We start from the raw sequence: 144179 nt of genomic DNA on the forward strand, positions 1-144179 counted from the left end.
TACCAGGGTAGTAGTCACACTTTAGACAAATAGACCAATAGATCCAACCAATAAAAAGAAGCATATTGAGGTTACCGGGCTTTAGGATGAATAGAATAGCAGAGAGGAACAGACTTGAGTTGGAGAAGCTGCTTTAGCTTAACTATTAAAAACAGAGAACATAATTTACCAAGTACTGTACACAGTATTGTGCAAAAGTATTGAGCCACTCATTATTTATTTATATTTTTCTTGTATTTAGTATTCCTTGTATTTAGCATACATGAAAATATAGCATATAGGCAAAGAAAAAGGCAAAAAACTTCCAATACTACCTTTTTTCTTCAACATAGCCTGAACTCTCTTAGACAAGCTTCTTGTAATTTCTTTAAGTAGACTCCAAGAAAAGTTCTTCGGGCCTCTGGAAGGACGTTCATAGTTTTGTTCCATTTGCTGTCCAGATGATCCCACACTGATTCAATAATGTTGAAGTCCAGGCTCTGGGGGGAGCAAATCCATGACTGATAGTGTTCAGTTGTTTGCTTTTTCTGCATTGACAGTGTGTTTGGGATCATTGTCAAGCTGAAAAATGAAGCTATTGCCAATCAGATGCTTTCCAGATGGTGTGGCATGATGGATCAAAATCTGATGGTACTTTTCTGTGTTCATAATTCAGTCAGTTTTGACAAGATCCCAACACCACTGCACTGAAAAAAAGGGATTGGCCAGCTCTTGGATTTACGTAAGCATCTTGCGTGTATTTAACACAATTGCCTCATGCTTTAAAGTTAAGTGTAACTACATGGTGTAGAAACTACATGATATGCAGAGAGGCTAGATTAAATTGTTCATATCATGTTCAAGTGAAGTAAATCAATAATATATCAATGTTAAATCCTGCGACACTGCACGGGTTTCAGACTCGCGCTCTTTAGATCGTGGTTTCAGGAAGGCATCCATCTCAGTCAAGTCGAGCAGCCACCTCTACTTTTTTTAGTATACCAAAAAAAGTAAATTGGGTGGTTGTTACATTAAAAAAGTCTAACTTGTAATTTGAACACAATAATTTCATGTTTCTATGAACGTAATTAAATCATGAAGAATCTGTACGAAATTCAACAACTTAATTTTGTTCTTGTTGAGACGATATGATACAATCTAGTAAGAGTGGTTAGTTGCTGAACTCATGAAATTCACAAGATCACACAAGATTTCAAACTGCAGGAAAATCGCTGGAGTTATAAGAGGCAGACAACTACACACGCACCACGTGCATGCTATTGCTATTTATTGTGTATTATTACAAAAACAAAAAAAATTCTGCATCAAATACAGGAAATCATAACTTTCCTAGATTGTTGGTATGGTGGTTAGTGCTGTTGCTTCACAGTAAGAAGGTCCTGTGTTCAAATCCACATTCTGGCTAGTTTGCAGGTTTCTCTCTGGGTATTCTGGTTTCCTCCCGCAGTTAAAAGTCATGCAGTTATTAGAGTTAGGGTTAACTGGTGATTCTAAATTACCTGTGAATGTAAGTGTAAATGGTTGTTTGTTTCTATGTGATAGACTGGTCAGCTGTCCAGGGTGTACCCTGCCTTGTAACCTATCACTTCAGGATTATTTCCCAGCCCTCCTGCAACCAGGATAAAGATAGAAGGATGGTAGTTGTTGAAGACCCATTCAATTTTTATGGTAACCAGGATCTAGACTTTGTTGAACATTATGTAATATGAAGACAGTGTGTAGTATTTAAGTGACCAAGTAGTATTGGGGTAAAAGTTATTGAATAGTGTTGAAATAAAATGACAAAATTGTGAAGGATAAAAATATTTCAAGAGCTCAACTTACTTCATCTGAACATGTTCCAATCGCGTTTTATGAACACAAAATGCACAGGTTTACTGAATATGAAAAAGTTGTGTTGATTTAACTCAGTTGTTTAAGTTTCTGCTAAAGCAAAACATTTGTGTGCAACCAATATCCACTATTGAATCAAGTGAATCCAACATGGCCTTTTTTTCAGTGTGGCTGAAATGTGTCCTGAAACCATGTAAGAGCCTTCCCAAGGTGTCTGTTAAGTATAAACACAATAGTGGTTCATCCCGTGACGTAGGTGCCTTTGTGTGCTTGAATGACTCATTGGTTATTGTTAAGTGGCTGAAAATGTCAGGTACAAAGACTGGACTGAATGAGTAAAAAATGAAAAAACTTCAGAAAGTCTGTCAAAGTCAAAAATTAAAAAGGGTGGCTCAAGACTTGCACAGTACTGTAAAACTTGTGAGTGTTGTCTTTAGGAATCTAGTCTCTAAATTTCCCAGGAAACACAGCACTCAGTGCTGGACGGGAAAAAGACAAAATCCATTTATGTTTGCTGTAATTCTTTATATTTAATCAAACGTATGATTTGTGACTTGAAGCTGAGAAAATTAATTTGACAGTTGGACTTGGAGTGTTCGGACCACCTGGATACAGTCAGAGAAACTCACGAAGCCTCTGGATATGGTGAATACAAGCAATCAAAGAGCTCTGCCTGCTTTTGTGAGTGTGTATGGAAGTGTATTTGTGAATGTGCATTCCTTTGTGTGATATGGGACTCTGAACGCACCTGTGTATACACACTTCTTTTTCTGTTTGTTTGATTGATTATCCAGGAGCCAGTCAACACTTTCCTATCTATCACTCTCTTTTTTCTCTCCACACACACACCCACACACACATATGTACACAAGCCATATAAGAGGTGAAGGCTCATGGCATATTAGCCACCTGTGGGTAAGCCAAGTACTGTGTAAATACCAAGAGGACTAAAGAGATGAGCCATGGCGCCCTGTCAGCCCTAATCTAGGAGGACACCTAATCTCCACAATCCCCAGAAAGCCTCTTCCATCACTGCTAGTTGGAAAGGAATACTACCTGAAGGAACTCCATGAGAATATTGCTGGAGAGAGAATTCCAAAAAACTGTTTTGCTTATTTCCAACTGCCTTTATTGAAGACTCCACCAGAGTAACTTTTTATAAATCACAGTTCAACATAATCCTCATTAATGTTATATTGAGTGCAGCCTGGTGCAACACCTCAGCTGATGCACAGTCAGCTGAGGTGAGCTGAGAAGCACAGTCAGCTGAGAAGCAAGCAGTTTTATCTCCCATCCCAACCTTTTAAGACAGCTTTCTTCTAATTGGCTGTCCCTTGCAAACAAACGATTTGGCAGATGGCTGGGGCTTTTATACTCACAGCTAGAATTGTGTGTCTGAGATTACCATTTCATTGTCATCCTCTCTCACTGGCATTCAATATATTCAAGAGTAGAAAAAATGTGTGTATAAACTACTCTGCACAAGTCTTGTTTCATATCTAACCCAAGGGATGAAAAAAGGGGTAAGATGAAACATAACACAACTTAGCAAACAAACAATTTTAAATTGCATCTTTAGACACTTTGTTAATAGCAGACATTTAGAAGAACACATATTCAAAAATGTTTTGGGGATCTTGTCAGAATTGATGGAAATATGAATTATGAAGTATCAACAGATTTTCATCCACCATGCAATACCATCTGGAAAGTGTTTGACTTGCAACAGCATCACAAAAACATGTAATAACCTTTTCGCTGTTTAACAAAATCAACAAATTGATGATTTTCACCACTTCATATATAACAAGACACTTAGTGGTTATAATAGCAAATAGCAAATATTCCATTAGCTGTAGAACGTGCCCATGCCGCAGTTTTGTTTGGTCTGTCCGTGCTGTTGGCAAACTGATAATATAATCACACTGAGAAATACAGATGTTGCTTATATAAATAAACAGAAGACAAATATGGGACCCATTGCGCGTTTATACGCAGAGAATGCTTTTACATCTATGTATGATTGGTAAACCACGCATTGTCTAAATAATAAGTACAGCACACTATCCACCCCCATAAAGGGTATAGTTAAAAATCATTATACAAGATTGTCTTCTAACTAAATGAGCACCCATATAGCCAAATATGATGTCATGACTTTCACGATGATTGCATATTTCCATGTGTTATGGTTTACCTATACATGTCAATAATATGTACCTGATAAAATTATTATGTTTTTTTTTAAAATAAATTTACATCACTTGAAATCCCTTGAAGTTGAGACCTTAGTGAAGATAATACGGGACAGTTTCTCGTCGGTGACATTCCTAAATATCCTTGATGCATATGCTTATACTTTAGCTTATACTCGGAAGAGTGTAGAAGAAAGTGTAATAGAAATAGACAGATGTAGTGGAAGACAAATGTCCAATAATTTGATTGGATTCTTCTGAGGAACATCTGAATACATTCATCTGAACTGAGTATCTGTTGAAATAAATTCCCAGAATCACGGAACGAAGAGCTCCTTTTTTTCCCCTTTCCTGTATTTATTTATTTTTTTCACCGGAATAAGCGCTTTTCTGTGGAAGTGGATTTGAGCTGAACCTTCACCCTAAACCAGTTACTCACACCCAAATGTTACTAATAGCCTATCTGCACTTCAAACAGCACTTGAAAGGTTATTGGGGGAGGGGAGAAAAAACAACAACCAATTTGCATTTTTCAAGCTCTGCTCTGGCAGGTGGAGTGCTAATGAACAATTGTATGATCCATTAATCGGGATCTCGTTTGCACATGGGCGTCATCATAAAGTGCCACTTGAGTTTGCGTGGCTCCATCAGGAAGTCTAATCGAGACAATGGTGCTAATCAGTCCAAAGCAAACAGATCCCCTCCAGTTTAAAATGATCATGTAGTTAATGGCCTACTGGGGGGGAGGGGGCTGGTTTCATGGAGCCTAAGTGTCAAAAGAATGGGCTCATGTGCGGCGCTTAAAATGCAGGAGGGGAATAACAGTATACATGATCTATGATAATGGACAAATACCAGTGACTTTAAATACATTTTTTATGTATGCCCTCAATATGATATGATAATGTAATATTAAAATGATTGTGATTATGTCTTGATGCATGCTCAATCATCCAGGTAAGCAAATCCCGAAAGGTTTGGGATCTTGTGATTATGGCCATGATCGACTACACCTATGTGTCCTAACCACAGCTGCTGTATGGTTTGCTTTGTTACAATGAATTTAACTAGTTACTAATAATAATCTATATAGACAAAACTCTATTGCATTCTTATTTGTATACATATTCCATTCTTTTGTATATTTTAATACCCTTTAGATTTAGATTGTGCAGTCCAGCGCGTGTATGCTCAGAGTGACAATAAAGTGGTTATTCTAGTCTATTCTAGTTAGCTTCTGTTATCATGGTGTGGGTGGTATTTGATAGATTTATAATTTAAGAACATACGAACAGTAACAAATTAAAGCAAAACAACACCCAACCATAATTTATCCCGCTCTCAGTGAATAAAAAGCATCAACACTTTCTTCTGACAGGCTTTGCTGACCATGTAAAACAAATCAACAAACCCCAAAACTAAAGATTTTTCTCTTTTTTTGTGTATTTTTTGTTCCTTTTGTTTTGGAATTACAGAAATACAATTTCTGCCTTTTTTTCCCTCAAAGGGTAGTTATTGTTTTTTATTTCATGCTTTTACTCATTTGGCTTTTCTTTAGTGTAGTTTTAGTAGCTATAACATCCTCCTGCAGTCTTACATAATCTGCCAGTTCCTGTGCTTCTGTTACAGTCACACCAAAAAAAATCGATTATCGGCCTGCTATTTAGGCCAACATTTTCTGCAATTGAGAATGAAGATGTCAGGGACGATTACAAGGTGAGCTGACAATGGCACTTACAAAGCAAGACACACATACACACCTAGTTATCTTGTTGCTAAGCATAAAGGGAGAGTTCCAGCCCAACCAGCCTTGAACCTATTAAGTAATCTTCAGCTATAAGTAATTTTCTTATTAAGTAAATCCGATTTATTGAATTGAATGAAAATTATTTAACATGGCATCTTGAACAGCTAACACGACTTGAAAGAAATCTTGATATCATCAAGGAAAAAGGCTCCATTGGTGCAGACTGCGTGCATAAAAAACCATGAGGATATTTGAATAACTGTAAAAGATGAGATTTCAATGATCACCTTAATCAGGTACAGTAGGTTCAAATAGATCAAGCTTTTACTTTCGCTTCCATGACATGATGACATGTTGCATAACAAGCATTTTAATGAACCCAATTCAGATTATCATTGCAATTGTGCCACTGTTATTTCACACCGCATGCATTCGCACTCCATACAGTGAGCCATACGTTTATATTGGTGTAAACACTCAACGGGAGCTGGGGAGGGGGTTGCATGCCCTAATGAGTCTGCACAGAGCTGTTTCCTGTGCAGTGATGAATGATTTACAGTCACTGTGACAAGTTAACTTATTATTATATTATCAGTTTTTCATCTTATTCTCTCAAAGTGTTTCAATTTCCCACTGGTGTGATGTTGCAGTAAACCCATACACAATTAATCTAAAAAGACAGTGATAAAAAAAAAACAATGAATCAAGCAGGAAACAGGGCTCAGTAATCAATAATTAAATGACAGTGACAGAGAACGCACAGTGCGAGCTGCAAGGAATGTTCAGCCCCACTTTTGGGAAAGCGAGTGCTCATCAGATTTGCTTATATAGCTATAAAAGCAACGTAAACACCATATATGAAGACACTAGATGTTGTGCTTCTCTATCTCTCCTCTCTGTTCTGTGGAAAAGATACTTGAAAAAGGTTCGGGTGATAGCCATGTGTGTCCTTCAACTGAACTGCAGTGATATGCAAATAGGCACCGATCTACTCAGGAGACAAAAAAAAAGGAGACAAAGCAAATGTCAAACTCTGCTCCCCTGAACTGGGGACCAGGGGTGCAGGAATGGGTGGGTAGGGACTGGTTGGTGGGGTGCACTGGGCTTATGTATTCAAGCAAATGTGCAAAAACACACATTAGTGCACTTATTCATGTGTGGATGTGTGCATGCGTGTTTATATATGCAATTATGAGCTTCTTCAGACATCACCATGTCACAGCTAGCTCATTCTGTCACCCAGCCATCCCGACAAATGCACACACAAGGCTCACAAGCCTTGATGCTTAATGCATGGAGGGGAAGAGGGTGTCTGGTGTTACTGTGAGGCCCTAAGCCTGTTAATGACGCCGGGCACCAGAAGCCCCACAGATGGCTAATCTAACCATTGTCTTCGGCACCCAGCCCCATTCGAGCAAACTCCTACTGCCCCCCCATGCAGCATGCTACTGTTTACCTCTCTTCCAACTAAATCTAATCCTGTTTAGCAACATTCTCAGAACTCTGAATGGCCTCCCCCCCCGTACCCTCTCCTACCTCCAGTCCCTCTACCCTCTTCTTTTGTCTTTTCAAATGATAAAATGGGACGGCTGGGTGAGAAAGGGTCACGGCTATCCTCCCTTCTGTAAAAGGAGAGATAGGACCACTGGGGAAGTGCTGGGGGGGGGAGCATAAAAGCAAAAGAGAGGGTGGGAAGACCTTGGAATGTTCTGGGTTTCTTTCAAGGCTAGTTCATGCCCCAGCTAATTAACAATTATTCTCCATAGTTCTTGCATTCACTAATATGTTGGGATGATGGATATGGTGCTGACATTTGCAGCCTCCTCATGCTACTCCCAGAGCCCCCACCCTCTCCCTTTCCTCACATCATCTGTCACTCCAAGTTGACTGTGTCAATCTGGGGCCCAGTCTGCCTGATAGACACTCCAGAATTCCTTTCCCTATATGTGGTGGGAGGTGTCCGAGTGTGAAGAGCTGAACGTAAAAGTCTGCCAGACACACACTGGCTGCCTGTAACCTCTGCCGGTGCAGGAATGTCACAAAGCAGCCCAGCTAGGATCAGTGCATTGGGCCTGTGTGCTCACTCTGCCCTCTCTGCTAGTCTTTTTCACTTTTGTTTCCACACATATCAAAGCATTTTTCAGTTCTTTTTCTCAGCTTGCTAATATGACACACTGCCGTTTATACTGATTTGAATAAGTGGATAAGGGGCCCAAAGTCCCACAGAGAATAGGGAATGACTTGAAGCTCTTTCATCGCCCGCTGAAAAGGACATTGTTACTGTCCGAGCTCACCGCCGAGTTCCAGAGGCATTTCAACAGCGAGCAGAGATTACAGGCGATGAAGGAATCCACTTAACATGTTTTGTTTTGTATTTCTATCTTTTCTTCCCCTCCTATTTGCTCAGCGGTGGGGATATGAAAAGGAGGAATTATATACAAATGGGATTGCTTTCTATCTGTTGCACCTAGGCATTGGCACACTATGACTTCAAAGGCGACTGGAGTGCTTTGAAGTGTAGCTTGAAGAGAGACACATGCTTCTTTCTTGTCGTAATAATTGCTCAGTACATGATACTTAACACCACACCGAATGACAAGCTTGGATTCTAAGAACATGACAACTGAGCTGGGTCACTGTCTCCTTTGACGCCCAGTGTTCTGACAGAATCAGGGTCGCAGGGCGTAGCATGAAGATTTTAAAGGTGCTTTTGCAGTTACTCGGCTCCGTTTGAGCTCAGAGTTCGCTACATTTGTCAAAGCGAAAGATACAGTATTCGTATGCATTTGGAAGAGGCTTATTGTAATTTTTTCCCAATCAGGCGTACTTGGGTATTCTACACATGGTGTGTACAGTATATGCTAAGCTGACCCGAGATGCGGAAATGTTCCAGTGATTAGTACAGGACATCGGCATCAAAAGTTGTTCTCTGTAGCCGTAGTCTACACACAAAGAATTTGACCTTTGCGTCCCTTTCTGTTGACTACAACTGAGTTTGCAAGCACGCAAAATTGTGCCAAATGTTGTCCTTGCCTGTACCCCTAAAGCAGAGCAACACCAGAGAATTACTGATGCATGTAGGCAGCATATTAGTTGTATTTGGCAGCTACATTTTTACTGTGTTACTAGCGCTGGATAGATTAAAATGTAGTTGAGGTCTGATGGCAATCCCAGTGGTTACGTTCTGTTATCAGGTACTACATTCCCTAAAAACCTTTAAAGGAGTTCAGGTAATTTGGGGAAAAAAAACCTATCCAGAGCTAAGTTTATTGTTAAAGGGAATCTTTAGACCTTGGGCAAGACAGCCCCTTTTTGTCGTCTCTCTCCTCTCAATTGAAAGTGTCACATTCCTTCTACCGTCACATCGCTTCATCTTATCATACGCTGAATGCTTCATGCAGCAAATAGTTCACTATGTTTCAAACTTTTTAAACAAATTATTTATTTTTTTAAACTACAAAACCTAGATTTGTGACAACATTTTCCCATAAAATAGATAATCTATGAAATCGACCTTGGCCGCTGTAACTCTGTAAAGTTTCTTTTTTTTTCATGGCAAATGGGCAAAGCCAGCTTATTCTTGCTTTCACAGCCTGCAGATGAAAAGCAGAATTGCATACAATTGGTGTTTTGGTCACTCGATGTATTAATTTGAGAAGCATTCATTCCTGGTAGAATAAAAAATGTTTTTTGTGTCTATTTAGTCATCTTTTGCTTGTGTTGCTGCCATGTTAGGATTATCCCAAACATTTTCTCTTAAGGAGGATAACAACAATTAGTGTGTTAAATGAAAATAAAGAATAAGTGACAATGGATTAAATTCTCCTGAATATTTTGCTGTTCATTGTTCCTGCTAGAAGCAGAAACTTGGAATTATGTTGCTGCGCACAAGGCTGAAGGTTAAGAAGTCCATGTTCTTGCATTCAAGTAGTCACATCAATCACCCATCCTCACCTCTGTGATACATTTTCTTTAGCATTTATTCAGCTCAGACGGGGTACACCCTGAACCGATCGCCAGCACTGTGGCATGATACTTCAGTCTAAATATATTCCTAGTTCCCCACAATACAGTATGTATACATTTTATATTTTAAACAGTTTTTGTTGTTTATCATGAGACCAATCTGTCAAATCTCAGGTATCCCATGCTGAGACTGAAAAAGAAAAAAAAGAAAGAAAGAAAGACTGGCAGACCAGCAGCATCAGCAGTGTGATTCAACAATGTGGTTTCCACGCTGAGCAATGGGGAGCCTCCAGCACAAAGAGAAGTTCTGTTCCCCCTCTGATGAGCCAGCACAAACTGCCAGCCTCCTCACTGAATCACTCCCCTAGTAAATGTCCTTCACCATCAGCTTTTATGCAGCGCAGCTCTCTCACCCAGACTTCAGGCACTGTAAACGGCAAGCAGGGTCAGAGTAATTGAAATCATTAATCGTGTTTTATTCCACTTTGGGGCAAAGTAAGCTTGAATTGGAAAGAGGTTGGTAATGGCTTTGGATAATGTGCCAGTCTTTGAGGGGAAGCGAATGAAACAATATTGAGTTGCACATGGAATTGAGGTTTAAAGGTAGAATATTTGTAGATTATGTATTACGCTGTCGTTATGAAAATCATTGATTTATTCTTTTGAATTACTTTTGCACTGTATTGATTTATCACCTTAAATTGCAACCACAAAAGCATAAAAAGGAACAAACCCTCTCAGATTATCAAATAAACCTGCTCACATGTGAGAAACTAACTGAGATGAGGCCTTTGTGGCTTTGATATTTAACCTCGGGTCATTTCTTGGAGTAATGCAGTAAAGTACTATTATCTGGACCAGATAGGGCTACAGTTCCACATAGCAGAACACCCAAGGGTGAAAGGGCATAACCTGTCCCCCATTCAGTGCTGACTTCTAGCAGTATGTGATTTGGCTATGACGTTGGGATTTCACCACCACTACCCCCAGCCCTCACTGGTTCTGTCAAGACAACAATCTGAGATAGGATAATTATTATCCTATCTCATAATTTCTCACCTGCCACAACCTTGCAGGCACACTGGGTGAGGATTTCTAAATATGGTAGCCTGCTCCATCTAATATTGGGATTCAGCAGTTTAAAATGTTATCCATCACATCTGTAATCATCCATCCATCCATTTTCTACTGCTTATTGAGGGCAGCAGTCTAAGGAGAGAATTCTAGACTTCCTTCTCCTCTGCCTCCTTCTCCAGCTCTTTTGAAGGCCTTCCCAGGATAGTCGAAATATGTAACTCTCCAACATATCCTGGGTCTTCCCTGGGGGCCTTCTCAGGGAAATACCTCAGCCAGGACGCATCCTAGTCAGATGCTCCAGCCAACTTAGCTGGCTCCTTCCATTGTGGAGGAGTGTTGACTCTACTTAGTCCCTCTTAAATGGCCCAGCATCTCACCTTATCACTAAGGCAAAGCCCAGCAATTCTTTGAAAGAAGCTAATTTCAAACACTTGTATTCTTGATCTAATTCTTTCAGGTAAATGTCCCGCTTTGTTCATCTTTCACTCATGAACAACAAGACCATCTCTTCCTCTACATGTGTTCTGTTGACTTGGAGACAAACTTTGACTGCATCCCTCTGGGGATCCGGTGAAGGGTGCTTTGGGAACACCCCACCCTGTTTGTCTGTATTCCTGGTAATAAGTCTCACTCGGTCCTGGTGGGTTATGCTGTGTTATGCTATGGTGGGTTATGCTGTGTGTCCCAAAGTGGGAGGCTATTTGAATAGCTGTTAATGACTGTTATTTCTACATCTAAAGTGAAGCAGGTCAGCCTCCTTTTTTAAAAATTTTTATGTACAATACTAAATAATATTTACATCTTTTACATTAATTTATAATCTGTAATCACACAATGACTATGTATTTTAATATTTAATGCAATAAGGCTTTAAACAACTTGTGCTAAGTTTTACGCCACTACAGTCAATGACAGGAATTCAGGAGTACATAGAAAGCTTTTTTTTTAACCTTTTCTTTTCTAATCACAAGTAGAAAGCACTACATTAACATTGCTGTACATCGTTATATCATATCCACATAATGCCTGTAAACGCATACAATAAATTTTCAAACTTTAAGAAAAGCTTTAAATTTCAACGAAATGATAAAGTGTTAAGTAATACAGAAATCCTTTTGTCTAAGGGCAGGAAAAAGCATATCACAGTGCTGACTCTGTGTAGTATAGTTGGACATGCATTAAGTGCTGGCTGCAGAAGGAGTGGGATTGCTTCCCTTGCAGTCCACCAGCAAGCATACCTGTCCTTGTCAGGATAACCGGCTTTGGACTGGTTTAACAGTGCTTCTTCCATAGCATGAAATGGACATTTACAGCAATAGCAAGAGCGTGACAGTGAATTCTGCCGTTTAGTTCCTCTTATCAAATCATGTGTTTGCTTTGATTTTTTTCCGTTTGTTTATTCTTGTATATTTTGGACTTTCTGGCTGTTTGACCGAATTAAATCAGCATCATACACATGAGTGACAATGTGGTGCAAGACCAAGAAAACACAAACACATTCTTGTCTATCTGGTTCACGTTGATCTAGAGCTGGGCGATATGAGATTTTTTCATATCACGATATGTTTTTTTCATTTCAGGCGATAACGATATCTATCACGATATAAGCCAAATAACTATATTTGTAAGATTTAAATGTGCCGTTGCTCACAAGTAAAATGTGAAATAATCATTTCCTCCATTACCCGCTGGCTGCTTCCCAAACAAACACACGTGCGGCTTGGCACTTGTGCTGTACGTAACAAGTCACGCGACGTGACGCTGCGGCTGTGATTGGTTCGGCTCTGCGCTACTTAATTTGGATTGGCTGACCTTTTAAAAAAAAAAAGAGGACAAGAGCGGCGAGGTCTATCGCGATAGCTTAATTTCTCTATCGAGTAAAAGTTATATCGCGATACATATCGTTATCGTTCTATCGCCCAGCTCTACGTTGATCCAAACATAACTATGACCACATAGCTTTGTTTATATGCAAAAGACACTCAGAGACATCAGGAAACCTGACAGCTATTATAAGGGTTGGGAATCGAGACTCAGACTCCCAACTGGAGTTGTTAGCCTGCTTGTCAATTGATCCCAATTATTAGTTCCACTTGCACTTGCATTACAATCTGCTAATTTCAGTTTGTTTGCAGGAGGAAGTTGTGCAGTCTACAGCATGGATATGGACATAAATTTCATTTTTATAGGACAAAAAGATGAGAGATAGCAAAGCGGAAACTGCATCCAGGACAGAAACAGCTGCATTATTCTGCTAACACAACTCCAGCTCTTAGCAAGCATCTGCATGCTAATGCTAAGCTAGCCAAGAACCTAGAGTGACTAAAGCTGAGTGAATGCTGACCCAGATGCCGACCCAGACCATGAACTTCATCAGGTAACAAACTGATAAGCAGTCAGGCTGCAGCCTCTGCTTCTACCTGTTCATATTTCTAAAGTACAATCACCGTGGCGATCACTTTGAAATCTCTTTGTGCTGGTTTTCATCTTTGCTTTGTGCTGTTGGCGAGTGACATACTGCAATACTTTTAAGGAAAGCATTTTGTGTAATATGTGCTATAATTACTTTTTGAGTAACGACCCCAACACTGATCACAACAAAGAGTGGAAATACCTTCAACCATTTGACCCACAGCTTGCAATTAATTTGCATCAATTTAATGTCTTTGATATGTTGCTTAGCAATGCCAGTCACTTTCGGAGTCAATGAAAACCCAATAAGAACCGATAAGAGAATCAAACCAATAAGTGATGTCTGCGTGGCTTGTTACCAGAAATCACAATCGCTAAATTCTTATCCCTATCTTATTCTCACAGTTCCCATCCCTAGCTGTTACAGATGTGTAACCTGCTACACACGTTTTTAACTCGAGCAAAATGAAAATGATGAAAAGCTATAAGTTGTGTCACAGAGATACTTTGCAGATCTGTTGCTGTTACCTTCCTTTTTGTGGTACTTGGACATTATAGAGTGCAGTCACCCATAACAGTAAAAGATACAAATGACTGGTATGTGATTTAAAGCTAGCAAAACCATCAATGCATAATGTACCAGTAAACCACTAACGTTGATATCTTTCTAAACTGCTGCTTATTTAATCCACTGTTGTCTGGCTAGAAAATAACAATCAAGAGTAAATGCAGTGTGATGTAATAAAATAAATGCTGATGTAACTTCAGTCGACCACTTTTAAATTCTACAAATTGATGGCATTTCATGGTGCTCATTCACCTCAACAACTTTCAAACACAAATGAAATTTAACTTTCATCTCAGGTGAATACAAATTACCTCAAAGACATATTTCAAGTGCCATTCCATCTCATCAGTTTGTAATGAATTTTACAATCCAAATACCCTTTCTTCTGAACAAGCCCTATCTGACTAAACTCTTTTCAACAGGTGTGCGAACCCATTTTTTTGTCTGATTGAAAGCCATTCATCACAGCTGGCAGTCTCTTCACTGCCAGTGTGATGTGATATATATATATATATATATATATATATATATATATATATATATATATATAGATATAGATATAGATATATATATATACATATGTGTGTGTGTGTGTGTGTGTGTGTGTGTGTGTGTGTGTGTGTGTGTGTGTCTCATCTCAGCCCTTCAAAAAAATATCCATGTAATACAGATACAGTAGTTGTATGCCTGTACTCACTACCTTAAGGCTAATGTAAGGTCTTTTAGCTGGTATTTTCTTTGGTCGTTGGTCATTTATTGTTCACTGCAACTCAGATGGCAGACCTCATTGAACATATTTGATTAGGTATGTTAGATGGACTATGTTGAAATAACCTTCTGTTTTGTGCTTCAGCAAACCATCTAAACGCAAAGAGGGACATACAGGATATTACTTGGTAAATGTAGGAATCATGCTGTCATACTGCATTGAAGCGGTGGGTGGAACGAGAAGCACAGACAGCAGCGGGAGTAACGTGGCCAATGTGCTTCCCACGGGCTGAACTGTTCGCTCACATTGTATTAAACCTACAGTAGGTTCATACTTTCTCACTAGAACTGAACCTGATTTCATGAACATGACCTCTCTTTGACACTCGGAGCAGGCGGGCAGATGGTGACGAGGATTAAAAAGGAGCGCATCAGATGGATGATGGGAGCGAAGGCGTAGGAGATCAAAGACGACGCAACAAAAGGGAACAGTAGAGAGAAATTAACACCCCTCTTACAGTCCAGCTGTATTGTTTTTTCTTTCTTTCTTCTTTTCAGTATGCCATAACAAAGACATATAACCATAATCGCAGTTACTCCACCATCATCAAATTCGATTCATTTCTCCTCCAGTGTTCTCCAGGTGCTCTGGGAGAAACCTCAGTATCTTTGTGTTTAAGGTGAGCGATGTGTAGAGGAATGCTTGACACTGCATGCATGTAACATTTGTGTGTGTGTGTGTGTGTGTGTGTGTGTGTGTGAGAGAGAGAGAGAGAGAGAGAGAGAGAGAGAGAGAGAGAGAGAGAGAGAGAGAGAGAGAGAGAGAGAGAGAGAGAGGAAGGAGAATATGGACAGTGCTTGTGTGTGTATAGAGAGAAATGTTCTCTGGCAGAGGAAATTAAGTCTGGCAATAATCACTAGTCCAGTGAGAGCGTGTATGTCCGGAGGAAAAAATTGTCTCAGTCAGTAACTACAGCCACATTATCTCAACCACACATGGCAGCAAGTTAACAGCGGGAGCTTTTGACCAGAGCTGGCAGTTCAAACCAATTTAGAAACTGTAACAAGAAGGTGTGCAACATGTCGTTTTGCCTCTAAAAGTCTGAATCGAGTTAGCATTTCATTGCATTATCGTTACAATAGCACAAAAATAGGGTTATCTTTCATCAGTTAATGGATTACAGATAAAATGACATCAGTGACCCAGGACCTCAGTCAGACTGGTCAATAACCTCCTGGCAGCTGTGTTTTAGCTAGCAATGTTGTACTATCACTGTCCATACATTTTCTTTGGTCCCTAGCAGGTTGCCATAATTGCCAGTAGTGTGCTTGCAAGACGTTGACTGGTCTGTAAAAACCCGCCATCTACTCGCCAAGCAGTCGTGAAAGTGTGAGAAAAGCGACGCAAGCCAGAAACAAAGTAAAAGTTGCTTCGTTTGAAATTTGTCGGCTGCAGCCAGCAGGCCACAAATTGTACCTTCCAGTTTGCATCACGCATTTTCAAGTTTCACTACTTTGAAGGCGGATATTTACCAAGAGTCTACATATAAGTCATCATCTTCCATGCAAACTACAGGTGACTGTGACAATCTGCTGCTGACCAAAGCAGCCACAGGAGGTCTTTGCTACAGAACCTTCTTTGTGACAGATTTCACTCACAGACAGACAGCAATCTGCAGCAAACACACCAAACTGTAGGGGACTACACATGGAGGATGGCAGGGGTCATTGACCATTCTCAAGGCCTGTGTTTTGGAGTAAAAAAAGGTACTGTTGACACTTACGTTGATAATGTAGTGACAGGATTGTGTCTATGAGGTGGGAGTTCATTTTTCAAGTCGTAAAATACAGTAAAGAGAATATTTAGATCAAATTTTATTTTCTACCCATGTCTACGTGGGTTCTCTTTGGGTACTCCAGCTCCAAAGATGTGCGGTTAGTGGGTTTAGATTAATTTGTGATTCTAAATTGCCCATAGGTGTGAATGTGAGTATGAATGGTTATGTTAGCACTGGGACAGACTGTTAACCTGTCCAGGGTCGACTTTGCCTGTCGCCCTATGGTAGCTAAGATAAGCATAAGAAAAGATGGCGTGCAAACATTAACATTAACATTTGCAACATGCAAAACAAGTCTTATTTTTTGCAATTGAAATTAACTAATTGCACCTGTTTTTAGAAAACAGCACAGCTTTTTAAAAAACTAACGACACCTTGGAGCGCTCACACACTATTCTGGCCCGTTTAGAAAATCTACCCTTTAACATCAAGAGAATTTTGTTATCAACTGATTTTCAATGCCCAAGAACAGAAAAACTGAGCCACTGATTCACTATCTAAAGTGGCACACTAAGAATATACAACAGTTTAAAAAAAGGAAACGGGTGCTACATGTAAGTAATGTTAGTGTGTAGAGTGGATGTTTATTTTTACGCACGGTACTACAAAGACAACTCTGTAAATATGATACAGTCAAATGTTACATGTGAGTGTAAGGCAGAAAATCAAATCAAAGTAAGTCATTTAATGTTACACTTTCTTAGCCGCCTTCCTTGGAAATAAAACAGATCGAATAATGTGTCACGTTAAATTTGTGTTTGTCGCGTTGAAGCCATTTTGTAAGGTGCAGGTGTGGCCTCGTCTCAACTCAGTGGTGCATAGTGCGCCGAGACAAGTGATATCTATTGGATTGTGCTGTGTCTGTGCATGTCTCCCAACTGTCTGCCATGCCTCTCAGCCTATGTGATGGTTTTTATCACATCACACGGGACTAGTGGAGCATGTGTGGTAGGAGGTATGCTTGTATTGTTGTTGTCAAGCATGTCTAGATTTTTTTTTTTTAAACCTGCTGCTAATCCTTTTTTCTGCTCCCGTCAGGCAGGGATGGCGTTCATATGTCAACAACATAGCAAAGCCGCACATAGTCTTTCAGCTCAGTATGAAAACATGAAAGCAGTAATGAACAGCAGGCAACGGCGCTCAGTTTCAGTCACAGATTGATATGTACAGTAGTCACGAGTCAAGCACAGGTAGAACCATGTGAAAACACTCACATTACAGCTGATAGACTTCAGCTAAAATGCTCACAGAAGGAACCAATCATTTTCAAAATGCCAAATTTAACATTTACAGTAACATTTTACCAACTGAACCCGTTTATGCTATCACACGACGCCGCTGCGAAAGCTGTAAATCACTAGCTTTGTACTTAAAGCATGCTCTGTAATTGTACACCGATATATTGAGAGAATCGAGCATAGGATTAAGGGGAGAAGGATTAAGGGTAGAACAGATGTGCAGAACAAACAGGATGTCACTGCTGTTAAAAGTGCATCTGAAAAATTCTTCCCCTTCTCAAACACTTGCAACACAGTGCTCTAAAATGCAGCTTCACAAATCAGTTCATTTTAATCTTATTATGGAAGCTGAGTTTATGGGATGTCTTTGATGTGTGGAGTATAGCTTTTATTTCACATTTTCCATGTGTTTAATATGACGGCTCTAATGATCTAGAATGTAATGAGAGGTAATTGCCAACGCTAACTACGCCGCTATCGAAAGCCTTTATTGTTCTTTATTGGACACCATTTGCACCCTGATAGTGCACTCTGCTAAATTAGGCTTGATGCAAATCTTGGTTAATGAGCGATATGTGAGTACTGTGTGTTTAGGCTTGTCTCAATACGGCTATTAAACACAGCGCTCGCTGGTGTGGCACGACGGCAACAACTATCCTCAGAGCATTAATGTCTGATTAGTTTATTTAAATCTGTGTCTAGTTTAACAGAATGACGGCCTCTCTGTTTGCCAGCTGTCCTACATTTTTACTTCCACAACTGCTCCTCCTCCTTCGTGGAAAAAGAGGGCACGCTTTTACCCAACATGCATCACGATCTGGCCTTTCCGTGACCCCCCGTCCACCGCGGTGACAGCGTCTGGCTGCGGGCGGAATCGCGTAACGTTCGTTTTTGACCAATCGGAATTCTCTGCTGCGACTGACTGGTGTGTGGAGCGGTGTCACCAAGCAACACCAATAAATATAGCAGGAAAAAAGCGGCAAGTCTCTTAATCTGTGAAATCTGTCAGTGTTTCACTTTTCGCAAGTCATATTATTTTACCGAACAGAGAAAACTTCGTCCCGCTGCGCTTGCCTTACATTTTCTAAACCCTCGCCTTTGTTCCGTGACAACTCATTGTAACTCGTACTGTTTACAGGTCACTGGCGAGCCAGAAAGATGAATCCAAGTTCCTAATGAGTTGACACTTTGTTCCTCATAGAAACAACTCGCAGCTGCGAGAATTATCCAACACCCCCCATTGGCTCACCTTTGTGTCCCTGCCACCTGACATTAGACTGGTCCACGCCGGCCTTGTTAGAGGTCATTAGTGAGGTCAAGGAGTAGGACCGGACACCTGATGGCAGGCACAGTTTGTGTGTGAACGAGAAATTAATTTTATTCTGCTTGTTTGCAGTTTATTCTACCAGGGACTTTTTTGACTGCTAAAATGCTTTATTTGAAAAAAGCATTTCTGTCTTTTACCTTGCGCTGTCCCTTTATGTTGAAGCCACATGTTGCATGGAAGGACTATTCTTCCCTCCACCTGTGATGCATTTGTTTGCCTCTGTCTCGGGTGAAATCTTTCCCCTATGAACGCCAATTTGGTGACCTCCCCAGTACCCTTAATGTACATACACATGTATAAAATATGGTTTTACCATCATTAGATTAATTTCTGGGATTTCCCAAGGGTAGCTGCATGTGCAACCAGTCATTTTGTTCTATAAGCAGGCCTGAAACAAGACAGAAAGCACTCAGGTGTTCAAGGGGTTAAAAAACACATTGTGTGACCCGACAAAGTTATATATCTTGAATGAATAAAAAAGAATTACGTGAATTATAAAAGGCAGTGTCAACCCGAGGTTTTCAATTCACTCTGTTCTCTTATTTAATCATTTTCTGATTTATTAGTATTGCTGTTTTCAGGTAAGAACATTTTCCCAGCTCCACATTGGAAATCAAGATTAAATATTGGTTGTTTCTGCGCTCAAGTTTCATTTGAAAATGCGAGTGGATTCTATAGATAACGCAAGCCATGAAAAACAAAAAGGAAATATCGCATACAAAATAAATGATCTGATGGGCAAAATGGTTGTTAAAGTTATTCTGAAAATACCTGTAAAAGATGGGCATGGTTATGTATTCAGCACACTGTGAGATGTGAAATCTTGGCTGTTCTATAAATCGTGGTTATTTATGTTGCAGACACGCAAACAACAGGTTTTTTTCCCCCCGTGAAATTTTAAGAAAGAAAAACAAATAGTCTGTCATGGCTGCCAAGCCTGGATTCTGATATATTCCATCTTGCGCGGTGTATTTGCAAATAGAAGCGATAAGGCAGGAGGTGGGAAATATGCTCTTTTTTTTCAACTGCATCTTCTCTTGACGTAGTCCTTTCAGACTTCCTCGACCATGCCGGGCTGTTTTTTCCCTCCATAAATCAAGGACAGTCGGGAGGACGAGGTGTGATTGCTTTCACACCCAGGAAGTAATCACACCGGACCTGCCACAGCTCTGATTAAGACTGATAAATATCCACGAGCAGTTAATGAGATGTCAGGCAGGAACAAGGCCCTTTCCTTCATGCCTATGGAGACACCAATGGAGAGGAAAAATGACCTCGACTTTGCAATGTCACGACCGTCTTTCATAAAAGCAGCGCAACATATTAGTTGGTGCCAGATCATCAATAAAGCGGCTGCACTGTTTTGATTGTAAGAAGCGGCCGGCAGTTGTCGCATTTCTTGACTTTGTCAGCTAAAAAGATAACAATTAATATAATTTGTTTTTTTCAAAGGAGTGATTTTTTTTAGATAATAAGTAGAGAGAGACAACAAAAGGCTCATTCAGGCAGGTTGCAATTAGCTGATGAAAAGCACGTCTTAAATGTTTGTCGCCGGCGCCCCGTCATAAAAGTTGACTCCAGTAACCGAGCATACAGTTCTTTACTTTAAAATTCAAATCAATAAAAACTGTTTTGAGGGTTTTGTAAACACTGCACATTGGAATCACTGGAATTAAGCTCCTCCAAAGGCACACGAGTGCAATGCTGCCTGATAAAACTGTGATGATGACACAATGTTAGCTGGATTCTAGTGTCCAGTCATCTCTCAGTCTAAGCTTGCACTGCGTGGGGCTAGTATCATGATCTGTTTACAGTAAATTCAGGCTTTGCAGCCATGAGGACATCTTATCTCCATGCAACGGCCCTTTTCATGCGATAGCTCAGTGGCGCTGGTGTACCTGAAGGCTGCCGTACCTCTCACATGTGACACATTCCCACAACTGTCCAGTCCTGTGACTGTGAACTTCAGGTCACCCCCTGGTCCCTGGGCGCAGTCCTGTTGAATATTGTTTCCCTGGCAGACATACTCATCCCATCAGACAGAAAGCCCATGCAGCTGCACCCAAACACCCAACAATAGGATGCTTGTTCTAGGGGAGAAGAGGATGGGTCCCCCCTTTTTTTTTCTTTTGGGGAAGGGGGCGATGTGAACGGGTGGTCAGATATTTCAGGGGTTTTGCAATGGGATAATCCTTTGTGATGTCTCTTTGAAAGGAAGCAATGGTCTGAAGGTTTTGGGAGCATTAAATAAAGTGAGAAGCTTACGGTTTTCTTTGTACAGTCGAGACGATGCATTCCTACTTTTTATGCAAAACAGCATGACACAATTTTTCAGAAAATGATCTGTTTCATCTTCCCCTTTTGTTTATGCACGGTAATATATCGATTCACTGTCAGGACACATGAAAGGAACAAAAATCTTACAATTCTGGATTTATTAAAATATCAGACTGGGTTAGCAGAAAACATGGAAGTGAGTGCTTTTGTTGGAATGTTAAAATGGACTGACCTAATCTAACCAAACAGCAACGCATGTAATTAGCACCGTCATAACAGACAACAAGATAATACAGCAGCAACAAGGCATGTAATGTATGACAAAATATAAGTGACACTTTAAGGATAATCGCTGCATGACTCTTCAGTGACGCATCATGCATACTGCTTTTTAGTTTTTTTTGTGCAGTTGAGTTCTTTCTCATTTTATTCTGTTTCAAAGGCCCTTAATTCAAGAGAGGAAATGCCGGCTGCAGACAAACGCGTGCACAGAGGCATACACATATTCTTTTGTTGGGAGTATTTGCCAATTAGCAAGTTGTGGGACTGGAGTGGTAATTGGGCTTTCCAGTCGGCTGGTGTCTGTGTACAGCTTAGTTGAGACAGGTCTGAAGCTAAACGCCTTGCTATTTGTCCAGCAATTATGTCAGGTCCCCATGTCATAGTACAGACGTGACCAATTAGCTGTGCCAAGCTGAAGTGAAAGAGAAGGATTATGGGAGAGGATGAAAAAAGTAGACAGAGAATGGGCTGTGCGGGTGTTAGTGAGGAGCCCATGGGGGGGGGGGGGGGGGGGGGGGTGATGGGAGGTAGTCTGCAGGGACTAGGCGAGAATAAAGGGACAGACAGACTCTGAGGGGAAGAGGGAGCGGATTTCTCCTTTTTTCCCTGCCGCTGTATGATCCATGTTTTCCATTGATTCTCTTCCTGACCGACATGTGCCTAAGACATGTTAATGCATAGCAATATTTATGCTAATGCTGCCTTACTGACCGAGCTGGGATAAGAAATTAATCTTTATTGACGTCTTAATAATTCTCCCCTGCAAAATGTGTCCCCCGTGACACATTTTGATGAAACTAGACTGCCGACAATCGATATTCTCCAGCTTGGAGTAACGTGACACAATGTCAATAGGCGTAGGAAAGTATACAGTGCTCTAGTTCATCTTGGCATTTGTCCATATTTACTTCAGACTGACAGATTATACTACAGATCGAGTACTGATAGAGCACTAGCTTCGAGGGCTAGCTCAAAATCTATGCTAGCAGCTAGTCAGGTTTTTAGAGTTCTCTGCTAAGGTGGTTAAGTGTGTTAAGAAAACAAATAAAAAGGAGCAATAGAATGATACAGTGGGGCAAAAAAGTATTTAGTCAGCCACCGATTGTGCAAGTTCCCCCACTTAAAATGCTGACAGAGGTCAGTAATTTGCACCAGAGGTACACTTCAACTGTGAGAGACATGAATCCACATGGTAGGATTTGTAAAGAATTTATTCGTAAATCAGGGTGGAAAATAAGTATTTGGTCAATAACAAAAATACAACTCAATACTTTGTAACATAACCTTTGTTGGCAATAACAGAGGTCAAACGTTTACTATAGGTCTTTACCAGGTTTGCACACACAGTAGCTGGTATTTTGGCCCATTCCTCCATGCAGATCTTCTCGAGAGCAGTGATGTTTTGGGGCTGTCGCCGAGCAACACGGACTTTCAACTCCCGCCACAGATTTTCTATGGGGTTGAGGTCTGGAGACTGGCTAGGCCACTCCAGGACTTTCAAATGCTTCTTACGGAGCCACTCCTTTGTTGCCCGGGCGGTGTGTTTTGGATCATTGTCATGTTGGAAGACCCAGCCTCGTTTCATCTTCAAAGTTCTCACTGATGGAAGGAGGTTTTGGCTCAAAATCTCACGATACATGGCCCCATTCATTCTGTCCTTAACACGGATCAGTCGTCCTGTCCCCTTGGCAGAAAAACAGCCCCATAGCATGATGTTTCCACCCCCATGCTTCACAGTAGGTATGGTGTTCTTGGGATGCAACTCAGTATTCTTCTTCCTCCAAACACGACGAGTTGAGTTTATACCAAAAAGTTCTACTTTGGTTTCATCTGACCACATGACATTCTCCCAATCCTCTGCTGTATCATCCATGTGCTCTCTGGCAAACTTCAGAAGGGCCTGGACATGCACTGGCTTCAGCAGCGGAACACGTCTGGCACTGCGGGATTTGATTCCCTGCCGTTGTAGTGTGTTACTGATGGTGACCTTTGTTACTTTGGTCCCAGCTCTCTGCAGGTCATTCACCAGGTCCCCCCGTGTGGTTCTGGGATCTTTGCTCACCGTTCTCATGATCATTTTGACCCCACGGGATGAGATCTTGCGTGGAGCCCCAGATCGAGGGAGATTATCAGTGGTCTTGTATGTCTTCCATTTTCTGATGATTGCTCCCACAGTTGATTTTTTCACACCAAGCTGCTTGCCTATTGTAGATTCACACTTCCCAGTCTGGTGCAGGTCTACAATACTTTTCCTGGTGTCCTTCGAAAGCTCTTTGGTCTTGGCCATGGCGGAGTTTGGAGTCTGACTGTTTGAGGCTGTGGACAGGTGTCTTTTATACAGATGATGAGTTCAAACAGGTGCCATTCATACAGGTAACGAGTGGGGGACAGAAAAGCTTCTTACAGAAGACGTTACAGGTCTGTGAGAGCCAGAGATTTTCCTTGTTTGAGGTGACCAAATACTTATTTTCCACCCTAATTTACGAATAAATTCTTTACAAATCCTACCATGTGGATTCATGGATTTTTTTTCACATTCTGTCTCTCACAGTTGAAGTGTACCTCTGGTGCAAATTACTGACCTCTGTCATCATTTTAAGTGGGGGAACTTGCACAATCGGTGGCTGACTAAATACTTTTTTGCCCCACTGTATGTGTCTGATTAAAAATATCAAGAATTGTCCTGTGAATCTTTTACTTTATTTACAATTAGAGATGGCACGATACCACTTTTTTATGTCCGATACCGATACCGATATCATAAATTTGGATATCTGCCGATACCGATATGAATCCGATAGTGTTTTTTTAATCAACAAAAGTGTTTTTTAAAATATCTTGCTGCATTTTGCAAGTCTGCAAGTTCATACTCAAGTTTAAAACAACAACTACACTAAAGCTATTCTGTTATACCTGTATGCAAAAAAAAATATTTCATAGTTCAGCAATACTGATCAATCTAATAAACTTAAACCTACACCATCCTCCCTATTCTGGTATTTTAAAGAGTACTTAGCATAAATATTAAGCAACCTAACTAATAGGGTTCCAACTCCCAGCAACAACAAAAATAAATAAATAAAAAATAGGGAACCACCCCTCACGCTCCACCTCATGATGCTTAATCGACGTAATCAACCTTAATTTGATGCAGTGTGAAAAAAAATGCACAGAAATCAATTATTTTTCAAGAAATATTAAATAGATTCAACATCTTTCTTCAACAAAATTGCAGACTGCACAGATGGTACCTTCCCAAAGGAAAAAGTACTATAGCTTACTAGGGTATATATATTAGACTTAATAGTCACTATATACAGTAATTGACTTTATTCATTTTACATCAAATTAAAACTTTGGGTGTCAAATAATTATTTATTAAAAGCTAGACATTTTAAATGAGAATAAGAAAGAAAAGTATGTCTTTGTGCCCCCTTTTCCCTGTTAATGCCCCATCGGCCCCCCTGGCTAAACTTTGCTAGATCCGCCCCTGCACAGTTACCAGCCGTCAGCTATGTAGAAAAAGATCCTGGTGTAGAAAGTAATATTAAATAAATTCTAACAACAGCTGATCAAGCTTAAACATGCTGCTGTTGTTCAGCTGCTGGTTTCCTCTTTCTGGTGCAAAGTGGGCCAAAAGCAAACTAGAGACACGGACTCGCGACAGAAAAGCCGATCAGCTGATCGTTAAGCAGTTTCACGATTGAAGTAGCAGCAAGAAGAGGCAGTCGCTCCATATATCGCTCGTTAAGCTTAACGCAGGAATGCTTTACAAACATTCAGAGATGGACTTACACACTTGCTTTACTTCTATGGGCTCAAAATGTGGTCATAAATATTTTGTACTTGTAAAAAAGATTTGTATGTGTAAAAAGAATTTGTGTGTGCGTAAAAAAGATTTGTATGTGTAAAAAAGATTTGTATGTGTAAAAAGAATTTGTGTGTGCGTAAAAAAGATTTGTATGTGTAAAAAAGATTTGTATGTGTAAAAAGAATTTGTGTGTGCGTAAAAAAGATTTGTATGTGTAAAAAAGATTTGTGTGTGCGTAAAAAAGATTTGTATGTGTAAAAAAGATTTGTGTGTGGACTTAGAAAAAAAACCCCTGCAAGTTACAAGTACGGATTTTTGACCCGATTTTTCTACCCTTCATCTGATTGGTCAATGTCATGTCAATCACACATGTAACAATCCAATCAGAGAACAGATGGGTTAGGCTGTCAGAGGGGCGCTTTTTTGAACTGCAGGTCCTTGAAGGGTGATACCGTTTGAAGCTGGAGGATCGCTATATAAATATCCGATAGCAGCTAGGTCCCCTAACTTTCAGTAGCTGTTGAAAGGAAAAAGTTGTGGTATATCAGTGGTTAGAAATAACATTATTACTTTAGGATTAGTTTAACACAAAGTCAGGGCTGACCCAGGACCATTACTGTGAGTCACAGTGCGCAGCATAAAAGTCCTTTCACATCGGATGCAGGATACGCTGCTAATGCTAACTGCTAACTAAAAGCAAAGGATCCAGAATTTGTTACGCTGGCTGCTGGGCTCTGTGGGTTTTTGCAGCTGCTCTACCTGTACTAGATGCACCTGCTCCTTGTCTTTTCTATCTCTGACTTTATGTCCTCTACAAGAGTTTGTTTTTTTTGCTAGTTCTTCAAATGTTCAATTAAAAACATGTATGCTAATTTATAACGAAGAAAGCTTTGTAATGAAGATTGTCATTTCCAAAACACTGCCCGCCCCCACCCCGCGGTCCGCAGCGCTGTTGAAAAGGCTGTGGAAGTCCCTGTATTAAACACGTAGACCTGTGACATAAAAATCACCAAACTCGGACAACCACAGACTGTTTTCCTTCGTGGTGATGAAGGAAAACGCTGGGTTGGCATGTAAAAGGGCATTTATTCCCTTCAAAGACCTGCAGTTCAAAAAAAGCGCCCCTCGACAGCCAAACCCATCTGTTCTCTGATTGGATTGTTACATTTGTGATTGACATGACATTGACCAATCAGATGAAGGGAAGAAAAATAGGGTCAAAAATCCATACTTGTAACTTGCAGGGGTTTTTTTTCTAAGTCCACACACAAATCTTTTTTACGCACACACAAATCTTTTTTACGCACACACAAATCTTTTTTACACACACGCAAATTCTTTTTACACACACAAATCTTTTTTACACATACAAATCTTTTTTACACATACAAATCTTTTTTACGCACACACAAATCTTTTTTACACATACAAATCTTTTTTACGCACACGCAAATTCTTTTTACACATACAAATCTTTTTTACGCACACACAAATCTTTTTTACACATACAAATCTTTTTTACAAGTACAAAATATTTATGACCACATTTTGAGCCCATATACTTCTCTCGGGGATAACTTTGTCGGAGATGAAATGCCGGGTTGCTAGCGAAGCTCCACATGCTATCCAGACCACCGACAGGTCCCGCATGCCACAGCCGCTCTATCACGTGATGCCTACTGCTCCGACGTGCTAACGTTCTGAGGTGAGTTACGGCGTGTTGCAAGTTTTGTGAGGTGCTTTCGTGATATTTAATGGATCGGATTACATTTTTTATTTTTCTCCGATATCCGATCCAGTAATTTAGGTCAGTATCGGACCGATACCGATACGTAATATCGGATCGGTCCATCTCTATTTACAATAACTGAAATCAATCTGTAAGAAGGCTAAAAACATAATTTCGCTTCAACGCATTTCAAATATTTCTATGTTCAAACTTCTCTGAGCACATCTACTACAGGTGGAGCATTTGGAAAATATCTGATTTACCCAGACACCGAGGAGGACTGATCCAAGGCTCTGCGTTTAATTGGAAGAAGAAACGAAGGAGAGGGGAGCCAAGGGACGAGGTGAGGGGCAAATGAGGTAGAATCTATGATCTGAGCGTCTTCGCCTTTCTGCTGGAAAACAAAATTGTTGCTCAGTGCCTGCAGAGAGGAGTTGAGCTCATATTAATTAGTGAGCTTGAAAGAAAATATGGGGAGCTTTAAAGTTGTCGGTTATTGACATAACTTTTTGATTTGATTGTGACCAAGCTTATTATGGTTCGTTACAACCGATCTAAAAGCTGAAACTGAAAAAAAAGAAATACCAACCCATCCTCTAAAAAGAAAACTTACATAACCAAAATAGTTTAATGTCATTATTTTGTATATTTGGATAATCTATGCATTTGTAGAATTTTAAAAGAAAAGAAAAAATATCTTTAGAGGATATTTTACGGCTTACATCCAGTTATATGTTAGGTAAATAAAATCTAGATAAAAACATAACATCCTGTACACCCATGTTTTATAGAAAGGATGTTAAAATTGATCTAATAAGGATTCTAGCTGCTCAACAGTCCCAGGTCTCTGCTATATTTTTCTGTTCGTGCACGGTCAGATGTTTTCAGCTGGTGAAAGGTCTGGACTCCAGGCAGACCAGTTTAACCGCCCTTCTACTGTGAAGCCATGCTACTGTAATAGATGCAGGATGTGGTTTAGCATTGTCTTGTTTAAATATGCAAGGCCCTCCCTGAGAAACACCGTCTAGATGGGAGCATATGTTGCTCCAAAACCTGCGTTTACCTTTCAGTGTCTTTCCAGATGTGCGAGCTGCCAGTTCAACAGGTGCTGATGCACTCTCACACCATCAGCCCTCAGCTGAAACGTAGACTTTGAACTGAGGGCTGATAACAAGCCGGATGGTCTCTCTTCTCTTTAATCTGGTGGAAATGGCGTCCATGTTTTTGACAAAGAATTTCAAATTTCAACTCCGCTGACCACAGAACAGTTTTCCAATTTGTCTCAGTCCATTTTAAATGAGTTTTGGCCCTGAAAAGACAGCAGCATTTCTCGATCATGTTCACATATGGCTGCTTTGCATGATTGAGCTTTCAGCAAGCGTTGTGGATAGCACAGTGAACTGTGTTCCCAGACAGTGATTTCTATGACAGAATCATTTGATTCACTTTGATGCAGCTGTGTCTGAGGGAGTCGAGATTAAGGGCATTCAGTATTGATTTCCTGTGCACAGAGGTTTCTCCAGATTCTGTATTTTTAGAAACAATATTATGAACTGTAGATGAGGAGATATTCCTTTTATTCATTGGGTAGGTGCAGTTTTTTGCAAGACTGGTGAACCTCTGCCCATCTTTATTTCTGGAATCTCTGCCTCTCTAAGATGTTCCTTTTTTATACTCAGGCACATTACGGACCAACTGGCTTTGTAAATGCCATCATGGAACTACAGGTGCAGCAGAAACAGATGAACTCCAGGTAACGTCTTCCATAGATCAGTTTCTATTTATTAGTGTCTTAAAGATTTTGTTATCTTCAGGTTTGGTTTGTTTTTTTTTTCTGTGGGAAGAGCAGTAATGCAGCTTAAGCCTGTCTGAAACATCCTTAAGCCTTATTGCTTCAGTTGGAGTTAAGAAGGCAGCACGCGGTATGATGAGTTACCTTGTTGCCCCACAGCGTGAAGGTCTTGAGTTCAATTCCACCACTTGGCCAAGGACTTTCTGTGCACGGTTTGCATACTCTCCTCATGTTTGCATGGGTTCTCTCTGAGCACTCTGGCTTGTCCCGCAGTCCCAAGACATGGAATTAGTGGGGTTAAGTTAACTGGTTATTCTAAATTGCCCACAGAGTGGGATCTTAGCTCAGGGGCAGCTCCAGGCCTCGAGTGCCAGTGTCCTGAATCAAATGATTAGTTCATTCCCAGGCCTCTGGAGAACCTCATGACATGTTGAGGAGGGAATTTAGCCATCTGAATCAGCTGCAAGGATCAAGGGCACATCTAAAACCTGCAGGACACCAGCACTCGAGGCCTGGAGTTGCCTACCCCTGGTTAAGCTAAACCTGATTTGTCTTTTATTTTTGTAATTTTTATTTATTAATATGTTTTTCTTTCTGTCCTGATGAAGGCTTTGATGTTGCTTTACCCAAGAAGACATGCTATTGTCATTACTTTAAAGCCCTGGGTTTGTCACAGTAACATTAAATGTTTGTAACGGGCAATAATTTGACTGCAAAACAAGTGAGTGATTACGAACTGGCATGGCATAAAATAAGAACATGATACACGTCCAAGTCCACAGGCATAAATTATCAATTCAAAACACAACACAAAGGCTTCATTTCTTAAATAATTTAATGCAAAAGGGTCTTTTAAAAATATTTCTACAAGAATGCATCATCACCTTTTAGTAATTTCTTGTTTATGTCTGCATCATTAAATACATCTCAATCCTTTTCAAAGAGGAATCAACAATTGAGTCTATCAGTTCTTCATTCACCCCCACCTACCCCCATTTCACTAAACATGTACAGTACTCTCTGAAACATGTCGCTTACTTTTACGAGGGTGTTTAAAAGTGGCGAGAAGACATATGCGTAGTGAGAAGAGAAGACAGAAGAAAAGACAGTACTGTATATATTTATTTAAAACACAACTGAAGAAAAAAAAGCTAAAGATATATAAGTGAGGGGCGGGGGTAGGGGCGGGGTTGGGAGAGGGCGGGTGAATGTGCTGTGGTGGATGATGTAAAATGTAAAGAAAGGCAGGAATGTCTGGATAGTTTAAATCCATGTGGCACACAAGGAGATAGCGGACAAAGCCCGATCTCTGATGATGAAAACGGCAATACTTTTCTAACATATGGTCTCACACACAAACACACACACACATGCTCACACAGACTAAAAGTACCAGTTTATCTCAATTTCAGCATCATAAAGTCTGATAAATGAACAAAGAACACAGGAGAGAAAGCTATTTCCTCTCAGCGATGTTAAATACGAAACACTCTCCCAAATGTGTGAAAAATACACTTAAAGATTAATTGTTTGCGTTGATGTGGTTACGGTTTAATCTTTTAAATATGTGCAACGCTGCCATTTGAGCTCATCACTCATGGCCGGTTAACTTTGGTGAACCCAGCTCCAGGGTCCGGAACACCATGTGCACCTCATCAAGAGTTCATGCGAGCTCCAAAACTGTCATTTTTCATGATTAGGCATGTCTGCCTTCTGATTTCGTTGAGCCCCTTTATTCCCTGTTTTCCAGCTTTTTTTGCCCGTCAGCTGTGTCTCGTTTGGCACCGCATCCAAATTGACAACAGTGGGGTTAAGCTGAGTGACTGAGCCCAGTGAAGGAAGTGTATGGTAAGAAACTTTGACAAATGAAAAAAGTGAGACTACGAGTCTGTTATTTCTGCTTCTGTCATATCTCAATGTCTATCGCTCTTTTCCAACAAAACAGTGTTTTGCATCATAAGAGGAAACAATATACTTGTGGAAAAAAATTAAAGCCTGCCAACAGATTCTACTCATGTTAGCAAATGTTGTCGCCGGGACTGACACGCCTGGTTGTGAGCCATCATGTCAAATATGCCTTGGCGACCTCAATGAAGTCTGACTTAACTGCAGAATTCCTATTTGAGTTTCTCCTACAACTGTTACATGTTAGTAAGCCCTTAATAGAGTGTACTAGCAGTAGTGACAACACATGTATGTGGAATGAGAACACGCAAAGGTGGGAACGCATTGTGTGCTTTGCATAACGTCCTCTTCATTTGAAAGAACTTATGAGGGGTTGGCACGCTCCACAGTCACTAACATCATGCTGTCCTTACATATCTACGGAATAATATTGTCATAATGTGCTGATCACCTCTGGAAGGTGATACCGGTGATGTACCTTGCGGATCCCTATTCAGCTAACTTGAAATACCTCTCCGTGAGGAGTGCAGATGGTGCAGTCTCAGAATTGTGGCTTTCAGCTACGATGAAAGGAGCTGCAGATTTTGACTGCGTGTCTGGGCTGTTGATCCTGCACTGTACTAATCGTGCACTAGCGGCATGAGCTGAAACAGGATGATTACAGGCCACAGAGGGAATGAAGAGCTCTAATGATGGGTCATCTTGCCCTGGATGTCTGTGTCAGCCGCATGCTTATATCCTTGTGAGACCCGATGGGCCACCTGCATTATTTTAACCAACAGTGACCAGCAGGGTTCTCCTCTGATGTCTCTCACGTGAGTATCGTTTTGTAGGAAAGTGCAGGTCACATGATGGAGTTCCACCTCTTGGGGTGGAAATGACTAGTCTGACACAACAATGCCTCTGGACCTGCTCCCTAATAATAACAGTCCTTGGTAAGATGTGTTGGTCTGCATTTAAGTGACTTTCAGGAGTGAAAATAATGTGCCTGGAAGACGATTAAGTACAGCTTCACAAACGCTCTTCATGTTGCGAATGAGAATGGATTCAGGGAAGCTTAATATCGAGTTTAAATGGCACACAAAAACTTTAACACACCTACAGTGAGTTGACCATTCAGAGGAAACCCAGACAAATGGTGTTCAACTCTTCTACCCTACTTCCTGACTTTCCCCACTTCTTCCTTTGTCCTTTTCTTCGCTCAAAATCAAACATTTCACAACAGCACGTCCGTTTTGTCAAAACACCATTTTTTTCTCTTGTTATTTATCTTATTTTTTGTTACAAAACATGTACAGGCTGTTTAGAACAACAACAAAAATACAATATCCAATTATTATGCAATTTCTCTTGTTTTAATAATCATCAATTCAATAGGTGAATCCTCTTGGGAGTTTCTCTTCCTTCTGATTGTTCCAAGTCCCCAAACGGCCTAAAGTCCTTCTGGGTGTTGGGGAGGGGTGTGTGGGTTGGTGGGTGAGGTACAAATAAATACATAGGGCAGGACGCCAAGAAATTAAAACAAGGATTCTGATTATTTCTAAAACCCACACAATAGAAAGTAGAAATTAAAGTGTCCATCATGGTTTGTCTTCAGTTTCTGCATGATGCATATATATATATATATATATATATATAATTTCATATATATATATGTTTACGTCCAAAGTCCATTTTTTTGGATTCAATAAAAAAAAGAATGTTTTTAACAGTTGTCCACAGAATATAGCATAAGTGTTTCAGATATATTTGCTCCTTATCACAGTTCAGTTCATGCGTAAATTCTCCATGGTGGCAAATAGCGGAAGCCGTATTGTACAGTATATTTGTGTGCAACTCGCCACACCCGCACATCCAGTCGCACTTGATCACACATACAAACCCACATGCACGCACGCTCACATACAAAAATGCACACAAAAGGCCAAAAGGGTCTTTCTATTTTGTTGCCACAGTCCTCGTCTCCCCCCCAGTCGTCACCGCGTATCCAGCGGGGGTACTTCAGTCTGACCAGTCGTTTTGAAACCACAAATCTCCCAAAATATGATCAAGAAAGAAAAACATTAAAATAAAAAAATCTGACAAACAGAAAATATGGTGCAGACAAAGGAAAGTAGAAAAGCAAAATACCAGGTGTAAAATGCAGTTGATGAGCAGGTGTTCCCACACTGGGAAACTATCCTGAGTCACTTCAGGTCAGAGTGAAGAGGTCGTCTCTGAGCTACCGAGGATCCAGCAACCAAAACAGGTGTCCAGAAATATGGCCGCCTCCCTTTGACCTTTATTGACCTCCGTCACTCCTTCGACCTTTAGACCGCAGCCCATCGTATTGCCCTCCTCCACCACCCCACCCTTTTCCAGCAAGTGCCCTTTTAGATAACACACCTTCAATATGAAGATGGAGAACAACACACATGCACAATAAAACAACTTCTAGCAAGGAAAAAACAAAACAAGGAAACTGTCCTCTCGCTCTCTCGTGGTCTGAAACACTTTTTTTTTTTGCGTTGATTTTCGTTATATGTAAAAACGTTTTCACTTTTTTTTATACAAGGGTCTTCCTTCTTTCCTACATAGATCATCCAGCAGAGCTGGGAACAGGAATCAAGGGGAGGGGCTCTTGTGTGAGGATAAGAGTGTGACATTTAAGTGACAGGACTAAGGCCAACTCCACTACAATGCACATGCATGCAAACATCAACTCACTCCAGAGCTGGTGAGGCACGCGTAAGGATATACGGGGGTTTACTATTTCTCCTCTTTCAAAAACACACAAGCTCCGATTGGATGGGGGGAGAAAAAACAGAAAACTAACAAAAAATGCAGAAACAGGAAATGTAAGTGGTAATGAAATAAAGAAAGAAAAAATATTCAGAGGCACTGCAAGCCAGTTTCGTAGTGTCTAATTGGCAGAGATGGGTCAGGCAGCTAGGGTTTTCCAGTGGCAATCTCTGGCACAGTTTCTCCCCCTTTTTCCGTCTGGCTGTCCTTCAACTGCATCGGTTTGCGTGTCTTCTCACTCACACCTGGACAGGAAGTGTTTGGTTCATCTGTAGTCTCATGTCCTGAATGCTACCAAGAATTTTCTTCTGATGGCCAGCCAATGTAACCCCTATCCGCAGCAGGTCCCTGTGAGCGAAGAACAAAAAGGAAACAAAAAAAAAAAGGAAAAATGAGAACAGGTGGCTCAGTCGTGAAAACAAAAGAAAAGAAAAGAAAAGAAATAAAAGAAGGAAAACATCACATGAAGCTGAAGTGCAAATTTCACTGTTCACCACAAGTGAACACATACTCGACCAGGTGGGAACGCAACATAGGCCTCACCTTGGCGATGGACCATAAAATGGATTCTGAGAGTGAGGTAACAAAATGGGAGCACTCATCTGAGTGTTAGTCTTAATGCATGATACCTTTGTTACCCAGCAGGTGGGCATGAGGATGTGAGGCGAGCAGCAGTAATGACAGTTAATGATTAAAGTGCAAACTTCGCTACTGTCTGGCAGGTGGCAGACTTCACAGAGTCTATACCCGTCTGTCACTTGGCGAGAAAAAAAACACGGGAACACGGAAGCAAAAGGTTTTCTTCATCAACAACAGCCTTTCTCTGTATAACTACATGCTACTTTCAGCAGGTAGGTCCATCTTTCAACCACCCAATCACGTGGCAGCAACTCAATGCATTTAGACGTGTGCATATGGTCGAGTCAACCTGCTGCAGTTCAAACAGAGCGTCTCCATTGCAAAGCTCGGTTGTCAAGTGACTTTGAACGTGGCAAAGTCAGACGGGCTGGAAACTGCTGATCTGCTGAGATTTTCCCCGTACAGCCATCTTTAGGGTTTACAGAGGATGGTTTAAAAAAGAGAATTTTTCCAGCGAGTGGCTGTTCTCTGAGTTAAAAATGCCTCCTGCGAGTGCATCGAGCTGATGGGAAGGCATCAGTTACTCAAATACCTACTTGTTACAACAAAAGTATGCAGAAGAGCATCTCCAAATGCACAACAAGTTGAACCTTGAAACAGAAGACCACACTGGGTGTCACCCCTAAGAACAGGAAACAGGGGCTACAGTACGCAGAGGTTAAGTAAAACTGGACCATAGCAGGTGCCTGGGTAATGAGTGTCAGTTTCTGCTGCGACATTTCGAAGGGTCAGAACTTAAAACAACATGAAAACATGGATCCATCCGGCCTTATGTCGATGATTCAGACTGGTTGTGGTGTAATGGTGTGAAGGATATTTTCAATGTCAGTAATTTCATACTAGTATAAATATGTCTATACATACACTTAGTTGACTTCTCCAGATAATAGCTGAGGAGAGAGCAGACCATCAGCTGACCAGCTGACCACGAGTGCTCTGCCTCTGTACACGTCCTGTCCCTTCTGATCTAATATAACCTACAGACAACATGCTTTCTCACTTTATGAGTTTCTCTGCTTCAAAAACAAAGGTATACAGTGAAGTCTATCACTTAACCAGATATGTACATAATCGCAGGTACACAATTTCGCAGCGCACATCTGTCCTCTCGTCACATTCGAGTCGCCACAACTTCACACAAACAAATTCTCCCCCACCCCCCATATTTTGCCAACCCCATCAGCACAGTGACGGAGGATGAAATGATAATAAATGGGCACCATTAGAGGAATTACTGGCCATTAAGGGCAACAGAGAGCCACAGTACACCACACCTGTCAGCCTAGCCAAATTGAAACAAATTACTCCCACCTCCACTGTCTATTATGCACCTAATGAGAATGATTTATTTATCATTATAATCCTAATTCATTTATTTAATCATCACTGGCCTGCAATTTCCATGGTTTCCATTGCATCATTTCCTGTTTGTAAACATGATCAAAGCTGAACCAAATTGCAGTAAAGGAAACAGCCGCAGGAGTTAGCTTAAAAATTGTAGGCTGCGGTGCTGTGCAATCGTGTAACGGTGATTTGTTTGCTTCTAAAACGGGCGACAAAGTATCAGTTTCTGAGCAAGCAACTTCTGATCAACCAAATATAATCACTTTGTTATCTCTGACATCTTCAATTATTAAACTAGTGTTCAGCATATATCAAAGTATGTGAGCATACCTACTGGAAAACAAATATAAATGTATTCTTTTTCTTATTCTGTGATATCTGAGTTGGTTCAGAGACCTGTTTTCCGCATCTCATCATCATATTTAAGTGTTTTTAATTTGACTCTGAATCTCAGTCCCGCTCAGGCGTTGTAGACCTGAGTAGCTCCACTCACTCTGCTGTCATCTGGGCCACCAGGTCAAAGGAAGCAAATCCTGCGTTGACAAAGTTGTCACGGTAGCGGCTCATCTTGATGGCATCCAGCCAGTCCCCCACAGTGGTGAAAGTGGTATAGTCTGGCACACAGCGGTCAAGCAAGGGCTGAGAAACCCTACATTAGGGGACAGGGGGGAAGGGAGGGAGGAGAGAAAGAGAAACAGAGAGAGAGAGAGGGTTAAGGTCGTCACTCTGTGTGCCTCTACCGGCCAACCTCACCCCCAAACGCCCCCCGCTGAGCGCCACCTCTCCATTTCTCTCCTCCTCTGTTCTCCCCCCCCTCCTCCTCTCCTCTCCTCTGTACTGAGTTGTGTGCAGGGGCGAGTGGAGGGGCGGGGCGAGGACCCAGGGAATGTACAGGGTGGGTGAGGAGCAAGTTGTGACTGTGGAGAGACTGGCTGGAGGCTTGGGTGGTGGATATTGGCGCAACAGCTGGTGAGGGGAGGTCACGTGTATTCACACACAGAGCTTCAAATCTAGCTTAAACCAGCAACAAGTGTTAAAGAAACCAAGTGGGGATCGTTTTAGTCAGGAATGCATCTGCCTGGCAGCATCGGTGATGGTGATAATGTTAATAACAATGCAGAAAAGTGCCTTCTTTATGAAAACCTCAAGAAATGAAAACCTGGAAATATCTGAAAAGCTCTGTCTTTGTGTTTTGCGTCTCGTTCTTTTTGTTGCAAAGAGATGTCGGTGTATTGTTTGGGGACTGATGAAAGGAGGAAAAAAACAAAAGATCAACAACAACTTGAAATTCAATCTGTGTGGTTGTACTGATTGCACTATTAAACCATCTACAAACGTGCTTTAAATCTGATCTGGAAAGATTGAACTCTTTGCGGTTTTGCAGGTCAGTTCAAATCAAATTTCGTCCGGCTGTGAGAACACGAGCTTAAACGACGGGCTGGGAGCCATATGCCTTTCAGTGCATAATTACCAATGCATAAAATGATACACTGTGTGCAACACGAGTCCGCAAAGGTGGAAATATTTTTTAAAAATTGCTTTCAGGAAAAGAGGGAAAAACACTGAAATGTAAACACAGATGTCACTCACATGTGTGCGCGGTTTCGCATTAGCGCCGACTTGCAATGTTGGGGACTCTGGAAGAAATGACTCACAAACTCATAGTTCATGTGTGTTTGACAGCGCATGAATGTGATTAGTTGCGCAACGCTTCCCTCAAACGTCTTGGAAAACGTGTCGGAGGGCGCTCTGCGTGTTGCTGCGCACCTGTTGACAGCCCCAAAAGGGCTTCTTTAGGGGAAAAAAAGAACCTAACCTCCTGCGCTGATCAACGCTGCAGATAGAGAGGCCACCTTGGGAGTTTTAATAAAACGGCGCAACAACTCAGAGCGAAGCGCAGCAGATGAACGACAGAGGAGGTGGAGGTGGAGAGAATGTCCTGGGATGTGAAGGGAAAAAACAAGAAAGAGCACCACTGTCTCCACTCCTTTCTGCTCCGTTGATCCCTGTCATCCTTTTTGATGGCATTAGATTCATTAACAATTAAAAGGAATGGAGAGAGAACGAGAGGGGAAGGAGAAAGCACACGGAGGAGGAGGAGGGGAGTTAATAACAGTGATACAGAGGCTCCATTGAGTGGTGTAGATGGAGTGATTTTTAATAAGGCCTGTGCTTGGGCATCCAAGCCCTCGGGCTGTCGTTAACGCACGACTCTGGCTTCTCTTAATGGAGTATTGTTGGTCCTCCCATAAAATTGGCTTCAAAAGGGGTCCAGACTTATGCTGGCCACATGTTAGCCACAAGCACAACGCAGCAGGAAGGCTGGATAGTGCTGTGAGCTAGCTAGTGAGTCCACTACGAGCCGAACTTCATGTCATAAAAAAATGGCTGCTGCATTAGTCAGTGGTTTGGCCTTTTATGCAGTCATTGTTTTAAAAAGTTTGATGTTTCTTTCTTTGCTTGTTCTGACCGATTGAGCTGCAGCAAAGGATAGAAATCACCGAAGCTCACGCGGGCAAATATTCAGTCAGGTCAGGCATGTGCAACTCCCGCAGTCAAAGTCTTTAATGTCAGACAGCGTTAGCTAACCTCCAGCCACCCTTCAGTGCCGACCAGGACGACTGTAACATCTTTTACTCCTCCCTTGTTAGGTCTATCGGCAGGAGGCCACCTCTCTGCTGGCCCATTTAAAATCTCGTTAGTGGCTAATTAAAAGGCACTCTCATCTCTTTTTTGCATCGCCTTAATCGGGCTAATTAACCGCAAGCTTAATCTTCTAAGAGCGTCGCTCCTGTGGCCAACCGAGACCCTGGTTTCCCCCTTGAGCACAACCCAGGATTGTCTCTGTCCCTCCCTCAAGACAGAAAGACCCCGATGCAGAGACAGATAGGTAGGTCAGCCCCATCAGCTTTGTGCCAACTCGTTCCTCCAAATTCTTTCCAAGAAACCAATTGGACGGAAAGATAGTTCAGCTAAATGTAGATGTGACACGTCGAGCTCCCAGCTGGCGATAAAGCTGCTTTAAGGCTCGAATTGAGCAATGGTAATTTGGATTTGTATAACAGCTTACCCTGAGCTTGTGCAAACTAAAGAGTTGAATGAGATGATATTGGAACAATAAAAAAGAAGCCTGTTGCAGATGATTCAGGAACATTCATATCCACTATTTAAACTTAGCAATACTTGCAGAGTTCTCTTCCCTTGGTGCTAATGAAATTGCCTGACCAGCACTCTCTTTACTGACTGAGTTTCTTAAATCAATAAACTTAACTGACTGAAGGTTCTTGTTATTATATTACACCGCAAAAGCCAAGCAAGCCTAATCCGCCATATGACTCAGGAAAGGTAGTCATTACTAATATCCATTTATGCTATGACCATAATTATGCATTATTAATACACAGAGCATTACACTTAACAAGAGCCCTCAGGGGCATTTAGAAAAACACCCTCACATTTAAAGTCCCCTTCTATGATAACACGTTCCTCAGCATAAACAAGCATTTACTGCAAATCTCCACTTGACATGGCCTTCATACTAATTTTGACTTTAACGTGACCAATGTGCTTTTTATATTAAGGCTTACCCCGAGGACTGTGTGCTGTTGGTGACTACTTTGAGACTGGCAGCATTGCGAATAAGCTTATCCAACGTGGCCACGATCTGGGTGAATTTAGGTCGTAGGTTCCTTTCTTTCACCCAGCAGTCCAACATGAGCTGGTGCAGAGCCGTCGGGCAGTCCATGGGTGGGGGCAGTCGATAGTCCTGCTCCACGGCATTTATCACCTGGGGAAGGACAACAGAGAAATCCCAATCACTTCTAATCACAGAGTGTAGCGCAGAGGGAGGGCGGACAATGCGAGAGAGGCGGTCGATGGAAAACAGCACGGCAGAAGAGAGTGAATGGTGGGAATTATAAAAACCGGGGATAAAGAAGGAAAAAATGGCTTTGGTTATTCACAGAAACAAGGGCAAGCAAAAGTTGGAGCTGTGGGTGGATGTGTGGTGAGAAAAAGAATGGCTCTTCCACATAAATGGAAGAAGAAGGTGGTTTGTTATATATAAGCATAAATTCTCTTGTGATCTTACATCTTGATTGCTCATGTCCCAGTACGGCCGCTCGCCATACGACATAACTTCCCACATGACGATGCCGTAGCTCCAGACGTCGCTGGCAGAGGTGAACTTCCTGTAGGCGATTGCCTCTGGAGCGGTCCAGCGAATGGGGATCTTCCCTCCCTGTGGATATGCGAATGAGTAGGTGAGCATGAAATACTGGAGAGATGGAGCGCAAACACAGAGTCACACACATACAAGAGGGAAAGAGAGGGTGAGAAAAAAAACTATCCAAGGGAAACGTTGATGCACAACAGATGGGTGCATGCCATAGAACCCAAACACCGCATTCACACAAGGTTAGTCAGACGTTTACAGACAAATGACACGTGCAGAGAGGTGAAACTTTAAGGATATGAAATGTGCAGCACAGTGCATTTTTCAGTGTCATTGTTAATCCTTTTCATTCAGCTATGTACCCGATAGACAGTTGCTGACTCATACTAGGAGTGTCTCTTGGAGTAAAGAGCACAAAAATGAACACAACTGCTTCCTGCCATAAGGAGAATTGACCTTCTGCACGCCTCCTGACATTGTTCTGTGCTTTATCTCCTTCTTTGCTTTACTATACATGGATGTAAAAAATGGTCAGCGTCTTTCATATCGGGCCGAATCAGAGCTGAGAAGAAAAAAACAAAGCTGTCTTTATACCATCGTTCATATTCATAAGTCTATTATCCTCAGTATACCCTTTCAGACATAAATCCCAAACTGCTTTGCCAGTTGAAGAATATTAGAGACTCCAGCAATTTGTCAACAACCGATTTTGTAACGTTTCTGGGACTCTAAAACAAATCATGTGTAACACCTGCGTGCGATTGGAGGTACTCTTGTGATCTTTAAATTTCACGTATTCATTAATGTCATTAACTGGATCATTCCACACCCTTTAATATAGTCTTCTATACCCTTAACTGTTCTTAATTTGTCCACGTGTCTGTGCCACAGTGACAAGAAAAACCTCTGATCTTGTGGGAACAGACCGGGCATTTATTGGACACGATGATTAAAAGAAAACAACAATAATGGGTTGATGTTGGAACAACATATGTAGCCTTTTTAAACACAGGAATACAGACAAACACAAAAAGCAGTCAAATGTAATATATCCACTAACTCACCAGTGAGCTGGTGTAGGTTGGATCTGTGGGGTCATCCTCAAGGAAACGAGACAGGCCGAAGTCAGATACCTTACACACCAGATTACTGTTAACCAAGATGTTACGGGCAGCCAAGTCTCTGTGCACGTAGTTCATGTCTGACAGGTACTTCATGCCTGCTGCGATCCCACGGAGCATGCCTACCAGCTGGATCACTGTGAACTGCCCATCATTGAGCTAGCAAAGGAGGAGAGAGTGACACGTATGAACTGCATTGCAGATCAAGGATCCATTTTCAAAGGAGAAAACAGCCTGTGTGCCTCTTCTTTCATGGTTTAGCTCATGGTTATTTCATGGTTTAGCTCTCTATATTCAGTGTCTTCTACACTTTTTTATGTCCTCTTACCTATATCTTTAATCTCTCATCATCTCACGCCGTAATCTCCTTCTCTTTTCTACATGCCCATTCTATATTCTTCCATTCTCCATTATCTCTGTATCAGCCCCCCCTCTTTTCTCTGGCAGACAGTGTATGATGTGACTTTGAGGCAGAGATTCATTGGAGACTGAGCTCTGTAAATGTCACCAACTGCCAGAATACAGGATTTGTAAGATATCCATAGTGAGCTCTGCAGCTGCACTTAAGAAGACCTTTTAAGGTTGCAAAGACAGTGAGATAACTGCAAACAAAAATCCAGCGGCTTTGGATGGGCTTATTTACCCAGTAGTGTTGCATCACTCATAAAATCACATTTTATACAGAGTAACTAATTTTAAGGCTATTCTGGTGTGTGCTTGTTTTTTTAATTAGTTTTTTCTCACCCTCAGAAAAGAGTCCAGTGCTCCATTCTCCATAAACTCGGTCACAATCATCACCGGACGACTTTTGGTGACCACACCTTCCAGGCGGATAATGTTGGGGTGGTCGAATTGGCCCATGATGGAAGCTTCAGATAGGAAGTCTCGCCTCTGCCTGTCGGTGTAGCCCACCTTGAGAGTCTTGATGGCTACGATGATCTCCCGGCGCCCGGGCAGCTTTAGGCGACCGCGACACACCTCCCCAAACTCTCCTGCGAGAGCCCAGGTGAGACAGCCAGAAAAACAGCAAAAGAGGAGAGATGGAAAGACAGACAGAGAGAGAGAGAGGGAGGGAAGAGAGGCATGACGGAAGAGTGGAGGAGAGTGGGGGGAAAGAGGGAAGAGGGGACAGTTAACTGGTTAGAACCAAGGAGCCAGGGAAGGGTAGCTGGGGGCAGAGTGGGACAAGGGGGTGTGGGACTGCAAGAGAAGCCAAGACTCTAGGCCAGTCTTAAGGGATTGTGATATAAGGGGAGGCATACAGTGACTTTATACTGTTAACTTACATACTAAAAGAAAAACAAATGGTGAGTGAAAGGCATAATGGCACAATGTGAAATGACACAGGACTGGGAAAAAAAAGCATAACATTTTTAGGGTAAAGTTGGGTGACATTATAGGCCAGACTTAGGGTGATTACGGGGAAAGGGGGGTCAAGGGTTTGTGGGGGGGGGGGGGGGGGGGGGGTGCTAAGCTTCAGAGGGGCCGGAGAAGTGAGCACAGGAGGAAGAGATGGGTGGAGACAGAAGCTTGGGGGTTGTGGACGCTTTATGTTTACACTCTACACCAAGCGTGTGCAAGAAGCCAAGAAAAATCAGGTGATGAAAGTGATGCGTGTCAACACAGGTGCAAAGGTAACAAAGAGGGGGAGGTCAGGGAAGGCGGGGGCAAAGGGTTGAGGGGCATGGAGGGATGGATTGAGGAAGGGGGAGAGGAGAGGAAGGGGACAGGGAAGACAGGGGTTGAGGGTTTGTCACTTTAAAGGCGAATGCTGGGGAGCGAGGGTTTCAAGAAGTTGCCTCAGCAGTAGAAGAGCTGTCGTAGTAGTAGTAGTAGTAGTAGTAGTAGTAGTAGTAATGGTAGTAGCAGAAGCAAGCGATTCCCATCTCTGCCATCACAACGTCTTCCTTTTTTGGCTCAGAAACATATGCTAAAATATCTGAACCTCACATGGCACAGTCCTGTAGCTTTTAGGCAGAGATATAACTGTCAAATATATCAAAGACATAAAATATTTCACTGTCTACAACATCATGTGAGGGAGGGTTTCTAAAACAAGGGGGTTACAACCACATAGTGGATAGGGTGTGAGTACCAGGGAAAAAAAGGTCAAACATAACGATCCAGTAAAAATCCTCTTTTTAATTAAGAGGTTCTCCGGATATAAAAAAGTGGGCAGGGTTACAGGCAGCCAATCCTGGACTTGGAGCAATTTAATATATTTTACACCCCAACCAGACAGATTTAAACCTCTAGAAGAGTACAACAGATAAATATTAGCCATGGCTCTTAGAGACAGGAATTCCCCAAGCTTACACACACAAAACCAGACACAGAGCCAAAGAGCTGGACTTTAAGTCCTCTAAAGTACATATCCATTACAATCACGCCCTCGCAGGTTCACACAGTGCTCATTAAGGCAATCGCTGGCCAGTAAATCTCTCGATATTTCACAACATACACAAGTTTGTGAGCTACAGCAACTACAGTACATTTTCACATTACCTTCAGTCTTCCTTCTTTTAAAATTTCAATTTCCTTTGCATCAGTTTTGAAGTGCAGAGTAGTGCAATGAGGTATGAAAGAAGTAGAAAACAAGCCCACTTTAAGAGGTAGATAAGGTATCCTACAGCATTCCTGCCAGTAGCCAGATATAATTACCACTAGAATTACAACATCCTGCATTATTTCAATGATGGCAGCTGCTGAAACTCAAAACCTTAACGCTCAGTGTTTATCTGTGCACACGAAAGTTCAATAAGTGTGCAAAAAAACAGGTTTGTAGCTTATACTGGAAAATACATGCAATCAGATGGGATTAAACTCTCCCCTAGAGAAATCAATCCTGTCTGTATGGGGTTGTGCTTTTACAAAAATTTAATCAGTTATCAATAACTCTTGTGCCATATTTATTGCATTGCTCCCATTGCAGGATTGGGGTAATTTTTGCCTTTTAGGACATGGGTGAAAAAATAATCTACCATACAATGGGTATTAAAACTAGTTTAAACGCACACGGCGTGGTAAACGTGGGGGGTGCTAGAACTGTGAGTCACACTAACACAGTGCTGGACATCTGGAAGGCTAAAAAAACAAAAAACACAAAAACGTTCCTAAGAGGTGACGGTATGCGGTAGGGAGGCGAGCAAGAAGAGGGCTAGCGATGAATTGAGTGAAAGTACCGCTTGGTGTGAAGTCCTCTAATGGTATGGCCTGGAGGTGACTAGCAGTCTTCCCCCTGTAGCTCAGGAGCTTTGGTGGGTTACCTGCGCCAATGACCTCCTCGATCTTCACGCAGGACACATCGATCTCCTTGGCAAACTCGCGCACTGCCTCATTGGGGTCCTCGTAGGTGAAGGGGTCAATGTAGACTTTCATTCCCGGCGTTACTATTGGGGATTCAGTGGCAAGAACAGGAAAGTGAATCTCCGTTGCCAAGCAATAAATATTCAATGTGATATCTGTCTGATCACTTCTGACGACAGCGAGAAGCACAGACATGCTGCCGTTGGAACAGGCAAGCGAGCTTAGCGGAGAGACTTACTGTACTGCTGCAGTTTCTCTGTGTACTCTGACTCTGAACCGTTTCTCTGCTTTCTGTTGAGAAAGATGAAAACACAAACTGAGTCACGTGGTCCCTGCACAGTGGGACACAAACACTGCTGAGGAACAAAGGCACGGGGAGAAAACAGATCCCTAATAACGCCTAGTTGTAGCGTGAGATGCAGTCGCACTGTGATGTGGCATGGTAAATATGTGTAGTCTTTTTGTGCGCTGGAAGCAAGGGATACGCTGATAAAGATTGTATCAATGCCTAGTGGTAAAAATGATTCATACTCGGGGACTGTAGCGCAAGTGTAAACAAAAGGATATCATACTATTGTCTGAAGCGGCAAGTGAAAGCCATTCACTCTCAGTACCCGCCCCCCCCCAAAAAAAAAATGAGCAGCCGTGACAAAAGCGGACTCAAACAGCAAGCTCAGCTGTCTCGCTTTCCTCGCCCCGCAGACATCACACTGCACATTTCAATTCAATCTTGCTCTCTGGTTGTCAGTCTCCCTTTTCTGTTTTTATGAACTTATTTACTCTTGTCCTCTTATAGCCACTCAGTTCCTCCAGCTTCACCTCCATGCATCTGTCCCTTTCGCACCCAGCGGGGATGGGGTGTAGGCTCGGATACGGAGCTGGGTTGTTGAAATCACATGTTAATGTGCTTCCTTTGTTGTCTAACCAGTAACCGGGGCAAAAAATACCCGATGGTAATTTGCATTTTATTTTAAATTCTAATTTTCTTCTGGTATATGCCGAAGCTGTGTATTTTGTATCATTTCTATTTTTCTCCCTTCTTCTGTAGCAGTCAGAGCAGTGGCTAAGCCAAGACCCTGAGAGAGAGAGAGACACAATGTAGCGGTGTGAAAATTAGGGAGAGCGAAGAGGCAGGAGGGAGAAAGAAAAGGAGGGGGATCCAGGGAGATTATTATTCAGTCTAGCATGACCGATGCCCACGCTTGTCAGCAGCTGCCTGAACTGGCTTGCAGAGAGAACCCAAGTGGGCACCAGTCAGCAGTGGGTGCCAGCCTCTCGCACATATAGACACCCTCGCACGGCATTTTCTGCTTGACAAATGAATGGTATAAAGGATAAATGAGTGCGGTTAGACCCAGCTGATGTAGTGTCAGACTTTCTGAAAGGTAAGGGCAGCCACTTGCAGCTTCCCAGTCAATTGGGCTCAGCAGACAGGGGCGCATCTGGGTTCTTTGTGGTCGGGCAAACGCACAGTTGATTCTGAGTGCTGGGCCGTGAGGGCAGGCCTATCAGGCCCAACAGCTGCTCCACCATGCTGTTTCCACTGAGCAAAGTAGCATTTTGGCCAAAGCTGTTTACTATTCACAGATTCAGAAGGCTAATCTGGCATTCAGTGGGCTCACAGGTGGCAAAGCAATCCGCTGAGACTGTTCCGGGGCAGTTTGGAGGACAAGCAAACAAAGCTGACATTTGAAGCTATCTCGGTGTTTTGTTTTGTTTTTTTCAAATTGACGGGAAAAACAACAGTTTGGCACCAATGCTTCTGTAAGCCTTGCTGTTTTAGTAGCGGGATTCTCACCTCAGGCAGACAATAGCGATGACCACAACTGCAATGATGAAGACTAAGGTGGCGGTGGCTGATCCAACGATGAGCGGCAGCTGTTCCTGCAGCGACTTTGGGGGGTCAGCTTTACAAGATTAAAGAGAGAAGGTGATCAGTTAGTTAGTCAGTTGCCGCAAGCATCGACCAAACTAGCTGCAATCCAGCTCAGTACAAAAGTACGAGGTTTATTAATCTGTATACAGAAGAATCTGCACATCCTTTATAAAGTAGAGGAAGGGTATGGCTGATACACAGACTGGCTGACCATAGGTACATTTTCATCAAATCATAAGTCCGTTACAAGAATTTCAGTTTTTTTCGTTTCTCGCATATTGGCTTCTTACACTATAAACGCTTGAAAAAATCCAACACATCTATAAGCTTTGCATTGCACTATTTGTACAGACATATCCCAGTATATCCCCGGGTAGTAACGCAGGCGGGGTGTAACGTACTTTGGAGGTTGGTGCTGAAGTCGGCTGGGCTGCTGTAGCGACCGTAACCAGCGACTGTTCGAGCGCGGACCTGCACCACGTAAGGCGTACCAGCCTTAAGACCTTCAATGCGGGCGTTGCTCCGTTGGGCAGTCATGGTATGGGCAATGGCCTCACCCTGATCCTGCACATACAAATACAGGGATTAAACAACGCACCCCTGCTCCTCATTGTTCCTTCTCTAAAAGTTTTGATGTAGGTTGACAAAAAATATATAAAAAAGACAAGACCAAGAGAGAGAGAGAGAGAAAAGGAGTGCCATATCATAGCTGGTATGTTAATCTGACAGCAGAAGACAGCATATAGTGAGGACTGTGCTCTTTCCCCAAGGAAAACTCTAAACTTTCTGGGGTTTTAGAAACTTTTTAAGGCATGGATTGACAGAGGATGGGAGGGAAAAGAAGAAAAGGGAAGAGTACAACAGGGAAGGGATTGGAAGGATAGAAAGAGATGGAAAGAGTGGAATAAGAAGAAAAGGAAGCCTCACGGCCAACATGTGTTTATCAGCAGAGCCATTGTTTTCCACATTTACAGAAACACAGATGATACAGAAACCATGCGAGTCACTGAAATTGGATTGAATTACAGGCGTTCTCTAACATCGGCGCTTACCTTCTCATGGTACTTAATCTCATAATCCAGAATGATTCCGTTGGGCTTCTCTGGAGGCAGCCAGGACAGGCTCATGGTGCTCGCTGTGGCCGCCATCAGGTGAACTGTGGGCACTGCAGAGGGAGCTTCACAGGGGGAAAATAAATAAAGGGAAATCCGCTTTATTTATTGTTTTTCGTGTTATGTCTTTTGAAGTTCTGTGCCCTTTGTCTGTCCACAGAAGCCCAAATACAAAGTCTTAGCTGTGAGCTTTGTGAAAAGCTTTGGCCACTAGTTAGTATGCAGAGCCATTCCCGACTAATGCTCAAATTCTCCCTCCCAGAGTCCTAGGGGAACGAGAGGTTATGTCTAATTCTCCTGTAGCAAGAGAATCAAACTTTAGAAACTGATGGATAAGGTCCATGCAGTTCCCTCTGTCATATATTAACGGCGGGCGAGCTAAGGAACAGCCGCACATACAGAGTTTTGCACGTATGTGTCTGTGCACTTGCTTCACTGCTGCTGAGCTGTTACTCCACAATCTCGTTGAAATGTTTGAGAGGAGCTGTGCTTTCCTTTTTTTTCTCGGCTGTAGAAAAAGATCTTGTTCTTTAAGTGCTGCGCATAAATATAATATACAAATACAAAAATGTGCACACACCATACAATCTAATTATTTTATGAAACATGTAATCACTGGAGTTTCCCATGCTTAGTTTACACGTGCCGCATTAACAGTAAGCCCATGCCGCTCTTTCCTTTACTCCCTCCTCCACTCGGTCTACCCTTTTAACTTTACTTCACACCTTCCACTGTCTATCTCCACTATTACCTTTACTTGAATATAAATAATACACTTCCTGCTTTTTCAGTGGACTTTTCAACTCTTTTGCTTATCTTTCACTGCTACGGCCCTCCATCCACCCCCCCTTCCTCCAGAGTTTTATGACTTCTTCACAAGATGTCCTGTCTAACCAAGACAGATGTGCTGATAATCACTTCTGGTCAATAAGGAAAGTGAAGTGAAGGAAGTCAAGTGTTGCACAATAATATTATTCGATACTGTACCGCACTCATTTTAGGAAAATCCCTGGATCAGTGTTTCTCATTCCCCCATACCACACACCAGTTTTCGCTGGCTTTGTTAAAAACTTTTACATCCCATTTTTACATTCTTTCATCGTCCCCATTCCATTTCCTTTCTAACCTCGCTGCTTGTCTTGGAGACCAGACAACCTTCTGTTGCTCTGTCTTTCTTTCTGGTGTCTGCACCTCCCCTTTCCTGAGTTTTCCCCTTCCTTGTAAGTCCCATCTATTCCATTTCTCCTTGTCTCTCTTATTCCCCCAGAAGACAATGCTTCCTAGGCAGATCCCCTGGTTACTCTAGCCAAGGGATTAGGGGCCCTCCTCCAGGAGGAGACGTTGGGAGTAACCATGGAGGTGGCCCCAGGGGCTTATCACCAACCCAGTATTTATTTTGATTCTTAAAAGGTGACTGCACATGCAGGGATGGTCTTGGGACTACACAAATGGATAATCTGATCACAGATGATGCACTCTTGCCCTGTTCTTTCTCTTCACTGCTCCCTCCGCACCCACCTGACCCCAAGCACCCAAGGGTGGACACTTGTCCCTGTCAGCCCAGCGCCAAACCTCCCCATGAAACAATGAGGCCCTCATGTGGGGCTGGTGGGGCCTTTGGGTTCCAGACTCACAAAAAGAAGGCATTCCTAAAGAATCTTTTAGGAGTAGGCACACAAGGTCAAAGGTGAGGAGGACAAGGCCATGGAGAGAAGGAAAAAGGGTGGGGGAGGAGGAGCCAAGGAATAATCCTTGGTGTTTACTAGGCTAGCCGAAAGAGCAAACTTAACACAGCAGCAAAGAGTTCAATTTACAAGTAAAAAGAAAAACTGGAGTGAGTAAAAGTACATCAGTGAGAATAGTGAGATTTCCTAGGTAACTGAAAAAATGATCATAATAGTCCCCCAGCTATAGTGTCAAACATAAGGCTCAGTGGCCAAAGACTCCAATCCAAGGAGGGCGTACATTCTGGACTTTAAATGTATTTGGAGTTTTTCCTTCTGATAAAGACCGTTCATATTGCACCAAAGTAGTTAAGTAATAAACAAACCATTTAAAAAAAGAAGAGTTCTTGTTTTTTACAGTATGTCCACAAAAAATGTGAATTAATGGAAACTTTCTAAACCTTTCGGATTTTTTTCTGTGATTTAAAACATTTATTCCTTATAATTTTAGCCCAAAGAATAATGCTGAAAGCTTTCTTTCATTTACTACAGCAGCTTTTCTTTATCATGTGGAAAAACTGAGACATACTGTTGAAACTGCACTTCTTTTTCTTATATTAAGGTATCTTAGGATACTTATCCTTTTTCACTGACAGGTGGAGTGTTACTGGTCCAATGCACGATATACAATTATTCTGACGTCCCTGGTCTACAGTCTCCCTCCATTTATTGATTTATTTTCATCACTTGGCTTATCAATAGCGGGTTCTATTACTCTGTATATCTATATATACCAGATGGGTTTAAAAAAAATCATCTCAGCTCTGATTGCTACATTGGCCTAGTTACTGTTTTTGCTGAGAGCTGAAGGATCGGTGGGTTGGAACCAGTGGGCAGCCAGAATACTAAAGGTTCCACACTTTGAATATACACTGCCTCGCTATTGCTATTTGCAGTGGTGTTAGCACAGAGCATGCTGTGGGCGTGTGAAAAAAAGGTCGCTTTCTAAGCTCATTCAGAAGAATGTCTTCCTTCTCAATCCCTGTTCAAAGGAAAAATATGTAGCACACTCCTACATACATACAAGAAATTGATCTCTGCTTTTTAGGCGCAGAGCGTATTCTCTGACATCCTTTTGTGTCTTTTCCCAGCCTTTGAAAGTTGGCATCGCCCGAAACATCAATGCTGATCTTTGCCAGGTAGCCACAGTGCTGAAGCTGCACCTACCGGCCTGATTTGTGGTGATGTTCACGGCGGAGAACTGGGGCGTATAGGGGCTCTTGTTGGAAACGCCGTTGACCGCCTGGATCTCGAAGCTGTACTGTGTGTGGGCTTGCAGGTTCCGGACCGCCACACGCCGCTGGGTCAATCCCAGGTGGCGCGGTGAGATGTCCACGTTGTCGTCGCAGCGCGAACACATTCCCCGGTCGGGGAGGCACTTCTTACAGATGACGTTGTAGAGGACATCATCGCGGCCGCCCAGGTCACGAGGCTCGCTCCACTCCAGCACGAGCGAGGTTTCGTTGACGCTGGAGATGACGCTGCGTGGGGCAGACGGAACGGCTGCAAAAGGAAGGATGGGATGAAGAAAATAGGTCGCAATGAGAATGCATTCAATCTCCGTGCACAATGGGTGTAAAGAAATTTGTCCTGGTGACAGCACAGAGACATCAGGACAATAGACAAAAGATTCATACTGGAAAGCACAGTTTATATATCATTACACACACATGCATTCATTATTCCATAACTGCGCTGCGGTATTAGTACATTTCTTATGCATTAACTAGACCATTTTCTTTTCTTTCACTGTAACAAGAGACTGTTCCAGCAGTTCTTCATTAAAAAAAAGAAAAAAAGAGGACAGGAGTTCAAATTTGAATTGCATGCTTATTTCCACTGTGTGTCTGTGTGTACAGAGTGCTTGGGGGCAACGAGCAAGACAAACTATTGGCAGAGTCTTGGCAATTCTTATCCAATTACCGGAGCCTTATCTCTCACTGCACTGTGGGAGAATCAGCCCCACACCCCAGCAACAGAAAAAAGGATCTTCTTTCTTCACTTCTGAATAAATTCACCCCTCAGTGTCTGTTTGCTTTTAATAGAGCCAACAGTAAAAAAAAAAAAAAAAAGATAAAGCTCACAAAAAAACAAGTGGGTTTCACTTTCCGGCCGTAGTGGGGCAGAGACGTTGTGAGTGCAGGTTGGTGGGAAGGGGAGGGGTTGGATGATAAAGTTGTGGATAACGCTGGGAAAGCAAGCAGACTTGTTTGCTGTCTGTGTGGCGTGGCAGGAGCATTGTGCTAGGAGCTTTTATCAGCAGTTGATGGAAATATCCAAAGACGTTTAATACACAATAACTTTAACTTTATGATTACAACACATTTGGCCCAGTTCTGATGGGAAAAATAGACTAGATGTAAGGTTGTCAGCATTAAAACGTACTGAGTTATACAGATGGCTGAAGGAAGCATTACTTACTAGTGCAGGGGGAGTCGGGAGAATCTGTGTCTGCGCGGTAATAACCGTTTCGACAGGAGCAAACACTGGCTGCTCCCGAGCTGGCACGGCTGTTGGCTGGGCAGGGCAAGCACAAACTGTCCCCCTGTTTGGACTTGAAGGTGCCAGGGCTGCAAGCTGATGGCAAAAGAGGGAATGATGAAGAAAGCATGACCAACAGCTTAAAAAAAACACAAACAAACTGATTTTACCACTATCATTTTAGAAAGTGTCTTACTCTGGAATGAAAAGACAAATTTTACTTTTGCCAATCCATGCCAATAGCCTGTAATTCTACTCATTTTTAGTGGAAAAAGTACTATAGTATTTGTAGTAGTCTCGGATCAATACTAGCACAATAGGATTGATACTTTGTTTCTAATTTCAGTATGTAGCCCACTGAATTGTGTTACATAAATTATGTTTTTGGAAGTGAAGAAAAAACTATACATCAAACTTGTCGGTTTGTGTTGACTGCCATGTTCATTTTATTTATAGCCTACAGCACACTTAAACAACAGAAGCAACAGAAGTGCTTTAGAGGTAACATTGGCATCCCAGGTCTCCTAAAAACGCAGTGTCAAAAACATGAAAATCTGACTGGTGTGCTTATGTTATATTGATTAATTATTTTTGAATGTACAAATAACATTTACTTAGTGGACGATGTATTCAGAATTTGCAAAGTGAGGAAATCAGGAAATGCAAACGTGCAAACATAAATCTTTGTATACAGACAGAGACCATGTCAAAGTTTCTTTTTTTTTTAAATTGTTTTTTCTCTGTATTTCTACTGAGACTACTTCTATACAGGAAACTACTTACAGCATAACTTTACCTAAACTGGTTCTTGAAGGCAAGTCAGTAACATGAAAACACTGCTAGGATTTGAAAATGCCATATCTCCATTTATAGCTGCTGTTTGGACGTTTATAACTCGTGTGATAAGTTACAGACGTGCAGGGAAACTGTAACGGCAACATTGTGATTCAGGACGCTTGGGTAGGCTCCATATCTTTCATAAACTGTCTTGTTAAAAGATGAATGAGTTTGCCGCCATGCCTAATAAAAAAAGAGAGGCAGGAGCAGGTAAGAGAGGCAAAGTTTACAAGGGCCAGTTGATTAGCTGACCCACTAGCGCATTAGCTCATCAACGTCAAGGACAAACTGCAATGTTTGTCCTCCCCCCCGAATGATAATTATCGTCACAGATTCCATGTTGGATTTATGCTCCCCTTTGAAAACGACTGAGGTCAGAGGTCAAATTTACAGCAGACCACTTACTGCTCCTGCTGTTTTCCTGCTTCTGAAAGTTCAATATTAGCTCAAAACCACCAGCTGGCTGCACCGTGTACATTAGCACTGAGTATATTTGTTCTCCCACCAATTTGTCAGAGTTATCCACACTGCTGGCTAACAGGAAGTTTGGTTTGATAAACAGATAAAGAACTGACCTTGAATTTAGGTGTCAGAACAGTTTCTTTAAACAAATTTGTTCATATTTTTTCACCTAACACAGAACAAATTGCAAGCTAATTCTGAGCTCACAGGGCAAGAAAAAAAATATTTTTAACTGTTAGCAAAGATGTTGAAGAAGCATTCCCGTTAAAGGAAGCCTCTTTTTTTACACCAAAAGGTTGAAAGCGCTGATCAATCACTTCCAGCGAGTAAAGGGGTCATCCTGTTCCTTTTATCTATTTTCCCTTAGAGGAACCATTAAAGAATGAGGAAGAAAGACAGACAAGGGGGTAGAGCGAAAAGGGAGGGAGAGGTGGAAGAGGTGGAGGCATAGAAAATGCTAATCCTGTAGGACCCCCACCTCCCCTCTTCCTCGCTCCCCTGTGTCTTATCCTCTCATGCAGAACATAGAGCTTAAGGAACTGATTAAAATGTATGCTGAAATTGGAAAGTCTGAGGCATGAAAAAGTAAAGAATATTGGGGGTAAAAAATGTGCAGCTAATGAGTGGGAAGGCAAAAAAGGCTCATCGATTAATATTAATACTGACATCCCTACTGTAACTCTAGTGGCTTATTAATGAGCACAACGGCCTTCAGATTAGGAAGGAATTGGAGAAGTAAAGACTGGCGCAGAGAGAAATGAAGAGCTGCAAGAGATACTGTATGCTAGGAGGACAGAAAAAGCACGGAAAAAGGGTGATGAGAAATGAGCATGGAATAATATAGAAGGAGAGGAAGGAAAAGGAGAGAGGACCTAACGAGAACAAGAAAGCGAGATTTATCCCTTGTGGTTTCTAGTGATTAGAGAGCATTTTATCAGCGGCCAGTCACCAGAGCTTCAACCTTGAGGTGCCAGAAACAAACAAATGAGTTTTTAACCACGTTCACTTTATATATACTACACTCTCCCCTTTGTCTCGTGCAAACACTCTCCTTCTAAAGGTGAGCGCATATTCAGTATCCACCCACTCCTGGAGTGGAGTGGATACAAAATATAAGGCCTGTGCAGCGTCATCGCTTTCTTCTATTATAGGAAGAAGGACCCAGACAGGCAGGGATCACCGCCGAAGTCGAAGCCCAGCGAACACGCACGGGGCACCTTGCATTCACGTGATCAATAACCTCACCAGATCGCTCTTTCACTCTTCACACACTTTCTGCACGCCCAGGCCTAATTTTACACCCACGTACACACAAGCACAAGTTTTTCCATTTATCCTTCATTATTCTCATGCTGTCACCTGCACTCCATTTCAGTCGGGACCTTGCTGTTTAAATTTACCTTTCTCTTTCACCTCTGTGAACCTGTCATGTTTTCCATCAGACCTGAAGCCATTAGCCACTCGCTTTCATAAAGAGACAACACACTGCGCATTCATTTTGCAACCAACCTCAAGGCAAAACTGAGGTCACGGGAGTGCGTAGCCCTGCTAGTCTGTATTATTATAGCTTGTAATCACTGGATTAACATGTCAAAAGAAAACAAGATAAAATAAATTATTCATTACGATGTGTTGAGTGAACAATCCAGCATAAAACAGTGTATCCTGTAGCCAAAATAATGTCCAATTAATCTCTCAGGCAATCAGTGTGTTTTTTTCCACAGCAGTTAAGTCTTTGTGAAGACTAGGACCACTAGTCTAATACCATTCCATGTTCCCAAAATGTAAACGTAAATGTCTTCTCATATGATCTTCGTAAGAAGGCTCCATCCTGAAATCTGAGGACTGTAACATAAGATGAAGTAGCACACTATTCTGTTGTGGGTTTGAACCTTGAGCAACCTGTTGAAGAATGTCTAATCCACTTAATCCGCCACAACACGTCATAAACTGACCTAAATTATATATTGTGAAAACACTCACCTTGACACTGGGTGTCCTTCATGGCCGGTTCAAAACCAGCCATGCAGGTACAGGCTCCTACAGGAACCATCCACTCCCCATCTCCGTTGCAATAAAGCTTCAGCGGCACAGACACCTCCAAGGCATTGGGGACACAAGTTCCTGGGGCTATCACCAGCGATGTCGCTTCAGCCCCCGTTGCCGTTTCGGGAAATACGGCGAAGTTGGCGATTGTGGTGGAGCACTTCTTATAAAACACTCTGACTGAGATGAGCGACATGCAAGCACCGAGATCCTGGAAGGCCAAGTAGAAGCCAGCTTTGGACAGCGGGCCAAAACTTCTGACTTTCGTGTTTACCCGTCCAGACTCGAGCATGGAAAAACTCTCATCTGGGGCGATGGTGTCAACCTTCGCATAAGGGTTCTCCATCCAGAAAGGGCTGGTAGCCGTAGCTGAATCCGAGTCAGACTCATAGTAGAAGAGGTTAAATGTTTCTTTGCAGGAACCAGGGATGTTGGGAATGCTGTTGCAGTCACGCACTGTGAATTTCATCTCCACATATACGCGCAGTACATCTTTTCGCGGGATGAAGTCGCTACGTAGCCAGTTATTTTGGTTGAGCTCACGTACATTGCAGACTTGATACGTCCGGATGGGGTTCATGGCATCGTCGTAGCCACTGACCTCTTCCCACTGAAAAGAAATCAGATGAAGAACATGAAAAATTAGCAGCTGTAAATGTCTGATAGATATTGAGTTGCTGCGGGGCATCTTCCATCGAACCTAGATGAGCTACATTAAATCAAGTGGCATAAAAAGCAAGTGATTAAAGTACCAGGACACAAGTCATGAGGGAGCGAGAATTGGACTTTTTCAGTTTAGCTGTATTTCTTTTACTTCCATTCCCTTGCTTTTGCCATGATGCACCTTTCATTCCTGATTAGTGTGGCGAAAAGCCAGGCACAAGGACTGCAAATTCATCACAATTACAGGAACCTGTCACCTCCTCGCCACAGAGCCACCAAAGCATGTTTACCTCATATCTGTTTGGAAGAACCAGCCACACTGCTTCACAACCAATTACGCTTCAATTACCGAGCAATGACTGCAACGTCCTCTAATAAAAGCGGGGAAAAGGCGGCAGTTAACCTTCATGCTTTTCTGTTTTTACACTCTACATCTTTCAATGCTACTACAGTACCCAGGGGGTGAATTACTCGGGATAAAATGGGATTAAAATTTCTAAACTTTGATTACCAGCTTCATTAAATGAGTGCAAGCAAACCAGACTGTAAAAGCTTTGCTGTGAGACGCGTTAATGTTATGTCTTTTTTTCTTCTTCTTCTTTTTTTCAATCTCGAATGAGGACACCGCGATTAAATCATTTCACTTCAAACAGCAATTCCTGTGTGTATAATATATCTAAGTGTGTGGGTGTGTGTTTGCGTGCGTGTGTGCGCACGCTGAGGGATCTGCTCCCCTTTCTTTTATCAGACAAACATTTGAGTCAAAGTATTTTTAGACACGTTTAAATACAACAGTAGTTAACAGTGCTATGCAAAAGACGTGCCAGTGCTTTAGAGCATTAAATGTAGAGGGAACAGGGGAGGAAAATAATACTAGAGAAGGGAATAATGGGTGGCTGTAGCTTATGAGGTAGAGCGGGTCACCTACTAATCAGAAGGTTGGTGGTTTGATTGCCAGCTGCACCAGTCTGCATACCAAAGTATCCTTGGGCAAGATCCTGAATCCTAAGTTGCTCTGATGCATTCACTGGAGTGTGAATGTGTGAGAATGTGAGACATTGAAAAAAGTGATGTATGGATGGGGCAAGTTCTATAAAGTGCTTTGAGTGACTATATATAAACCATTTACCAATAAGTCACAGGGCAGTCAAAAGCTAACACACCACTTTGCATTTAGGTATTGATCATTATTAATCTCTGCTTCTACCAGACGTTTTTTCCTGCCAAAAGCTAGTTTTTCCTTCCTACTGTTGCCAAGTGCTTGCTCAGAATTTGTTTGATTTTGGGGGTTTTCTCTGTATTACTGTAGGGTCGTTACCTTGCAATATCCTCAAGCGCCTTGAGATGACTGCTAAAACTATACACCAAATGCATAGTGCATATTTAGCGTAACTGGTGGTGAACTCGCTACCTGAACCTGAGACATTGCTATATGAGATATCTATAGTAAAATTAAATCTCTACAGTTATGTTCTTGGGGCTGGATTGTACCTCAAAGCATTTGCCTTCCTCAACACTCGGGTAAATAGATACCGCTTTTCCTCTTCAGAGCCAGTCGTTTCCTTCTGAGCTTGAAGCATCTTAATTAAGGCTGTGATATGGATGTGGTGGAGACAAGGCTATTCATCCAAGACCGTGGAGGCCATAAGGGACACAGGGGGAAGAATGGGTGTAGTTTGGCTGTGGCATTAAAATGATGGCCTCACAAGAGCGGGAGAGAAGGAGGAAGCGACCAGAGGGAATCGATAATCACCAGCCAGGTCAATGGAATGGCTAAAAGCATGAAGTGTCAATGGGTATTTAGTTTAGTGTAATAAATCACCCTGCGCAAAAGAGCAATGCGGCCAAGTGTTTTGTGGCTGTGCGTTTGTATAAATTTGCTCATGCGAGCTTGTCTGGCCAAGTTTGTGCTCACTCTGTGTGTTTGTTTGAGAGTATATATATATGTATAGGTGTGGGTCTGTTTGTGTATGCGTGCAGTTAGAAAGGGGTCAACCAACCCCCCGTCAGACATGCACCAGTGGGCAAACAATCTGAGAGCCTGATTACCAAGCCTGAATGAATTAAGCATGTTGTGCAAAAAAGGGTCAAGTTTCTTGGCGTCGATTTTCAACAAGATGAATTGTTATGCAAGATTGGCGAGCCTCTCTGTTTTCTCTTTGTCCTTTCCAATCAAAGCTTTAACTTTCACCTCCAGACGGCAACGCACGGGCCTTACACATTGCACATTTTGGTGCAACAATAATTCTCAAAATCATCATTTAAAGCTGTTTTTTTTGCCAGTTTTATCATGTTTTTTCATCCTTCGACCTTGGATGAATTAAAAGAGAACATTTACTCTAAGAAACCTTCATGGCAGCATGGATAAACTATTATTATTAGCTTTAGGCATTGCCTGAAATGCTGAAAGTTCCAACAAGCTCAATGCAACCAATTAGTGTGTTTTTATTTTGTTGTTTGTTTAGCCGGTTCAATAATCCCACTAAGGCTAATTTAATACTGTTCCAGCTTGTTTATGACACGTTTTGTGCAGGGAAGGTGGTCTTGTGAAGGAGACAGTCATATACCGACAATACTTATTATCTCTGTAGGCTCGCTAACTTCATATATTGTTGTCAACGTATGCTTAGGGAAAGCCCTGTGGGTATCATTCCGGGTCTGAGGAGAGCTACTCAGCGGAATTCCCCCTTCTTCGCCCATCTGGTTTGGAACATAAACGGCATGATTTATAGACAAATATTCACACGTCACACATGGAGGCATAATGAATGCTGGAAATCCAAACGCATCAACCAAACTGGTGCTGAGCTGCATGCATCCATGCCTCATACAGAGATGCTACAGTCTATAAAGACAGATGCAGACAGACTGAGAAATGCACATACCATAGCAAACAGAGACGTGAAAGAATATACTAAAAGAATGTGTGTAAAACACAACAACCTAGTGTTGGAGCATGTAAAGACACTTCCTTACGATTATCAGCGCTTACAAACACAGCTTCTGTGTAGCTTTATGTTTGTAGCTTCATTTGCATGTGTTTTGCAATGTTATTTAAAAAGATGGAGACGATATGATTCGTGTTTGGCATGAATGAGAGAATGTGTAGTGTTAGATTTGCTTTTTGAGGAACTGATTTTCTTGTCTCATACACTCTTTCCTTCTTGACGCACGGACATTGCTCTGGATTTTCCTGAAACCCTGTCTCTCTCTCTCTCTCTCTCTCTTTCTCTCTCGTCCCTTTCCCCGCAGGCTGCTTTGTTTGTCCTCTTATCCACGGCATCGGTTTCTCTTAAACACTCGTCACACACAACAAAAACAGGTTGGGTCGTTCCCACCGCAAGACTGCGAGAGCAAACAAACACGTATACAATAAAAGTCTGCGTGAAGAAAGGAACAAGGCAACACGGACGATTGATTTTGCGAGAGCGAGGGACTGAGAGTGAAAGTGAGGGAGGGAGGGAAAAAATAAAAGGAGGGAAAACGCGCACACAAACACACAAAGGGTGGAAAAATAACTCAGGGACAACAAATGCTGTCTGTGGCACATTCTGCTGCAAACACACACCCACCCAAAAAAAAAAGGGCCAAGGGGACAAATTCATCTCCACCCTTTTGGCAGGTAATGTGGGAAATCTGGATTGCAAAAGGGCAGCTACTGTATGTACATCTACTGAGAAGGAGCATCTGTTGTAGGATTGTTGGAACAGAAACAGAGAGGCATGTTTTTTAGGTTCCTAAACCATGTCTGCCTGGACCTCGTGGGAGCATCACCGCTGCATTGTAGTGTAACAGGATGAAGAGGTGTGTGTGTGTTTGGAGGGAAGGGGGAACAGAAATGGGACATGCCAGGCTGTGAGAGGGTTTGTCCTCCTGATTGTTTACAGCTGAGGTGGCTAGTGTGTGTCTGGCACAGTGAATGTTTAATGGCTAGGCGAAAAGGAGCATAAGGAGGGTGGGTGACTTTGAACAGCTGGGGAAGAATCCTCTGACAAGTGTGTTGTGGTAAGAGCAAAAATATACTAAAAAAAAGGGGGCCCATCGTTCAAAACACAAGGGCCAAGTCAGAGGACCACACAAAGGCAAGGGAGGAGTGCTGGCAGTCTTTGAAGTAAATCCGAGGAGGGGTCGAGGCTCTTTTTGCCTCATTGTGGAGACCACATGGGAAAGCCATGTGAGGCTGTCATGGACACTTTGTGTAAGGTAGATTTGGGTGCTGAGACATTTATCAGCGTTTAAAAGGGAACTTCATGACAACACCAATGCTTTTTTTTTTTTGCATTTTTCAAGAGGAGGCAAGAGGGAGTCAATCAGGTCAGTCAGGTGAATTAGATGTCAGTGCATCATTTGTTTTGCTGCCTAAAATATTTTAATTGCATCAAATGGTAAAACATAGCCTGGAGTATTGCTCATTATTAACACAACACAATGCACACTATGCCCAGTAAACTCACCCCAGTCTCAGGATGTGCAGTCCAAGCCAGTTCTGTCGTGGCCCACTTTGTGTCCATCAACGTCTCTGAAAAATGGAAGCAGAAAGAAAACAACACAATCAAACAAGGAAGAAAAAAAGAGATCAGTAGAACTTTCAGTTGTTTTACAACAATCTCATAAAACTTGCAAAATGATCCAAGGAACAGATACGAGGCTCTGACCAAAGCTGCTTTCAGAAAACTGTGTGAATAAAGGACACACAAGCTCACAACTAACTGAATTGATTTAGACAAAGGAGTACTTTATGTGCAAGTGAGTATGTGTGGGTGTGTGTGAGTGAATGTATTATAGATGAAACACGAGACAGACAAAGGTCCCGATAGGTGATCAGTGAGGTATTGTGTGATAGTTTACTGTTGCTCCTCATTAAGCTAATTAGTCCCAATTAGGTGTTTCCCTTAAACAAAGCTCTCACTGCGAAACAGTTCCGCTTCCCACAGAACACGTGACACATAGACACACACTTGATAAGATATAGACACAGTTGTAAAACTCAAGATATACAACCCAACAGAATACTTGAATGGAGAGCAGGGGCAATAAATTTCGGTGTCACAAAAGAGGAGCTCTCGAGTGGAACAGAGGTCGGTAAACTTCAATAGGATTCGTTTTGCGTCAATACTTGAAGGCACTTCAGTTTAGAACATTCTTACACGTATCTATATGCCACACACGGGGGATTTCACACACAAAAACATCAACAAATGGCTCGCGCAAGTTGAAGTGGACAGAGATCTCCCCTGCAAAACCGTTTTTGCTCTCCACTTTCCACTTTCTTGTTTCTACTGGCAGAGATGGGAGCTTTGCGAGAGCGGGGAAGGAAGACTATAAATGTTGAGTCTTTTACTACCTGGCGCTCAAGGCATGATGTGCAGCCACCGTTATTATCTCAACCGCTGTGCTGTTCTACAAGATAGTGAAAGATGATGAAACGGTGCAGCCAGTGAGTGCTTGGTCATCAAATGAAGTTTGAGATTTTCCAAGTCTTTGCAGACTTCTTTTTTTTGGCTTGCTAACTAATTGTAAATAGGTCCTAGGTATAAGTACAATACTATAACTCAAGGATTTTTACCACACATCAAGCAACTGCTACATTCAGGCAAACAAAAAGAACTTCAAGCCCCTTGTGAATTATATCTAACTTTGTCCAAGTGTTATGCTCTTACAACGGGGAAGTCCCACTCATTTTCACCCCTGCAGACTTTGACTGAAAAAGGTCTAAAACTGTCACCATGAGCCAAATCAAAGCCTTTATCATAAGTGATTCCTTTTGCTTAGCGGGTTTGCAATATTCTCAATGTGTTTCCAGTGTTAAAGCAGGGAACTCATGAACGTGGTGTTTGCTAAGAGCTCCCTTTGTAACCAGATGTAGCCACATGTGAGCAACTGAGGGCCTGCTTGTGTTTTCTCAGAGAATGGGCCAGCACTCACTAGCTGCAGGACTTCCTGTGACTCATACTGTGACAGTGTGTGATTTGGGACCTGTTACTGACAGCCGTGCAGGTAGGTAAGCCGGTGAGGTGAAAATTATATATGTTTGCTGCCTGGTACTTATTATTACAAGTCGGCCTTGTGTTTGATGCGCTCGCTTGTCATTAGAGCTGGCCTCGCTGAAAATGACAGCACGGCAAAACGCAAAGATGAACGGGGAGGGAAGGAATGGGATGCGGGGATGAAGCAGAAGGGACGTGACGTGAAAGAGAGATAGATATGCAAAGTGCAAACAGACACACCTGTCCAGCCTGACTCAGTGGTTGGGACAGCAGATGATTCGAGACCGCACACTCATCGCTGAAACCCTCCTTTCTCGCTGCATCTGCATTGTTTGATCTGGCCGGGGTTGTGTTTTGTGTGCGTGCATAACTGTGTGCTTGCAAGTCTGTGTCAGAGGACAATTGTATGTGTGTGTATTTGGTGCAAAGTCCTGCATTGTGCCCAAAGTGGAGCACCAATCCTGAGTCAATGGGCCAGAGCAAAAGTGGTGAATGACCCTGACCTAACCCGGCCGCTCCCTCTCTGTCAGTGTATGTGTGTCAGGATGTGTGTGTGTGTGTGTGTGTGTGTGTATGGGTGCCTGCCATGCTCTGTCCACTATATTGCTGTGATTTTAAATAACACACCTGGCATTACAAGCACATTGTAAGAATAAAGCCTGGACTGAAAGTCCAAGCATCTTAAAATTATCTAATACACGGACAAAAAAAATCTAATAAAGTGTGCAAAGCAGACTCGTACAGATAATAAAGGACAAGAAGGAGGCAGAAGGAACTAGATTATAGAGCGAAAGGTATTCTGTAAAGGAAACAAGCCCTGAAAGCTTAGAAGACTATAATGGCAGCACGACTTAAGGGCCCGAGTGAGACAAAAGAAAAATAAATGGAAAGAAAACCAGAAGGACAAGTCGGTTAAGAAAAAAAACAAATCTCAATTAGACTCTGAGATGATTTCTAAACACACTGAGTGCACTGGTTTGCCTTCTATGCATTTCATTTTACTCTTTCAAATCTTGTAAATTGAGATAGGGGAAAATTGAAGGGAGCAAACAAAGGAAATCAGGCAAACGAACATGCAAATTGGCTGCTGTAAATCACACACATGGTGAGAGGGAGGCATCGATGGGTCACAAACAGAGAGGCACAAGGCTTCACTTTTCTCACACTTTCTCCTTTTTTCAATCTCTTTCTCAACCAACTCTCCCAGTTTGTTATGTTTCTTCTACTTGTCCCACTTTTCTCTCCTACTTCAACTAAAAAAAATTGTTTTTTTAAAATCTCCTTCTCTTTTCTCTGCCTTCGACGCCAATATCTGCAGCCGTGCTCCTGTGTTCTTGCTGCACAGTGATGTGACATGCGCTGTTCAGGGGGGTGTTTTTCAACCCCCTGTTGCTCACAAAGACTTTTCAATTAGCGAGTCACTGTTTGAGTAACCTAAGGATTGCTTTAGTAAAGTGTTATTTATGGTAGAGGTCAAATGCACCGGGGATTATCATAAAAACCATGGGGGGAAAAAAACGGCTGTGACATTTGTTTTCTCTGTGTCCTCTGACTGTGTGAGAAAAATTGTAGGAATACAAACAGGCTTGGAGAGATCGCACTCTGGCAAATAAATGCACACACACACACACACACACACACACACACACACACACACACAAACACACACACACACGCACACACACATGCATACAGACACGCATGCAAAGCCAAACCCCTACACTCTAATCCTGTAATGACAGGGCAGGCCTAATAACAGGGGAGGGCACTGAAGCGTTCGTCCTTATGGCCGCATCCAACGTACGAGCACGCACACGCGCACACGCATACACAGAGTTACAAGCCTCTTAAAATATTTCTTTGTTCAAACAAGCAGACTTCTTAAAAGAAAGAAAAAAGAGAAGGAGAAGAGCAGGAAAAGAGAAGAAAGGCTATTATTGAGAGGGAGGAATGCGCAGTCGTTTTCAGGGTGAAGGCTGCAGGTCACAGGGAGCACACAGGTGAGTGATTTAGCTCAGGTCTTGCTTTGAGCTTCTGAGTGTGGATGTCTTTGGTATGTGTGATTCTTCAAAATTCAGACAGCAGTCACCAAACTAATATTTTTAATGAAATGTTCTTTTCCCACCTTGACAATCAAGCCGACTAAGTTCTCTGCTATTAGTGCAAAACAAAACGGCTTCACCTTAGAAATTACCACTAACTTGTGTGTTAATGAAACGTGACAAAAGCAAGATTTTGCGTCCAGGAAAACCCATAATAACATAAAAATAAACTCAACTCCAAACCCTAATGACTCCCTTCCCATAATCCTTTGCTCGGGGCTTCTTCAGTAGTTAATTATCTTCTCCCCACCTCTCCTCTGAGTTGCTTTTGTTGTTGTTTTTTTGTATCTTTTTTTTTTGCAGTCGAAGAGACCAAGCACATGGCAACCTGGCATGTGGTAGCCACTCCATTAAAATACTATGCCGTCTGGTTGCCAAACACTTGAGCCTCTGTTTAGCCACTGAAACAGTGGAAAGTGTCAACACTGAGAGCGAGGACCCCACACTCAACTTATTAGCGCTATTAGCCTGATTGCTTTGTACGCTATCTTTGTTGGCTCCACTTTTGTCATCCAGTGCGAGGCTGAGGCAGAGAAAGAGGAAGCGGGGCAGGAAAAAAAGGAAAGCGGGAGGAGAGATGCTATTCAAATTCAAATCGTCCGAGCAGTCTTTTTTGCCTTTGTGCGAGGCCAGAGGGCGATGATTAGGAGAAGTCCCCTCCATTTTATAGCTAGACCTCCCCTTCAGCATCCCCACACCCCCACTCCCCCTGTGTGCACGCACACACACACACACACACACACACACACACACACACACACAGTCACGGTAATTGGTTGCTGCAACATGGACAAGCCAAGGAGTTGATTCCTCTGTGGAATTCCTGAAGGGACTCGCCTCCCATGACAACAACCCCCCCACCTCCCATTAGCACAAATACACACACAGACACACACACATACTTCATCCTACTACTGCAGTCAGTCATCACACAATGGCTGTCACAAAAGAGGTGTGTCCTGCCTGTATGCTAACAGGGAATGCTGCTGGAGCTTCATGAGTAAGTTGTCTTTACCTCTCTGTCGTTTTCTCTTATTTATTTATTAAATATAGTTTTTTCATCACTGGAAACGTCAAATTAAATTAAATCTTTGCTCTATGAATACGTGGCTGCGACCTTGCCCTCGGTTACCTTCCCTTCATCAAGGGACATCTCAAGGCTGAATACCTTTTTTGTGCATTGGGAGGGGGGGGGGGTTGAACGTCTGTCTGCTTATCCCACCTTGTCTCCGGAGGCAATGTCTGTCAAGCATCTCTTACCTGTCGACACTTTTGTGATAAATAAACAAAAAACAAACAGCTTTTTTTTTCTTTTTGCTGTGAGATGCTTTTAGAGAGCAGAGCTGAGCAAAGTGGTTGAAATGGAAAAAGAAAGGGCTTTGATCGCAGCAAGGAGGATGCAAGCTAGCGAAGCTGAGCCAATACATAGGCCTATATGTGTGTGTGTGTGTGTGTGTGTGTGTGTGTGTGTGTGTGCCTGCTTCAAACTGAGGAGGGGTATAGCCTCATTCAGAAGTCTCATCTAGTTCCTGTCCTGTCAGTGGAACCGGCTTCTTTGTCTTAACCCACCCCCACCCCTCCTTCGCTGTCTTTCTCTCTCTCACTCACTCATTCCTTCTGTCCTTCTCTCATCTGTCTCCTTCCCTCTCTTCACCCCTCCCTCCCCCCTTTTACTTCTAATTACTAACCGCAGAGGATCTGACGAACAGGTAGCCCTCAGGGCAGCTGTCTACAAAACCAGGTGTGCCTTTACGGGTGGGAACACATGTTTGTCAGTACGTGTGCGTGTTTGAGTGAATAAGTGCATGTGTGTACGTCGGGCCTTAGTTTGACTCACAGAATTTCTGTTTAGCTTACTGCATAGTTGTGTGGCATTCTGACTGAGTTAATTACTACACAACCCAGTTAACTGTTAATATAACTGGTTTTCTGGGAATGCTTGAAATCCCCCTCTCCTCACCTTAACCAACCCGAGCCTGAGACCCAGCACTCGCAGGAGCCGACACTGTGCCGTGGTTTTATTGGACGGCTCTGTGTTTTGCCTGCTTTTGAATAAGTCGCAGCACCTTCATCAGCAGTACTGACAACATAATACGTACCCACTCAAACACGCACATTCACAGTTGGGGGTGAGTCATTAGCGCTTGTTTTATTGGCTGACACAAGCACTTCGGATTGCCTTCAAAATCCAATGCTGCTAAGATTTAATGGAGGTCCTTCATAGTGAGTGTATCAGCATTTCATTAGGAGAGCGACCTCGGCTTTGTTACGGCGCCTCGACCTGATCAATTATTCTTTTTATTGTTCTGAAAATATGAGTAGTCACAATAAGATCACATATCACATTACTTGGCTTTGTAGCTTATGCTTACAACTTCCATTTCCCATACTGCTTTTGTTTCATAACATCCGCTTATTGCTTTCTTCCTCTCGCTCTGCCTTACCACTGAATATAAACACTGCCTAGTCATATTCATATACTACTGTATGGAGCAGTATATGAGCAGATACAAGCTTCCACAACACTGCAGAGGCAATAGCGCAGTTTTCAGGGTGTTTTTTATAGTGTTTTCACAGTGATGCATCCTGTGTGACACAAAACTTACTCGAATTCATCCCCTACTGAAATATTCCCGCGGAGGAGTCATTCCAGCCACTGTGGATTTACCACACGGAGATGTCTGGCCTTGTCTTTTGAAATCTGAATATAGCTCTCTGTGATTTTTCTTACTCATTATTGAAAAAAAAGCATTACATCATGTACCATGCTCAGATCAGCTGAAACAGAACAGCACTTTTTACATTTACAGTTAAACTATCACGTACTTTGGCAAAAATGTCAAGAGGCAAATAGATAATTAAGGCTTCAGTAATGTTTTGTTGTAATCATCATTTTTAAGGTTTGGTGTAATATTTATCATTTACAACCTGCTCTGGAAAGGGCGTGTGCTTCGTTTGCAAATGATTACTTTAAGGGCATCAGGTCTGGCTTTGTTTAAAAACCAGCAGGAAATGGGCGCAAAACCAGATTTCTGTAGAAATGATTGGTGTTTACATCACCCAACATGGAAACTATTGCCTCAAACTTTGCCATAGATGAAGTATTTTTTTTGCTTACAGCCCTTCCTGGAAATTAATCGCCCCACTCTCCTTCTAGATTTTACAACATTTTAAATTTAACTCTAAGACTTTAAAAAAAATGCTGACAATTAACAGTGTTTAAGCAGAGCCCTCTAGTCCTGAATTAGATGGCTGAATTAATGCGAGCACTGGGTGAACTGCGCAGCGTGTGCCTCTGCGTGAGACGCTTAGATGCCATCATCAGATTTCCTGGCAAATGACTCAGCCGGCTGCAACTTAAAAATACAAGTTAGCGAGTAGCAGGTTTGCTTTTACCTCAAAGGCGTGCATATGGAAATGTGGCTCTCCTTATCAAACTCTGGGCATTTGGATGTGCGCTTTTCGTTGTTTTTATGTGAGTGAGGCCGCTGGAGCGGAGTAATTTGTCTTTTTGCATCTGCGTGGTTGTGTATGATGGAGTGTGTGTGCGTCGCTACAGCTGTTGATTTCATTTAGTGTTTACCCCACACTCCCTCTGAGGGGGCAGCAATACCTGGTATACGATTCATATTCAAAACGCTATATAGCACAACTGCAACCCGAATTAGATTGATTTACTAGACTGTAAAACAAATACACTGCATACTCATGTGCATGAACACGAGCAGCAACGCATGTCAAACTTCTATAAAAAGACTTCTTTTGATACAGATCTTCTAGCATGTGCACCTCAATTATTTTTCACTTATTTTTAAACTTCTACTGTGTAATACACAGATTTTTTTCACCAAGGCTTCCTTTTTGCAAAAGGGTTCAAAGCCTTGCTCAAGGGCACCTCGGCAGCTGTTGTGCAGTTCTGCAAACAGTACAGACTAAAATCATTATTTTACAAATAATTTACCACAATATTTTGAATTGTATAAAGTAAACAGCGGATTATATATATATATATATATATATATATATATATATATAGCGTTAATCTCGTTAAAATGACATTAACGCCATAACGCGGCAAATCTCCCTTAACGAGTTACCGCGGATCGCCCCGTGCGTGCGGCTGGATGGCATCAACACGTTAACAAGCTAACTGCGCTAACGCACCAGGTCCCACGAATTGAGCATTGTGTGGCACATCCGACATACTGTTTTACTTTTGTCCATGACGCGCTTACCTTCAGGGTCATACTTCACATGAAAACCAAGATAGTTCCAAACGCCAGATATGAATGAGGGTGGGGGAGGTTCAATTTCGGGTAGCGTTGAGGCTTAGCTTCTGTCTTGCTAGCTTGCGCTGCAATCGACAGTGCAGCCTAGGCGGAGTAGTCGAACGCAGATCCACTAAGCGCTCAACACAGACAGTATCGTCAGAAGAAAAGTTGATAAAATAAATAAAAACAATTTGTATTGTTCGATACATATGCATACCGAACCGAAAGCACTGTATCGAACAGTTCAATATCAATACGAGTATCGTTGCACCCCTAATATATATATATATATATATATATATATATATATATATATATACACACATAAATAAAACTTCTTTTTTTTGGTTTAGGTATAAAAATCAGACATTCATCTTTTTGCACTACCTGCCTATGAGTGTCTATCTGTGAGCTGAAGCTCTGGTGGATTTTGGGCATTAGTGGTCTAGGCTAATTGTGACAGGCGAGAGTCAGGGCTCTCTGCTACTTCCACTTAGCATAGCATATCTGGGGCTTTCTCAGCCATCAGTTCAGTCTTATATTTGATCTAATCAATCCCTCAGCACCACAACATTTGTTCAAAAACTGTAATTCACCCCAGATCAAAGCAAAAAGTAGTAGTTTTTGCAGCAATACTGAAATGTTGGAACATATATGCCAGATACAAAAGGGAGCAAAGGAGGGATGATCAGTGGAAAATTAAAGAGAAAAAAAGATGTGTATTGAATTCTTAGCACCTCCCAGTCCTCCACACAAAGTACAAAGAAAAGAACTACTGAACACTGTTTTATGTGAGATATGCAAAGGAGAATTAGGTGGAGTGAGGAAGCAGAATCGGAGGGAACACGGTTTGCTGCTTTGGGTGTGGCCATTTTTGATTACAAAAAAATAACTCAATGCACATTCATTCATACTGGCATTGCTTAAAAGTCTTAATAGAATTCAGCAAAAATCAGACAGAGAGAATGAGGAAAGGAGGGAGGCAGGAGTCAGGGAAAACTGGGGGAGGGAAGGAGGGGGAGAGAGGGATGGGAATGCAGAGAAAGGAAGAGATATTCAACGTACAGACAAAGCGAGGGGGTGCAAAGAGGAAAAAGATGGGAATGAAAGGCAAAGAGGGGCCAGTAAGGTAACAAAGGGGGTGGGGGGCGGACGGAGAGGAGAGGATGGAGAGCTGCTGCACGCTCTCTTGTATTCCCCACAGCCCCGGCACGTCTTTCTTTGCCACTGTGTCGCTGGCATGCTAACACGCTTTCGCCTTCAGAGACAGTATGTGACTGTGTGCATGTACACAACTGCAGTGTCTTCTGTATGTTTGTGTGCCTGCCTTGAGTGTCTGTGTTTAACATGCAGCCTGATGGGCTCATTGCCCTACTGCTGCCCAGGGAGCCATTGTCTAGTACTTTGCTGCTGTACTTCTCTGTTCTGCTCTCTCCTCCCTGGCCTTCCTCTGCTCCGCTGCCCTTTGCTAACCAAGGCATTCATTCATAACAGCTTGATAGCTGCCCTGGTATCAGTCTGTACAGATGATAGCAGCCCGGTTTCCGAAGCCAAATACCAAACAGCGATAGCAGCAACGTGCCCTTGGGGAATCTATGTGTGGATTTGAGGGGAAGCATTTCATTGGTGCAGAGCAGAGTGTTTGAAATACACCTGTATGAATGAATGTGCATTTGCTTGTATAGGTGGAAGCTGTTGATTATCTGACTGTCACGGGGGTGCTGGAAGCATAAACATACACAAGAGCGTGCACACATGCACACACCTTTTGTTCAATAGGAGATGGGCTATTGTGCTGCCTGTGCAGTCGGATTGTGTGCGAGCAGTTCCCTCACAGCTCTTAATAGCAGTTTTCAGGCAATTTTGTGTGTCAGCAGTGGCTGACTCAACAAACTCAAACACAGGGGAACACAAACCATACACTTACATAATACTAATGCATACACATTATCGGCAACACATACAAACAGAAAATGAGACATGTTATTAAGACTTATACACATGCACACAAATGCACACATACACACACACAAATCCTGTTTGTTCACTGGGGGTGTAGCCTAGAAAGAGCTGGAACCGGGCTTTGAATAAAAGCCGTGGCTTTTTGAATGGCTGAGCACCACAAGAAAAGGGCTTAGCAGCCAGCTTTGCCATTCTGTATCAACAGCCACTGAGTCTCTCTCACAAATACATGGCCTCTCTCTCTCTCACTAACTCTCTGACAGACACACAAGCACACACACACTGTGTCCCTCTATCGTTGTTTCTGTTAATACAGTCATTGCTAATGCAGTCATCTGCCAACGTATCAGGTCACCTTACACTGCACTTTCCTGCGCAGCATGTAGTGATTGTGTTGAATCTAATTAAAGATGGCTACTTCCTGTTACACCCGGAACAGCTGCCTGTGTGTCTGCAGTAAGGGGCAAAGCCCCAAAGCGGTTCGCATTTTCCACATGCCAGTGGCTTCCAATTACTTTAAAACAGTTTAAAAAACACTGCGGCGGTCGAAACCAACCGGCTTTTGAGGTTTGCTTGTTTCTTTTCTGCTTCTCCTCAGAAACTTTCGCAGACAGGATAAACAAAATAACAAAACCAAAATAGAGCCGGGGACTACCCTATTAGCAGGGATTTCCAGCTAGTCTACCCAAAGGCTGTCTTTCGGCTCATCGAGCACCCGCTGATGATTTATGAAGATGTTGCTAGATAATTATCAAGTCAGTTATCACCGCCAGTCATGTTAATTTGCCAGGTATGCCCTCATTTACCTGTGAATAAAAATGAAAATGGAAAAGATGAATAATGGCGAATGGGGAATTTTAAGAGATGAGTAATTATACCCTTTCATCCCTCACCACAACTTTTTTTTTTGAAGGATGACAGAACCAGGTGACATGAAGACACTGGCTTGTGGGAGACTCTGTCATCAGTATGCGTACGTTTTGTTAAAGTTTACCAGGTAGCCCAGTCATTAGCCATTCAGGTCGAAGATACCAGAAACAAAAGAGAGGTTAGGGCAGTTAATGCCAGGAATGCAACCTGCCGGGTAAGGTCTCTGGAGACCAGTGACTGGCACAATCTCACACACACACCCTTTCTGTAACAACCACACAAATTCATAAACACAAAGATCGCACAAAAGTATGCGCTTTCTCTTCTCTCTTTTTCTTTGTACCCTCAAACACTAGCTCGGGAGTGGTTCCTTACGACAAAAAAAACCAAAAAATCAGGAAGCTCTAATGTATCACGCAGCACTGGAAATAAAAACAGAAACAATGACCCACATGCACTCACGCAAAGGATATACAACACTGGGCAAGGTAAACTGGGTAGGTCAGCTGCATTGTTTTGTCCCTTTTCTCCCCCTCACAAATCCTTTCTCTTCTTCCAGCTTTGTCTTTTTTTCCCATCACCATTCCCTCGTCTTTACACGTATCGCTGCCACTCTCTTTCTTTCTCATTCTTCCCTCCTGCTCCACCTGGTCTTGCAAAAATACACACAAGTGGCCAAAAACACCTCGAAATCTCTTATGTTACAGTCAGTAGATATTACAATCAAATAAAATGCTGGTAGCACAGAAGGCAGCGACTTCTTTGTCATTTGACCATTTTTTCAAGATAAGGCGGGCAGTCATTTTACGCACTTCTGCGAGACAGGCTTGGTTTGATAGATATCACAAACTAGCCAGTGTGAGAGCAATTCATGCTTCACCTTTGCAAAGCCGGGACGACGGCATTGCTCTCCTGCGTGAGACAACTGCATTCTGGACAATCTTTATCATATCACAACTGTTACTGATCTCTGATGGCAAACAACAGCAGACTTTTTGCTGAAAAGGCTTTACACATTTATTTCAGAATCCAGACTTTATGTCACTTTGGGAAGCTTGTGATAGTGGATATACATGTGTTTGTTTGTTTCTTGGCACCTATAACTTAGCATAAAAGGTAAAGGAGAGGGCGATTGTTATTATTTAAGGACATTCTTACAAATAGCTATCTGTGAGATTAGTCACATTCATATGTTTTGGGGTGGAAAGCTCTCTCTCTGTCTCTGTCTCCGTCTCACTCCCTCCCACCTTGCTGCCACTGAGATTCTTTCTGGCCCCTTATTCTTAATTGCCACTAAGTTAATTAATCTCACACTTGGCCACTGTAATAACTTGACTTGTTAGACCTCTTCCGCGCAAATGGACTTTGCCTCTTTAGCAGCTAAAAGCACCAGTAATGAGCCATCTGAAAAAACACGGCCGTGTTAGTGTTAATATCCGCTCAACCTTTCATAATGTTACAATTACATATTAGCCAAGCGTCCTCCTGTAAATATAGCAACAGAAAAAAAAGTTATATAACTGTAACTAACTAACTATATATCAAAGTCTGATGCCATGGAAATTTGCAGAAGGCTCAGAGTAGGAGAGCTGGTTTGACTCATACATGAAATATAATGACTTTTAATAATTTTATTTCATGTATGAGTCAAAGTATAATCAATAATCAAAGTATACGAAAATCTGTGACTTTAACCTTAAAACTAGTACAGACAAAGAACCTTAACATTTATATTGCAAGTAGTGTAAAATGTTGTTCTACTTCCACCACGATGTATTTGATTCAGATTCATATGTTTACTACTAGCAGCATTGTTTTATGACAAATCATAAAAGCGTATGTCCGATTATCTATAATACTAATAATCAAAAAGGATAGCTTAAGTTGAGTTAATAGGGTAGGAAAAGTTAAAGCCAGACTAAAACTTTTAGTATTTGCACTCCTTGTCCTCAGCCCCGCTCAGCATTATCTGGTCAATCTCATGGTCTGGGATTGTCGAGGTCCCAAACCTTATTACATATTAATGTATTTAACCTATTGAGGAACCACTCAATAGACAGTCAAAGCACAGAATCCTGGCGCTGGGCAATTAAAAGAAATTGAGGGATGGACAGACAGACTGCCATCCAAGGCTGTTGGGGTCCATATGGCGGGGGGCTTTCAGAGGCGCTCTTCAATTACATAAAGACCTGTGTGTATTGGCATGACACACAGAGGAGCCCAGACAGCAACACCAGAGAAAGAAGGAATAAATCATATTGCACTTAGTAACACACACACACATTTATATGCATATACACTAGCGCAGAAAGAGACAGAATGGCAAATACAGAAGTCCCAAATTGCAGACACACAGAGCAGGTCAACAAAGGCACAACAAGATTTTGGATTCACTGTAACATGACAACAGAACCACTTGCATCAACACTCAAGCACCGTGACACACTACAAGCAAGCCCGACTGATCCCAAGCTTGCTTACGGCTCGTCTCCTCTTTCTTCTGAAAGCAGCTCCAATGCAAAAGAAAAAGACTGACTGTACATCAGGACAAGGAAGGTAAGGACACTAGCTAAAATAGGTATGTTCAAGGCAAGCTGAGCTTAAATGGTCTGGCTGAAGATGTGTAGATGACAAATGAGATATGTCAGGGGATGGAGAGCTTAGGGTTAAATACCTTTTCTAGCTTTTTTTCACCCCAATTTAAGATATTTTTCATTTTGTCATCTGCCTACCTTGCCCCCACCCCCTCTTCTCTTGGGATGTGTAGGAGGGACATGCACTACCCTAGCTAATGTATTATTCACCCTTCATTGATGTGTAACTAAGCCTGGCAGTTTGGAGGGAGCACGGTGTCACCAATTACCCCACACTACCACCACCTACACATACACACAGAAGCTCTAGTCACAAGGCCACCAGGAACCCATTTATTAATGTGCTGACACACAGCACACAGAGCTAGCACACACTGTTTTTCCTGTATCGAAAACATGGGTTTCAGTGTAACGTGCGTGTGCGTCACTGTGGTTTACTCATATTTTGGGAATGTGTCGCTGTTATGCGGCCTAAAATCAAAGTCGTTATAACTGACGTTGTTAACATTGAGGTGAGGACGTCTTTTGAGGTTAGGGTAAAGTTAGGGTAGCGGTATGGGTTCTTGTTAAGGTTATTGTTAATTACCACATAATAAGGAGAGCAACAGATTAAATGAAATTATTACTTTTCCCTGTGCTTCTTTAAACACACAAATTTGTGAATGTAATTGCTTTCAAATGCACACGAACAACAGAAAGCTTGTTTCTCACCTGGGCTGTCCAAGTCAAGCAACAGTTAACTTTTTTCATAACTAACCCAAAAGTTTCCCTCACATTCCCACCTGCATTATTGTTATACTTATAACACAGCCTGTGGCAAAGTTAGCTAGTTAAAAAAATAACAATCCCCTTATGCCTAAGCTCACCCATTAGCGCATGTGTTCGGCTGGGTTCAGTTCTGTTGTGGCCTTTGGCGATAAAATCTGAAGGGAATAAACAAGAACGAGGTAAAAGTTTGTTTTTCTCCACAACTGGAGACATGGGAAATGAGATGCACCAAAAATATCAGCTCGTTTCCATCCAGCTTGTGTGTGTTCCCTCTACCTTCAGCACAAATACACTTGGTGGTCCAAGTGAGCTAGGTGGGGTTGGTAGTGCTCCGACCGCAGGGTGTGGGTCAGTCCTGACCTGATTAGTCATCATGCCTGACCCTGAACCAGCCAAAGAGGGAAGAATGCAAATGAATCTCCAGGACTGCTCGCCAGTAAATTTGACTTGGGACCAGTGTTTATGTGATGCAAACCACACCACACAAGGCCACAGTGGATGAGCCTGCTGACCCTGAACAGTGACTGTGCCATTAAAACCAAAGGGAAAAATGGTCGGGTGTTCGCCGAGTTAAAAGTAAGTAGTTAAAGTAATTGCACGATGGTGTTTAGAGAAGTGATGTCATGCCGTTGGCTTACTTTGATCAATAAAGCGATATAAAGTCAGCAGCGTGCTGTTTGCAACAACCCAAGACAATAATAATTAATAATGACAATTAATCATGCCAGAGTTAAGCCCCTCTTTCCCTGAGCGTACTGGGAAAGTGTTACTATTTCACCAGCATGAAGCTTCTTGTTTTCTTTCGTCGGGTTCTCTTCTTGTCAAGGCTCAACACATCCAGAGTACTCTATTCTTGGGTTAATGAACAGGTGAGGAATTACTTAGACAGATGGAGAAGGAAATTGATTTTTTTAAGTGTCGCCTCATTATCCCATGTGGGGCACTTTATTCAGCACCACAGAAACACAACACCAGAAAACATGGGTTGTGTAACGTCAAGGTCGTATGGTTTGGTGTGTGCATAAACAAAATGGGGGTCAGCGGTTTGAAATTGTCTGGAAGCCTGGCCATTAGTGAGAGACTAATTAGGGGAGACCAAGTGGTTTCCAGTACCGGTCGAAGCCAAGATTCATAAATAAGTAAGTGCAGGGGCAGCTTGGGCGCTTAATTAACAAAGCGTGAAAAAAGGGCGTGAATCCCAAGAGGCACAAACCCAATCTGGTTGCAAGGACGGGCTATCGGCAGCAATCCTGTCTATCTTGGTGGCATTGATTGATAGCAAGCCAAATTGAATCCCCAATCATCACCACCCTTTTAGTTCCTGCACCCTGGGGGATTTACAGAGGCCAAATTTGGCACACAGGGTCATGCTTTTGAGTCCCCTTTTCTGACATCGGTGCCATAAACAGCGCAACCCCCCACCCGACAACCTTTCTCCTGTGTTCACTTGACCATACCCATCTGGCCAGAGGTTATCTGACCCCTGTGTGTGTGTTCTTGCTTACACTTTCATGTCTTTGCCAATTGTTTTCACACTCTTAAGCTGTTTGCCTTGGTATTTAAACCCCAGACACCTCCTGCAACTCACACTTAGAAACCCTCTGCCACCTAAAGCAACATATTAAGTTACAGCCAAGTGAGATGCTATTGTCTTTCTTTTTTCCTTTTTTTTGCAGTCGTTCTTTCTGTCCTAATCTTTTATATTGTTAAAGCTGACAGGCGAAGAACGTGTTTTGTGGAAGAAGGAAAAAAAGCAGTGTGTCACGAAAAGCGACAAGCTGTCATGTAAGCGTTAGGCTTTGAACCTTTTTTTTGTTTCTATTTTCTGTATATGGAACACCATTTGGTTTTTGTGACATACAGGACTGTTTCAGTCGGTGGAACGAGCAGAGGTGGTGTACATTCACCACACCTTTCCACTGTATCTTTCTCTCCCTACAGACAATGGGGGAAGTCATCTTGACAATCAAGACCTTATCACACAGTAGACAACAACAATGGGTCTCCAAGTAGTAAATAGCAACTGTCTCCCAGCTGCTTACTGTCGCTGTTGGGATTTTGATATCACAAGGCCGTGAGATAACAGGCGGAGGAAAATAATACTGTAATTAGGGCCTACTGCAAGTGTGATAAGCTGCAGTCACAGAAGAGGTAACTGAAAAGGGGCAGAGGGAAGAACCACAGAAAAAAAAGCATGAAATAAAGAAAAAAGGGCTAAATAACAGTGTAACTCAGAGATCATGCCTTTAAGCTGAAAGGCCTTAAAACTTATGGTTTTATTCTCTAAATTGCTTAGAAGAAAGAAGACAAGCTGTATGGTAGGATAACAATGAACATGGAACAATCTAGAATATAAGTAAGGCTAAATAAAGTGTACAGGCCATCAATGCCAGTTTCAACCAGATGTTTAGAAACCTTCTGATGGATTAACAACCCGTCTACGGAGTTGTCGCCTTTTGCCCAGTGACAGCTGGGATAGGCATAAGCTCAACTGTGACCCTGAACTGGATAAGGGGAAGAAAATAGATGGATGGATGGATGGATGGATGGATGGATGGATGGATGGATGGATGGATGGGTGGATGGAGCTTCTTCCCTTACATATTATTGACCTAATTTTTTTCATGTGTTTTTGACCCCCATTCTGATAATTTCAGTGAATGCATTTCGAAATTGTCGTACAATGCTTCGGTTGATTACTACTGGTCGTTTGCAACATTCATTAAAAAAATCACGAGCACGCCTGTTAAAGGCTGGTTCCTTCAAGTGGGACTATGTGCATGTGTTCAAGGTGCAGAGTTATTGAAAGGCACTAATGGGAAGCAGTGGATCTTCCCTGGTGTAATCTTCTACCTGAGAGGAAATACCATCGTGTAGTGAAAGCTTTGATGATAGGTTAGTGGCAGAATTCCAAATGATGGGATGATCTTTGTTGTGCTCAAATGGATCTCTCAGATACTACTCCTCCTCTGAAGCTCAGCTCGTCACACTCCTTCCTCCCGGTCTTCTGCTACCTACCTGTCCACTACCATCCTCGGCCATCCTCCCCCTCCCCAAACTCAGTTGAGGCGACCTTGGCTCCCAACAACCTCTGGTCTGCATAGTTGCTTCGCTCAACACCTTTTGAAATGAACTGGCAGCCCAATAAACAGAACTAAGTGGGTTTTGAAAATGAAAACCCTCTGAACCCTCTCTTCTGGCCTGCCTCTCCTTTCTCTGCATGGCCTTGTACACACACACACAAACTGCTTAAACTTTGAGGGGCTTGGAAAAAAAATTATAACCTTTCTGACTTTGACTCAGTGGGGGAGTGGAGCGTGGCGAGAGTTGGACTCATCAAACACATTGCTCCCCTAGCCAAGTTAGAGGCTCAAACTCCAGAGGAGTGTGGGCTAGTTTATGCATCATTGCTACCTTCTATCTGCTATTCCATTTCAGCATCAACAGAATCCACTGTGCTAAACTGTGATTCCCGCTAACGGTAAGATGAACGCTGAATATCGTGTATAATTTTTAGCTTAATTCTTTTTAATCCCTTCTCTTTAATTTAGTTCACATACATAAAGTACATACACAGCTGAACGCTCTCAAACTACATTTCTAGGAAACGAAAGAGAAAAAGAAATGAGGAGTCTTTCAACTGTCTGGATGTTTCAAGCAGACCCTTTTTTTTACTCCCCTCAATCTCTGAGGTCCCCCGCTGCTCTGTTAGGACAGGAAGAAAGAGGCTGATCGATTGGGTCTGACAGAAATGAAATGAATGGAGCCACTCGATTGATTCATTAGCACAGGAGTGAATGAATGTAGATGTGGGCTCTGACCCTAAGAAGCAGGCGTAAGGATCAAGATTTTGTGGGGTTTACGTGCACATGTGTGTCCAGCCGCGTGATTAAGAAACTGTCACCGCTCGTGTTTTCAATGTGTGTGTGTGTGTGTGAGAGAGAGAGAGAGAAAGGTCACAAGGGATTTCCATAAGGTGTAAGAGGGGAAGGGGAAGCTGTTTATGGCCTGACTTGGCACAGAGGGAGGGGGTCAGCCTATATTGTGTGGTGCTTTCATCTGGCTCATTGCAATTAGTGTTTCACAGCACTTGTCAAATCCCTTTTAAAGTCACAGTCGGCAAGCACCATGACAAACAGGCACGGTGGTACAAAGACACAGAAAAGTGTTTAAAATTGTCCCAAATTAGCAAACTTAGAAATAAACTTTCTTCTAACAGTGAAACACCAGCTTTGTGAGATGAGTGAAGCTGATATCAAAGCCACAGGGTGGCCTCTGTTTCCTTCTTATGCCACATCCACAGCAACAAGCATCGTTTATAGCTCTATGTCATCTACACTTCTACCAAGTGCAGAGGTGTTAGGACAATCTCAGTAACAACATGGCAGCAGCGACACCTCCACATTTGCAAGATTGCCCTGAAATGTTTATTTTTATAACAGTCACTGAGGCTTGTTTGTTCGTTTGATTCTTTTATTTATTTATTTATTTTACATTTGCTTCAGCATCCTCTATATGTTGTACTCATTGTATGGCATATTTCAACTTTCATCTCCATTTGATTTTGCAGTGATATCAGTTTGCAGGACTTACTCACAGATAATACGTGGATGCAATGAAATCAGTTCCTGTGTGCAATACAAGATTAAACCAATTAAGCTCGTCTTACTGTGAGAAAAAAAGAAACCGGAATAAACAAGTTTCTTTAACAGTGAAACACCAACTTTGTGAGATGACTGAAGCTGATATCAAAACCACAGGGTGGCCTCTGGTTCAGCAACAAACATCACTTTATAGCCATATGTGATCTACACTTCTACCAAATGGGCAGGTGTTAGGGCAATCTGAGTAACAACACGCCAAAAGTGACGCCTCTACATTTGTAAGATTGCCCTCATGAAACGTTTACTTTTATAACAGTCGTTGTGGCTTTTTTTTTTTACCTTTTCTTCAGCGTCCTCTAAATATTGCACTCACTTGGAACATAAAAGTCACGGTGTCACTGAAACTCTGTTTCACTGTGAGCCGAGGTTAAGTAAATGCTCCCCACAGCCGGCAGTGTCTGAAGGGAAGCTGCAGTGTGGAACTGTGGAGATTACGGTATGTAAAAACATGGACATCGGGTCACATGTTATTGCTGCTTCTGTCACCCAAATGTGTTGGTTTCACCCACCCTGTGCGAGCCGTGCTGGAGAGCGTGTTTAAGATGTTCAGAGTGAATTGGATGAGCTGTTGATAAGAGAGCAGGGGTCTAGTTAAACCCGCCGCCATTCTCCAGAAGACGAGAGAAAAAAAGGGGAGAAATATTTAATAGAGGTGGGGAGTCTTCCTGGGTCTTCTGAAGTGTAGATGAAGTGTGGGCGGTTAGTGTTTTTGACACCCAGGATGAGAAGTGGGGCACAATAAGTTGTAATAGAGTTCTACTGCAACACTGTACTCAGTGTGAGCAGGAGCACTCCTGCGCAGACCTCTTACCAAGTAAAATATACACTCCTGTTCTCACACATGCATTATGGTTAATTACAGTGGACATTTGAGCCCATCACATCAGTTCTGACTACAGCTGTTCCTTTGAAGCAGTGCCTATCATCACACATAGGCTTGCTCAGGATGGCTATTTGAAAATTAGCAAAAGCTGTTTCCCTGCTCTTGAAAAGGAATAAGGGCCTGGAGCTAGGCTGTCTGCCACAAAATGTCTTACCATTAACCACCCAGCTATGGTTAAACTCAACAAAGAAATCTCCCTCCCCGCTTCCTGCATCTCTGTTTCCTTCTTACATTTAACAAGGCCAGCAAAGGCTGAAACCAGGTAATGTGGCCTTTATTCCCCCTGAAGGCACGCTGTTTTACAGCTGTGTCCACTCTCCCGACAGATGTAACTAGCCATTTTCAAAGACAAATATCAAAGATCTCTTTTCTGCTCCATTGGCAAAAATTTGTTACAAGAGCCTGTAGCTCGTAAAGAAATGGTAGGAGGATGCCCTGAGGTGGATCAAACTGCTGCGAGGAGAAGTCCGCTCCTTTAAACTCCACCTTTCAAATCTCCCGCTGACCCGGTCTTTTTCGACTCTCTGAGAGGCAAGAGGCACGTTAGCTTTTCATGTTTACTATTTGTCGTCTCTCATAAGCAGACTGAGTCTTAAATGCAAACACCACTAATCTACAGATTAGCCATATGGGACAAAATGGAGTCATGCACACATCAGTCACCCACTGTGCCCTAAATCTGCTCTGCTTGTGAGTTTTTACATGTGAGCCTTAGAAAAGTTGCCAAAGTTTCTTTACAAATATGCACATCCTCTTTTATGATATACTTTGTTTTCCCCACTGGAATAGGACAAGCTCTGGGCTTTGATTGTTCAGCTACTGAACAAGACTAGCCTTAGGCAGAGAGCCCCACATCAAAATCATACAAAAAGACCCCCTCATGACCTCTCGATAGGGATCACACAATGTGGGCTGAGCGTGGGTGGAAAGCACAGCAGATACTAACTCACCTATAATATGAACATTCTGACACATGGTCATTTGAGTAGCAGACAGAGCCTATAAAATGTCATCTCAGAAAGCCATTATTATTATTAAGTTAACGTTTTTCTAACAGTATTCAAGTCATTATCATAAGTCAGTTAAACACAGCGGGGGGAATATCCCACTCATGTGCTTCCTCATCTGATTTATAGGGTTTTCTCTGTACTGCTGCAGAGTCAAAGCACCTTGAGAAAACTGTGGTTGTGATTTGGCGCTTTAGTTTTATATATTTAAAACTGAACCAATGAATCAACCATCAGCTTACACATTAAAGGGTTAATATGCAGGGAGTTTGCAGGACAAAAGTCATCAGGTTATATAAAAGTTTGAAATAATATAAATATAGTAGAGATCTTATTTTTAATGTTTGACAGTTGTTTTTAAAAACTAGGTTCTCATTCAAAAAAATATCAGCATTGCTGGACGTTGAGCTTGAGTGCCTCCATCTCTCAATGCAGTCAAAACATTTCTTAAAAAACAAAAAAGTTAGTTGAGACTGCACACATGGACAAACTGTACCTCCAGCAGTGCACACACAGACCCTCCCCAACCCCTGTAATCTCCCAAATACACTCCTCTCGCTTAGATCAACAGCCCATCTTGCCCCTCGCCCATAAGTGAAAAATCTCTCCTTGCTCTCCTTTTCGTTCCCTGTGTCTGTGTGTGTCTCTTTTCCTTTCTCTCGTGTTCTGCTTGGCTAAATATAGACAGCAGCAGTGTGTCTGTGTGGTGGGCTGGCCCAGACACATTCACCCTCCCCTGCTTGCTCTCCACACTGAGTGTCAAAGACCTGCCATCCCACAAGGCCACTCTGTTGGAGACCAGGAAAGACTGTGCACACAGTGCCATATGCAAGGAAATCCATACACAAAAACTGTGCGCACACATTTTGTTTGGCATAAAAAAAAGATCTGGAACAACCTCTTGTAAAACTACCATCAATTCTGAATACTTACAAGTGCTTGTTTACATTAACGTAACAACAAGTCCTCACGGCAGTAATGTGAGAAGGATAAACCCAGTTAAACATCATACACGCCGTTTATTCGTGTGATTATATTCGTCATGGTTTCTGTGCGGTAAAATATTTTACATGCTTTACTTCACTTAATAGTGCATGTGTCTATATAACATTCTTGTAATCACAAGAATGTTATATAAACTCGACTAATGGCACTGTCATTCATTAACAGTGCCGTGTACATGTCCAATATAAATATTTGGTGAATCTGAGGTGGATATAAACATAGTCGCTGATATGATAAACACTGCTTAGTGGGATTATTGTAACTATATTTTAAGGCAAAGTAGTCACAACCTAGAGAAACTATTATATTTCTGTAATTGTTTTACTTATATGTCTGAAATGGTAAAGTTTTGTTGAAGCTGAAGCTAAGCTGCTGCCTGCCTCCATGTTCTAAAGCCCTAAGCAAACATAGGAAAATTTACTTGGTCACACTCTGATGTGTCACATTGAGGTTCATATTCATTAATTGTTCTTCACTGTAGTTCCTCAGAAAAAAATATCCTGTTTTGACTATATCCCTATTTGCATCCTTGCTGCCTTATTTTGACTAGTAATCCTCGTTCATTCACTTCCTGGTGTATGAAGGCTCATGCAGGCCTGACATGGCTGCCGCTTGTCTGCATGTGAAATTCCAGCTCGGTGAATCTTTCCATGCCGCCGTCAGAGCCATGAACCGTCCTTCGGTGTGCATGAGTGCTCCTGCAGGCCCGCTGCATCTGTAAAGTCTGTCAGCTCTGTTGCCCTCTGGGTTGCTGATCCAAATCCAACCCCACACCCTGAAAACCACCAGACTGCTCCCCTGTACCATCATATCCCAACTCCCTACATGTCGTCATCCACGCGCCATTTCTTCCCAAGCGCCTGAACCTATGTCAGAATGCATCTGTTCAACGCGGCTCCAGCCTAGCATACGACCTGCAGACGGTCTGGGATCCCTGTTGGCTGATTGACTGGCACAACTGCCTCTTATGACTTTATCATTTCTTTTGTTTGTTGTTCAAAACATTGAAAAAATGTAAATATGATGAGATCATCATGCCGTGCAGCATGCAATTCTGAAGAGAACATTACCAATGAGAGACAGAGCCCCAAAATAATAGATAGATAGATAGATAGATAGATAGATAGATAGATAGATAGATAGATAGATAGATAGATAGATAGATAGATAGATTACAATAACAATAATAATAAATTATATATTTAATGTATACTTATATATAATAAATTATAATTATTATTATTAGTACTAATAGTAGTAGCAATAGCACTGCTACTATTTGAATTGCATTTTGGAGTATATTTCACAACATACAGTCTTCCTTCATCGGGCCAATTGATTCAGGACATATCGACAATTATCCTTATGCGTCGTTTATTACCTTTAGCCAGTGTTCCGAATCAAATCTGAATCTGTGGTTTTGAAAGGCTGAGCAAGGGCGAATGGCTAGATCAATAAGACCGCATTAATGGAGACTTTACGCATTCCCTGTGTTGAGGGTGTCCATCTGTGCGTCTGTGTTTTATTCATCTTATATATCTTTCATAATCGCATTAAGATAGATAGATCGTGTCCCCTTGTAGAATGATTGATTAGCAGAACTGACGCTTTTATTTTGCAAATTCACTTTCACGCCTCTTTAGCGCCACATCCACTTAGCCCTTCAATGGTCTCTGTGATAGGCACCATAGGGTCACTAATATATCCTTTTGTTACTTCAATAGTGACCTTAAACAGATTTGTTCAGTAAATTTGCTTTTGAATGTTATGTAGACGAGCTCCGGAGGAAAAGTTTGACTTAGCTGCTTCACTGGGAGTCCCGCTCAGGCCACACAGACTGACCCTGCGCCCTTAAATAAAGCCCGGTGTATGTAGGCCTTGGGACAGCTGGTCCCGGCCAGAATGGCCCAATTACTCTCTTTATTACGAAGGTTAGTTGCGTTTCAGCAAGATGTGGTCACCTGAAATCTGTACACGGGTAAAGTGAGAAATATCAATCAAGCAGTCACATGACCAAAGGAGGAGAAAGAAATCAAGTTCGATAAGACTCGAGCGTTTACAGTGTGGACAGAGTTTACGCATATTTTTTATGCATGCGTTGTTAATATATTAATCACCACCTGGAAATGATAATTAAATATATATACATAAAAAATGTTTATGAGGACTAGGGGGACTCCCCTGCTGGAAAAAAAGAGCGAGAATAAATCACGGGAGAGAGTTTGATGAGAAATGTGCCAACTGCAAACAGCCACAGGAAAGCTCCCGTGGAGGTGTGATCTCACCCACATAAAAACATAAACATGTGCGCTACAAAGCCCTTGCTTGTGCGTAATCAGTCGTCGAAACACACAGCCATAAATAGAAAAAAAAAAAGACTGGGGAACTCTCTGTCGCTGTTTATGTGGCTTCAGCTAACAATACAAAACGGTTTAAATTGAGTAAAAATTTAGTTCCAGTGGGTCCAGTGTTTGAGTTTAGAGAAAAATATAATAAGAAAGAATAAGAAAAAATCTGGCCTGCTCTTAAGACACTTGTACAGTATTAGCGGGGTGTTTTGCCTGTCCCGAATATCACCAGGAAGCCCGTTCATACTTTTTTGTGCCTTCGTTCTCCTAAAACATCTGCGCACTAAATAGCACAATTATCGACGCAATTTGTCTCCTCAGCACACTGCTAAGCACCCCAAAGTTCAAGGCCACGGTAGCATCCGCCGAGGACGACCCAAAACGCCAGGGCATCAATCAACCCCGACATAAACACAGGTTAATGGTTTCATCTCTTATTTAACTGAGATACAATTAAGACACTTAACCCATCTGAGTAGTCCAACCCATAACAAAGATTACATAAAATTCAATAGCATAAACAACTCTTATGTTAAGGTTTCGTGTACAGCCACATTAAGAAAATTACCAAAAGTATCAAATCCAGCAAGAAAACAACCGTCATGCTTTTACGTGCCTGATGTGCGCCACATCAAACACCCAATCAGTTAAATGAGGTATGCTGAATGAGGAGTCAAATTAATGTTTTGCGCTGATGTTGCCACGGAGAACTCAGAAACCCTGGGTTTAACTGTCCCATAATTACACGATTACAAATAAACTGAATTTATACTGTTGAAGACCTTGGGAGTGACTTTTATCCTACATGGCTTTTTAAAATATCAAATGTAAAACCAAAGGGTCAAAAAGAAAACATGAAATAATTAACAGCCTTTTCCGCGGGCAGTGTGACCCCGGGACCGGAGAGGCGCACAGTGAGCCTGGGCAAACGTCCCCCCACCGGGCCGCTTGTTGCTCCCTAACTCGCCATAAACCCATATATCCCAGAAAGAAGTCCTAGCAGCAGCCATAAATCATCCGGCTGTATTACAAGCTTAGGTAAACCCCCAGCCAGGTCAGTAGAGCAGAGTTTATGGCATCACTTAGGTAGGGAATAGATTGTTTTAACAAAATACATCAACTTCAAGCAGTGCGAAGGAAAACTTTCTGCTTTTGTTAAGGCCAAGCCCTCTCTCACTCTGTCTCCCTTTCCCGGCTCACTCCCGGTGTCTACCTCTTTACCCCACAACTTTTGCACGACAGGAATCCACCCATCCATTCAAAGCCATATGTTTTAAGTCAGTGGTTCCTCACTGGGGTCCGGTGAGGTACAGGGGCCACTAAGTGGCATTCAAGGTTCCTTAGAAGAAGAAAAAAAAAGATATTTGGGACTTTTTTAAAGATTTGGAAATAGATATTAGAATTTGATTATTCTAATAAAAGATTTTCATTGAAAATATTTCTTTTTAAAAAAAAATCACAGCCTACTTTGGTCTTCTTTTGTGTAGAATTAATTAAATAAATGAATAAAACCAAACAAAATACATCTTAACCGGTAACCATAGTGTTACTAAAGTCACTCTTATTAACTGAGTTTTGACTCTAGGTCCTGACCGAGCAAATATTACTACGTGGAAATCAGAATAATTGGTTGTGAAGAGTTTAAGAAAGTGTGGGATATAAGAATTTCTTAAATTGCGGACAACATGGATTGAGAGCCATCTCAGAGGCTGTAAAACAATCTTCATTTAGAGTAATTTGTGTTTGTATTAGCTTAGCAGACAAAGCGACTTTCCACTGCAGTTAAATAAAAAAATAAAAAAAATTAAACTCTTTTTTCCGTGCAGCCTGCTGTCAGTTTTTTTTTTTTAAATCAAAGGCCCTGTGTATCTACAGCAGGCTAGTTTATTCATAGTGTAAATCTGGTGCGCCACTTGTATTTCAAACAATCGGTGACAAATCGGCAGAAAGTAAAATGTACCTTGGGGAAAAAATATCCATCAGCAACAACCTTTTCTCAGTTTCTGAGAGTGAAAAAACAAAAACTTCAGACGTTATGTGGACAGGTGGAGAAATAAGCTGAGATCGAGACGCGTTTGCTGAGCCAGTGGCCCACTGTCCTACTTTCCTACTGGCATCACAAGCCAACCGGGAGCCTCGCCTGGGCTCCGACATTCATACTCTCAAGCTTTAGGCCTCTTTCAACCTTATTTCGACTAGTCCATTTTTTTAAATTCCCAAACATCGCAGAGTGAAACAAAGTACGGGGAAGACGTAATAGAAGAGCGGGGCAGTCGTTTACATCGCTGGGAAAAACGACAGATGGAATTTCTCATTGATTTTACGCACTGCAAACATCCACACAGAGCTAAGACAGATGAGCTGTCAGAGGAAACTGATAAAAATATATAACTGAGGATTACCAAATTCATATCACGTTAATAAAAAACAATAAATAAAATAAAAACATCTGATAAAACTAAAATAATAATTACTGTACAGATGAGAGAAGAGACAACTCATCAGTTATAAAAATGACTTTACCAAATCACACGTCGCGTTTCAGATATTTCAGATTAATAAAAAAAATATTCAAAATGTGGGTTATGATTCAATCCCCTCGCCTTCTTTTGAAGGGCACATAAATATACGCATAGTCTAGATGTCAGAAGGCCACACACCGAAGCAATCCCTTAAAATGCACGCAGTTGACCTGGGGAAAGTGCTGTGTGTGTGTGCGTGGGGGGAAAGCCGCGACTCCCCAGTGAGATACAGTGTGGAGCTAATGTCCTTAAATGACAAAGAAAGCACTGGCAGCCCTCACAATCTTGTGCTCCAAAAAAGAATACACAACGATCATTGAAATGGATGAGCTTTCGTGGACGCACAACAATTGAATCCTGTAAAGTCAGTAATTTCATTAGAGATGCTTAAAAAAGAAAGAACGAAATCAGCCACGGCTGGTCACTTCCAAAATGAAATTAATTCGGGGGGTAGAAATGGAATCATCATTTTTTGGGTACGGCTACATGAGCTTTAGGGTGCAGTGCCCAGCCTTTAAGAGGCACGGGTGCGGACTCGCTTGGTGTGGAGAAATATTAGGCTTCAGGAAAGCTGCAACATGAAACCTCTAGAACAGTTAAAATTTCTTACCTTCCACGGCAGACACCACAGGCAGCAAGAGGCTGCATAAAAGCAGAAAGTAATCCATTGTCATAAAGCGGTCAGGTCGGACATGTAAATAGACCCACGGCAGAGAGAGTGAGGAAGGAATACAATCCTGGGTGATCCGACGCTCCACGCACCCAGTCCCGTCCCGGTCCCCGCTGTGTCAAACCTCCAGGACCAGAGTTACCTCCATTCACCAAAACACATAGAGGTGAGAGTTCAAATCAAATATCGCCTTTGATATAAAATATTTCAACCCTTCTCCCCTTTTCAGTGATTTCCAAAGTGCCTTATTAAACCAGGGAAAAGACAACAGGCGCAAGTCTCACGGTCCCTTCCCCTCGCATTGAGCGAATGCACTGAAAACAGGTAGTCCAGCCCGTGGTCACCATCCGGAGAATATTTCCAGCAGCGTTTGGATGATACTCGGTAACAAAAAAGAAAGAAAAAATGGAAATGCCAACCTTCTCCGAGAGATCCAAGCACTTTCTCTATAGTCAGAGCAGAGGCAGAGATAGCGGCAGTGCTGTCAGGATCATGCTGTATAGTCCCATACGTGCACGCTCACGTGCGTCAAGTGGTATTCCTATAAGGAGAGAGCCGCGGTTTATAGATATTTATTCCCTGAGCGAATTTATCGGCTTTGGCTGCCGCGTAAACCGTCTTGTTTCGCTCGGCTTGTGCACTGGAATGAAGCACAAGGCGGTGGATGAATAAGGAGAGGAGAGAGAGGGAGAGAGCGAGCGAGCGAGCGAGAGAGAGACCTGGGGGGGACCAAGAGGAGGGGTTACGGCTGAAGCAGCTGCACTGAAAAACTGTACCATGACAATCATTTACTTTCCACATTTATTCTAAAATAAAAATCTGTGTCTGCTCCAAATAAGAATGCATCGCTACATTTTTCTGCACTTATCTCCGGAGCAGCCTTTGTTTGTGCCACATCCACAATAAAGCAAACACTGGAGACGGTTTCTCTGCTTCTCTGCCAGATGTTTAACTGTGTAGTGACTACCTATAAGAAGCTTCAACAGTCCTATACAATGGCAGCTTTGTTAACTTGATGTTTTTTTTTTAATTCTAGTTTACTTTTTTCTGCAGCGGGTCACTGACTTGGCTTAGAGCGCATGTAAAAGCATGGACACACAGCGCCCCCTTGCGGGTCGCTTCCGTTTCGATGAATAGGGTCTGATTAAAACTTCTTTCTCCTCAATTATTTGACTCCAGAGCACTTAAGCATTCCGGGGAATTTCCGTCGGACTTTAACTGTTTTTTTCTCAGATATATTAAAAAGGACCTCGCCTGTTTTCAAATTCGGTGCCTTGGACATTACATCTTGGTTTTTATTTGAAAGAGTACACACATAAATAAAAAGCGATTTAGTGATTATATTCAAGTCGGAAAGGTGATAAAAGTTTTTCTCCAATTTTCGATTTAGGAAACGTCGGACTTTTCTTTGAGATTTAAAATAATAACAAAAATGGAAAAACTTATAAAGAAACGAAGCCCTTAACTTGAGCTGAACATTGAACAGCCCCCGTATGTAAATCGCTTCTCTGTGTTTATAATTCAATGAGACATTTAAGTCAATTGGTCGGGCAGAATGTTGCCAGCAGCGGTTTTTGTTTCCTTCGGGACCACGGAGCTACTATTTACTTTTCCTCTCCCCTGGATAAGTTAAGCAGAGGGCATCTGTCACGAGCGGGCTTTTCCAGCCTTTCTCCTCAACCTCCCTGAATCTACAGCCGTTCTGTCATGCTGCTACCATGTTGTTTTATTTTCAAACACCAGTAAACAGAGGGGTTTGAAATAAGTTTACGTTCCACTCGGAAGTGAGATCGCTTTTTATCTCACAGGGAAATGATTTCCTTTATGCCCCATTTGTCAGTTTTAGGGGTCATTACAGCACTTTGAATTAACGGAAATAGCCATTTGGTCATTTGCACAAAAACTGTGATTTATTGATTAATTATAGGAAACTGGTACTTACTTTAGAGGTGAGTAAAACTGTGTCTTGTTTGTTATTTTATGCTTAGTAATAATTATATGATGCCAGAGATGTTAGAGAATGTTCTCCACTGAACAGTTATGTAGTGGGCGATTAAATAGCGTAACTACAGTGTTGTTACCACGCTGTTTTCTCTCGTGTCTTTGGAGATAAGAGAGTGATCTTGCTTACACTGGTTTATTCTACTCGGAACTAATAGCGCTTTTGCTGCTACACAATGAAGCCAAAGTGAAGCTAAATGAGGGGTTTGTCATCATTAGTGTAGAGTTGTAAAGCGATTGTCTGCCATATCCTGAGAACTGCAGTCAGACAGATGAGACAATGTTTTCCTGCGTGTGTTAGGTCGCCAGCGTCGATGGGATTGTTGCTATTTATTTGTATATTTATTTATTTAAAGACTTAATTTTCCACATATTTTGGAATTTGTGGAATTTAAGTTTGCTGTTGTCATCAACAAGCAGTTGAATACATTAAAAGCTAATACATTTTATTTTAATTATTTGGTAATTAAGCATTTATCATTATGCAATATTCTGTGAAATTAGAAGTTAGACATTTTCTCAAAATTTAACTTTAGCTTGTAAACCTAAACAACAGCAGTTTACACCACTGTTAGCATAGCACTCTTTTACTTTTGTTGTTTAATGTAATTTTGTTTTTAATGTATAATTTATTCAATGAATTGTTCTAACATGTAAAACTGAATTAAAGTTTAACTTTTTTAATTTTGATTTTCAGTTTTTCAGGGGTTTTTTTTCAGGAATTATGAGAAAAACGTTGTTTATATGAGAATACAAAAAGTTCACAAAGGGGTTGGATTTATGTATGAATACTCTCTTACATTTACTCCGTGTAAGACAGTAATAAAACTCTATATGAGACTTTTGCAATATTTCCTTCAGATAGTTATTAATAATTTTTTGTTTCTCCTCTTTTGGTAACACAGCAACTCAGCATATAGGGATCCACACATCCACACAACGCAAAATAAATGCTCTTCATGCTCTCTATATGAAAGTTAATTTTAAACCAGCATGTACTGTCAGACTTACTTTTGCAAGAAAATATTCCATATTTCTGTGCAGTAAAATTTCTTTGGCATTTAAAGTTCCCTATGTTATGGGTTAGGGCTCACTGACACAAAATTTGTCCATTTCCAATAAGAATTCCTGTATACCTCACAATGACATAGTCCATTTGAAAGGAAAATCATTTTACAAGTTTAGCAACGTGGGTAGAAGGATCTGCGGTGGCTTCAAAGAAGACTTTTCATTACCAAAAGCCACTGAAGCCCAGACTCTCCTGCCTGCTCGCTATTAATGGGCAACTTGAAGCACACAAGTTCATGACTACCACCTTTGTTACTTTTATGTGCTTCTAACTTCTCTTTGCAGGAAATGAGGATCAACTTTGTAAAGGAAAGAAAAACATAACTATAACTTCAAAATTATGAATGTTTAGCTGCATTTATTTTTAAAGAATTTTACAAGTACTACTTTTCACTGTTGATTTTCTCTCTTTCTGAAGATCACAGAGCACAAATCGTGGTCTACGATAAGCAAAAGAGTGCCAGGGCAAGTATTAGAGAACCCTCGTGTTTGGCAATGTAAAAAGATAAAGATAAATGTGTCAAACCATAAATATAGTCTTGATATAAACCAACAGACTTTGGAGGAGGGGGTGTTTTTTTCCACATTAATATATGTATATATATATACACTTCACCCGTTGCCTACTGGTGGTGGTCAGAGGGCCCGGTGGCGCCAGTGTCCGGCAGCCTCGCCTCTGTCAGTGCGCCCCAGGGCAGCTGTGGCTACAATGTAGCTTGCCATCACCAGTGTGTGAATGGGCGGATGACTGAATGTAGTGTAAAGCGCTTTGGGGTCCATAGGGACTAAGTAAAGCGCTATATAAATACTGGCCATTTACCATATATTATTACCGGTATTATGATATGTATATATATATATATGTATATATATACTGAGGACAGGATAATAGCAGGATACTTCGCAGTTTTTCAATGTTGCCTCTTTGAAATGAAATTGTTAAGATAAGATAAGATAAGATAAGATACCTTTATTAGTCCCACGAGTGGGAAATTTCATGTCCATTATCTTCCCAAATATAACCTCAAACAAATACATATACAGACATACTCTCCACAAACAAAGAAGGAAACAGTCCACTAAGTCCTGGGAGCGTCACAACAGCACCTGGCACACATTAGAAACTCAGTAAGTAAAGTGGCAGACATTTTACTGCCATATGGAAATTTCTCAAGCTTACACCTACTGAGCCCTCGCCAGACCCTCACTAACCTCATCCATCCTTCCTCCCACTCATCTTGTGCCAGGGTAACAGTGTCTCTACTTTCTGTTTTAAAGCAGCTCTGCACAGATGCACATAAGCATTGCAAAAAAGACCTTTTATTATACACAATGAACTTCCTTCACAAATCACACGCATGGGTGCAAGCACAAACACGCACGGTCACCCCTCTAGCATGTATAAAACTAATGCAGACACACACTACACACACACACACACACTGTAGCTCTTATGTCTGGGTCTGGTCTAATAGCAGCACTAATGCGATGTGAGTGTGAGAGGATCGCTTTACTCCGGCAATATTAGGGGAATGGTGAGCTGTTGGTTATGTTAGAGTGTCTTTTGATGTATGTGTGTGTGAACAGCCAAAGTGTACTGGTAGTACTGGTGGAGGAGGAGGACTTGGTAGTGTTGGTGGCTCTGGAGAATCTCACAAAAGCTCAAAGCTGGAATCCAGGAAGAGAGGAGTTGTGTGTGTGTGTATGTGTGTGTGTGTGTGTGTGTGTGTAGGAGACTGTAGGGCTGTTCACAAGAGTTTTGAGGGTGGGGGTCTAATCCTCCAGGCCTTCACCACTGACCCAGCACTTAACACAGGATCACAAACATAGTCCCAACTGAACTCCCCGAAGACCACCATCATCCACACTCTTCTGCACACACCAGGACAAACACACATTCGATACCAGTTCCAGATCCTTGTGTCTGTAAATCGGCACCTTTTTGCTACCTTCTCTCCTCTTTCCTTACCATGACTGAGAGCCCAATCTCAGCCACAATCAGCTACTGTCTGTCTCTGGTGATCTATCGCCTTTCGGCACTTTCTTTACCTAACTGAGAAAAGATATGCTTCACTGTCTCAGCTGACTGCAGATTTATGACTCAAACTGCCGTCATCCTGATTTTGCTGTTTGTACGCTGACAGAGACACTGACAGGAAGGCATTTAGATAGAGGGAGAGTCTCTTTAGATGGGCACAGTCAAATACACGTATGGGGATCATGACGCCATGCAGGCGCACGCATACACGGCTGACAAACTGCCTGAGCATGCTAATTATACGCTGTGCAGAGAAAAAGCAAAAGAAATAACCCTTCAGCACTATGGCAGCAATGCACAGAGAACACAAACTTGTTTGACATGGTTCGAAAAATTGATAATAAAATTTAACTGTTAATCAAGACACTCTGCCCTAAAAACACCTATCCCAATCTCAACTGTAAAAGCAGCTAATAAAGCGTAGTTGTGTTTACAATCACAAAAACTGTGTGTGAGTTTGTATATATGAAGCCTGTGACATGACTACCTTAATCGTCTGCTGTAGCTTAAAAAACTTTATTATTGCTTAACATTACTTCATGTGGGTCAGGGATCTGTTTTTGGCTTTTTTAAAAATGGAAATTGTGTTTATATAGCACATTTTATTACATGCAAACTTCATGTTCACCCAGAGAAAACCTATGTGTACATATGGAGAGTAAGCCAACTGCACTTAGAAAGACCCCGATGACCAGCAGATTCAAATCCCCAAACTATAGAATAAATGTAGAAAACTGGGTAACCAAGACAACACACAGCAATAAACATAATAGTGGTGAATTCGAGAAGTGTGCCTTTGATTAGCTGAACACATTACTCTAAAACTATTCTTTCTTTTTAATTCATACTCCCACACGTGTGTTTTCTCTGTGTTACAGTATTTTCTCTAGCCAGAGTATCCAGAGCAGGTGGAGGACGTCAAGGCAGGTACACTGGCCAGGAGAAACAGCTTCAAAGCTTTTCCATTAAGACAGTGGAACAATTCCAACACATGTCTTCTGGATGTTGCTACTATCACTGACAATGTAAATGCTTATTCTTCTCAAAGTGCGTTCTATTCCCTCTCTGCTTCCGAGGCATGTCTGTCTGTGTATTACAGATTAATATGCTGTCTTCTTACATCCTTGGCTGAGCTTGAACTGTCTTGAGTGGAACTTGTGCCAACACAATCATTTTAGATGAATAAATATTCTGGACCTTTCCAACGTAGCTGTGGATTACGCTCACGTTGGGCTGAAAATGAACACCCGATTCACTTTAATACCTAAATGTTCTGAGGAAATACAGCCGTGACAAATTCCCAAGGACAAAGTCCAGACAGTGAGCGAGTAAAGGAAGCTCGTGAGGGATCAGTTTGACATCGACTGATATCAAAGGTCCAGGATGAATAATCACCAGAGCCGGTCCAATAACAGAATGATTGATTGGCCCATAGCCCCGTACTGTCTGAGATAACAATGTTCAAAGTGTCCAAACACAATGTCAACACAGCGTCTCCCCCAGCGGTCTCCATTTTTCCTCCATACCCACAGTCCTCGCTTTGACCCTTGACACTTTAGCATGTCCAGCTGCAAAACGCAATCATCCATCGTGCCCATGACCTGAAAGGTTGGCAACAGTGGCACATGCTGTGTGATGTTCTCTTACTGTATGTCATCGGAGGCCACAATCAAAATTCCTCTGAAATAAAGCCTGAAAATGAAGTCATTAAACGGGCCTGGAGGAAATTTCCGCTATTTGAAAGCGCATCAAAGCCCGTGATAGCATAGGAACTGCTGCAGCCCTCTCTTTTAGCGAATACTTTAGCTTGTTGACTGAAGCAGAGGTCAGTAGCTTTTGGTGTCAACTTTTTATGAGCATCAAATCACAATAAATCGTCCCTGTCTAGTTACCGTCAGTCATATGAAAAAGGTTTTTTTTTTCCCCTCTGTGTCCAGCTTTGTGTCTGCTCTCCCAGAGGTAGTTAGTCATGACAAAACTTCTAACCACAAAAGCACATGGTTTCAGTTTAGCTCTCGCTACCATTCAATGTGGCTCCCATCCGGTTGCACTCGCTCTCTCTGCATGATCACACCACTTGTATATGACATACCATAACCCAAAGGATGCATAATGGGAAGCAGAGAGCCTTAACCGCCACTGCTAAATGTGGGCACCCGATAGGAAATGTCAGCCGTATCCCTGAGTAAATTGCGAAGACTTTGCTCGTATGTGTAAGAGAGCTCTGGTGAATCATCTGAAAGCAGGGTAAAGATGTCTAAATGAGAGCGAATTGCTTTGTAAGGGTGGTAGTGCGAGCCTAAAGGGAGTCAGATGGTCAACTGGCTTGGTCTGCTGGCTCTTAGGCATGTAGTAAAAGAGCACCTGGCGAGATGGTGGAATACTGTAGCGTCTGTGTGAATGTTTGTAAGTCAAGCCCTCATTACGTCAGTTTGGGAGGGTGTGTGGTGGTCTGTGCATTCATGCTCAGACCTTAATACCTTTGCATATACACTGACATGGCATTAAGTGTCTAATGTTTATAGTGTATGTGTGTATTTGCTTCTTCCTCCTCACTAGATGATACACCTTGGCCACTACCGAGCACGCACAGAAAGCACAGCGGTAACTCTTTCATGACCGCCATAAACACTGGGAACAAGGAAAAATTGCAGGTTAATAGCCTTAATTATTATCGTCACATGGAAGCAAAGAGCTGTATATGGAAATGGCTTCATTTAGTGGGAGGAAATACTCAGTCCCAGTGCATTTGGGAGCTGTGAAATTTATTCAGTGCCTTCACAACACGGAAAATTTGTATTTAGCATATTGAACTGTAGTCTTTTCATTAAAAAGAAGTAGTTATGCAAAGCCAGAGTAAAATTTAAAAGGAAAAAAAAGCTGAGGGGGAGGCAGAATTGTTTAGAAATGTAAAAAAATTCTCAAAAGGGTTCTAAAGTCATTCATAGCTTGGCTGGTCCCAAAAAAGGCATCATTTTCAGCACGTAGTGGATGTGAATATCAGGTTGTCTCTGTTAAACAATACACATATTATCCACAACAGCTCTCTGTATTTTAAAGATAAAAACCCCCACTGATTCAGAGCTCAGAGATGCACAGGTAACTCGAGTTTTTTTTCTCTCTCTCTGCAAAGACAATAAAGTTACATGTTCTTCGAACTAAGCTACAGCTTTTGCGTAAATACCGCCTCAAAGAGGATGTTATGACACGGAAAAACCCAACCAGTTGTTTTGCAGTTGTCCCGGCCTCCATCGGCTCCATCGTTGGCCTCAGGGTAAAGGCTTGTCCGTGCACTTACACTTGATTACATCATGCTAGTGTTAATATTTGGGAAAACTGGCATTACTCAGCTGGAGTTCATAACATCTCACCTATGAGTCACAACACGTTTTGCTGTTATAGAAACAGATGGATCGGTTTCACTCTATAGTATTTTGTCTGGTATCACTATAATAACCCCTAATTTTAGAGTGACTGGTGATGACTCTGACTGAATGTTCTTATATTTTAAAAGGTATACACCACAAACTCCCAAGAATCTAAAGTCAGCTCTAAAGCTCTATGCTCTTAGTTGCTTTGCTTCTGCAAGATAAATGGGACATAAATCCAAAGCTAAAAGCTGAATGCAAACTGCTGTGAATATGATGCTTGGAATAATGCTGTAGCGTCTTACTCTCACGTTCTGTATTCATGCTGTGGCAACCAATGGGGCAGACCGAGGAGTAAAGCAAGATGCCTGGCAGAGAAAGTAATTTGGTAATGCGGATATGTAATTCAAGAACATGCACCCATGTACAAGCAAGCCTGTGCAGTATGCACATGGCACATGGCAATAGGGATGAATGCATGCAGTTGTGCCTGCACACACACACACACATACACACACACACACACACACACACACACACACACACACACACACACACACACACACACACACACATGACTGTACCCAGCAAGCATTTGACAGACAGCAACACACAGGAGGTGGCCAAGTTCAACCACTTTCCAATCCCCAGTGACATTTACATGACACACAGGTTGACATTAACCCAAACAAGCACACTTTCTTTCTCCACAATATGATAGTATGACTCTCCAAGAAAACATTTTACCAGGTATGGAAAATGTTTGAAGCTGACTGCATAAAGGTATTTAGTTTCACATTGCACAGAGTAATTAATTTAGAAGGAATATAATTGATGTAATATATCATAACTTCCGCTTCTTTTATGTGTGGAAATACACATGCGTGCAGACAGAGCCTTTTCTTTCTCCACATTTCCAATCCCACCAGTCTTTATAGCCCAGATACATGTATGAAAAACCAGTCACTGGCAGCACTTACCCGCACAACAACCACCATTCAGCGGCCTTATGCCTGCCATTGATACAAACAGACAACACAAAATGCTCTGCCAAGAAGCAATCAGTCAGAAGGAGAGCCTCGGTGATTTGTTATGAGCAGGTGCTGTGAAGAAAATTGACAGGCAATGTTTTATCAAGACAGAGTAAATTTACTGCCAGTAAATTGATAGTAGGCATAATGAAACAATAAAAGTGTGTGCAGCACCAGCCAGGGCAAGACGGTCTGTAGCCGGATGTTTGTGTGCGCACATATTTGCACGTGCACGTGCTGCGCGTGGCGGACGAGATTCATTGCCTTGCAATTCACCGGATCCCAGCATTACATGCTCGCTTTTTGATGTCCCATTGTTTCCTTTTTAACTGATAAGGAAGTACTTGAGCTATTTGCAAACAGTGCTTCAACAGCAACAGAGGACAATAGAGCCATTCAAGAGCCAGAGAGAATAAAAGCAGGGTAACAGGAGGGGAAAAAGAAACAGTCCGAAGAACAGCCACGTGTGTAGGGGATGTGGATGTGCACGTGTTTTGCAAGGCCAGTGAATGGGTGTTCAAACAAACAAACTTCTCCAGTGGCCAATTTTCAGCATTGTTGCATTATTTTATGTCTCTCTGCTGCAGGTCGTCATATGGTGCTTAATGACTTTGCACATTGCTCTCTCTATACCCTTTCTCCTTCCGTGACTCACACACACACACACGCAGAGGTCTGTCACCCACGGTGAGGTGAGTGATGCCTCTATGGACGCTGCTGCTGAGCTGCTCAAGGGGGGCATCTGGTCTTTTTCCCCTCTCAGTCGCTGAAATGTAAACACCCCAGTTGCCTGGATTTGCCAAATGAGCACCTGGTATTTCAAAGTGGCCTCCTGGCTGTGACTTTTTTTTTGTTTCAAGTTGGAGTGGGAGGCAAGGCTGTTCTGCATTATGTTCTGCGAGCAGGCTCTCACACACATCCAATGTTGTTCACCACAAACGTGTAGTGTTGGAGACACAGGCTGAGCTGGCCAAGCAGGCCCACACATGCACATGTGGATGTACACACACTGACATCACACACACGAACACAAGAAAGAACGCTCTGGCACACAAACATGCATGCTATGAACTCACATGCACACACCACTCTGTCATTCTCTCACCTGGTTTTGTGTTTAGTCTATGTGCAGTGTAATGGTATACGGTAGGATTACTGCATCCCTCAGAGGTGCTGCGGTACAGCGGTGTGGTGTGTGTCAAGTAGTCGTCCCGTTAGGCTGCGAGGACTTGTCATCTGAACAGTTCGCCACACGGAGCTAAGCCAGATCCCAGAGCTTCACTGTTAATCTGAGGAAAAATTGGGGTCATCACACTGAATATCCATTGTAAAAATAAAGAGTAGTAAAAAACCCAAAGGATTTGCAGTGTTTCATCTTCTCATTTGAAAGAAAAAAAGTTTTATTTTACACAGACAAAGTAAAGATGACTTTTTTTTCATCCAATTTAAGTTTTCTCGCTAAGAAGCCCAAAGAAAAGAATGCAGGCCGGGCTTTCAAGCAGATAACTGCTCACTGGAGGATAAGGACGCCTATCCAAACATTCACACCCAAAGCAAAATAGGAAGGACCAAAGTGAGCTCAAGATGTGTAAAAAAGAGAAACCTTTATTTTCCTTGTTAATTTAAAGAATAAAAACCAAACTAATATTGTTTACAAGAAACTGTACCGAATGTATTTTCATCTTCATCATCATTAGCGTGTAAGAGAGGAAACCAAAACTACAGCAGCTAAAGTGGAAATTCAAACACCAGCTAATTATCACATAAGCTTGAGATGATAGAGAAGAAGAAGAAAGAGAAAAGTCAGAATAAGCATTTCTTCATCCATGATTATGATGCTTCAGTTTTTGGACATTTCCAATAAAAGTTTGATTTTTTTCCCCTAAATATTGCTAACAAGCTTACACCCCTCCCACTCCTCCTGCTTTCTTCCCTCGTCAAAAGGATTGGAGAGAAGAAAAAAAGAGAAGTTGCTTCTTTTTTTATTTTTCGTTTTTTTTGGGTGTACTTCGTTCCCAGCAACACAAAGGAGAGTGTAGTCGTCTGTGTAGTGGCACTTGCCAAGCTGGATTTAAATTTGAAATAAAGAGCATGTTTCAAAACACGTTGTTGTGGTCCTTTTGCCAAAACCAACTGAAGAAGAAGAGTCCCGTGATAATAGCTTAAAACACTGTTTAAAAAAAAGAATAATGAAAAGCCGGCCCGTGATATCATTTTGCATAAACTACAGTCGCTCTCATGACAAACCTTCAGCCTGTCACAAAAAAATAGATATACAGACAAAATCTCCATTTGGCCCTGGGGGCCTTTTACTCATCCCGCTGCCCTCCTCCTAAAATGAAAAATATTGCCTTGTTGATTTGTAGTCTGTTGCTTTTAGGGCTGATTCACATTCATGTGATAACAGACTATATCGTGCTGCTGCATGCCTCATCTTTGACAGCAGTCAGTGTTGATAGCCAACACTGTCTGGCGCACAATGACACATCCAGGCCTACACCTACTCAGACCAGAATGAAGCATCAAGGATACAACCTCATCTGCCTCTTTTTCCACTTCCCAAACACATTCCAACACACTAAATCACCAAAACAACAGTCTGGAGTATGAGTTGTGCATATTGATCATGTGTATACACAAATACGGTGACAGTAGTACAGTATGGGATTACATGACTGGATAAATTAGAGGGAAAAAAGTGGTTTGTGGGAGGAGTGTAATAATAAAAGCATGCTTTAAAGTATGTTTGCATGTGTCGGGAATATGTGAGCATTCTTACATGTGCCAGTGAACAAATCAAGCACACATCTCCTCTCATGCTTTCAGGAAAAAAAACTTTTCACATGGGACCGTGATACCCTCTTTTACCCACTCCAGCAAAAAAGTGATGCTCTGTCTTTGTAGCAAATCCCTGTTTTCTCAGCTGGCTGCGTCCACCGGGGAAAGAGAACACATTCTACAGACAAGCATGAGAAACACCCTGACAAAACAGACTACAAACACTGTGCGCCGATACAGAAATGCTGATAACGTCAGTCTTTTCTGTTCCCCCCTCCCGTCTCAGTCTTCTACTATCTGTCATTATTTGTCATTTTGTCTTGGGCATTATCTGCTGTTCTATTTGAATGTTCAAATGTTTCCCATGGGTGGTGACGGGGAAAGAAAAATCCTGTCAACATTTCTTGTAGACTCTCTCCAAGGTTACAGGACCTTGAGTCTTCCTCCCTCCATAACACAGGCCCACCTTTGCCTTTCATTGTCACTTTTTGACTTCCTCTATTTCTCCTTTTGCCCTTCTTCTTCCTTTCATCAAAACTTTACCAAACGGGAGCTTTGTGGTCTCCTATGCGCTGGGGGCAAAGGTGCTCTAGATTAAAAAGAACGTTGCAAATTGAATTCACACTTGATGAAACAAACAGATTTGCATGTGTCTATCCGCCTGAGACGAGGTGGCCAGCTCCAGGCAAAGAACTGTCCCACCTCTGAACAGTGTAATGTGCTCAACTAATTAATGGGCTGTTATTGGAGAATTGTGTCACTGAGTCTGAGGTGAGACGATGTAGAGTGGTGTGACCCCAGTCCAATAAAGGTCGAGGTCCCTGATAATAGGATGTAACCGTGTCATTTCTTCTGCTAATGAAAGTTTCAAGGTGTTCCGCGATAAGTTTTGTATCAGCCTGTTATACACACGTCTCACAGAGCAAAAAAAAAAAAACCCTGATTCCTTGGTCTCTCTTGTTAAAAGGCCCAGATTGTCACATCTTTGTAATATGGTGACAATATGCAATGTATTCAGGCTGCTTTGAAGCCATATTGTGGTGACAGCTGTGGATTTGTGTTGACAGCTGAGTCTATTATGCCCAACTTTTTTTTTCCATCAAAAGACATATTTCTTCACATTACATCATCTCTGAAATAACACTGATGTGCTGAGGCAAAAACACTCCTGGAATTCTTTGCGCTGTATGCTCATTCACACAATGCATTTTTTTCTTCATTTGTTGCCCTTTGGTCCCAGGCAGCGATATTACTGATATTTCTGTAAGACCACACACCTTTACAGCAGGACCTCCTCAGCTAGAGCTTTATTGGCCTTTATGGCAGTTTCCCTGCCGGCTGCCAACAGAGGTCAGTGGGGAGATAGGTTGGGCATCAGTGACCACAGATAAACCGTCCTCTCTCTGTGGGCATGATGGGAAGGATCAGGGGAACAGTGTGGGCAGACAGGCTGACGCGTTTCCTCCCCTCTTTGTCCCCGCAGCTATGTACCAGACGGAGGTCCCATCTAAGCAGGAATTTCACACCCTATTGACAATGTGGCTTCTCTCAGCTGCCGCTCCAGCACTCATCAACAGGAGCTCATCCTTCCATCTCTTCCTTGTTTCCTTCTCTGTCACTTCCTGCCTTTCCTAACCCTTTGAGTTCTGCTTTCTAGGGTGTGTAAAGAAAAGACAGGATCTGGACTTTGTAATCACGGATTGATGCCTGGTGAGAGATGTGTGGCTCCAGGGTGTGGCTTTGCTTTTAAGGCGCTGTGCTGGAGGAAGTTTGTTCAGAGTCAGTGTTAAAGAAAGAGGGATGTGTGACCAGCCTAGCACCCACTTTCTAATTCATCTTAGTTAAACTGCCAGAACCCACTCACGGCTTGCAGTCATGTGGAGGCGTGAAGCTTTGTCTTTATTCTCGTCAAGATGTTTTGATCTCCTAGAAGCACCTCAGAAGGAACCAGCAGAATTCTCTTATTTAGCAAGAGAGGTAAAGAGAGGTCAGACTGTTCATAATGTTGAACCATTCAGTCAGATCCATTTAGGTTAAAACATAAAAACAGAAACATAAAATAATGCAAGAAAAATGGCAGAGGGAAAGCCGATTTGCTGGGGTCGGATGGCAAAATAGATTTGACTAGCATTAAGTCGACTTGCTAATCTCAACCTTTTCACTTTGCATTAACTCCATTATGTTCTCCTTGTGGTTGTTTATATGATATCTTGTTTGCAGTGTGGCTGGGCCCTACCTGAGCACAGTATTATTAAAGAAATTAGTGTGAAATGTTGCTCTGGTATGGACAGGTTTTCAAAGGCTGATAAAATATGATTTTCAGTACAAATACCAGCACGCTCTCAGTGAATGTAGGTTGCCCATTACCACCTGCGGTGAAATCCAGGCAGCATGAAAAATTTCAGCCACGTTAAAGCCAATCATTTGTAAGGAGCACCATTCGCTAGAAGTTTATTTCTTTACAAATTGCTGGCTTTCTTGACTGAAGGCTGGCAATGTGAAAACAACAACAACGACAAAAAGATATGTTATTCTGAAGGAAGGTGCTCTGGGTTCCCTTGACTAGCACTGTCATAAAATGTCTCTCATCACACTAAAGTGTTCCTTCCTGAAATCAAAAGGTCGCATCCTTTCCTACAGAGAGGTGTGTGCTTCGAGGAAGGGGAATTTTGGTTGCCGGTCTCTGTTTATGTGTTGGTGTAAACATCACGACTGAGAAGATTAAAGTTGGACCACATATGTTTATTATAAATTTCACTTCGGAGGCCACGGTATGTGTTGTGATTGATAGACTTGTCAAAGTAAGCCTAATTCAAGATGTTTATGATTTATTTATGGTGGAAATATGATAACGCTTCAAACAGCCAAGCAGAAGGGTAGTAATAATTTGGCTTGGATAAAATACACAGAGAGCAGCACATTTCAAGATGAATATTCTTCTCTAAGATCTACATGTGTAGTTTGTAAATTTTATTGATACAGCATCTGACTGGAAAGAGTGCATTATTTCAGTTCTGAACTGGCATACCTGTACGAATTAAACCAGTTATCACAGGAAATATTTAAAACCACTTGTGTGAAAAAATAACTAAATCAAATTTAAGCAACAAATAATTTTGTTACCATTTGTATGGGTAACAAATATATTGTTTAAAAAGTACTTGTTGTTTGGTGCTTCTGTTAAATCTAGAAGTAATTTTGTTGGCCCATGTTTTATTTTTTGCACTAAAACAATGCATCATTACAGCTGAAATATTCACACATATTAACATGATCAGCCAACTACAAGTTAACAGTTGAGAAATAGAAATTTGAGGGGAAAAAAAAATAAATAAATGGATTTTGTATAAAAAAATGTTCAGCCTGTAGTACCTGCTGCTAGTTTCCTTGCTTGAGGAAAAGTCCAGCCTAAGACACTCATATGGTATGCTACTTGAAGCTTGACTAAGTCCATATTGCCATGGAAACTGAATATTTTTGGTCTCCTTTTCAGGAGATACAGTTTGAACAAACACATTCTTAATAGCAAGCTCTTCTCTGTCACTCACATGATGCCTGAGAGCAAGCAAGCCTGGTAGAGGTGCATTAAATTTACCTTAAACGTGATTAAAGATGGGGTCGGGGGTGGCAGAAGAAACTAAATGAGATGGAATAATATTGGTGGAGGGGGAAAGAGTTAATTAGTTTAATAAGATTGGGGAGACGGGGGGTTGGTCAGAGCAACAGAGGTGAGAAGTGGGGGTAGCACTGGTGTTTTTCAAGGGCTGTGCCGTCGCTTGTCTCTGGGACATGCCAGAGGTACAACAGTGGTGCTAATCTGGCAAATTGAAAGGTGCTCTTGGGGAGGGGTGTGTGTACGGGAGAGGGGCTTGGGATCCCATCCCTGGAATAGCAAAAACAAATTAAATTTTTGTAGCCTAAGAATAGCGCCCCCCCCTTTCACTTCACACTTGGTTTCTTGATTGAATTTGTGCCTGGTGCATGAGCCTGAATACAGTTTTACAAAGGAGAGAGGGCTGTAAAGGGGAAGTGTGTCCATAATTTTGCAAAGGTGACTTTATGCCCACTTTGGTCACTGACATTTTATTGAAATAACAATGTTGTTTTTGTCTGGTCTTGCTAATGAAATATCATATTTGGTTTGACTTGCAGCTGAGTGACTTTGTGTTGTCACAAACAAACCTCAAAGCCAACAATGAAGACACAAAAAAACTGCAGATCCTCAAATAGTTTGCAAGGTAAAGACTGAACATGTATGTTTACAGCTCTCTACTTCAAATCATTGGGTTTCTATAGCAAATGCCTTCTTTGTGTGTCTGTGTTTATTCAATTTAATGTAATTTGTAACAAGGTTAAACATGTACAGACTGAGAAACAGGTAATTTTGTGTTAGCATAGATTTTATTTAGTTACTTCTTTGCAGATTGCTGACAAAGTTAGCTAGCACTACTATCAGCGTACAACTCTACAGGCCTATTTTCTCATATAAGTAATCTTGAGAACTCGAGAGAGGATCTGGTATTCAAATGTCTTTGTCGATGGTTGAACAGCACCATTGAAGCTGCAAAACAACTATACTGACAATTATCTATAACAATTAAAATAATAATAATAATAATAATATAATGTATATTTTATTGATCCCTGTGGGGAAATTCCTCTCTGCATTTAACCCATTCACTCAGTGAAGCGCCCGGGGAGCAAATCAACAGTCTATATTTAAAATATCTATTTTTCATCCCTGGAAATTTGATTCAGTAAATGCAGTTTATCCAACTGAAACCAATCTGAACAGTTTCACCATTTGTTAGCATGAATCAGAATGTTTTCCCCTTATTAGAGAGACGAGTAAGAGGCCTGTAATTTCATTGGGTAATAGGTCGGTTGTTCTTTATATTTTAAGAATGTTTTGTTTCTTATTTTTGCAATGATCACCATGATACCCTGATGACACTTACACAAAAACATTGGGTACAAATTTGGTTTGGACTAACTGCTAACTGTGACTAATCCTTTCATTGGATAGTGCATTTTGACAAATACAAATTAAAATATGTCCTGTCAACCAGGAAACTGTCTATCTAATGTGTTAATGGTAAATGTCTAACATTAATTAACTGCTTGGTAAAAATGACAAGACATGTTTCAGAATAATGAGTCAGAAAAATGGCAGCGGTTACAAATCATTTTCTTTGGTTATCTTTAGTCTAGGAGCCCAGATTCCCAATAACGAGACTGAATGTCACCACTTCATGTAAACTTCTTTTTCAACCAGTCAATCAGAACTAGGGGGGAGTCCTACAGTTAAAAAAAAACATAATAAACTCAAGTCTGCTGGTTGGAAGTCAATTTTAACACACTTTGAATCATGAATTTGTCGTGCAGTGTTGAGCGGTTGTGCTCTTTTCTTGGACTTCTATGAGCTCAGACCTTCTAATAAACAGTAATATAATACTTAAGACAGGTATGTATTTTTTCTTAGTCTTTGGCATTATTAAAATAATTTTAGTTAGACACAGTGTACCTTAAGTGACAATTTATATGAGTATTTAACATTGATGGCCTATATAACGTTTTACAGTTATAAAGATAGATATATTGTATGAACATGGACAGATTGTCACTACCCAAAATTTTAGAAAAATAAACTATTTCAGGAATTCTTTTCCTCTTCTGAGACTGTTCTTATTAGCCTGACTGCATCTTCCTATCTCACATTCTCTGTCTACATCAGCGACTCTACAGTATGTTGCCCTAGAAAAATGCAGATAAATAATGCATGGCTGATTAAATTACAATTTCCATTGTAAATGCACTGATGTAAATGCAAAAAGTAACTTCCTGGCAAAGAATTTAGAAAAGGTTCATCTCATTATGTAAAGAAGTGCTCTCTGGAGTCAAGAAAAAGAAGTTGGCAGTGACCTGTTATTGGAAGCGTGGACCTGGCTCATTACACTGTGTTTTACTGAGCCTCCTGTCCCAACATATTGATGAAGTCTTATGGGAAAAAGCAGTGTATCATACAATATAGGTTTTCTCTATATTTTCTTTATGCATCAGTTAAAGTTAAACATTACAACAGTGATGTTGTCTCTAAACATATCTTTATTGTAACCATCATTTGGCCCTGGTCTTAGATTCACTCATGCTCTTTTCTCAGCAGCAGCGTTTTACACTGGTCTGCGTGTCTTTCTAATGGCTTTTTTTGCTACAATGCCATGTTGAAAATAAACAGCTTTCACTTCCATTATGTGGTTGTCAGGGAAATCCACATTTATCCCACTAAATGGAACACAGACACTAACTGGGTGTCAATCAGAGAGTAAGATGCCAGCAAGATGGGGGAGATGAAGGAACCTGAAATGAAAATTTTCTAATTGAAATTCCAACTTTGGATTTAAATGTCTGAGTGGAGGTTCAGTGTGGATTTTGTCATTGAAATGCAAACCATTTCGCTTGCAGTCTTGTATACTGAGGGATGAAAAATTTACATATTTTGATTTTCAACACATAAACCTGCTACTTTTTAGTCAAAATGTGAGGATTGGAAATGCATTTATTCAGCAAGCAGGCATTCATTATTCGTGTTTATATATGTTCATAGGCTTGATTGGGTTGGTGTCGTTTTGATATAGGGGCTTTCGGTGGTTTACGCCTCAGCTTACTGAAATTGAGCAGTTTTGGTGTCTTTTCAATGGACACACGCTCACCAAGTCTAAAGAAGCTTAGTCACCACCTTTGAAAACAAGTCACACAGGACATCCTGGTGGCCAAGTGGCTTGAACTTCCTGCTGAATGTGTCAAATCGTGTTTTAGGGTGGCTGTTAGTCTATTAAGACTGTCTGGTTCAAAGCACAAAGCTGTCTGGTATTATAAAACCACTAACCCCTCACCATTTGTTCCTAGTAGTGTCCCCAAAACCAAACATACCAGACACATTTTGTATGGTCAGAAATAAGGTCTTTTGTACCATGGCAATTGCCATTTTTGCTTTAACCAGGCTGTCAAAAGTGACCTGGTTCACATGTAATTAAAGAAAAAAAATGATTCAAGCTTAAGTGGGCTGAAGGATTATTCCACTCGATCCCCCTGTGTTCTTTATTCGTTCTTTTTTTCTGGATGACTACATTCCTTTAATATGATGAATGGGAATGCAACAGCCCAGTAATTTCATTCTCCAACTATGGCCGTTTCATAATTTCTTGGGGCAGAAAAAAAGAGAAAAGACTGGAACAAAACCACTTCAAAGTCACACCAGACCTCAGGGTTATCGAGACTGTGAGCAAACAGTCTCCAAAATTGAAATGACACAGAGCGAGCATGAATTTAATCCTTGATAAAATTCTGACCAACATTCTCCTGGTAAAAAAAGAGGGCAACATCACGGTTATCAAGTCCCGTTTATGTTCACTTTGCATTTCAAAGGTGTGGTCTCCCCTCATTGTAATACCCTAGTTAAACGTTTACAACACACCAGTCGGACAGCCCGTGAGGAGCAATGGCACCATCAGCTTGACCAGTGATAATATGGATCCCAGAATTCCTCCTTAACTCTCATGCTCGACACAACCACCCCAGGAAATTGGTGCACACAAAACACTTTCCTTCTGATAAGTTTACCAGGAAAGGACTGCTCTGTCAAAATGATGACGTATAATCCGATACCTTTAGCCATAACAGACCTTAAAAAAGTCTTCTGATAGCAGTTAAATAAGAGGGGAAGGTAAATGGAGATGTGCTACATGGTGCTTTATCTGCCAGAAGCCACACTAAGTGATTGGCATCAGTAAGCCAAAGAGATTAGTGAGTGGGTGTTAAGTGGGTGGACAGGGGGACTAAAGTAAAACATCAGAGACTGCTGGAAGTCAGGAGGTGAGAAAAGAATGTGTGAACATGTATGTGTGGCTGCATTTTTAAATAAGTCTTGCTTAGAATATGCCTTCAACTCAGTTGTGCATAGCCAAGTTTTAATTTCTTATCATCAATTCATTTCACACAATTGGTAAAGTGTAACGTAACAACACTGAATAATGTTTGTTCGTACCAGCACTGCACTTCTGACAAAGTAAGTGGTTCCATCATCTTATGAGAATGCAGTGATTTTCACTATATTCCAACAGAAAACACAAGTATACGTATTATGCTGATGATGCTTAAAAGGAAACCCATTGTTAACACATCCAAGAGGTCGTGGAGGTCTATGTGTTGTAAATTACACCATTTACCCATTTCACCATATCTGCAAAACTTTGTGACCGATTTCACTGTGAAGAAACAACAAAGTGGAACAATTGTTTTGGGAGAAATCAGTCTCCTTGCAGCCCCTCAAAATTCCTGGTTTTCACAGAATAAGCAACAACAAAAAGTCTGGGGGGGGGGGGGGGGGGGGAATGCATTCATTGGTTTTAGTTATTATGAGTTAAACAGTTAATGTGTAAAAATGAAGACATTAATCATGACCTGTTACCTGCATTCTACACACTTTAGATGTTTTCCAGCTAAACCTCTAACCCAACCATTACAGAGCATGCGAAAATGAAGATGGTGGTCCGTTTGAGGGGATACAGTTTATTCTTATGTAAGTAAACAGACATGCAATCTTGCTTTGGCTGTTATTGTTGTTTTAAGGGCAGAGACAAAATGGCTAGAGACAGCCAAATCCTTATTTGAAAAGAATTCAAACTGATACACAAATATTTGCACTCTAGCTTTTGTTAAGTGGCACAAAAAAAGGTAGCTTCAAAGTAAAACCATACCCTTTCAGTTCTGATGGAAAAAAATCTGAATGCCTGCTGTCAGGGATGTTGCAACTGCAATGACTGTAATACTTTAATCGCATCAAAGTAAAGTGTGCTCTCAAACTTTAAATCCATCAGCTCACTTCGTAGTTTTTAGTCTCCAAAGTATCTATGAAATTCAGGATGAGTGAGCAGGAAATGTATAACTAATTAAATAGCAGACATCAGGAAATAAAGCCACGTGGCATGTTGTGCGAGTGACGAGAGGAAGTGAGACTGATTGTGTATCTGGGTTTGTTGTGTCTGCGAAATAGGTGGAGGAAAAAGTGATTTGGAAAAAACCAGAGGACTGAGAAGTTGATCAAAGAAGAAAAGAGACAGAAAAATTCATGTGTGCCTATTGACACACTTACAAAGGTTCTTGTGTGAGTTTATGTGCATGCTTGCCAGTAATTGTCTTTGAAGTCAGAGGAAAAGAGACTTGAATTTCAGAGGCTATGCTTTATTAAGCAGGACACACACGTGCACGGGCCTAAACATATTCATAATGAACCATGACTCCAATGCTGGGGTAAAAGAAAGGAGACACATTTTATTTAAGAGTCTACTTTTAAAAGTAGCACTGAACAAACTTATGCTCCCTGTTTGTGAAGCAACACAAAAGCTTGACTATAACCAGCACCTCCTCGCCCCTATCCTCTGCCCTCTCTGGAAGTGGACTTGATCTTCTGACCTCTCTCCAAGACCTTTCCCGGTCACATGGTTAGCTTTGCTTTGACCCATTATGACCTCACTGGTTAAGGGGGACCCAGCTGTGTTAAGGAGGTCAGGAGGAGCAACTGCTAATAACACTTTACTCACCTTTAAGATGAGGAGCTGCTGGCTGAAGCCACTTAAACACTTCTAATGTGGAGAGACTGTCAATGTTGACGTCTGCCGTAGGTAAAGCTCGATGTGTACGAGGGATAAGATACAGTGAAAACTATCCGAGCTATGTTGGGTCCCAGTGTGTTATCTCATGCAGACTTCACTGGAAATGCAGAGGGGTCGTTTTTTTTCTTCATATTTACGTATGAACACAGAACCGACAACACGAAGCAAAGAAAATTCAAAGTGGTCGCCATGGTGATAGTTTATAACATAAACAGGTAGAAACGGAGGATGCCTGACTGCTCATCACTGCTTTTGTCACCTGTTGAAGATCAGGCTCTGGCTGCTGAACTGGTGTCAGCATACACTCTGCTTTACCATCGTTCTGGGTTCTTAGCTAGCCAAGGGTAACAGTACTGTAGCAGTATAATGCAGTTGTTTCTCTACTGAACACAGTTTGATTTGTTTTCTTTCTATTCATAACAGATAACTGAAGAACCATTGTATTGCAAGTAACAATATAATTGCAGTAAAATGTGACATACTTTCTGTGCGAAGACTCCCTCCAGGTACTTCCTCTGCAGTCAGAGTACCCAGAGAGAGTAATAGTGGGGTTAAATTAACTGGTTTTTATATTTGAATGTGAGTGTGAATGGTAGTCTGTCTCTCTGTGTTAGCCTTGTGACAAACTAAGCTCACTGTCCAGGGTAACTGTGCCTGTCACCTCATGGCAGCTGGGAAAGGCTCCAAGCGCCCCCGTGACCCTGAATTGGTAAAAATGATGGAGCGCGTAACATTACTGTGTTACCAAAAAATGTAATGTGATTACAGTGGGTAATAATCATGACATCGTCCAATATATTTGAAATGTTCAAGGTATTTGAAAACAAAGCACAAACCTGTTTGTTGAAACAGTGATGACTCTGATCTTATCTTTGATCTCCCAGTCAAACTGCTATATACTGTATACAGTATGTCTTTGTAGCATGAGCTGAGATGACAGTTCCTCGCTCTGGCGATTTCCAAGAAAAAAAGGTCTAACATGGTTTTGGCTGTAATTATAAACCACATGTTTGAGAGTGTGAGCATTTTTTTCCTTCAATGCACTTTTTCAGATTCATATTAATGCTTTCGAGGTCAGAGAATTTTTGAACTCTGCACTGATCTGCAAACCTAAATAAATCCCAAGCATGAAGTGTTTTAAGAAGTAAGCTTGACATTTATTGAATCAAAGTGAAATTTAAAAAGAAAAAATGGTGAACTATAAGCCAGCCCTCCGTAACCTACTCTTGGCCTCATTTCAAAGATTTAAGCTGTTAGAGGGCTATTCCTTTTTTTTCCCACAGACATCTCCCCACTCCCCCCCCCACACACACATGCTAAAACTGATACACTCTAGCACAATGTGCTGCACTGTACAAATAGTTACATATTGGCACAGTTACTAGCTACAGCAAAAAGGGATTTCACAGAGCACTTACAGAAAATCCTTTCTTATTCCCCATAATCTCCGATAGACCTGATGTTAAAGGGTCTTCGTGGCGTTTTCTTCCTGGGCAAGTTCACTTCCATCCAGCTTATGTGCAGGCCGGGACTTTAACCACTTTATATGGCCGTTTTTGTCTTTAGAGCTGAGCTGGCCTAGTTTCACCTGTGTCTAATCATAGGGACAGTCCATTCTTTAAAGAATACAGAACTGTTTGTTTCAGCTCATTAGTTTGGCTTGGCAAAACTTAAAAACAGCAGTGCGATACATACAAACTCTAGTGGCATAAAATCAGCGCCGTGGTGCTGGTTTCTGTCAGAAGAATAAATACGGTGTGATATTGGGGTCAGTGCCACTGGCTGTGTGCTTCAGTCCAACGTTCAAAAAAACAAGACTGCTTTAGTTTCTCAGTGTACGTTTTCTGAGCTATGTAATTAGCCTTGTCATCTCTATTGCACAGCCACTGCAGCAGTGCCAACACAAATGTACAAAAGCAATTTGGAATCGGGTTAAAAAAATGAAATATCTTGGCTCATAAAATTCTGCTAGGAGGGGTTTCCAGTCTGCTGTCTTTGTTCAAAGTGTTTGCTGCAGAAAACTATGGATTGCCCCAAGGGTTTAATTCTTCCTTTGCTGTCAGTGGAAGAGATGGGTGGGTGGCCCAGGGAATGCTGCACAAATAACATGCTTGTTTACACTGCTTGGATGCAAATGATAGACTGAGGTCACAAACTTGGAGAGTTTATGAGACAAAAGGCGTCTTACATGCGGCCACGCTTTGTGGAAGAGATTTGAGGTTTCGCTTGGAGATTCAGCGTCGCTCCCCGAGGTGCGCGTTTGATATGGCCCCTCGTCGCCTCGGTCTGATGTGCGCTGCTCTGTTACGGCTGCATCTTCTCTGCTTCATATCGTTACAAATTCTGATTCTAAAAGTTCAAACAAGAAGTCCCCGAGGAGGACGGCTGGTTCTACTGCAGAGCAGAGAATGTGAGCACCCTGCTGATACTCACTTTTTTGAAAAACTGGGAAAGATGAGGTTGGAATGGGTGGGGAGGGGAACTAGAGAAGGAGAAACGGTTTGAGAAGCTGGCCATCTTCTCAGCAGCTGTGCAGCAGGATGGGCCGGAGTTTACAAGCTCCGAGTGTCAAACACATGGAGAATATGGTTGCGAAGAATGTGGAGTGACAACACATCACAGAACTTGAAAGCTAAGTTGAGTCTTGTACTGGGGTTTTGTTTTCATTTTTCAGTCACAGAGTGGCACACATACTAACAAACCGGGCACTCTAATCTATATTAGGGAGGGGGGAACACATGGAACTATTGAAGGTAACAAAAATAGCAGAGGACGGAGTTTAGTGGAGAGTCCACCTCGGTCTTCTGTGATCATTGCTAAGGTCAGACTGAAAATGCCACATTGCAAACAGACCAGACACGCATGTCAAGTGCATCAGTTTAAATAGGTGAAAGGATGATGAGAGACAGACAGGAGGACCGGAGGCAGACAGATACAGGGGAGGGGAGAGCAGACCACTGTGTCAAGTACAGAGCACAGGCAGAAGGAAGAGAGGCAGAGATAGTGATGGGGTACAAAGAGAAAAGAAAAAAAAGACCCAGAGAGAGAGACAAGCCTCCAAGTAATCAGCGTCAGCTGGGGGCAGAGAAGTTTTGATGACAGGAGCGGCTAGTGCCGGACAAACGCATGTGTGTAGATGGATTTCACTCCCGGGTACCTTATTGCAAAGTTTCTATGCTTTTAACTCGGAGGGTGAGCATTAGATTGATTTTCCCTGCAGAAATATCTGGGTGCCTGCAAGACAAATTCCAACCTAATTGTGACTTTAAAATGACAGCCAGCTGCATGTTTACGTTCTCCAACATGTCAGCCTGAGCGATACGAAGTCATCTAGGAGGGAATAATGAGCACATTGATAGTGGCTCCTGCATTCGTCTTCAAAGCGATCCCCCTGAAAATAGCAAAATACCGACAATTTAGCAACTAAACAAAATAATTATCTGTATGACATTTAGAGCGATTCTGCTGTTAAATCTTTGGTTTGCAAGGGACATGCCATTGTTGGCTGAGAGAGGGTGATGAGAAGGGAGGAGGAAGGAGGTGGAAGAAAAAATCGGTAAGGAAGAGAGAAATGTTAGGGGGGGGGGGGGGGGGGGTCCCAGTCCCCTGGAGAGCCTGGCCAGGCATTAATCTTCTCCCTTGACAGCTCTCTGAAAGTTTCTCAAGAAGGGCCATTTCCTTGAGCTATTATAATGCTTCACTCAAGCACATCCCCAGTGCTGAGCATTTCAGGCAAGGAGGGAGGGCCGGATGGATGGATGGATGGATGGGGAGAAGAGCGGATAAGTTTGTCGAACCTCAGGAGCACAATATATAGGATCATTTGATGGATCAGCAGCCATCTGTCAGGAGGCACTAAAACTATTGCTAATTTTGCATTTCATTATGAAGCCCCAATAAAAACCCCAATAAACCCCCCAAAACTCAGACTAGGGTACACCCTGAAGAGGTATCCAGACCAAATTAAACAATTTACAAACAGACAAATGCTGTTTGGAAGATTATATACTTACAGGCATCAGAATCAGGTTTTCATAAGTTAACAAAACAACACTATCTATCCAAAGATCTAACTTTAAAGATTAAATTTGACGAGCTCCCCCAGTACCCTTAATGACCAGTTTCAACACCTCGGTATTCATTAAATAATGACGTGGTTTTATGACCATTAGTATAGTTTCAGCTTTTTTCCAACGGTAGCTGCATAGACACCTAAATTCTAAAAGCACACCCCGCCTATTTGTTCAATAAGTAGGCCTGAAATATGACAGTTAAAAAATGAGCTTCATGGGTCTCAGTAGGAGTTAAGGTGTTTTGGAAAAAGTGCACTTAAAATCAGAATATGACATTTGTCTTTTTTTTCTGCTATAAAACACTTTTCAAATTCAGTGTAACACAATACTGATAAACACAAATTCATCAACAGGTGAGTTATACTGTTAGTGATGCTGACAGCAGATTCTAACAGAGAGGGACGTAAGAAAGACCATGTGTTATTCTTCAGGACTGATTTTTATATTTTCATTAAATAACATCTACAATGATTTCAGTACTGTTGTAGAAGTTAAATACTAAATGGACAAAACAGCCTAATAGGTGGGATGAGCACAGTGTGATAAGAACATTTAACTGAGCCAAGTTCTTTTTTCAGATTTCCGACTCCCAACTTTGAGAAACGCACATTGATTCCCAAACGCTGCTTAGGAAATATCCATGGTTCTGCAAACATGGGCTATCACACACTAATATCTATTAATCAGTACATGAAGTGACACAGACAGTCTATCATTAATGTCAGTTTGCACCATATTGCGCATCATGCCATGTGACTCTCAGCTGAAGCTACTAACAGATGAATTAGAATCCAACTCACCACACCCAAGCATGATTATTTGTTGCAGCCAGGACTGGCAGCGCAGGCAGCGAGGCTATCGCAGATTACTCTTCAGGTAAGGTGCAAACGGGCACTAATAACCAACTATACCTTCACCTGTGATTAAAATTCACCAAGAATCTAATAGGGTCGGAGCCACAGACTGGGCTGGGTGGCTTCTAAATCATACAACAAATTAGTTTCTTGACCCTTCTCCTGCTCAAGGACAGCAGTGGCCTCCATCGGAAGACCTGGGACTTTAAAAAAGTGGAGAGAATGGAGATGGCATAAAGCAAGAGGGTGGCCTTACAGAAAATCAGGAACAAAAGGAGGTAATGAAAACGGACGAAATGTGGAAGATGACAAGAGACCTTAATTTTCTTAGTTTGAGTGCTGAATCTCCGAGCGAAACCTCCAATCTCATCCACAAAGCGTGGCCGCAAGTAAGACGCCTTTTGTCTCATAAACTCTCCAAGTTTGTGACCTCAGTCTATCATTTTGCATCCAAGCAGTGTAAACAAGCGAGGAAAAGTTAGATTATAAAAACAAAGAGGACTGGAAAAATGCAAAAGAATAGTTAATGTATAACTGTTGAGAGATCCCGAGTCTGTGCCTCTGCTTGCCAAAAAACCTGAAAAGCAGACAAGGCACATTGTTGGCATAATCAAATGAGTGAATGTGGGGAAGTGTGATGAATCACCTTGGAACAGGTGAAAATTAGATGCTCTGTTGAATTACAATGCAGCAGGGAACTAAATTATTCAACCAGTGACAGAACAGACATGTACATGGTGCTCTGTAGCTTTCAGGATGGTAGTGAACTGAAGTTTAACATTTAGATTGTAATTAGATTTTAGCCCACTGCATGCTTAATTTTCTGTAGTTATGAAAACTTTTCCAAGCCAGGAATGCTAATGTTTTCCGGCTGCCTTGTAAGCAGTTTGTTGTTTACAATCAATTCATTGTGTTAAACATACATATAATAAGTTTACGCTACTTTTTCAAATGCCAAATACGCTTCTCAGTCCATGAGTCACGTGCCATCCACGGCCATGATTCCCTTAATATGATTTTATTGGTTTTTCACTCAATATTTTCACTCTTTTACGTATTCAGTGATTTGTTCAGTAGGACATTCTGTGGTTACTGTTATAATACTGCTTCGAGGTTACTCATTCAGTCTTTCACGCACATCTTTTGTGGATCCTGATCAACAGGAACGTGTCCTAAGAATGTCCTTGAAGAGCGGATTTTTTTCAGCAGTGGGGAAAGCATTTCCTTTCTTTTTGCCTTTAGTGATGGTATGTCTGTGTAAACTAGTGCTTGATTTCCAGTTCTAAAAAACATCAAAGGTTTTTATGTGTACAAAGGAAATTACTGTACTTTTTACACTCATAGCTACATGGTGGAGGAAAAAAATCACTTAAAAACAAGACAAATTCACAGTATTAAGCAAGAGTCTCATTTCTTTATATTCTGCTTGGAAAATTTGAAGTAGATACAGAAATTTATTGACACATGTATAAACGTACATGGAAATACAGTACATAAGACAAAGAAAGAGTTTGTACAATTCTAACGAGCTTGAAAGTCAGTATTTGGTGCGACTTCCTTCTATTCTTCATCACAAGCTAAACTCTCTTAAACTGTGTTGTAATTTCTTCAAGTTGTCGTCGGGAACAGGTCTGCAGGCTTCTTGAAGGATATTCAAAGCTCTTCTGTGGATGTTGGCTGCCTTTTGTTCTGTACTCTGTCAGGATGATCCAACACTGCTTCAGTAATTTTGAGGTCAATTTTGTGTTTTTCCACCTATGCTGTCCTTTTACTGCGTTGGTGCTATGTTTGGGATCATATTCATGATGAAAAATGACACAGCAATCAAGACACTTTGCAGATAGTATTCGATGATGGATCAAAATCTGACAGTACTTTCCTGCGTTCATGAGGCCATCGATTTTGACAAGATCCCCAACACCACTGACTGAAAAGCCGCCTGAACCATGACAGAGCCTCTACGGTATTTTACAGAAGGCTGTAGACCCTCACTGTCGTACGTGTCTCCAGACCTAATTTGCACATGTTGATGATGAGAAAGACCCTGTTGCCGCTGACTGTTACTCCAGATCTTGTGCAATTTGGAACAACTTCGAGTTTTCTCTGTTTCTCTTTCATAATAGTGCGCATGCGCCAACCAGCGTGCAGCCTGTTACAGTCACTCCTGCTTTTCTCTTAGTTTAGCTCTTTTTTCTTACGTATTCTTTTTTTTTCTGACTTGTATTTTCCTCCGTTTTCTATCTCTTACTCAATCATGTGGATTGAGAGAGTTTTTGTTCTTCTGGTGGCCATGGAACTGTTACTTTTATCATGGAACGGGACCGCGGCACATCTCCTACACGCACGGACTGTTTACTCCAGAGATCAGCTGATCGCCCTGATGCCGGCCGGCTCGCTGGCCAGGCCCGCAGAAGTACCAGCTGAAATTTGGAGGAAAACACATCGGGGATGCAGAGGTCAAGGACAGAAGAGAAGAAAAAAGGTGACGGTGAGACAGCGGAGGCTCGAAGCGAGGAGGAGGTTTAAACCGTGTCTGCCGTCTATCGTGATGGGAAATGTGCGATCGTTGGCAAGTAAAATCGACGAGCTCTCAGCACTGGTACGGAGTCAGAGGGAATACCGAGAGTGTAGCCTGATGTGTTTCACCGAATCATGGCTGCACCAGGTCATTCCCGATGAGAATGCTTCCGTGGAAGGCTTCCACACTGTTCGGGCGGACAGGGACAGCATCGCTAGCGGTAAGCGTAAAGGAGGTGGGCTTGCTGTTTTAGTTAACAACCGGTGGTGTAACCCTGCCAACATAACAATCAAAGAAAGGATTTGTTGCCCGGACACTGAACTGTGTGCTGTTGGACTCAGGCCGTATTATTTACCCAGGGAATTCTCTCACGTCATCTTGGTGGCTGTCTATGTTCCCCCCTCTGCTAACCCCACAGCTGCATGTGACACTATCCACTCTGCCATAGCTCGGCTACAGACTCAGCACCCGAGTGCCTTTATTGTGATCTCGGGTGACTTCAACCATGTATCACTGGACAATACACTACCAACATTCAAACAATATGTGGACTGTCCCACCAGGGGAGAGAAAACTTTAGACTTACTGTATGCTAACGTCAAGGATGCATACAGCTCCTCCTCCCTCCCCCCACTTGGTAGGTCAGATCATAACCTGATTCACCTCACCCCCCGCTATGTGCCAATTGTGAGGAGGGAACCTGTGACCTCCAGGACTGTCAGGAGGTGGTCAGAGGAGGCCTTAGCAGAACTACAGGGCTGTTTCGAGGTGACCGACTGGGAAACACTCTGTGAGCCTCACGCCGAGGACATCAATGGGCTTACTGAGTGTATCACAGGCTACATAACTTTCTGCACCGACTCCATTGTTCCAGCTCAGACTGTTCATTGTTACCCAAATAACAAGCCGTGGGTGACTAAGGACATCAAAGCCCTCCTCAACAACAAGAAGAGGGCTTTCAGAGGGGGCAACAAAGAGGAGGTGAGGAAGATCCAGGTGTTACTAAAGGACAAGATCAGAGAGGCTAAGGACAATTACAGGAGGAAGCTGGAGTGGAAACTCCAGCAGAACAGCATGAGAGAGGTGTGGAGGGGCATGAAGACCATCACTGGATTCAGGCCAACCAACAGCAGGGGAGCTGAGGGAGGTGAGAATAGAGCCGACGAGTTGAATCTGTTTTTCAATAGATTCGACACCACAGTGTCTGCTCCCACCCCCACAACCTCACCTGCAGTCAGCCTGGAATCCAGAGCCACACCACTGTGCCAGCCTCTCTCTTCACATGTTGCCTCCTGTGAGATTCCTGACACCCCTCCCCCACCCATCACCTTCACTCAATACCAGGTTGAGATGCAAATGAGGAGACTTCACTCAGGCAAGTCTGCTGGACCAGACGGAGTGAGTCCCCTTGTCCTCAAGACCCGTGCCCCCCAGCTGTGTGGAGTCTTTCATAAACTGTTTATGCTGAGTCTGAGTCTGCAGAGGGTCCCGGTGATGTGGAAGACATCATGCCTCGTCCCTGTACCAAAGACGCCTCGTCCCAGTGGCCCCCAGGATTACAGGCCCGTGGCACTGACCTCCCACATCATGAAGACCCTGGAAAGGCTCATCCTGGACCAGCTGCGACCCATAGTAAGACCACATCTGGATCCCCTTCAGTTCGCTTATCAGCCTCGTCTCGGAACAGAGGACGCCATCATCTACCTGCTCAATCGTGTCTACACCCATCTGGACCAGCCGGCGAGCACTGTGAGGGTCATGTTTTTTGACTTTTCCAGTGCTTTCAACACCATCAGGCCGACCCTCCTGGGTGATAAGTTAGCAGCGATGCAGGTGGATGCTTCTCTGGTGTCCTGGATTGTTGATTACCTGACAGGAAGACCACAATATGTACGTCTCCCACAGTGTGTGTCTGACAAGGTGATTAGCAACACAGGGGCACCACAGGGGACTGTCCTCTCCCCCTTCCTCTTCACCCTCTACACCACAGACTTCAGCCACTGCACAGAGACCTGCCATCTTCAGAAGTTTTCTGATGACTCTGCGGTGGTTGGATGCATCAGCAGGGATGATGAGACAGAGTACCGGGCTGTGGTCGACTCCTTTGTCACGTGGTGTGAGCAGAATCATCTGCAGCTCAACGTGGCAAAGACCAAGGAACTGATCGTGGACTTCAGGAAGACCAGGAAACACTTGACCCCTGTTTCAATCCAGGGGGTCAGTGTTGACATTGTGGAGGACTATAAATACCTTGGAGTACACATTGACAATAAACTGGACTGGGCTAAAAACACCACAGCACTTTACAGGAAGGGCCAGAGTCGTCTCTATTTTTTGAGGCAACTGAGGTCCTTCAACATCTGCCAGAAAATGCTGAGGATTTTCTATGAGTCTGTTGTGGCCAGTGCGATCCTCTATGCTGTTGCATGCTGGGGGAGCAGGCTGAGGGTCGCAGATGCCAACAGACTTAATAAACTGATCCGTAAGGCCAGCAATGTTGTGGGGATGGAGCTGGACTCCCTCAAGGTGGTGTCGGAGAGGCGGATGCTGTCCAAGATAAAGACAATGTTGGATAACACCTCCCACCCACTCCATGACATGTTGGTCAGTCACAGGAGCTCGTTCAGTGAGAGACTGAGATTACCGAAAAGCACCACTGAACGACACAGGAAATCATTCCTGCCTGTGGCCATCTCCCTGTACAACGCATCCACTTAACACACTGTTTGCTGCTACAGCTACACATGTTTCTTTTCCAAATATTTATTTATAAGTGACTTATGTATGTATGTATGTATGTATGTATGTATATATATGTATATATTGTACTATTCTTAGTTAGCGTATTGTCTGTCTTGTCTTAATGTTGGTTTAAAATGGAGCACTGTAACAAAAAATAATTTCCCCCAGGGATCAATAAAGTATTCTGATTCTGATTCTGATAAAAATGGCTTCTTGATAGCCACCCTTCCAACGATTTCTGATGAAGGGCCAGAGAGAGCTTTAGGTCCTGTGTCAGGTCTTTGCTTTTACTAGGGCAGAGACCATCAAGATTTCTGTTATGTGTAGACATAACATGGCTTCATCTCTTCAGGTAAGTGCCTTTTTATGCTTGAAAGAAAATGGTCAGTTACAAAAACTCAACTGAAAAGGACAATAAAAAGGTGTGGCTCAAGACTTTTGCACAATAGTGTGGGCATATCTAAACATTTTCAGAAGACTCATGTCTTGTGTCTTGTCATCATGCTTAAAAGTGTGCGTTTTGAGTCACATACGAGCATGTTAGTGCTTATATAGTGACGTTTTTTAATAGATAAACTAGAAGAGGCAGCAGTGTGACCTACAAAGAAATTCAAAGCAAAATTTCACAGTGGAATAACACAGTGAGACAGATAACCTGCAGCTGATGCATGACCGGCTGGGAAATTGATATTTAAGTATCAGACCTCACATTGCATGGTATGCGATGGCATTCCCGTACCATCGATCAACACGTGGAGTAAAAGCAAGACAGATTTTTGTCTAAAGATCAAAACACAAGTTTTCCATGGTGGAGTGGTAAAGAAGGCATCTCAAATGACCTTGTGGTGCTCTGCTCACCAATCATCTGTAGGTCATCAAATAGACAAGGACAGTGAAGAGCAAGACAATTGGATTCACTAGTTGTGATGGATCCAATCTTGGTGGCTAGATAGGCGTTTTTTCTGGAAGGTGATGGGAACAGTGGGATAGAGAACATGTTTGGTTTCAGTAGTTATGGAAGCAGAGGTATGTGGTTATGTGGCTTTAGTAAAAAAAGAAATAAATGTGTTTCTGTTTTACATTATATAACAAACACATGCATACTCTCAAAGAGGCCAAACTGTGTGAGTGTGCACACACTCACACAGTTTAGCCTTTAAACAAGGTCATGACTGTAGCTAGGTAACAATCGTAACTCATTAACATCCGGGAAGATCCACCGCCCTTGATATTGGGCTGGACAGTCCCTCTGAAGCAGACTCTCTTTGGACATTTCAAGCCTGTCAGTTCTATCTCATACAGCCCGTAGCAGAGGGACATCTGCAGCCCAGAAAATCTGTCTTTTCTCCTTTCACTATTCCAATATTTCCACTCCTCACAGTGCTACGATTAAAGACCAAGCAGTTAAAGCTCCTGTTATAGGCACTTACACTGGCAATTATGCAGAGGCTTTCCCCACTGACTGGTGCACCACAAAAGGCAGAATTGTGACTGAACTTTCAAAGCATTTGCTATGATGTTAAGATTTTTTATGTTGTGGTGCAAACCAGTAACAATGGCAGTAATGAGTAGGCTTGCAATAGGTGAAAAAGAGATCATCAGTTAAGAATTACCAAGAAAGAGGCAGTTTTACTCATTGCACACACTTCAGTGCCATCACTGTCTATTAACATTTACTAATGGAAGCAAAGTGGCACTAAGGTACTTAAGTGCAACATTAAATAATCTAGCCTTATTAACTTACTTCTTCCATATTTTGAAGCAATATAGCTCCATAACGTTTGTAGTAACTGGTTATCGCTGCATATATTTGAGCGCAGAGCTGCCTAAAAATACAGTTCTTCAAGTTATGATGACTTATCATGACCCCAGTTTATGGCGTGCATTTTGCACATGTGCCGGCTGCATTAAAAAGGACACAGCTACTGAACCACCCAAAAAAAGATCAGCTGATAACCTTCTACATAGCCAGCTGGTGAATCTTATAGAGGACACATCATTTAACTTCCTTCAGCCTGCCAACAACTGGCCCATTTGGAAGCTGCGATTCAATCCATGTCCACCTGTCACAAACTGGCTCAAAGTAGGTGACAAGGAGGCAGGTCACACAAGAAGTTTACTTAAATATTAAATCATTTATTAAACATACCCTATCCAAGACAGCACCAAAGCTCCTGCTTTCAACAAAAACTCAATTTTACAGTTTTTTAAAGGTATTTTTTATAGCAGATTCTTCATATTCCAAATGTAAAAATAAAATAAAATAAAACTAACGAGAAAAAGACAGCATTGTTTAAAAAAAGAAGAAGAAAGGGGCACATAAGTGCGAGTAAAAATTAAAAATCCAGATAACAAAATTCTCCATCAAATGAAAGAATATTCCACTTACTCTGACTTTGCCGGGGTCTGTGTGTGTGTTCACCTGCACACGCTGGGCTGTGTTGCATTCGCTGCTATTTGAGATCAGAGCGAGGCGGCAGTTCAGGTGGTCGGCAGATTGGCTTAACGCTGGAAGACTGTGGCTGCTGGCAAAGTCAGCTCTTCAGTTCCCACAATTACCAGGGACAACGCTGTGCTCGGCTTTTCGAGACATTTTAATGATTTGGATTTGATTTTTTGGTCACATCGGTCTGCACATTCATGTGGGCAAGCAATTTTGCTGATTACTGCAAGGGTATTGGAAATTGTTGTGAATACGAGGATGGTTGTTTTGTACAGCTGGATTCCTTAATAACCTGACTTAACTGATTAATTCTCAAGCTTTGACCCAATGGCATGCCAGTTATGCGAGTTAGTGCACAAATATGAATCACGGTTAGGACGTTTCTAAAAAGCGCATCTTTAGTCCTTGGTTTGTATATTACATCCCTTCAAGCAGGAATTATGGAATCAGGAAATTTAGGACTAAACTGTTGATTAGCAGGAAGGTTTAAATGGTAAATGGCCTGTATTTATATAGCGCTTTACTTAGTCCCTAAGGACCCCAAAGCGCTTTACATATCCAGTCATCCACCCATTCACGCACACATTCACACACTGGTGATGGCAAGCTACATTGTAGCCACAGCCACCCTGGGGCGCACTGACAGAGGCGAGGCTGCCGGACACTGGCGCCACCGGGCCCTCTGACCACCACCAGTAGGCAACGGGTGAAGTGTCTTGCCCAAGGACACAACGACCGAGACTGTCCAAGCCGGGGCTCGAACCGGCAACCTTCCGATTACAAAGGGTTACAAAGTTTAAAAGGGTCATAAGAAATGAACATCGTAAAATCATGTTGACATGCTGTCAAAGTCAGCTATGGGAAGAGGTTATGTGTGAACGTGCTGTGGTGGCGGAGATGACTGCTGTGAGTAATGGCTCCTGTGTGACAGGGCCTTGGGAAATGGAGTCGAAGCGATCAATATGTTATAATGTTAACAACGATCCCTCCTTCCATTGTGCTGCCAGAGACAACCTATTACAGATCCATCCCATCCCATCATCACCGTCCGCTGCTGACACAATGTGAAGACAAGAAAGGAAAAAAAGCGTAGAGGGAAAGTACGAGGGTTTGAATGCCAAAGCACAAAGCAAGACTTTTTAAATTTTAGGTTTTCATGCACTTGTTGGTAGTTTGCTTTGTTCGATTTGCAGCTCAATGGAAGGCGCCTTGCAGTGAAGCGATCTCCTTGCCACTGGATTGATTACCTATTAATGAAAAAATATTGACAAAAGTATTTGACATCTCTGAAATAATTCCTGAAAAGACTGCATCTCACAAATATCAAAGAAGTGTTTGTGAATGCAAAGCCTTAGGATGCAAAACACTTTTATTTCAGAATGAGCACATGATAGCAATATAAACCATTTTTTGGTGACTTTTAGTTATTGAAAGTGAGTTGTACCATGAAAAACTACCGTTGTCTTAAAGTGGTTTGAAACCGCCGGCTTAATCGAGTTCGTCCTGTCACTATATCACTATATCCATCCATTTGTTGTGTTTTTCCTCCAGGGGATTTGTGTATGTCTGTACTGGTGAATGTGCGCCTGTCAGACCAGGATGAGCAGTGAGCAGTGAAGACAGATAACATCAAGCATGTCTTATGTGCTACATGTGGAATTTTCATTACATAGGAAAGTCAAATAGTCACACATGCCTGCAATGCCATCCGCATGACAAGGATGAATGGGGGGACATGGTCAGCTGACACTGGGCAAAGTCTCAGCTTCTGACCTCCTGTCTACACCGCCACACATACATCGCCACACATACCCACACACATCTCTCTCTCTCTATATATATAACTATTTTTCTAAAATTGCCATTATCTGGGCTGCTAACGCTTATGCAGCAATACTTGTACCAGAAACATGTGACGCAAACATGCACACAAATATGTTGACACAGCATTGGATACAAACAGTTCTCGTCTCCACCGGGGGGCCTCGACCTGGGGGCCCTGCAACCTCTCCAACTGTACATTCTAAGGTTTTATGATCTTGACCTCATATGCAAGTGCCACAGGGGCACGTAGGGGGGATCAGCTTAAGTGAAAAGGCCATTACTCGTTCTTCCTGCTGTGACCCCCCAAGCTGTGGACACAGATCAAGTTGCCCTCCCTCCAGATGTGAGACATGCGGGCATCTTCAGGCTCCGGCAATGTGCGTGTGTGGGCACACTCTAGTGTCGGTATTGTTACACTACCTGGCACTTGATGCCGGTGACCTGTCAGGGAGATGGATAGGTTTGGGATGCTAATGTAACGTCAGGGTGGATCCTTTTGCACTTTTTGATGCCTTGCTTTGCCATAACAAGCACCTTGTGCGTAGCTTGCCCTGCAAAATCGAGTCTGGAGACAGGACTCCTGCGTTGACTGCTCACTTTCAACTCAACCTTGGTGATCTATCACCTCTGATGTCTTTATTAACAGCTTTATTTTAAGCCCTGCGACCAGACAGGGTTGTTTGTGTCAGCATCCCTGTGCATTTACAAAAGTCACTGCGAGTCATGAATCTCCCCGCCTGTTCCTAAATAGACAGGCAGTGCGTGCAGATCAAAAGAAATCTGGATTTTATGACAGCATGACTGTCAGTTCACCCGTGCCGTTTATAACTTAATCAACATCTGTTTTCTTTATCGATCCCCCAGCTCAAATTTTTATGGTGGTCAAATGCAGAGAAGAGATTGCATTTCTTGTTCTGAGTGGCCAGCTTATCAGATTTTCCCTTCACACTAACGTTGTCAAACACCAGGCATAGATTTGAGCATTAAGCAGGCAATAAGTCAATATGAAGACCAAAGCGGTAACACTTAAAAACCTTTCATCCCACTGCTGCCACTTGAAAATTTAATACATTGCCGTCTGGTGTTATGAATCGCAAGATGGCTGCTGAGGACCTGTCATTACTTAGGATGTGCCAAGTCCCTCCTAATGCAGAGCACAGGTTTGCACGTCAGCAGGTGTTAATTTATGTTCAAGCCACAGAGTCGCAGTCAAATTCCAATCAATGAAGTATCACCAGGAGGTTGGGGGACTGACCTGGCCCTGGAATCAATTTCCTTATCCATAACCAACTGAGACGCTCTTTTTTTTCCACAGTTCCCTCAACTGCTTCAAGTATTTGCAATTTGAATTTCAGATTAACCTGATGTGTTACTTATTTATTTATTCTGCAAATGTGGAGAAGTAGCCTGAAATGTTATTAAATGTTTGCCACAATGGTTTAACCCTGAACCACGACAAATGGAGTGTTTACTTTACTTTATGGCTATTAAAAAAAACAATATATATGAATATCCATGTTTCTACATCCAGTATTTTTGTGCAATTTATTACTTTAAAATTTATTGTGCAATTTTTTCTTTGGGTTTTTCGAGGAGGGTGGGGGGGATCACAGTGATGATATAGAAGTCTAAAAAAACCACATGTATCAAATATGATACAGTAGGTGTTAAGGGGTTAAGCAGCATGATTTGTATTTATTCTATTATTCCTTGTAGCATGTCAGTTGACATGAATGGATACTGAGTCTGTGCTGTGGTCTTTGACACTCCGTATGGAAAAATTGCCTGTTAATCTTTTTTTTCTTCCATAAAACAAATTATTCCGACGAGTTTAGGGTGCATTCCTCGCTGCACTGAGGCAAAACCCTCCCTTCACCAGGAAGGCGAGACATCCCACAAGTTGCTTCTTCACTCACGCATGTTTCCACACATGCAAGGAGATACTCAGACAGACAAATGCTCTCAGACAGATAGATTTGCACAAGCTGAGCCAAGAACATTTTCAGCCAACTCCAACACACAGACAGCCACACTCACACACCCTCTCAGTGGATATAACCTAACCCCTATCCTTTTACATTGCTCCTCAGATGGCAGCGCAGGACTAATGAGTGTGTATACACACTGTATACCATGTACATATTAATGTTGCTGGGGTTTGTGGGAAGCATTGTTACGCTTGGGAATCTACACGAATGCTCGCCCATTCACCCAAATCATTTCCAACAGCAAGAAGACACGCGCTAACGCAAACAAATGTGCCCATGGACAGACAAATATACCCACTCACAGCACATTCCTATAGATGCACTAATTCCCATGGGATAAGTTTTCTCCTGGGATGATTTTGCTGAAAGAGATATACAAATATCAGAGACACTATTCACATGATGATTCTGACATATTTCTAAGTAACATGGCACGCTGAGAAATGTGGTCATGTAGGCTCCTAACACGACAGGCGTGGCTGTTCCACAGATGTTTTCTTTCTCACAGTGGGGTGGAATATCAGAGCTTAGATTCAAAGTAAGGGCTTACAATTATCTCCTAATTTACTGTGTTCAGTTTGTGTCAGTTTCTCAAGACACGAGGGCGGATAGGAGGATGTTAGCAAAACTAGCAAAACAGATTTTTGACCAAAACTTTTAAAAAAAAAAGTGCAATTCTGTGTACAGTGGTCCCTCGCAATAACGTGGTTTACCTTTTGCGGTCTCAGTGTTTTGCGACCCCAGTCTTTTTCTTTTCCTCTTTTTTTTTTTTTACAGTGCATTGTGTTCTATGTCCTGATTGGCTGTAGATCATTGTCAATCAATCTCGTGCCGTGTTTCCTGTACAGTACAGAATGTGCTCAGCTTGTCAAATTTACGTAAATCTTCGATTGCTAGCAGTGTGACTCTGAAGTGCTGTACTGTATGTTTGTGAGTTTTCTCCCCAACAAACACAACAATGTTGACAAAACGTTTTGCACCATCAAAGGCACCTGTGGTAGCACCCAAAAGGCAGATGAAGATGCTAACCATCGCACAAAAAAGTTGGACTTCTGGACATGCTAAAGGAAGGTAGGAGTTAGCGTATTTTTTGGACCATAAGGCGCACTGGATTATAAGGCACATTAAGTGAAACAAAACAGTCAGATAAGCCAAACTTTACTCAACTCATTCTTCTTGCTTCCTCCATTTCCGTACCATTGATTCATTAATGTTGAATTCTCTCGCAGCTGCTCTATTCCCTTGTTCTGGACCTGAAAACAGGGTTTGATCTTAGGTTTCATTCTATAATACTTGACTTGTTTTTCTATGAAGGTTTGAACTTTGAGAGTGTTTAAACAAGAGAAAAAAGTGTGAAAATTGTCATGCCTGTAGTGTGTAGTGTGTAGTGAGGGGTTTTACAGCCTTAAAACATCTATATTAATTGTAAAAAATAAAGCTGTGTACTTCGCGGGTTTCACTTATCGCAGGTTATTTTTAGAACATAACTCCCGCGATAAACAAGGGACCACTGTACACACAAACACACATGCATACACAAAGCGGAGTCTTTAAAATGCATCTTTGCACCCATGGTAAACAAGGACACATGCACTCAAGCAGATATTGTGACACGCATATCGAAATTAAATTAGCCAATGCTATCGTCTTTCTCCCATGAGTGGCAGAGCCCGTCTGAAACATCAGACAAACTCTCTACAAAGGACCCGTAGGATGTCATTGTTTGTAGCCAGTTCCAGCCTCCCAAACCCCAACTCAATAAGCATTCCTGTGTTTATGCTGAACGTATTTTCATTAGCTGTAACAAATTACATTTTAATCCATGAAATGCATTTCACAGAAGAAACTGTCTGACTGGTTCGAGTTTGGCACGAGTTACCGCAGTGGAAAAACAAAAGTGAGAGATGATGAAAGCAGTTGTTTGTTTTCGTTTTTCCTCTGTCATGTTGGTGGAAATTAGCTGCGATACAGGAATCTCAGTGGTGGCTCTGAGCTGTAAAATTCTGTCGACTGGATTCCGTTCAACCTTTCTTTCTTTCTTTCTCTTTTTAACATCTCATTTTTAACAAGTTGAAAGACCAACTTGTGAATTTCCATTTGTTGTAGAAGTTTGTCTACATCCCGACAACTTTGCTTTGATGCTTAGACAGCATCTAGCCCATTTTAAAAACAATGCTCTTTTTGTTTCACTTGGAAATTACGAAGAAATTACAGAGAACAAAATGCATGAACCAATGCGTTTTCATTGTTCTGATTCCTATTAAGCCAGACTATAGCTGCTTTATCAAACTGCTTAGCCTTCAAGAGTGGCTTTTGCTCCAGTACCTTGCTTTGATCTCTCTGATGTTTCAGTGCTTTAATTGCCTCTTAATTTGTGTGACCAGCAGACCCTGATGATGCAGGCTGATAAAGGGGCAAAGTGGAGCTGGGTAAAAACATTGACCCATTACGTGTTGACTATGTGACATAGTCAACATGCTCCATTGCCCAACATAGTTCTTAGGTGCACCCCTGATGGTCAGAGAGCCTGGGGGCCCTGTGGTAGAGCGGAGAAGCACTAGCGCTGGAGCTGGGATCACAGCTTTCGTGCACTTAATTAGCATTGTTAGTTGGGTAACTGGAAGTTGGATCAGTTCACCAGAACAGAAATCCTCTCCCTCTGGCGTGTTCTGCTTGGAGTACTTATAATGAAGGAGCACTCTTTCCGAAGTCAGCAAACACATAACTAACACAGTTCTTCAATCTCACAAAAACACTTGGAAGCACAGCACTAAAATTCACATCTCTGCACTGAAGCATTAACACTAGCTATATGTGTAGACAATGTAGACACAGAAGGTCTGGTCCGCTGCAGAAAAGGAAATAGTTCATGACTGTAATCCATATATCTTAGCTTTGTGACAAAAATAAATAGCATTCAACAAGAATGAATGGAATCTTGCTCCTGTGATCTGGGAGATTTTCCCAATGCAAAGCAGTGCACTCCCTTTCCTCAACAAATCATGTCATCATATCTGTGTGTGAAGCAGTCAACCACAGTTGCTGCACTGGCTTTCCGTGTCCAATGTGAATATTTACTGTCCGACATGCGCTGCAGTTTTTTGTGCTTAATGAATAAAGGCTTAACAATAACAGGCTGCAAGTCAAAAAATTGCCACAGATAGTAATTTAAATATAAGCAACATTTCTGCTGTATTTGCTGTAGTTCAAACCTACTGAAGTTATTCTTATACCAATTATTTTATTGTTAATATGCTGATTGGACTAGCAGCACAATGATGCACTGAGGGTTCTGGGCAGCATGGTTTCTGCCTATGTTTTAGGTTTCCTTCCACAGTCCAAACACAGCATTTTAGCTTAACTATTGATTCTAAATGCCACATAGATAAGGATGTGAATGAGTCCATTCCTCTATGTTAGCCATAGGATGGATTTTCAGCCTGTATAGGAAGTACCCTGTCTCCTGCTTTGGTACTCGGGATAAGCTTAAGCTTCCCCATTAGACTAGTTTGTTAAACAGTCATAAAATGCATACAGGATGAGGCTGTCGTATAATTGATCTGGTAAAACATTAATTGTAACTTTGGGTCAGTTTATATACCTGTAAAAAATGGCCCTGGTGGTATATTTTCCGGCGTAGTCAAAGTGCTAACTAACAACAGCTAAACTTTTCTGTCTCACAAACAGAAAAGTTCAGTGTTAGTATCGCTGTCATTGGTCAGGAGTGAGCTTCTCTGACTCAGTGAGACTCCTTTCACAAAGTTTTCAGCCTCTTCTAGTGTAAATAAAGGTGGACACTTCTCATTCAGCATTAACAGCTGGATCTGACAGCTTTCCACAGGTAGGGAAACGCTCTTGGGCCAATCTGGGTCCAGTCCAAAATAGTAGTAGACATATGCCAGCAGGCCGCAGCCATTATGGGATACACTTTAAATGCAATGTCTCTTGGCCGACTAAAACATGTTTGTCCTACAGCGCTCTCCGTAGTTACAGTAGTTGAATTGGGAGGGGGATGAAAGCAGAACTGAAATCTACTGACATCTTGCTGTTACACACCGTAACTTTAAAGTAGTAGTATTAAATGGTGATTTTGAGACTAAACCATGTTAATAAATTTAAAGACAAAGGGACTTTGTTAAAAACGTCAATCAATTTTGTTCATACATGTCAACAAAAATGGAAAATCGGTGCTACTACACAAAGAGAAACCTAAATACTCTCTCCTCTTTTCCTTTTTTCTCACTTTCTTTTACAGCTTTAAAACCCACTTTTACTCCTATTTTGTCGTCATATTTTCAATGGAGCTTGTTACTGTTCTGTCCACTGAAGCAAGGACAACAACTCTAGAAGTGAAAACCATGTTCTGAGCTGTTGACAGTCACTGCTGAAAGATCATGCCATTAAAGTGGAAAATAATATGCCTTCACGTCTAAAAAGCAAAATAGAAACTGACAGGTAAAGGGATATGGAAGAGGTAGAGTATTTCAGAATTGGAAGCTATTCAACATGATGTTGCCAAGAGTGTAGATGTAGCAAAATTCACACTGTTTTTCTCTCACTTTGGGGTTGAGGAGTAAGAGGATAAGATGTGAACTGCTGACATCAAATTGTTGGATTCTTCCCAAGTCTGAGATTTTTTGCGGCTGTCCGTGGCAAGGACCTCGAGGCACAATCATGGGGACTCACCAACGAGGGAAGATACAAGTTTGAGAGGAGTTTATTTTTGACCTTGTTATTTTAGACCATCCTGCTAAAGAGGTCATCACAGAGTGTCTTGACACTGATGTAATAGGTGGAAAGTTGTCCTCTTGCCACATCATCATTTGGTCCTCCAGCTTGCTAAGCCCAGAGCCAAATCTGAGCTGTAGAAAATCCCTCACTAATAGCTGTTTATGAGTGGCTGAGTCACCTTAATAAATCCTTACTTCTGACCAATGAGAAAATACCCAGCACCACCTGCTTGTTTTGACAGCACGCGGGCCTGTGACAGTGATCTGGGGATTTATCTCCACATGTCACGAGAAACAAAAAGGTCCGGTTCCTCTCCGAAATTATTTCCACTGCTTCTCGTCGTCCCCGGCTCTTTACCTTGTCCCCATCAGGCTCCAGCGTCTTGGACATACCAGGGTGCCCCGCCAAGAGGCCACCCCAGTTGCTTTGGAGATGTGCAGACATAGGGAAAAAGAGATCCGAACACACAACTGGTGCACATTTATAGCATACTGGCGCCAAATGACTATGAGGCATTTAGTCATACTTAGTCTGAAAAATGTAATAATACAAACAAAGCACTCTGGTTTGAATTCTCTGCTCTGAATGGGTTCATTTGCAATTTTCCTGCATAATCTCACTGAAACTGGTCACATACTAGAGCATGTGGCTAGAGCATCTATCTGCACATGCACATAGAGATATGCCCCGAAAAGGTGTTCATTTTTCATGAGACATAACTGTTGAGACTGAATATGAATGATGCTTTAAATTCAATTGCCCTTGACGATTGATGCCCAGCAGGAAACTGATACCTCAACTGGCAGTCCCGTGGCAGTGTGGAAAAAAAAAATTATCAGGCAAAAAAATAACTTTTTGTTTCTGCTCAGCATCTCTCGAATACTTAGTGACCCTTCAAAGTCACATCTACTCGCGACATAATCTGCACGTAAGCCTATAAATGCCACCGATCTCCTCATCTTGTTTACCATCTTTCGTCTAAACCCGAGATAGCACAGCTGTTGTCTCCTCTCAATAAATGCCATTTAATAAAACATCATTAACTTTGATTGGGGTTATGCTTATTATTGCCTAACACTTGTGAAGGGGACTGTTTATTTTTATCTCTGCTATAATATCGTCAGCTAAGCCTGGACCCACTTCATCCCACACATCCATCTCTCTCTCCCACCCCGGCCACTGCATGAGACACATCTCATACATCACAATGCCAAGGTCCATTATCCTGACACAGAAATACAGGTACTTAAATGTAACTAGTCTATAGAATGGTACATAATGTCTTCTCACAGAACAGCTGAGTGGCTTTATTGGCTTGAAGAGGAGGAAGGGGGATGAGGGGAAATGAAACCTTTCATATGGTTCTTGGTGTGTCTAACCAAGGCAATTACACTCAATCTAATGGGTTTTATTTCTTTACTGGTCCTTGTGAACAGGCAGAATTCTCTTACATTTCATACTGACTCAATTAATTGGGGACATTTGCAACCTCTGGGTTGCTCGATCACGAGCAGGAGAGTAAGTAGAAGCAAAGAGTAAATGCTCTGTAATGGAGCATATGATCCACATTGAGCACAACTGTTCTTTCTGTAACAAAATCTTTATTAAACCGCTTTCTGAACAAATTGACTGCACGTGTCAGATGCTTGAATCATTTCTTTTTCCTACCGGGACCAACATATTCTCATGCCGATGGTCTGTGGTGCCAGTGTAAAAAAAGAAAAAAGAAATGCAGGGCAGCAAAACTACACCAACATCAGCTGCTGGTGCTTTGGGCTGGAATTAAAAGCAGAAACCCATCTGCAGCATGCTTCATGTGAGTCATGATCAATGCCACAGAGAAATGCAATCAAGTGCAGGAACTTGTTCAAAGTCAACCTAGGTCAAAAAAAAAGAAGAATGAAGTCAATATTATTGTCATTCTTCCAGGGTGGTCAGTTTCTATTCTTAAACATCATATCCAGAAGGATATGGGGATTTTTGTTGTTTTTTTGTTTTAAATAATCATTCTGAATCAGAACCAGAGCAATCATTTCAGTGTTTCATTCTTTCATCAGTGTTGACCAGGAAGGACGACTTAAGAAGGAAATTATTATTAATCAGAATTATCTGCCTGAGACTCATTACGAGTTCTAATGACTTTACACTGGAAACAATTGGCCCTACTTTCTCTGGTGGCTGCTCCAGCACGGCTCTTTTAATAGACGGGATATGAGAGATTATCCAGGGGTATGTTTTTAATAAGACTTGAAAAACAGAGCAAGAACTTGCCGGTTCATTTTCTCTTTCTTATCACTTCTCAAAAAGTGAAATTCTTCCCTGTGTTTCTTATAATTTTTGGGTGATCTCCTGTTATTTTCTATACTTTTGCTCTCCCTTTCCTAAAATCTCGTTCTGTTTTAATACTAAAAAAAAAAAAAAAAAAAGATCTGGAACACAGACGTAGCAGACCACACAAAAAATAAATACCCCCCTCCTTGTTCCTTTTCCACACTGAGAAAGCAATTGCAATCCAGTGTAAACAGATAGCACTGATAGTAATTCAATTGAGCTGAACTGACACGGACCGTGACTGGACGTGTTTCCCAGCGGTGGCACCGAGCCTAACGCTCCCTCCCCGCTTTCACTGCTACATCTCTGGCTCTTTGGCATATCAGGAAAGGTGCAGCAGAAGAGTAAAGCCTGTGTGATGTGAGGTAAGGCAAACAGGGTGGGAAGCGGCGTACTAGCACAGCATAGTGAGAAAAGTGACAGGCGGTGCTGAGAGTGAAGAAAAGGAGAAGCCGAGGGAAAAGGTTTGAAGTTCAATTCACCGTTAAAAATTGTTCATCCGAACTTTTAATCTACTCTGCATGTCAAAGTGTCCTGAACCCTTTATTTGTCCAGCATGCATCATCTATGTATGCATGTGCCTCGGTGTTTTCTCTATATAAAAGCATTAAAAGCTGCTTCAGTGCTAAATGTAGCATGTCAGTGAGACTAAAAATGCATATCCATTTAACAACAACTGCTATATGAATTTATAAATCTGATCACGTGTGTCATGTTTATCATGTCATAGCATATATGTCATCCTGAGACATTTGACTGATTCAGTGTTTAATAACACAACAATTAGAACATGTTTGGTAGAACTTTTAAAGAAAATAATGCATCTTTTTCTCTTTTAGTTAATATTTCAATCAGATTTGGTTTGACTGCTTGTCCACACGAGTTACACACGAGAATGACATGAGCACACAAACATACAAGCGAGTTACAGCAAAAGATTTGCAATCTAGATACAGATAGAAAAAGAAAGACAAAGATAAATGGGCAAAGTAGAGTGTCAAAGAGTAAGAAAGATGTGAGAAAATGGGAAACAAAGATGGGTGGGAGAAAGGAGAGAGGGAATTAGCTGGATACTCAGGAGTGAGAATGGGGGGGAATGCAGACCGAGTATGAGCCAGTGTTGGGAAAGACACAGAGAGAGAGCGGGAAAGGGACAGACTTAAGGGGAAGGAGGGGGGAAATTGAGAGGCTGCGTAGCACTTTCCTCTGCAAGCTGACAGGGCTTGACGCTCAGCTAACAGGGCTGTTTTGACAGGTGTCAGATGGTCCATATTACTATTTCACCGCCGAGCCCTTGGGACCTTGCATCACGGGCCACAACAGGACTGGCCAAGCTGGTAAAAAAAGAGAAATAATAAGAAAAGTGGCATGGAAGGGAAGCAAAAAAAATATCTACACTTGACTTCCTTTCTGTGCAGCTCACTGGCTCTGCACTCTCCCACAGTCTGGGCATCTTTTGCATGTATGTATGTGTGCCATGTGTGCACTAGTGCAGGTATGCATAAGAGTGAACACATAGAAAAAAAGGATACTGATTATTTTAACTTTTTTTTTAAAGATTCTTTGAAAATAATTTGGATAAAAGGAGATCAGAGCCCAAATTTTATCCCCTAATATATCAATGCTACACCTTTTATTCACAACGGACTAAGCAGAACAACTATGACCACTGTCAGATTGTTTGCACGTGGAACAAATAAAATCATCCCTTTTAGGGGTGAGGTTTTTGGAAATACTGAGTTTCTTTAATGTGGTTAAAAAATCGCAACAGCCACTAAAAGAATATCGATCACATTCCTTTTATGCTGGAATCGGTTATCTGCACCTGACAAGCTTGCCAAAAATGTGATAAGTGAGTGAAAGGTTGCTTGATTTGATTATTCCCTGTGTCTTTGTGATTTAGGCTCAGCTTTAAAGAGAATACAGTTTCTAGTAAGTGCAGATTATATATTTATCAACATTTAATGCCAGCCAGCTTTTGTATTGTTAAAAAAAGAAGACACTGTCTTTGACAGTGATTGCATTATTCCTGAGCACGCATTCTACAGTAATGCTGCCTAGACAAATAGTAAGATGATGTTAGAGAACTCCTTTGGGTTTAAAAGTTTTGAAGTTGACTTAAGTCACATGATAGCTCCCACATTTGCATGTTGATAATTTGCAACAAGGCTATGTTGCAGTGAAAGATGTGATAAAATAAGAAACAAAGATGGGAGGGAGAAAGGACAGAGGGAACTAGCTGGAGACTCAGGAGTGAGAATGTTTTGAGGGGGGTTGGGAGGTTGTGGCTGCGGCTTAGTTGCAAGTACTTGGGGCATGTTTTATGGTTACCACATGAAACGAGATTCCCAACTTGTCTGATGCACTGGGACTCAGAGGGTGGATCTGATGCTGCTTCTCCCAGTTGATCAAAGTTGAGGTGACCAAAGGAATGGTGCAGTTAGGGATGTCATTTAAAAAGAAATGCATGTAGAAGATGTCTGCATTGGATTAACCACGGGAAATCCTAAAACAATAAAGTGAGTTCCAATGGTGTTGCATTTTGTTAAGTTCTTCTTCAAGTATGCAAAAATTTGTTTGACTATGTGTTTTATGGAGCACATTTGGAACAAACTAAAACCAAAAGTTAGCATGATTTTATAAAATGTTTTTCTCTTTTCTTAAGATGAGATGTCCATATATCCATCCATCTTTTTAACCACTTATCCAAGATAACTTGGATCTCTTCGGGAGGCCTGGAATACATATACTAGAGCTGGGCGATATATCGAGTTTATAAAACATATCGATATATTTTTATACGAGATATAAGATGTGACAATATCCTTTATATCGATATAGTCTATGTTACGTTATAATTATAGTTGTGGAGCCGCAAGTTTGCCTCTCTTTCGTCCACTTTTGTCTCTACGCAACGTTACTCCGCCTCTCCTTCACTGAAGACAACTCCCCCTCCTCCCCCATCGCTTCACGTGCAGGCAGCGACAAGATGGACACGGCAAATCTCCGTTAACGAGTTACTGCGCATCGCCCCATGCGTGGGGCTGGACGGCGTCAACGTGTTAACGAGCTAACCATGCTAACGAGCTAACCGCGCTAACCCTAAAATCCTTTCATTTTCTCAAAAGTTGACAGCGCGCCTTATGTATGAATTCTGGTTGTGCTTGATGGCCGCGAACCGATTTTATGTGGTACACGGCGCTCAGCAATCTGTCAAAAATGTTTGAGTACGACTTTCGTAAGCTACGGAGCTGCACCGCTTGATAGTTTGTCGGCGCATTACGGCTACCGAGGAGCTTCGCGGAGTGATACGTACTGTGCTTCAACGTAATATTACCGTATTGTGTGTGTATAAGGACCATAAATGGCACCTGTAAGAGACGTGGTTATGAAGCGGATTTCAAACTCCAGGCTGTCAGTCATGCAGTAGAACTTGGGAACAGAGCAGCTGTGAAATCTGTCTGTCTTTGTTATTACGCTCAGCGTCTTTTAGTTTACATTTTGACTGCACAATTGTGAGCTCTTTGTTTAGCACAAAAACAACATTGTTTTCTTTTATTTATGGAACATTATTATTTAATGAATGCTCATAATTTAATTTTGAGTAATTTTTCATGTACATCTGTGCTGTATGTTAATAAAAGTGCCTGTGTGACATCTGGGACACAGCTTTGACTAAGAACTCTCTTTTTGTTCTTACTTTATGGCTTAAAAAAATATCGAGATATATAGCTTATATTGCCATCCAGCTAAAAAATATCGAGATATGAATTTTGGGTCATATCGCCCAGCCCTAACATATACAACCTAGCTACCTAAAAAAAATCAAAAATTGCAATTTGGATTAAAAGACAGCGACACCTGCAGCACAGGTAGCAAAAAGATGAGTGTCTGTGTGAAGTAGTGGTGGGAGTGTGAATGAGATTTTATGATACTCCTCTTTTTTAGCTTGTAAAGCATGAGCTGTGAAAAACTGCAGCAAACCAGTGAGACTTTACATAGTAAATAGATAACCAATTGAAGCTCAGCTTAAATTTCCTCATAATGTTCCTCCATCCCTGTTAACTCCTTCCAGAGTCAGTGAGAAGTGGAGTCATGCTGTTAGCAAGGATGTTAAGACAAACATGCTGTTGCTAATTGTTAGCTTTGATTTTACTCACATGGTTCTGAGCTGTGGGGAAAATGTAATACTGAGGCACAACCATCAATAACAGTGGAAACTTCAAGAGCTGATTTACAACCAGTAGACATGTATTGGTGTGTACAAGTCTGTGTTAAAGCCACTTTATGTTCTTCATTTCAGCTAAACATAGCTCGCTTTGCTAAACACAAGGTTAGTGTGTTAGCTGTTCACATCTGTTCACTTCTTCCCTGCTCTTTAGACTTATTATTGGGCTGAAACTTGAAAAATACATTCTGGGGACATGAAAAACTCACCAAAAATGTGGCAGATTAAAGGGACTTTTGGGAAATCTTGCAAGCTATTGTTTGACGGCTAAACGCAAGTTAAACACAAGCAGCAGCAAGCTGGTGTGAAATGACAGTGTGGGTTGGTATTCCTTCTACCTTCCCCAGTGTTTTCACTCAGTGCCACTTCTTTAGTGTCACCTACCTAACAACTTTTACAGTACACGGGACGCTAAATAACACCTCAAATTTACATAAAACTAAAAGAAAATATTCAGACACTTAAGTAACACTTAAAAAATTTGTGCAAGATCATAGCTTATCTAGCAAAGCAAAACTGTTTTCAGACTTCAAATGATAAAAGGGGAAGTACAGTTGAAAATTACAGTACAAGTATTTAGACATGCTGCGGTGGTTTCACTGAAGATCACAGTATAGTGTTTTACTATTTAGATTGCAGTATTTGCTGTAAGTGCTTGACAGCATGAAATTTAACAGTTTCTTTAACAGCTGCGGTGTAAGCTTCCTCCATATTTCACCTTAACTAAGTACCATAGCATCCCATATGGCTCTCTGAGAGAGCTACTCTAAGACATTTTTCTCTGGGGAAAGTATTATTCAACAGCTTACTGGTATGTTTTGGAGCAGTATCATGGTGACAGATGAACTTCTGTCAACTCAGTATTTTCTATTGACAGATCTCTTCTTCTACAACCATCAGAGTTTCTGATTCTATCTATAAATATGTTATCTACACTACCTTTAAAAAAGATGTGAAAAGAAATATCCCAAACTCTACACCCTTACTACAGAAACCCTCTATCATCAAATGTAATCTAAAAATAATATCCACAAAGGCTACTGTCTTTGTGCAGATGGTTTTTGTTTTTAAATTTTATCCTCGCTGTGTTATTCTCTGAGCTCATAAAGGATTCTCACACTATCCTGCCCGGCTGTACCACTACTTATATTTGAAGAACCCCGTTGCTGCTGTTTCTTACCAGTTTCTTTGATTTTAGTCCATTGCTTTTAGACTTTCTTAGTCAGCCAGCACCACATGTTCACAATAATATTATCTAACATTTTGTCACTCTTTTCTACTGTTTTATTTATGTTTTTATTTTACTGAGCTGACAATTGATGGCTTTCCATGTTCATATGGGTTATTCATGACCCTTTCCTTGATTTTAATAGATGCTCTTACTTAAATAGTTTCAATGTAATTCAGAGTAGATACAAAACTTGATTCAAATTAAGTTTCTCATGCTAGAATCAGAAAGCAGTGGTTGGAGATTGCAGCACGATGCAAATTATTACAACACTTGCAGTTTTTGTTGCCCTTGAAATGGTTGCTTCAGAGAAGGGACCAGGTCTATGACCACTCGCAGCCAGTTGCAATTTGCAAAGCAACTTTGGTATCTCAAGATGGTGATAGAATGACAATAAGAAAGAGTGAAACTGCTGTCAGTCTGCTATTAATTTGAGATTGAATGAGGTCGGACTGATAATTACATGCAATCTGTTAGCAATAAAATGGCAATTAACTGTGATAAATTGGCAAAAATAACAAATCTGTTACACAGAAACTCACATTAAACAGAATTACACATTACCTACAGAGTCCAGCCACATCCTCATCTGGAACCGAAATGCCTTCACATATAATGATTTTGTTTCTGCAGGACAGCAATTTAACAGCCAAATTATGCTGCACTCAGCAGACTTGCTTTTATATTGGAAAAGTAATAAGAATACAAGCAACTGGCAACCAGTCTCCCATTCCCAAGAAACATGACATTGATAATTTGCACTCGAACATGTTGTCAGTTGCCTCCCACCAGTCGACTGATGCACCTGCCTTGCAATTGAAAGCGGTTGCTGAGATATTGAGGCTGCTGTGCCCTCAGGGTCAGGGTGACCAGTTAGTTGCTGTGAATACTCGCAATTGGTTGCAGAATGTAAAAAACAAAAATCACTGTAATCACTGGACAACCACTGATTTTTCCTTGTCCCAAGGAGGTTGGCATCCTATTTTTACTCTAGTGTACCAGATTAATTCATCTCAATAAGAGTGGGAGAACTTCAAAATATGACAAGCAAAACTTGTTAAAATCCATTTTCATTGCCATTTATTGTTCAGGTAAGAATCCTTTAATTTATTTTAGTAGGAAATGGATTTGTTGTTACAATGTGCTGTGCTTATTGCATTTTTCTATGGATCGAGAACATGTTTATCTTATTAAATATTTCTTAACTTCATAGACAAAATGATTTTTAGGGACAGTGTATCAGAAAATAAACAAACAAACAAAAGTTCTAGGAATAGGAATACAAGGATGATAAATCATTTTTGTTCACATTGGAATGATGTTTTGTTAGCTGTAGCAATTTTACATTTCAGCTCTAAACACAACACGGGAAGGCAGTCTCATACAAACAGCATGCATATGTTTCAAATTCCAGTATGCTGTCATGAAGTAATCTGCTAAATCTCTAAAGCACTTTATATGATTGACATACCAATGAAATACCCTTAACCTGCATGATGTCATATTTACTGTACTAATGTACTTTTGTTTTTTTTTTGTCTTGTCGTCGTCCTCCCTGCTTCCTCTAATAAGCCTTAACCAGATAAAAAAAGGGCACAGGTTTGTAAATGTCAATCAGCAAAACTGAAGGCTAATCTAAAGCTTTCACATGCTCTTATAGACCCTCATCCCAGTTTTAACCTCAGAACAGCAGCCAAATAACATTGAACACACTGCGTCATACTCTGAAATAACAGGCAACTGCAGCTTGCTTATGTTTTGTCTCAGAACACAGTTCACTGTTTATGTACCCCTGAATATACCGACCAAAACGGTCGAAGTAAGTTAAAGCACAATCACAATAAAATGCTGCTGAACTTTGCCTTTCACATTTCATTGTCCTTCAGTCCAGCACAAGTGCTCTTTTCACACAGAGTCTGATTCAGGCACCCCCCCGAGTATGTTAAAACAAGAGGCCTTTTTCAGGCTTTTATGGGGTGTCCTGTTTTTGCAGCATACCTCCAGTGATTTAGGTAATATGCCTGAAATAAAGAGTTCTGAAGGGTAAGAGGCAACTCAAGTTTTACTGTGGCCTCACTTAAATGAAAATAAAAAAAGTGAAATGAACAAATGGCAGACATGAGCACAACGTTCTCAGGAGCAGACTTTAGCATAATAGCTGCTGCCTACGGCCCTATTTTCATTCCTTTGACCTGTTAGTTGGTGTCGCATGCTGCACTTAGGTGTAACGTTTGCGCACCTTTCCAATTAAACGGCACCTCTGTACCAAGAATATCATCCCCACCGAAATGTGGAAAATGGATAAGAATTTACTGCATTTAAAGGTACTGAAGAGGGTGAGAATTTCTGGTAGGATGGGTGAGGTGAGTTTGTTAGCTGAGCGCTCCGGCAGTCTCATAGCACCTCAGCCTTCCAAGCCAAATACTCTGCCTGAGTTTCCCGAGTGCGCATATCTGTCTATGGTCCAATCACATCAGTTAAAAGTGCATACAAAAAGGCAATTTATTTATGTCGACTGGAAATACAACTTTCTCCACACCGTGTTTGTCAACACTAGGATGGATAAAATGCAGGATTTTTTTTTATAAAGTGTCAAATGATTTTGTTTTTTCAGGTTTAAATGTAGGTTATTGCCATCTTTACTGCAGAGACACGTCCAGAAAATTTGAATAGTTTGAACAGAATTCTGCTTTTAGAAAGCAAAGAGAACAGGAGAGTCATAAAACCCTATAATCACAAGCTGAGAGTCTCTTCTTTTATTCATGTTTTTCGTGTCAAATCTGTTTAACATTCATGGCTCAGAGCTGGAATGGACTAACATTAACTCACTGTCCAAATATTTAACTTTAATCAGTAATACTGTATTTCAACTGATCTCTGCTTGTTTGTTGGCTTTTATACTTAAGTTTCCATTAAATTAGTATTCCGTTCATTTGTTCATTTACTTTAACTCTGTGTTTTTTATCTCTATTTTACATTCTCCTTGTGTCACAGCTTGATAACATAAAGAGAATAGAATTGCTAATCTGTCAGGTATTATTTCAACCGAGTCTCATATATTGCCGCACAAAGCATCTGCTTTTGTTCAGCAAACATTTTACAATCCATATATGTTTTACATTGTTGTCTTTTACAAATTAGACCTGTAGCATGGGTGATTTGTTGCATGAGCTAACACCTGCAACTGGAGGAATTAAATAGGTTCCTTGGCACTCTTCCAGCCCTTTAACGGGGCTCTTTTGCCATTCTGAGTGTACGGTTTACAGTGTTTAATGATGCTCTATATTTTTACTGAAGCCTTATTTCCCAGTACTGGCTAATGAGAAGGATGGAGACTAAAGCTAAAGTGACTGGTGGTGGTGGTGATAAAAAGAGTTTGCAGATGTGTTACGCACACTGTAAAAGAAGAGGGCGAAGAAGAAAAGTAGTCCTATCTATGCATGTGTGTGCACGTGCATGCGTTTATGTGCTTGAGTGTGTAGCGATTAGACCAGGACATAAAGCTGACATTGGTCTTTCAGTAAAAACTGGAAAATGGCCAGGCAGCATAGACTACTAAGAATGCAAGTTTAACCAGAAGTTTCAATGGTCAGAGTCAGAATAAAACCTGCAAAATTACCCAACTCATCCACTTGCATGAGCCTAATGACCCACATAAAAAATAGACACTTAGTGCACACACATATCATTACAAAGCCATGATGGTTTTAGCGACGCTTTGAATCCATTTTCACCTACGAATGAAGATCATTTTATGTAAATGATTAATTATTAAAAGTCCTCCAAAACCTACTTTCTGTATCAGTGAGAAGTGGGACTTTTACACAGGCCTACTGTGATGAATTTTAAATATTGTTTCACATCATGAATTTGCATCTTTGTGTTCTGTGCATTTTTCTCTGCTTGTCTTGACACCAGATATGTTGTTTGGTTTATCTTGTCTATGTCTATGTCATTGAAAATATTCATTATTCACTCAAAACAACAAAAAAATATCACAGCAAGCTACAATTTACCATTTTAAAATAAAGGAATTTTCCCTATTAATTTTGTGTGTGTGTGTATTTTCTTAACCACACATTGAATTTTACCATTTAAAGAAATACCCATAAATTTCCATAGAAAAGAGGTAATGTACTGGCAGAAAATTATGAGGGCATTTTCTGAAGTATTTATTTATTTATTCTGATCATTTGCACAGTTTTGAATGTTAAAATCTTAAATAATAACACCAAAAACATGTTTCTTTTTTAGATCTCATTGTTTTCTAAAGGAACGGCAAGTTGAGCTTTGAACTCACTATTATCATGTGTCACACATTTCAGTGTTTTAAATATGTTAAATGTAGTCCTGCTTTGCCAGGAAATACTAAAAAATACTAACAAACTAAAACAAAATAAGACTGCAGTTCAAACAACATCAAGCTAGAAGTTCCACAAACCTCAAACATTTTAGTCCAGCAGAACTTGATCGTCTTAAGCTGCCTGAAACTGTCACTTAGTGTGCAGACGTTCTGGACTTGAGGCCACACTGGCAGGCTGTAGCCGAATGTCCACGCTGAGACATGTCACAATAATATTTACTGAACAACGGCAGGGGATTTTCTGACAGTGAAATAAATCTAAAAGCACACACAAGTGATAATGATGACTGGTTCACTGTTTACTGTGACTTCATCAAGTGCTGTCATCGTGTGGTTGCAGAATGCAGCCTGGCCCAGATGTTGTCTACAAACTCTCAACGAACGCACACACATGCATAGAAAAGAAAAAAAAAAAGAGTGCAGACACATTGTTTCAGATCACTGCACTCACAGAAAGTCTTAAACCAACATAAAAGAGGCAGACATGAAAAACGACCTGTTTTCCACAAAGAATTAGCTGACCGCCTCTGGCTGCGTAAGCTTTGTTTTAATTTCCTGCATGAAATTAAACAACCATATGGACAGAGTCACTCCCCTTCACACGAGATAGACGCCATCAAATGACAAATTAATTTTAGTCCAGTTAGCTGACTGGGTTAACTTAGCCATTGTATTTGATCTCCATAGGTTGTTACAGTAGCTTTGCTTCCATATCTGATCAGAGGGATGCTATAACTGGAATAAGTCAAGGTCACTGAGAAAGCAGGTTGCTCAATAGGAAAATAAAAAGGTCTCTCTCCTGAAGGACACAGATAATCTCTGTAAAACACCCTTTCATCCTTACTTGGTTTACTCTTAATCTAAGGCATCATGATCTTATCACTGTCTTTATCTAAAATACCAATTTTTATGCTTCCAAGCTGCCCCCAAGGCGCATTTGACCTTATCTACTCCTCTTTCACTGCTACTGTTGCTACATGCCTTTCTTCTGACTAATGCACATTAATATTCTATGCTGACCCACACACATATACAACTCAGGGAGTACATGCAACACTAATGTAACCTCCCATAACACTGGCCATGTTCTCATGAAGGTTCAATTTCTCTTCTTTTATGGGTGACTACATAATATAGGCCACTAGCGAATGTTCAGCAAAATGATAATTAGCTCAGAAACAGATAATCTTTAAATGTTAAAGATCTTTAAATGTTTCAAAAACATCGAATGAACAGGTGAAGAATAGAAAAAGACAAAGAGTGCTTCTCAATTAAAGCTGGAGGTTCTTGTAAGAGCGTGTAGATATTTGTCACATCATCCTCTACTGGTCTATTATTCATTGTTGTCTTGGATCAAAACCACACTTTCTGACTTAGCTAGAAGTTTCTCAACACGTTTTGGCTCGAAGAAGAACAAGGATGTTGTTCTTGGTTTAGTTTTTGATTGCATCAACCACATAACCACAACCCCGACACACTGGTCTGCTAGTATCATTAGACATGCACAAATCTATTAATTGACTTAGTCAGACAGAACCCCCACATGTAAAGTCAGCATCATCTGCAAGCTATGTTATGCTTGGACCCTAATCAAAGGAGGCTTATGGAGGCTAAACTTGATATATTGCATCTTTCTCTTCATATCCTTAACTCCTTACTCTTTACCAGTAAAAAAAAATAAATCCTGACCAAAACTGGATGCTCATTATTTATGGCTGCAGCAGGAAGAGACAAGAGATGGCCCTAAGTTACTGAGAGCCATTAGCCACAAATGAACGAGCAGGAAAAAGGTCCTCCAGGAAGATATTTTATGCTCATTTGAAAAGTCTCTGATTGCAACAAATAGGGTTTTATATCTTGAAAGATTTGCACAATTGCGTATATACTGTTCTTAGTGTACTCTATCTATCAAAATATAGTAATATTGTAAAAAAAGTGAATATATTCTTCTGTGATTAAAGGGAATTGCCTAATTAC

General features: G+C 41.7%; 1 protein-coding gene and 1 long non-coding RNA gene across 5 annotated transcripts; one reads left to right on the top strand and one right to left on the bottom strand.

Moving 5' to 3' along the window:
• The first annotated feature begins 26852 nt into the window (after positions 1-26852).
• LOC309689449 lies at positions 26853-28761 on the top strand. The gene is made up of 3 exons (XR_014271384.1): positions 26853-26984; positions 27243-27351; positions 28688-28761. It is a non-coding gene; the product is annotated as an uncharacterized lncRNA (long non-coding RNA).
• Positions 28762-29617: 856 nt separating this feature from the next.
• On the bottom strand, positions 29618-87591 carry ephb3b (eph receptor B3b). Of its 4 annotated transcripts, none has more exons than XM_082504683.1 (16): positions 86865-87590; positions 59726-59790; positions 54546-55218; positions 51204-51359; positions 49950-50285; positions 46999-47123; positions 46348-46510; positions 45869-45977; positions 44309-44361; positions 44031-44165; positions 41509-41756; positions 40708-40923; positions 39560-39709; positions 39057-39256; positions 35963-36118; positions 29618-33834 (listed from the first exon to the last, which is right to left on the bottom strand). In XM_082504683.1, the coding sequence occupies exons 1-16, from the start codon at positions 86926-86928 to the stop codon at positions 33726-33728; spliced, it is 2958 nt and encodes a 985-aa protein (XP_082360809.1). In that variant the 5' UTR covers positions 86929-87590; the 3' UTR covers positions 29618-33725. The 4 variants fall into 4 exon arrangements, with proteins under 4 accessions (XP_082360809.1, XP_082360808.1, XP_082360810.1 ...); XM_082504682.1 differs by having other exon boundaries at positions 43947-44165; XM_082504684.1 differs by lacking the exon at positions 35963-36118 and having other exon boundaries at positions 43947-44165; positions 86865-87591.
• Positions 87592-144179: the final 56588 nt, after the last annotated feature.

The sequence above is a fragment of the Aulonocara stuartgranti genome (assembly GCF_965226115.1).
Source record: "Aulonocara stuartgranti genome assembly, chromosome: 15".
NCBI lineage: Eukaryota > Metazoa > Chordata > Actinopteri > Cichliformes > Cichlidae > Aulonocara > Aulonocara stuartgranti.

What these genes read in the sequence shown, in the direction of transcription:
- ephb3b (XM_082504682.1), bottom strand. Translation starts at nt 86,928, where the DNA reads ATGACAATGGATTACTTTCTGCTTTTATGCAGCCTCTTGCTGCCTGTG. An exon ending in ATCGCTATTGTCTGCCTGAG is followed by an intron (nt 44,362 to 45,868) that starts GTGAGAATCCCG and finishes CTTTCTCAACAG; the next exon opens with AAAGCAGAGAAACGGTTCAG. An exon ending in AACAGCACACAGTCCTCGGG is followed by an intron (nt 36,119 to 39,056) that starts GTAAGCCTTAAT and finishes CCCCTAATGTAG; the next exon opens with GGTTTCTCAGCCCTTGCTTG.